The 131580-nt window shown below is 42.7% G+C and overlaps 6 protein-coding genes and 1 long non-coding RNA gene across 20 annotated transcripts; 5 read left to right on the top strand and 2 right to left on the bottom strand.

The window, feature by feature from the left end:
• The first annotated feature begins 21621 nt into the window (after positions 1-21621).
• On the top strand, positions 21622-24194 carry fgf8b (fibroblast growth factor 8b). Its single transcript, XM_023960052.2, has 5 exons — positions 21622-22179; positions 22268-22304; positions 22617-22797; positions 23187-23293; positions 23484-24194. The coding sequence occupies exons 1-5, from the start codon at positions 22106-22108 to the stop codon at positions 23778-23780; spliced, it is 696 nt and encodes a 231-aa protein (XP_023815820.1). The 5' UTR covers positions 21622-22105; the 3' UTR covers positions 23781-24194.
• On the bottom strand, positions 24130-29123 carry dpcd (deleted in primary ciliary dyskinesia homolog (mouse)). Its single transcript, XM_078931934.1, has 7 exons — positions 28971-29123; positions 26681-26761; positions 26467-26595; positions 26297-26393; positions 26032-26061; positions 25801-25903; positions 24130-25612 (listed from the first exon to the last, which is right to left on the bottom strand). The coding sequence occupies exons 1-7, from the start codon at positions 29035-29037 to the stop codon at positions 25514-25516; spliced, it is 606 nt and encodes a 201-aa protein (XP_078788060.1). The 5' UTR covers positions 29038-29123; the 3' UTR covers positions 24130-25513.
• poll (polymerase (DNA directed), lambda) lies at positions 28776-34099 on the top strand. 9 transcript variants are annotated; one of them, XM_078931628.1, is made up of 9 exons: positions 28776-28897; positions 30268-30472; positions 30566-30742; positions 30929-31046; positions 31129-31470; positions 31560-31733; positions 31991-32119; positions 33221-33389; positions 33464-34099. In XM_078931628.1, exons 1-9 carry the CDS (start codon positions 28861-28863, stop codon positions 33817-33819), a joined length of 1707 nt encoding a protein of 568 aa, XP_078787754.1. In that variant the 5' UTR covers positions 28776-28860; the 3' UTR covers positions 33820-34099. The 9 variants fall into 9 exon arrangements, with proteins under 9 accessions (XP_078787754.1, XP_078787582.1, XP_078787547.1 ...); XM_078931680.1 differs by lacking the exon at positions 28776-28897 and adding an exon at positions 29143-29281 and having other exon boundaries at positions 31132-31470; XM_078931653.1 differs by lacking the exon at positions 28776-28897 and adding an exon at positions 29143-29281.
• A 638-nt stretch (positions 34100-34737) lies between these two features.
• On the top strand, positions 34738-49724 carry wbp1lb (WW domain binding protein 1-like b). Of its 3 annotated transcripts, XM_078931761.1 has the most exons (5): positions 34951-35323; positions 37412-37480; positions 42313-42415; positions 45698-45859; positions 46944-49724. In XM_078931761.1, exons 1-5 carry the CDS (start codon positions 35261-35263, stop codon positions 47750-47752), a joined length of 1206 nt encoding a protein of 401 aa, XP_078787887.1. In that variant the 5' UTR covers positions 34951-35260; the 3' UTR covers positions 47753-49724. The 3 variants fall into 3 exon arrangements, with proteins under 3 accessions (XP_078787924.1, XP_078787887.1, XP_078787954.1); XM_078931798.1 differs by lacking the exon at positions 37412-37480 and having other exon boundaries at positions 34738-35323; XM_078931828.1 differs by lacking the exons at positions 34951-35323; positions 37412-37480 and adding an exon at positions 38727-39011.
• Positions 49725-51374: 1650 nt separating this feature from the next.
• Positions 51375-66302, top strand: as3mt (arsenite methyltransferase). Of its 3 annotated transcripts, none has more exons than XM_078949955.1 (11): positions 51375-51472; positions 51603-51651; positions 56216-56343; positions 56418-56568; positions 59019-59155; positions 59233-59302; positions 59391-59472; positions 60319-60450; positions 64844-64983; positions 65056-65178; positions 65870-66302. In XM_078949955.1, exons 1-11 carry the CDS (start codon positions 51456-51458, stop codon positions 65978-65980), a joined length of 1140 nt encoding a protein of 379 aa, XP_078806081.1. In that variant the 5' UTR covers positions 51375-51455; the 3' UTR covers positions 65981-66302. The 3 variants fall into 3 exon arrangements, with proteins under 3 accessions (XP_078806081.1, XP_020561162.3, XP_078806082.1); XM_020705503.3 differs by having other exon boundaries at positions 51418-51472; positions 51603-51668; XM_078949956.1 differs by lacking the exons at positions 51375-51472; positions 51603-51651 and adding exons at positions 55309-55781; positions 55932-55986.
• A 634-nt stretch (positions 66303-66936) lies between these two features.
• On the top strand, positions 66937-128018 carry cnnm2b (cyclin and CBS domain divalent metal cation transport mediator 2b). Of its 2 annotated transcripts, XM_004066239.5 has the most exons (8): positions 66937-68575; positions 108440-108583; positions 111260-111397; positions 112959-113128; positions 114108-114201; positions 116511-116573; positions 122036-122214; positions 126252-128018. In XM_004066239.5, the coding sequence occupies exons 1-8, from the start codon at positions 67090-67092 to the stop codon at positions 126510-126512; spliced, it is 2535 nt and encodes an 844-aa protein (XP_004066287.4). In that variant the 5' UTR covers positions 66937-67089; the 3' UTR covers positions 126513-128018. The 2 variants fall into 2 exon arrangements, with proteins under 2 accessions (XP_004066287.4, XP_011477780.4); XM_011479478.4 differs by lacking the exon at positions 116511-116573.
• LOC144993943 (uncharacterized) lies at positions 99509-102773 on the bottom strand. Its single transcript, XR_013657254.1, has 3 exons — positions 102714-102773; positions 99720-99832; positions 99509-99642 (listed from the first exon to the last, which is right to left on the bottom strand). It is a non-coding gene; the product is annotated as an uncharacterized LOC144993943 (long non-coding RNA).
• Positions 128019-131580: the final 3562 nt, after the last annotated feature.

The following is a 131580-nucleotide window of genomic DNA, read 5'->3' as shown; positions in this document are numbered from 1 at the left end:
ATAGTATTTTCCAACATCATTATAATAGATATAATTCATTGAGAGGATGTTATAATGGTATAGGTTGATTCGATTAACAACATGGCTCAGACGGATCGATCTGGTTTGGTATGTAGGAAATAAAAAACGATTCATCGATTAAGTCGATTAATAATTACACCACTAGCTTATGTGCATCAGTGTCTTGGCTTTAGTTTTCTAAATATGTAAGTTTGGGATTCTACATTCCTCTGGTACAGGCCCTTTGGTTATCCCTAAAGTAAGAGCTGAAACATACGGCAAGGCCTCATTCAGTTTTTATGGAGCTCGCCTGTGGAACAGCCTCCCAGAGAGCCTCAGGGCCGCAGAGACTGTTCATGATTTTAAAGGAAGGCTCAAGACCTACCTTTTAATCTGCCTTTCAGATGCAATTTAGGAATTTATTTGATATTTTAAGTATTTTATGTTCTCTTTTTACTAATTTGATATGTATGTAAATGTGTAAAATTATATATAAATATAAATAAATATATATGTATATATGTATTTATCTATTTTAATTTTTATTATATTACTTTTACATTTTATTTGTAACTCCAGTGTTGAGTGTCCAGTCATGAAGTCAAAGATCAGTCTCCTCAGAAGGATCCTCCACATCAGTGACTGACCCTTCTCGGTGAACGGGGTCGCTGCAGTGGGATCTTCCAGGTCTGGCTCTTTGTTTAGATCTGGGGGGGTCCTGTAGTAGTGTATTCTGTGAACTTGAGTGGGGGTCACTGATATGAACATGCCCCAAAAATATTATTTCCCCACTTCAGTGCAAAGTCACGTTTCTACATTGCATCATTTCATCATTTTTCTCACCATGGTGTGTGTGTGGGGGGGGGTTGTTGGCCTTGTATGGGTTTTAAATTAAATATTTGTTTCATTATTTGTCTTTGGGCCTTCTCACAGACAAGTCAGACTTTTCTAATGTAAACTTTCTTCTAAACCTCACAAGGTTCACAAAATGGTGCAGATAAAGTCGATACAGAAACATATTTCCCTGGAGTGACAGAGCAGAAAGTCCAGAAACACCAGAATGGCAGAAAGTCTTTCTTCATCTAAAAAAAAAGTTTGCAGCTGCAGAACTCTTCCAGTTCCTGCAGAGACATGTGGCAGGTGGAGATGCCCTGAAAACGCCAGACAGAGCCAACACCTCAGGAAGGGGTAAACCACTAATGCTAATTGCCACCATGGCAACCATTTTAGTCAAGATTGTGTGCGAACCAGAAATTTCCTTTTTTTTTTTTCTTTCTTTCTGTGGTTTTATAAAGTTGAGTGAAATCCTGAAGTTACATCATTTTGATGTTGCTGTCAGAGAACATGGGGAGGAACGCAGCAAGGTTTACCTGCTTATCCTTCCAGGAAAAAACACAACCTGCACATTTTCTCAAACTGAGAATAACCTTCTATCAAATAAGGAAACAAAAAGTATAGCTTGTAGTTTGTTTTTGCCATGTGCAGTTGTCTTCAGTCACATGCACCTTTACAGGAGCTGCAAAGTTTTGGGTTGTATTGGGGCATGGAGGGTTGTACAGAGGATCAGCCACATTTCAAGGTGAACGTAGGTGTGTCCTATATATAGTTCCCTTAAGGCTCTTATGGTCACATCAAGGGACTTGATGAAAATGGAATGTACCAATGTTGTGCGTCTGTTTAGCATATCTTGAAGTATTTGTAAGGATAAGGTAAGTACACGCACATGTGGACGATGCTGTCGTACACTGCCTGACTACATAATGCTGATAGGATGCCCACAAAACTCTGATTGTCTAACGTCCTCATTTCTAACAGTCAGGCTGCCTGCAAGGAGCTCACCAGGAGTCCATACTTATCATGTGAACAGCGCTGATGGGCTTCTTGCTCAGGATTTGGAGAAGTTGAAAAACTGTAAAATCTGTACAGAATGCCTGCGTCTCATCTACTTCACCTCAGAGATACTTTAAAACTTTAGTAGTTCTCATACTGCTCGCCATTTTTATTGCACCGGTAAGGTTATGTTGGGGATGGGAAGGGCAGTAAGCTAGCAGGGAGAGCGTGTAAACAGAAGGAAGACAGAAAGTAGGGACGGGCTTACTCTGCACAAACAGTCCCACCCACAACTCAGAGGCTAATTTCTAATTAACTACTGCCGTTCTGCAGAACACATCATAGAAAACTACACAGGAATTTTGATTTAAAAAAAAAAAGCGACATAACAATAATTAAAATATCAGTGGGAACGCTTTTAAAATAGACCACAAGATGACTGAAGTGGGACTTTAAAAAATGGTTTGAGCAGAGCTGCCCATGCCTGATCTTTAAAACCTACCACCCAACCTGTTTTTTCTGCTCTTCGTCACTGTATATGCAAGCCGATCATTTGGATCAGGTGTCCATCCCAATGAGGAGACACCAGGGTTAGCCAACAGCAGAGAGGACTGTGAAACAAGCACAGTGGTAGTTCTCCAGGACCTGGGTTGGGCAGCTTCCTACATGAACAGTTATTCTTACAACTCCTTTAAAATATGGTCCGTCTACCATATGACAGAATCACGGGCATTTTTCTGCAAACCCAGGGGTTTCAGTATGACTGCTTTTCAAGGATCTTGTAATGACATTTGTTGAATCTTCAACACCAGGATGCTCTGGAGTCCAGCAGCTGATCGGCGGCCCCTCATCATCGTCTATGGAGCAATAAAGGCTGATGTGTTGGTTTTTTCCATCATGAATTCTGTCATTGGGTTTAGTCGGACATGGTGAATGTGTTCTTCATTCCAGGTCGTGTTTACAGAACTTTGCAAAGATCAAACCCTTTCTGAACGTCCTGACATGAAAAGGCAAAGAATTGAAAGAGGGTGTACCTTCTTTCACACAGCTGTGGATTATCTGATAATTTACATTCCTTGTGACAATGAACACGTCAGCTGCAGCGCTCCAACCGCTGCACAAAGCCCCAAAACTGTGACGCCATTAGGAGCTGGAATCTGGAACTGTTTAGCAGATCAAGGAGTGACTTTCTGAGCCCTAAGAGTATTTATTTCTTTTTATACCTCTACAAGCTTTACTCTGTATTATTGGTAGTTATGGAGCAGAAAATGGAATTCCCAGAAAAATAAGCCTGGGTGCTGTCGGACTGCAGGTAACCTTACAAGTCATTTAATCTCGTTTCGACTCCAAAAAGGTTATTTTTCTGACAAAGCCAGAAGAAAAATGTTGGACACTTGGGAAAAGCTATCTAATATATTTATATAGAGCAAAATACAAACACTTTTTTTATTTGGTGTTGTTAAAATGATGGGATCATTTCACCACCCGGACCTGTTGAGACTCTTCTAGTTTCTCTTTCTGACTTTTACTGAATCCAAAAAAGTCAAAGCATTCCGTTTCTATAGATTGTATTTCCTTGTAAAGATCTGAACTCCTTTTATGACATCTTGACACCTTTACCATCTTGAAAAGTTCATTTCTTTTATGGGGCGGGTCCAGTTTGTCAGCTCTGCGACATCTGTCCAGCCAGTCTGGACCAGAGCGAAAACACACATAAATTCCTGCGCAGAGTGGCATTCCCATTTGACGTAAAGCGATCTGCTGTTTGCTCGCCAAAACTGAGCGAACAAGATCACTGGCACTATTTCTGCTGCACTTTTTTTTGTTGAAGGAGTCTGTAAGGCAAAATGCACTTAATCCCGGTGCTTTTGTTCCTGCCACTGCAGCTGTAAAAACTGAGAGAGGAGCGCTGAGGCCTGTGAAGATCCCAGCTTCCATCTAGACTTTGTGCTTCTGTCACCTTTATCCTGTGAAACCTATATTTTTCCTCACAATCATCCTTCAGCTGAGCCACAGCTGTCATGATTTAACTCTTGTCCTATAGATGGACTGAGGCATGCCTCACAGATGTCCGAGACATGTTCATAGATCTGTTATGAATGCATCAAAAGTCCAGTAAACTGAGGCTTTTACCACCATTCACTAATGAAATAAATGGAACAAAGTCAAATCTGGTTTCTCTGCCATGTGGGCGATTATTGAAGCTCTTATTGGACTGGTTTGTAAAGAAGACTTAGGACCATAGCCAGTTAGCTTGAAGACAAAAACAGGGATGGACGGCTGCTCTTGAGGGGTTAGACGGAAAAGGTTTGCACACCAGCGCCCCCTGTAAAGGCAGAATGATCTTTGTTGGCTAAAGTGATGGAGTTTTTCATCTAATGGTGTTTATTATTGGTTTCACATAATGACCTATTATACTTTAAAAAGAAAATGGATCATTACATTAATTTTATTTCAATAGCACTTGTTTTATTGTCATGCTACAATTCAATATACAAAATTACAACAATGTTTGAGATTAACGCCACATTTAATGGGTTTTTAGTGGAAGCAAAGGGTGACAGTGGAGAAGAAAACTCTAAAGCAGACTCAGGTAAGGTGGGCTGGGGGGTCTGCTGTGAGTTGTTGGAGGAAAGAGAAGAACACAAACACACTGGAATCACACAGTTTGTTATGGTTTTTGAAAGCCCCACTGGAATGATCCATATTATGTAAGCTAATAATAATGCAGGCTAGCCAGCACACATGGGTCCAGACTGCAGGACTAACGATGTGATCTACTTTCAATCCCACACGTGTAAAGCTCTGCTGATATCTGTGACTTTTGTTCACAAATGTTTCAAAATGTGGGTCTCTGAAGCTACGTTTTTGTTTTTTTTGTGGCATCCCTGTGAAATGGGATATCATCCACTCAGTAATGCTCTGAAAAAGGTGTTCAGTGAGGCCGTGGTAGAGGCGTAAGATAAGATGTCCTGTCAGTCAAAAGGTTACACTGAGCAAGAAAAGGTTTGGAACCAGCCTGTGATTATGTTTGCATTCATTGTAAAGTCAGACTGAATGGGGACTGAGCTGGTTGTGTAACAAGCCTCTGCATGACAATCACTGTGTGAACTGACCTGCTTCCAAACACTTTACTACCAGCTTTAATCCACAGGCCAAAGTGTTTCCCTCCTGGTTCTAAAACACGCCGTCAGATCGCAGAGAGTGACGCTCTGCATTTTTCTAAATGCCACAAATGTTTTTCCTCCATAAGAACAGACAACTGTCCTTACCATGCTGTGCCACACAAATCAGAACCAGATTAAGAATACATTGCTTGTTCCATCAGGACTGAGTATGTATTATAAATAAGAAAGAAAAAACCCAAATCTGCTTTTGAAAAGGAGGAGTTTCATTTTATAACTGTCACATTCCTGCCCCTTTCTTTCCTTCAGTTGGAGTGATCTTCCATCTGCAGAAAACAAACTTGATCATGAGTTTATTATTTAAACCTTTTACTTTAAAAGCTCTAACCAGCTGGAGACTAAAGAAGTGAGCTAATAAACACATATCTTTTACTACAGTCCCTAATTTAACTTGTCTTCCATCAAGCCAGAACACAACTGTTAATTTTTTCATTTGCTGTCATGTCTACTTCTCAAAAACCCTTAAACAGGATTCTTCTGAGGGTTTTGGAGGGTCTGGAGTTCAGGAGATGCAAATGTCAGAGCAGGAACGCAAGTCAGTTAATCAGCGACAACTTAGAGATATAAAATAAAAAGAAAGAAGACGTTCACTTGTTTTCCTTTGACATCCTGGTTCAGTGGAATCTCTCAGACATTTCTTAGAGCTGTGGGGTTAAGCCCTCAGTGGCGAGAGCCGCCGTGAATCATGCAGTCTCTGCAGGCTCAGCATGGTAAAACAATTAAGCTTTCCTTTGAAGAAGGCTAAACAAACAGGACAGCACTCAACACCAGCCTTGTCCTCTCCCTTCACTCTGTTACTCCTGTTCTTGAAGTGGCCTTTTCTGTAACGGCACCCTGTCCGCCCCTCGCTCCGTGCTCCCAGGGAGAAGCTCCATCTCCCGCGGCGCTCAACAGGAAGAAGCCGATGCAGAAAATTGATAGATTGATTGTTGGATGGATGTGTGGATGAAAAGGTCTTTCCCTTTAGTGCTTTCTGACTCTTATACCTGCAACTCCAGCTCCCCCCATGTCAACCAGTCATCCTCCATTCCCTTCATCCTTCTGTGATTAAGCATTCTTAGTCAGCGCTGACTCTTCTTGGAATGAGGAGCAGAGAGGATGGAGGAGAAAGGAGGCCCAAGTGTTTGACAGGCAGGCGGGTTTTTCACTTTTGAATTAAAATTTTGGAATGTTTGAGTGAAAGGCTCTAAGTGATGTAAAACTTTATTTTTTTTAAATGTAAATATTGTTATGGCATTACAGGATCTATGTCTGGACTTTGATGTAGAAATGTTCTGCATGGTTCATATTCTTGCAGACTCATTCACCCCAAATAGTTTAAGTCACGAAAGGAATCAAACTTTGAGCAGTTTCTTTTCATGGTGACAACAGCTGTGGAAGCTGGAAACCTGGAACTAAATCTGACTGTGGATATTAAACTGACAACCTCAAATTGGGGTTTTTTAGTTTGCTTCCAAACATCTCTCTGGGACAGTCCTGTCAAAATTAGAAAAATGCTGTGTACTCTGCCAAACAATGTTCCAGAAATTGACAAATTTCCAGAGAAATCAGAAAAAGTAAAGTTTGAATCACTATTAGGCCCACCCATCTGCCAGACAAAACAGCCCACTCCCATATACGCCTGAATTTGATCAAATAAAAAGGTCTGATTTGAAAGAATGCCGGCCCATAGTTATTAAAACATAGCATAACATACTGTAAAATCAAACCATCCCAGAAACCAGACTTTACTTACATGTATTTAATTGTAAAATGTGCTTTTTTAGCACGAGTCAAGGAAAAATGGTTCCCTTTGCAACCTGCCTCCAGTGGTATTTGGTGGAACTGCAACATTTGCGTCTTCCTGTTAAATGGATCAAACTTGAGAACGGAAGGTGAGGGCGTGGCTTTTACACTCTGCACTCTAAAGAGAGAGAGCCAGAGACTGAAGCAGAACAAACCCCACGAAAAATTCAGCTGCTGCCCTTTTGGGGGCGCTGTAATCTAAAATGACTCCAACTCCTGGCATGAAGAAGAAAACTGTCTTCTGTTTCTCTCTCTGAAGAAGCTCCTAACTACACCACCTTTATCCAGCAGACTTTTCCAAAATGCTTTATGATTCCTGACTCTTCAGATTCACACTGTGGCTGTTTAATTTCTCCTCCAAACACACAGATCTTACAGGATTTCCTCTCTTAAGATCCCCTCCTCTGTTTGGCCCATGGAATTCATTGACTGTATAGGAGAACCTGGACTGAGCAACTGTGATGTTATCCATGGAAAATGCCTTACTTCTGGCTCCAGCAAAGTGAAGCCAATTTAGTTGCCATTTTTCCGCAATGCGGACATCGTCACGTTGGAGCCAGACAACAGTATTTGGTCCAAGTCGGTCTGAGTCAATGTTTCTATGGCAACTGTTGTTGCCAATCATGAATGAGCTTGTTGGAAGTCCACATTCCTTCCACTGAAAGCGGGCTCAGGAGAATCTGTCAATCAAACTTTGGGGGTCAGGGCCAGCGGGCACCACATGCTTTTACTACGGTATCTGATTGGTCTGTTCATAACTTGAATAACTTGCGTTAAAAAATATACATAATGAAAAAACAAACAGAGATTAGCAGGAAGATGTTAAGAAAAAGATGTCAGAACAAGACTTGGTATTCCAACAAATAGAATGACAGAGTAATACAGTTTATGTTTATTTGCCAATAGAAGTCTATGTGATTTTGGCTTCTTGGAGCCAGCAAGTACTTCCTGCTTGGATGGGGGGGGGGGGGGCTAATATGCCAAGAGACAGTGGCTGTTTTTAAGGAATTAAAGATCTAAAGGCATTACCAAACAAGACATGCTAACTTTGACTAATTGGGATTGAATGGTGTCTGGAAGCATCTGGAAATTGTTTTAACAGCACAACAGGGTTTTTTTACAAGAACCCCACAAATGAAATGAAAACGCCTCAAAAGCAAGCTACAAGGCAGAAACACCGATTACAAAGTACTGCAAACCTTTTACCATTGGGGAAGTACATTTATATGACACATACAGTCAATGGTCTGGACTAGAGCTCTCTCGTTTGGTCCAAACCAGAGCTCAGGTGAGCTGTCACACCTGCAGAACCATGAGGACCAGCAGAGGAAACCAGATCTGGACCCGACCTGGACCAGACCTGCCAAAATCAAAGGGCCCTTGAATAGTGTCAAAGGGGCAGGTTGATGGAGGTGAGATATCATAACCATAGTAAAAGATTAAAATGTAGTGCTGGCAGGTAGATGACACAGAAGAGTACAAGCTGCTGAAACGTTCCCAAACAACGGGACATTAGACTCTCACACAATAAAAAGGCTGTGGGTGATGCCTGTGTTATCATATTGGAACCTTTCTTTGAGAGGATATTTCCTGTTCCTCAGTAAAGGGACTGAGTTGTGACCAACAGGAGGTAACCTTTAAAAAAACAAGCTTGATTGGGATGTTGTGTTCTGGCTTTCATTTTTATCAGTCACCACAGCTGTTTCTGCTTTGCTAGTTTTCGTGCATGGTTTCTGCTGCTCATTGTCAGATCCCTGCATGTCACTTCTGCTTTGAGTCGCACCGAGGTTCCAGTCTGTTAGAGTGTCGTCATGCTTTACTTTTTTCATGTTTAGGTTCAGTTTTTGGGTGGGGGCTTTGCTCATTTGTTTCTGTTTTCAGCATCTGCAGAGTACTCCACCTCCTTTGGGTCTCACAACCATCATTTCTGACAGGGAATCAAAGTGGTTTTCTTTAATCCTTTACAACCTTCAGTCCTTGTTACTGGTCTGGAATGTGGGCCCTTCTTGAAATGAACTCAAATGAACATAAGAATATTCAAAAAACTACTGTACACCTTTTACAAAATAAACTGAAATGGATGTAACAAAACAAAGGTATCACATCTAAGATTGCTGCGGTAATGTGTTCATAGAATGAGTAGAAACCTGTTATGTAATGGGAACCATCAGATTGTAGCATCACGACCGTAGCCCAAAGGTTGGCCTGTGAGGCTGCACACAGGTTTTTCTCTTTCCAAATGGTTGCTTTGGCATGTCCGTGCCATTTGAGCTTTCTCAGTAGCAAAGCCACAAATCTTGTTTTATTTGATGCGTTTGTCACTATAGGCATTCGCTCCATTTGTTCCCCTGTTGCCCCCTGCCCCGTCCCCCAATTACACGGCTCCTGTGTGGCTCCTCTGTGCATGATAAGCAGCTGTACAGCAGGTGATGCAGACTGGGGCATCTTGGAAATTCACTGGTCAATTTGGATTACCAACATCTCTGTGGATTTCTCACAGGCAGCAGTTTTCTCCGTTTTCTCCAAAACGGAGAAAACTGGCCTGAAGCAGCAACGAGCGATGTTTTTCCAGAAATAGATCAAAGTTCATGAATCAAGTGGAATTTAGTTCAAAAGGCTGATAAATGATGAAGGGTCACCAAAGAACATAAAGAGTATCTTTTTTCAGCTGTTGACTTAGTGAGGTTTCAGCATAGAGGGCGTCATGTCAATCAAAGAGTTTAATCGCGCCCCTGTCAAAATAAAGATTCCTTCCCTATCCATCTGCATGAGGCTTTTGATTTGTAAACAAGTCTCTGTGATCAGGAGTCATTTGAGCACACTTTAGTTTGAGAACAGAAATTAGAGAGACTAAAGGAAATAGGGGGAAATTGGTGGAGTTACTTTTGATGAAAACAGGTTATGGGGTGCTTTAAATAAACAAACTTATAAGAACAGTTGAAGCTTTTCATTAAATAATTTTTTACTGATTGTCGGAGCCAGTTTAGCTCGTGCTGGTTTGCAGCGCCTTCCGTCCGTGAAACCAGGGTTCGACTCCGGGCTGCTCCCTGTTCCCTTCTCTACTTCTGTGCCGGTCCCAAGCCCGGTTGCTTTGAGAGGGTTGCGTCAGGAAGGGCATCCGGTGTAAAACATTGCCAAGTTTACCATGCAACTCGTTCGCTGTGGCGACCCCTGATGGGAAAAGCCGAAAGAGAGACAATTTTTTACTGATTGTCAGGAATGATTCCAAGAAAATGTCAAGTATTTACCATTTTTGTTATTTTGCTAAACTTCTCACATCGGTTTTATCATTTTTCTTTTCAAAATATAGTCCTACTCCAGGGAGTGTCACAAAAACATCAGGCTTAATGGGCTGGAAAACCAAAAACGGAGCACAAGGAGTTAAGAAGGGAGGAGGAGGAGGAGGAGCAAGGAGGGAATGAGAAAAAGAGCATAGGGAGGTACGATTCCCAGAGGACTGCTGAAGTTTCCCTCTTTCTTCTCTGCCTTTTGCATGGTCCTCTCACTCCCAGGTCTGCACAGCTGTGTCAGAGCCGGGGGCTGGTTTCTCCAGAGCCCAGATGAAAGAGCCGCCCTGAGCAGCCCTGCAGGTAGGTCTGCTAAAGCCATTGCTCTGGCTGTCCAGCACATGGAACAAAACGGGAGAAGGCGTTCAGGAAAAAAAAGAGCGAGGGGGGGAAAAGATGATGGAATGAAAACAGCAAAGAAGAAAGAAAAATAACAGAAGACATGGAGAGTGACAAGGTGTAAAGATCTGGGGGCAGAGTGGTGGTGGTGGTGGTGGTGGGGGGTGGGGGGGGGAAAGCAGCCATGGCCGTCCTCCGCCACCCGACGGAACAATGTCTGCTTTTATTGACTTTGTTTAACAGTTTTCAGTGGAAGCTCCGATGTGTTTACAAGACTGTAAATCACACTCTTGTCAGGGCGGGGGGGTCACGGAGTGAAGGACAACCGAGGCATCTAAGATGCTTGGAGCACAGGAGGACTGAGTGAGCCATCCGCATCTTTGCAGCTTCCTGCAAAGATGCAAGGGGGGGGGGGGGGGGGTGTCACTAAAAAGAGCAAAAGAAGCTGTTTCAGACCCACAGCTGTGAAGGAAGAAGAAAATAAATCAGCTTGACTCAGAAACAGTTAAAGTGTCAGCAGAGAACTCCTTTCCATATCTGTGAGAACATCATCACACACAAACACTTTTAGCAAAACTGCCCCCCACCCCGTCACTTCTGCACACGGGGGCCGCTCCTGGACCGTCGCTTCGCCCACTCAAAGACTCGCTCAGCTCCGTTGACATGACTCGCTGCTTCACATGTCACTGGTTTCCACAAAGTGACACAAACACACACTTACCCACAAAGACACACTCACACAAATATACACACGTGAAAAACAAACAAACAACCACACACACAAACACATGTAACTACGCACAAACGCATACACAAACACACGTACATACTAATACACACATGTGCACAACACACATACGTAGAAACGCACACACAAAAAATATGCACAAACAAAAACACACAATCCTCTACACCACCTCACAAAAATATAGACGCACACGTGTTCAGGCAATCATCTGCTGTAAAGCTGAAATTGCCCCCACACACACTTTAGCCACCCACCTCTTCTGTGTCGGTTTAATGTCCCATTACAGAACAATACCTGGACTCACAGGCTGTCTGTCCCACACACAAAATGTTCATGATGACGTCAGAGGCTGGGGATGTCCCGATTTCTTTGAGTATCTACCGATACCGAGTCCGATCCCATATTTTTGTAACACATTGGGAAAAAAGAATACGGTAAATGTAAAAAAGGCAGATCCAGGTTTTCCATTATTTTTATTTTATTTACATTCTTTGTTCAGGGCAATTCTGTGAAGTAGTTTGAGCAAGCAAGTAAAAAATTGTGCAACTTCTAACTATTAGAAATAGGTCATAATTAGTCATGTGAGAAAGTTTGGTGCAGAGTTTTGGTATTTCCAGAACTATTGAACATTTTTGATCAGATGTGATTCATATCTCCATTAGAAATTGACAACAATCAAAAACAATGACTTTCTTCCAAAATAATGTATAAATATGATGACATGATGATGACATTGCTCCTTTTTCATATGAAGATTTCTACTATAGTATTTATCTGTAATAATAAGCTTGAAAAATACAGTGTTGATCAAAATAAAAATAAATATTTGATCCCTGATTGGAAAACAACATCCGATACAGATCGAGTCTGAAACTATGTGATCAGGCCCGATATGATCGGGCCCCTGATCACATGATCAGATATCGGAACATCCCTAATAAAGACATTCTGGGAAATGGCCAGGATGGAAGAAAGGAGGACGAGTTCCTCTCATTAGCTGCGTTTACATGGGCAAAAGTAATCGGAATGAACGCCTGATCGGAAGAAAAATGCGTCATGTAAACACGCTGTTCGGAATACTCTGCCCGATCAGACTTGTTCGGATCAAAATATCTTTCCGATCGAGATGGGTGGGTTATGCCGATTGTTGATCCGATCGTTGTGCATGTAAACGGTTCATTCCGATCGTGTGTCACTACTGCTCATGTCATGTCATGCATAGACGGTGTTTCGCTGAGGGAAAGCTTTGCAGCTCATACGGGACTGACCAGCTGCTCTGTGGACGCCCCGTGCAAAGCGCCGCTCCGCTCTCGCCCCGCCGGCTCTCCCCTCTCTTTCAGCCCTCACGAGGGGGATGTGGGGGAGGAGCGCTTCGTGTCCACTGACGTCTGGACCCGGCACCCGAGCTCTGTGTTCGGGTGCCAGTGGACCGAGTCAACCTCTCTGAGCAGAGCAGCCAGATTTATTAATGTGTTTGAGGGGAGGATGCTTTGTTACGTGTGCGTTTTGTTGTTTTGTTATGTGTGAGAATTCGGACTGCGAGCCGTCCCGCTATTCTGGGTTAGCGGCTGCCGGACTCAGGAGAACCGTGTGTGTCCGAGCAGAGCTCCGACCGCCAGCACACACAGCGGCTTTGGGGCGGTGTGTGAACTTTTCAAAGAAGAAATGTCGCTCAGTCCTTAGTTCAAACAATCACGTGGATTTGTGTTTCCAGTTTTGCCCCGACAAAATGAAGGCTGATGTTATTACCACATATTTACATGCAGCCAAGATGCAGATTATAGCGTTTCCCGCATGGATTAAATGTTATGTTCATAGATAGGCTAAAAGTTGTTAGTGCGTGTTAGCCTCTCCTAACACTAGCTTCTTCCAGCTCCGTTCTTCCACAAAAAAGCACTGACCACACGGATTAAAAATAAAATGATGAGCGAACAGGTGCTTCATAATATTCATTACATTAATAAAAGCATGTTTGGAAGATCGTCTCTTATATTTCCGAGCTGCTGCATAAATGTATGTGGCAGCTGTTTGTTTACAACGGGACTCATTTCCGCTTACGGTATTTTCAACACTACTGCGCATGGCCATATTAACTTATTCCGACCGAAAGTGTGACCCATGTAAACGTTTGTTCTAATCGGAAAAAGGTTTTCTGTGCCCATGTGCACGGTTGAATTTTAACCCGACCATTGATCCGATCAAGATATTTTGCCCATGTAACCGCGGCTACTGTCTGACTGCCATCTCTGAGGAAGCTCCTGAGTTTTTCACCCTATAGCTTTCAGACATTTCACTACTTCTCCTCCAAGAACAGAGCTTACAGCATGTCCTCCCTTCTTTGTTCCGTGGAAGGTCTGTCTGCTTTCACAGTGAAGTAAACCGCACCAGAGTTCATTTGCAAGAGAACAACGACCCTGACTCTGTACAGCAGTGGTGTCCAACCATTTTCAGACCACACACCGGTTTGATGTCAGACAATATTTTCACAGACCGCTAACGAAGATTCAATGAAACAAACTTGTTGGTTTGTAGAAGTTGTTTCTGATTTGTGAATAATTCAATAAAAGCAACTTTACTGGGTGTTTTTTTTTTTTACATAGAACACCATTATAACACTGAGAACTCAACCAAGTCTCAGATCATCTTTCAGGCCAGAAAGATTTATCATATTTTTTTTACAAAAATCCTGATTCATTGTGTATTTTTTAACACAAAAGAACATTTTCTGTGCTCAAGTTTCTTGACAGATGCCTACCTACAGTAATTTTTTTCTTGCTGTAGGAAAATACATGAATGTCCCTTTTACAACTTTATGCAACTTTATTTAATTGAATTTTCATTCTCTGTAAAATGTTTGTGGCTGTTTAAACTCTTAAACTTTATGACGAAGATTTTCCCTTTACCATCAAAGTGGATGCTAAAAACTGGACACCAACTTCAGCTGTGTCCGACTTTTATAGTGTGATGGATAAATAAAGCAAAATAAAATGACACAACTGCCGTTAAACTGGTATTTTCTAAAAATAATAATAAACGTGAATCCACCGTGTCTGCAACGTTATGACCAGCATGTGTGAAACATTCAAAAGCCAGTTTCAGGCAGTGCGAGCAGATTCAGGTCCGTGAGAACAACTGTCTCCATAAATCAGTATTTGGAGGAAAACTCCTGGTTTTGTCTGTTAATACCAGCTTAGTTTTTTAAGTCGAAGGCTCTTCTTCGGTTTCTTCACTGACTCTTTTCTCCCCAAAGAAACTTTCCAAATACCTTTTATTATTTGTTTTTTTATTAGCTTTTTAGTATAGCTCTCTGTTGGCAAATGTTGTGGCCCAAGCGGGCTGCTTAAAGTCACGTGACTTTAAGTGTCAGAAAATAAACAAAAGGGAAATAACCAAAGTTAGTATATGCAGTATTTTCTATCTGTGCCCCGGTGACCAGTACCAGTCTGCGGGGCCGGGGTTTGGCGACCACTGCTCTGCAGGACCAGAGTTCTCTTGTTTGATCAGGGGAGCTTTATGCAGAACCAAGAGGTTGATCAGAGGCAACCAGATCTGGACCAAACCAGGACCATTCTTTTGTTCTTTTTTCTTTCTTTACTGATCCTATCCATCAGAGGAGCACATGAGTAAGAGCTGATGGGCTGTCACGTTGGACAGATTTTACTGTAACAATAGGGGTCTATGAATCTTTGGACCCACGAGGTATATATTTATGTAACCCCTTTTGTATTTGACTCTATTTTTCTTGTTGGACCGGACGGAAAAGAGAAAAATGAGAGACAGTGGGATATTAGAGATGGTAAACATACAAAAGTGGCGAGAAATAGAAAGGGGGGTTGAAGAAGTTAGAGGATGATTAAAAACTAGGAGGGGAAGAATAACAAAAAGAGGCAACAAGTTGCTCCAGATTTATCACTGTCAAATGCATATTTTATCAAAACGGTTGGGCCTGACCACACTTACCCTCATCCACACACATTTACCTGTTGGCTCCAAAAACCATCACACGCATAAACATTAACAAACACCATAGAGCAGCTAACAATCATACTTATGCATACAAGCAAACACATGTGGGGGTGGGTGGGGGGGGCATAGAATGTTCTATTTGGATTATTCTGATGTGGCAAAACAACAGCGGGCTGAACTTAATGAAGCTCAAATGTGAATCGATTGCCATTAATTATTTTTTGCATGTTTGTTTGTACACATATTTAATTTACTCTTTATTATCTTTTAAAAAAAAATACAAGGAATCTAGTAAACGTCACCTGCACTGTTCAGTACCAGGTATTTATCTCTGAGTCACACTTGATGAGGTTTTGGATAAAGATGTTCTGGATCCAGTTTAGGTCAGAGAATCGGATCGGCCACCACAACTCATGAGATGAATCGAATTGTTATTAAAATGAATCGTTAAACCCCTACAAGGTACAGAGCCACACACACACAAATAAATAAATATATACAGGTATGCACACATATATGCACATTCACATGCAAATATGCGTGCACACACAAACACTTATTACTCAAATCTTCCATGAAAGTTTCCATGAATCATGTTTTAAGAAGGTTGCAGTATCTGGAGGAAAGATTTATCACAAAAAAAACTCAAACCAGGAACTTCTTTCTGACGTGGTGCTGACCTCTGCACTGCTGTGCAGCTCAGTTTTAAGCCAGGTAAAAACCGTCACTTTCATTTCATAAGCCCTTGGTTAGAAAAAGATGGCAAAGCTCATTGTCACATTAGATGAAACAGAAATAATGTGTAAAAGTGTATTTTTACTTCAACCACCTGGCAAGTGAGGTCCTGGTCTGGTTCTGTTCTGATCCAAAGCTTGTTTCTTCTGACGGTCCTCTTGATTCTGGAGGTGTGAAAGCTCATCTGATTCCAAGTCCAAGAGGTTTGTTTTTCCAGGAAATGATTTTAATTGCACAGCTTAAAGGGAGGCTACACCAAGTGATTAATACTTTACCCAGATTTAGCACCACTTCATAGCTTACAAATGTTATAATATGAAGCACTTCACTTGAATCATTTCAGAGGACTAGCCAACTAAAGTCTCTGGACTTGGGCCCTTCTTGAATTAAACAGGGGTGCTGCCATATTGGATAACTAGTGCTGCCATCTATGGGATGAAGCAAAACCCATGCAAGAGAGGCCCAAGTGCAGGAATTTTGCACTTAATGCATTTTAAATGTAAAGCATAGTCAATACATTACAATATACTTGGGATTAGCTGACCCTGTTTTGTTGCATTTTGATAACCAGCTAAACCAATCCATATCATAAAACTGCCACCACAGGCTTAACCCATTGACTGTATTACATAAAACTGGACGGATCGTGTGTGACGTCACCCATAGAAAACCAGTTCCAACCAGTTGAAGTCAATTCAGTTGCCATTCTTTCACGATGTGTCCATCGCCACGTCCATCGCCACGTTGGAACCAGACATCCTCAGTAAGCCGTGATTGGTCCATCTACATTTCTATGCCAACGACTCTCTCCAATCAGGAGTGAGCATGTTAGAAGGCACACCCCTTCCGAAATGCAGGCTCTGGAAAACCTGTCAATCAAGCGCTTCAAACATTCGACGCCAGGCCACCTAGCTAAATGTCGGCATCTGATTGGTCAGTTTATAACTTAAATAACTTATGTAACAGCAAAAATACGACAAAAAATGGGATTAGCAAGAGCATTTTGATAAAAGGTATCAGAGTCAGAATGGTTATTCTGACAAACAGATGTTTGTTTCTCTATAGAAGTCAATGGGATTTTGGCTTTTTGGAAACAGTGGGTAATTCCTATTTGGAACTTGTGTGTGTGTGGGGGGGGGGGGGGGGGGGGGGTTATTCCAGTTCACATTAACTGTCAATGGCTGAAGAAAAACTGACACCTCCTTTGGTGTCTGAGGCACCTCCTTGCTCATCTTCTCTCACTGTTGTTATGTGCTGGGACTGTAGAGGGCTGAGAAGTTATTTTTGAAACAAACTCTTTTTCGTTTTCTAGCAAGTCTTGTTACTTTCGCAAACCAAGCAGACTTTTGCAGGTGACTCTCCAGAGACCCAACCTGTGGCATCCAAGGCCAAAAGTGAGCCTGAAGTCAAAGCCGAGACTCCAGGATGAAAGCCTTGCATCAATCATCTCTCTGATTGTCTGCATGTTTAGCTGTCAGATCATTTGCCATAAAGCTGAGCGTGTTTCCAGAAATGCTGCGTTTTCCTTCAGTGAGACGCTTCTTCAGGGTTCACCAAGAATCTGTCAGTGAGAACCAGAGACTTTAGTGCCTGTTCTGAGTTCAGATGTTTAAATGGAATGTTAGGCAGCATAAAGTCTTCCTTCAGCTGCTTCTTCAGCTATGATGAGAAGGAAGAGCCTCAGTGCCTGTTTTGGGTTAACATTGTTGCAACACAGCAGCAGTGCATAATTACAACAGGTGGTTGAAAAGTTTTCCCTCCCGAAAGCCGCAGAGGTTTGGACTCTACACACTAACACCCTCTCTGCTCTGCTTTTCCTGACGGGGATGTGCACCTTTCCAGCTCCCGACCAGGACCAGGACCTCTGCATAAATGCTCATCTGTTCAGATATTCAGTCACGTCTTTTCTAAAAATAACCATTGTGCATCCTTGCCAAAAGGTCTCCTTTGTGCTCCGCTCTCCTCTCCAGCGTGTCCAGAGAAGGTTTGCTGCTCGCGCTCTGATACCAGAGCTCTCTATCAGCAAACTGGGATTCAGATGAGAAAAACAGCGTTGGAGGCTAATAGAAGAGGAAGGAGTGGAGGTAAAACTTGGAACCGCGTCAAGTCTTCTCAAAAATCGTTAAAAGGCCGGAAAAGCGGCTCACTGGAGAATTCAGGAGGTGAGGCAGCCGACAGTTTGGTATGTAACAAAGTGCAGTTAAAAAAAGGAGCTTTTGATCCCATTTCAGAGGCAGACCTTTCATGTTCACTCTGGAGAGTTTGAGCCAAACCTCCCTGACGGGTCATTTTGAGCAAATGTCGTTTGTGTTTGCAGAGACATCCTTGCTTCTAAGTGGTGAGTGGCTGCATCAAATGCTCCCCTCAGCTCCTGAAGCCGTGGATTAGGGTCTGATGAGTCTGAACACTGCAGGAGGTCAAACACGGCGAGAGCTGAACCGGCCTGCGACACCCAGCTATGAAATACAGTTCAGGTGGGGGGATTGAGATCACATGAATTCAAATCATGGATTCACTGGAAAACCAACCCAGTCTCATCCTAAAATGTGTAGTAGCTACATTTGTCCACATGGAAATACGTGAGAGTTTTACAAAAACGGCCCCTAAGTCCTTAAAAAATCTTGTTTTGTGTGATTTTCTACCGAAAAATGAACGAGCATCCGCCATGTTTTTTTCACGGCAGGCAAAAGCTCAGAAGTCACGTGATCCTGAGAAGGCTAATAGAAAATGAATAGGAAAATGAAACGTAAGTGTCTCACAAGTTAGGGGCCGTTTTTGTAAAACTCTCACGTATTTCCAAGTGGACAAATGTAAATACTACACATTTTAGGATGAGACTGGGTTGTGGAAAACTCAACCATCAAAGCCCAGATGAGGCGAGCACGCCTATGTTGATACAAACCAAACAACAATGTGTTGTGAGTAAACCCGATGAGAGAACAGCCCAACACACACACACATTCACACATTTAGGGGGGAGGAGGGGGGGTCAAAATCAACTCTGGAAACTTCCAGAACCCAAATGCTTTAGCTTCTGCATCAGTGTCTTTACTGAAGCTGTCACTGATTCCTGACACATTTGTTCACTGAGCAGCACGCAGGGTAGGCAGGCTGAATGAGTCTGTGGTGGCATGGTTTTTTTAAAGGTACCAAAACCACAGAAGCTACTGAAGATATGAACTTTGCATCTTACATAGAAATTCTCAAACAGTTTTTGCCTGCAGTCGTGAGTTTGTAAAATTTTCAGCAAAGAAATGAAACCAAACAAGTCTACTTTGATCTCCTGAAAGTTTGGCTACAAAACCATCTCAGCTTTTTGTCACATTCTGAGATTGTTCACAAAAAGCTTTGTCAAAATTTCATGTTTTAAATCACCACTAAAAGAAAAGTTTTTTTTTTATTTTTTTTTAAAAACCTACAGGAATCTGGACACTGTCTGGTTATGGGAACACAAATTCTCCTGACTCGAATTGTATTTTAAACAAACGTGTCATTTTTCGTTCCACTGACTAAATGTAACCGTTATTCTCTTTACAGATTGTTTTGTTTATGTTGAGGGAGGCTGTTTTGCAGAGTGACATTTAAGCAGAAGTCACCATTTCTTTTTACTTTTATAAACTGTACGATTGTAATTGCTTCATAAAAATGTTTTTTGAAAGGTTCTGCCTTATTTAAACCTTTTATGTTCAAACATGGAATATCAGCCCTGCCCCATGTTTAGACAATATTTAAATTCTTAGAGCATTCCCATTTTGGTTTGTTAATATTCTAAAACTGAGTCCAAACCTGTTGAAGTTTGAGCTGATAACCCCACAGATGTTCCTCCAGGTCCAGAAGACTCTAAAAAGCTCTTCACGAAATTACTCAACATTTGAATTTAAACTATTTATTGTTTTTTTTTTATTCTGGAAAAAAATATCTGAAATCCCAAAAACATTAGATAGATAAATTTTTATATATTAAAAATACGAATTTATACTAATTTTGTCGGAATAAATGCAAGAAACATTTTTAGAAAACCTAAAGGTATAGGAAACAGAGTTTTTTCTGTCAAAACTGTTGTCATATTGTGACTAAAAGGTCACCAAAGTTCGTAGCTAAAATGAGGGACACGGCGGCGCCCACAGCAGAAACAGGAGCTGGCCAGCCGTCGTGCTTAAGGAGGACAAACTGCGTTGCCATGACGATGAGGTCCGTTCGGGATGCGGGACGACAGGAGAGTCTCTGGGAAATGGATCTAAAACTGAACTTTTATCCTAAAAAAAAGGTTTTTGTATTTAGAACGAATGATTTCACGTTCGATGGAAGCTGAATTATATTCCCGTTTTTGGTAGTCATATTCCCACAGGAGCTGTGAAAAGAACAATTTACCTTAGCTCTGAAGAACCATCTTCTGCTAAGCCTTCGATAAAAGTCTCCTGATCAGTGATTGTGTGGTCTAATTTGATTATCACACATGTGGATTTCATATTTGTTCAACTGTTGCTTCATATGAGTCAAAAAGTGACAGAATTGGGGGCTGAACTGTTCCAGGTGGCAAAATCCCCCGTTCCCGTGTCCCCCTGGAACTAATAAGGCAGTCCATTTTCACCCTTTGAGTCCCTGCATCGGCTGGAATGACTGATTTACGGCTGAGACGCAGCCCAAACTCAAACAATTATACATGTGCTGTATTTCACCCTCATATAGCTGCTCTGTGTGAACACTTTCCCATCGTGTTCGCACTGGCCCGCGTTCATGAGCCTCTCAGAGTGAGTCCAGAAATCTGTTCTGCCTCATTAGGACAATAATCTGATTTGAGGTTGGGAGAGTGTAAACCTACACTGCTTAGAGTTCTGATCTCATTTGAAGCCTCGGCACAGCCAAAGAAATGCTGCCGAGGTCCTGCACGGGGACTAGCATTCGGGTCGGGTTTTTTTGGGGGGTGGGGGTGTACAGTCTGGTTGAGGCAAAAGGGACATTTGTGAGGTTGACATCTATAGTTAGATGATCACCTCAGATGGACTCACGTGATGCACGTGCGTTTCTGATTTGAACAGGACAAATGCGCGTATTAACATTTCTTCCTCAGTGAGATAAAAAGTCATCTTTGGTAAATTTAAGCGACATGAAAAAGACAAATTAAATGTTGTTTTTGTGTGTTCAATGTAAAACAGCGTCACGGTGCAGAGATCACACATTGAAGGCGCAGAACTGCTGCTCCAAACCAGAGAGGCGCGCGACGGCGGCGCAGCGCAGGCCCAGAAATCTCTTCCCAGGCTGAGAAAAGGGCTGTAGTCCGTGGCGCAGCCCTCACATGTTATGAGAAAACCATAGTGCGTTCACGTGGAATCCACACTACTCACAGAGGCAGGGTAAGAAAGCACATCCAGGTTTCTGCTGCGCTCCGCGGGGACACCAAACAACCTCCGAGCTGAAGTCGAGGAAGAACCACGAAACTGATTGAAGAGTTTCCTAAATACGCGCTTCACGTTTTCCAATGCACACATTTCTGCTTAAATTGTGGGAGAGTGTCCTGTCATATCTTTGAGCTCTCTCAAGAAACAGCAAATAATTAGGAGCTTTACATAAATTAGACATCATTAATGAAGTTCTCGTGCTGATTAGCAGGAAAAAGCTCCGCGTCTTCATGACAGCAGCAGCAGTCCGCGCAGCATGAAGCTTTGAGGTGAATGTTTATGGATTTACAGGCAGACAGTTTCAGGTTGAGCACTTCAATCAGTGTTGCGTTTCATCTTGGCTGCAGCCTGCACGCTCCGCCTGCTCCCAGCAAAGAAAATCGACTTTCCCGTAAGTTGGAGTCTTTAAATGTGGACGCGCAGATGCTGTTTGCTCTCAGGACGCACCACAAGGATCAGTCGGAGTGTGCTGGAGCTCCACCGCGAAAGACAGCCGCTGGGGCGAAGTAACCGGACGCGCTTCAGCCTGGAAGTCTCGCGCTCTGTCAAAGCTGCCAAAGAGGAAGGTTCCTGTCAGAAAGCATCACGGAGTGGCACAAAGAGGATGTGATGGTTCGGTGACGGCGACGCGCTCCCCGGAGTTTGAACGCATCCAAGACTTTGTGAACTTGTTCAGTCTGCGCGCGGAGCGGCTGCGGACCGCGCGCCTGAACCCGAGACGCGTTTGGATATCTTAATTGCCGCGGGTCTCCCTGTTCGTAGGTGCGCAGGGGCGGTGAAGGTCAGCTTAAATCGCATCAGGAGAAGCTTTCTTTCCAGTTTCAGCACTGGATGAGCGGAATATTCATGAAGCAGTATCTGAACTTCTGCAGGATGAGGCTGAGAGCATCGAGGTTAGGTTATCTGTAAGTAAAGGCGCCAAAGTTGGTGAGTTTTTATTAAAACAAAACTATTTATTTTGAAGCCATTTTTGTGTTTTCTGCTGTACCACAGGTTCCTTCAGTTGGCGGCGCTTTGCTTTTACGCACAGGTAACTCCTGCTCTTACCTCCATTAACTCGGAAGAATTCAAATGTCTTCATTCATATGAGAAAAACTGCGACAACGTCTCATTAAGAGCAACTGGCATCAATTCAAACATCTTGAAAAATGCAGAGCTGCGCTCTGAAAGGTGATCGTTAAAACACATGTGGACGGGGGCGGGGGAGTCACGGCGGGGTGAAAGATCAGCGGCGCTCAAATCAAGAGTGACATGAAAGCGTCTCCGTGCGGCCCGCCGGGGGCTCGGCCCGCCTGACTGACACCGTCAGTCACGCAGCTGCGTCTCCTCTGCTGTCCCGCAGAACTCCGTGCAGTCTCCTCCGAACTTCAAGCAGCATGTGACGGAGCAGAGCCGGCTGTCGGACCGCATGAGCCGCAGGCTGACCCGAACCTACCAGCTGTACAGCAGAACCAGCGGGAAGCACGTCCAGGTTCTGGCCAACAGGAGGGTCAACGCCAACGGGGACGACGGCGCGGCTCACGGTAAAGATGAAAACGTCTGAGCAGCTGTATCAATTTTATGCTGGGGGGGGGGGTGAAGCAGCTTTTGGTGTTTTCTTCTCATCTGTCTGTGGACTTCAGCACAAACTCATCTCTGTACACCAACCAACCTTCTGTCCTCCACTCCTGGGTTTCCAGGGGTTAGTCTGTCTGACTGTCCCCTTCACCCCCCCCCCCCCCCCCCCCTTTATACTTGAGACAGTGAAACCCTAAAGCTGCTCAGACCCGAGCGTTCTGGAAGGCCTCAGCAACAATCAGGGGGTCCTTCATGTCAGTGTCAGGACTCGGTGGTTCTCCCACATCCATGAATGTCCCGTTTCCTGATGAGGAGGTGCGTCTCTGAATCATCTGCCTCCCCGTTGTCGTTACAGCAAAGCTGGAGGTGGAGACGGACTCCTTTGGAAGTCGTGTTCGCATTAAAGGAATGAAGACGGGATACTACATATGCATGAACAGGAAAGGGAAGCTGATTGGAAAGGTAATCGGAATTTTGACGTTTGTTGACATTCCAGATCCGCTGAGCTTGTCAGACACCAACATTAGATTTGGGGAATTTTCGCAGCACCTCTGAAGGCTTCCCTGAACATTTGATTGTCTGAATAAAAGAGTGGTGTTTTTCGGAAACATCTGAGCCCCCCTCCCTCCCCCTGCTTTTGTCCTCTCTGCAGAGGAAAGGACGAGGCAAAGACTGCATCTTCACCGAGATTGTTCTGGAGAACAACTACACGGCACTCCAGAACGCCAAGTACGAGGGCTGGTACATGGCTTTCACGCGCAAGGGCCGCCCAAGGAAGGCCTCCAAGACCAAGCAGCACCAGAGGGAGGCCCACTTCATGAAGCGCCTCCCGAGGGGGCACCTGCTGAGTGAAAGGAGGCCGTTTGATACGCTTCCTCTGCCCGTCCCCGTTCAGCCTTTCAGCAAGCGGACTAAGCACTCCCATCAGCTGCGCTCGGAGGGTCGCTGAGGGACAAGCGGCACAGCAGAGGCGCCGCCGACAGCTCCAGACTGGAGGGAAACCTGCATGTACGCCTAAGTGCCCGAAGGCCTCGTTTGTGGATTTACTGAGTAATTCTTGGTACTGAATTGTAGATAAACTATCTAATCTGCTAGTTATTTCCAATTCAGATGATCATGGGGGGGGGGGGGGTCTCCTCAACAAAACTGTCCTGGATGAGAGTTTGGGGGCAGAAAACTGCATCAGAGAATGTTTGAAAGGAGGGAAGTAGACGTGGCAGCTATCTGGGCTTCCAGCATCTGAGTCCCGCCTCACCTGTGGGACACGTAACCTGTTCTTTTCTACATATATGAATATATTTTTACTGTAAAAATGTAAATCAAATATTTATTGTAGAGTGTATATTAAAACCACTAAAGAAAAGGTCCAGGCCGAGCTCTGGTGTTTTGGAAAGTCACCCCCTCCTAAAAAATACCTTCTTTTTTTTTCTCCTGGTCTTCTTCGCACTGAAGACCCAGATAACTGAGGGGCAATATCTGTGACAGGCTGCTGAATTCAATGTGCTCAGCAAGTGAGACCCGGGCCTGAATGGCCCGAGCTATGCATTAAAAGCGATGAGGTCAGCCCACCATTTCGGCTCAGACAAAAGTTACCACCATGTAGTTGCATTTCTCACGATCGCACACCGTAACCCTCAGATCAAATGAGCCCTTTGTGGAACCTCATATAAAAGGGCATGTTATACAATAGTGGGTTCGAATAATAACACGAGGAGGGGTCAGTTATCAAAAAGAAGCCAGTCACACAGGGAGGGGCGACGGGGGGGGGTTACAGCTTGCAGAGAAAGCACCGGGGTCTGTGTGGCAAAATGTGGCATCGACTGAAAGAGGGGGAATGGCTGGGAAGAGGCATTCGGGAATGAAAGGGAGGCAGAAAAGAAGCCCTCTTCCCAGAAGCAGCTGAGCATGACCGTCGGAGGCCAAACGACAGGGGAGGAGGACGATCCGGAGCGCAGCCGCTCCCTGCCTGCCCGTCTGCTGCAGTCAAAAAACGACAGATTTCATCTTCCTGGTAGAAGAAAACATCACATCCCTCCAAATAATCTGGACATACGGGAGCACAGAGTGCCTCAAATGTGTTTGTCTTGCATCTGCAGAAAGACAAAGCACAATGACCTGTGGTTTGGTCTCCGCGAGCGGCACTTGCTTTCTGGGTTTGGACAAGCAGAAAAAAATGCTAGGAATCATAAGCTGTACTTAAATCCAAGAGTCTCACTCGAAGGCCCTCTTCAGGCTGCCTTCAGGTTTTTCTTTGAACTGAATCAGACAGTAAACAAAAGTGCAGCCTGTTTCTTCATGCTGCAAACATGCCAGGATGCAAACTGCTGGGCAAAGGTGCCTCAGACGTCTGCTGTCAGCTGTCAGCTCCGCGTTTCTGGGAATCAGAATCAACCAAATGCAAATTTCAAACCATCAGGTACAAGAGAACAAAACGTGTGAACATCCTTGGAGGGATCAAAATGCTTTGTTTGGAAAATGTAAAGATGTGGGATTTCACTTTCGGACAAGTTCTGAAACTCGTACATTTAGGAACATGGAGGTATTTTGCTGTTAATGTCCAGATTGCAATCAAAACAGAAGCGGGGGGAAAACTTGAGGTGGTTTCTGCAGGCGTGTGAACAAAAGCTCTGGAGGAAATGAGGCTGTGAGGCTGTGAATGCAGCCCCCGCTCTCAGCCAGAGCTCACTGGGCTTTGCAGTCCCCCTCAGTCGTCCCCCTCAGCTCCTTCAGCTCCTTCAGCAGTTCCTGCTCCCCCGTTAGGATCTCTTTTGGCTTCTTGTACTGGAAAAGAAGAAGACATTTCTCATTATCATACATCTCTGGCGGCTTCAAAACAATCCGTGAAACACAGAGAAAATGTGACACATTCAACATCAGGCAAAAGCTCTGGTTGGAAGGACATCAGTCTAAAAAAAAGGAGACTGGATGGTTTTTTTTCCAGATTAAAAAGCAAAGTGTGAGAAACTCACACTGACGATCAGCGTGTTGTTGGCGTGTGTGAAGCTGAGGGCGGCGCTCTCCAGAGGCAGACAACATCGATCAAGATCAGGAATACAGAACTTTTTAAAATACCTGCAAAGACACATGCAGGATTACAAACGCACGGTGCGCCGGCAGCAACGCGGATGGTTTGTCTACAGCGCCATCTATAGGGAGAGTCTGAACATTGCATGCAACAAGTGTGCAGCGCAGGAAGGTACTTTTTGTTTGAGGTCTTTATGACGACACATGGGAGCCGGTTTAGCTCGTGCTGGTTTGCGGCGCCTTCCGTCCGTGAAACCAGGGTTCGACTCCGGGCTGCTCCCTGTTCCCTTCTCTACCCCTGTGCCGGTTCCAAGCCCGGTTTGAGAAGGTTGCGTCAGGAAGGGCATCCGGCGTAAAACATTGCCAAGTTTACCATGCGACTTGTTCGCTGTGGCGACCCCTGATGGGAGAAGCCGAAAGAGGAAGAAGATGACGACACATCTTTCAGACGGCTCCACAAAAACACTGAAGACATCTTTCTGGTAGGCGAGGTTCCGGATTCTCCACTGAAAACAGGCTGTGGAAACCAGAGAAAACGCTGCTGAGCTCTGCAAACCCAATCATTACTAAGCTGAGGTCAGGTCAACATAAAAGCAGAAAAAAAAAAAAACCCACATTGGAGCAGCTCTCTCTGATTATGTCCGAGTCCTGAGATCCCGGGGTGTTGACCAGCGGCTCCCCAACCTCCACCTGCCAGGGGCTTTGAGCTCCCAGTGGGCTTTTATGGCGCCATTTCCGCACTGAAACACATTCAGAAGACTCATCCTGACTCTACCGCCGGCGCCAGTACCTTCATGCTGCAGAAAAGCTACATTTGATCCTCACTAATAAGTTCGTCTGTCTTCAAGTCGTATTCTTCTGCCATCTCTTTCCCATCAGAGAAGAGATAGTGGATCTTCCGCTTACCTGCAGGTAGAATCAAAAGTGTTCACGAGAAATACTAAATAAAAATCTCAAGCTGTGAGGTTATGTTATGTTTATTTATCTCTTTCAACAAAAATAATCAGAAAGTGTCGAGCAGGGACGGAGATGTCCGGGTAGAAACCCACTACAACTGCGGCCCCCCCCCCCCCGCTGTTTAACTGACCACCACGAAAAACTGATTTACATTTGATTTTTGTTTGTTTTTGAACACCGATGAAAACCATTGGGGCCTAAATATTTACATGCAGTCACAACAAAATTTTATTCATCACTTGAAGCTGAAACTTGTTTAAGCATTTGCTCTAAACCAGTGTTTTTGTGGGAGATGGTCAAGTGTGCCGTGAGAAATTGCCCTCATTAACTGATCTAAAAACATTTAACATCTCCAGGAAATCAGCTCTTTGTTCATCCAAACAGGCCCTGGTAAAACACATAGAAGTTAAAAATATGAAATATCATAAAATTATTTTTTCTTTGTGTTTATATGATTCTTTTAAAGACATTTTGATAAGAATAACGGGATACCGTTAGCTGCAGCTATAACTGTGTAAGGAAAAGTCCCGCCCCTTTAACTGTCTCCACCAATCATTCTTGAAGGCTTAATCACATGTCATCAGTATGACCAATCAGAAGTGGTTAAAGTCTTCGCTTCCTTGTTTCGATTTAGCGCAAAAAAGTCTCTCTGTTCTAAGAAAAATACCAGCTAAAGCTCGTCTTTAGCGGTGTAGCTTTCCACAGAATCTGGTATCAGACTGTGGAACAAGTGAACAAAACAATGAAGCTCAAAGACGCTGGTCTTTCTGCGGTCGGCGCATTATCGGCACTACATCTCCCATGATGCAGTATAGTGACTGTCTTAGCGCACAATGAGTCTCTCCTCTTAACGTCTTAAAACAACGAACACACATCAAACAGTTTTTGAATCTTTTGACTAAATTTTTAATACATCTTTTAGAAAAAAACAGCTGCAGCTTCCAGCTTTTTATGCAACAATTATCACAAAAATGCATGTGAGATTGCAGAGCGGCTGTAGATCAATACAGACTATGAGCTTATTTTTTTATTTTTTTTTTTTATCTATTTTTTTGGATGCTGGTGTGCCGCGGGATCTTTTTCAAGGTTAAAGTGTGCCGTGTCTCAAAAAAGGTTGAAAAACACTGCTCTAAACAATAAGTGGGGAGAGGCATTTGCCAATAAAAAAAAAAGAAACTCTTCTACTTTTAGGTTGAATTAGCAGATAAATGCAAGGTAAGAATCTTCATCATTACCACCCTAAAATAAAAATATTAGAAGGCAAAACACACACAGTGTATATAATTAAAATACATAGTTTATCTGTATAAGTGCAGTAAAAAAGGACACATGAATTTCTGATTCATGCCAGCTGTATGTAACATAAAGGAATTTTGAAGAAACGTGTTTAGTATTTGCCCTAGACCTTTGCAACAATAAAAGCCTGTGAAAACAGTGGAATGGTCTATGGCACAGACGGATATCTGATCAGAACTTGTGTGGGTTCAGAATTAAAATGCACTTTCATTGTTTGGTACAAATACTTTAGATTTGGGTCCCCATCCAATCAGCGCATCTGTTGTCCAAATACTGCCCTTTCAAACTCCTCCCATTTAATTACTAATCGTAGATTTGCTTTCGGTCTGTTAATAAAAAATGCAGTTTGGGTTTATAATCAAACTAAACAATACTAACTTGGGTCGAAAGATGTTTTTTGATGTCTCATTTAAATCGCCGTCTGAAAGAGCTTTAATGTTCTTGTGAACAAAAAGCATTATTAGCAAACAGGAGCATCTTCATGGTCAGGTTGAGTGGTATGAGGCTCAGGATTCACTGACACTTGAGCTGCTGTGACTTGTTTTTCTCATGATATTATTTTCTAGCTTGTTGTTGCTATTTTCATAGATTCGGAGTTTCTTAAGTAACGTGGAGCGTCACATAGAATATCTAAAGTACTGTTACTGTTAGTATTTTGTAAATACGAACGCATCTGCTCGAGTCTGTCTTTTCGAGATTCTGGTATTAACGTAGATGGAACTGTAGGGACAGCTAGCTTGTTGCCTAGCAACATGATTAGCTATGAAGTGAAGTCCAACTTTAGGAAAGGTAATTACGTCAGGTTAATACATTTTAAAATGTTTTTATTTATTTAAAGAGTATTGTATCTTTTTTAACTTACCACCCTGTATGAGCGCCGTTTTTCTCGATGACTTCAAAACTTCGGTCCAGCTTTGCAGCTCTGCCATTTTACACTTCCGTCTCTCAGGCGGTTACCACGGAAACAAGTGGCGCGAAAATGTTATTGTGTAGTTAATTTTGAACGATAAAACTATTTCTTAGTATTGTCTTATATGAAATATAAGATAATAATTAACATTATTAGTGAAATACAAATAAATTAAAACGCATTATTTTTGTGACCTCAACCCGGAAATGAAGCATTCATAGAAGGAACAACTTCCGCTTCAGGTCACCTGTGTTTGTAACAGGGTAAGAGCTAATATTTTATAGTACAGTTGTTTTAAGCAACAAATGTTCGGTTTTATTTCAAAATGTAGAAATATTTCAATTTGCATCAAACTGCAGATAAAACAGAAAGGGATCAAATTAAAACTGTTTTCTGTTTTCATCGTCATTCGGTGTGAATGAGCAGCTAGCCATTTACAACAAGCGGAGGAATATTGTTGGCCTTATATAGTCCTTCACCATTGTGACTGGATATTTACAAAAATATTAATTACGGTTTTAAAGGAAACACTATAATACAATTCAGAAAATTAACCTGTTTAAAGAATAGTATGTTGTGCCAGGCCCTGAATCTTGTCTAAAAGAGAGAAAAATGCTATCCTCCCTTACTTTTCAATCAATTTTAACTTCAATGATCGTCTTTTTATGTTTTATTTGTCTGCATGCAAGATATTAACTTCTTTTATACTGTAATTTAGCAAGTTTATCCTTTTCTTTTGTACTTTAATTTGATTTTTCCTCTTTAGAAATACTATTTTTTCAAACCGAGTTTTAATTCTATTATTGTGCTTCTTGAAATGACAAACCTCGTCTTTGTTGTTCCAGTATGTTGAGTCCTAAAATAAAGTTCTACTTTTACGTTTTCACCAACTAAAAAACTCGCAAAACATTTTTTTTTCTGGCTTTGCTCTCAAATGAACATAAACAGGATGTGAAGTGAATTTCTCTAAAAACTCAAAAATCTCTGGATTATTTGGAAGGACAATGCTTTACGCAGACCTTCCAGCTCATTTGCTATTACGCTGATATATTTATTCTAACTCCATATTACAGCCCTTTACCTCCGCCCAGTTACTTGCCACAGACACAGTCTGTGCCAGAAAAACATGTTCCCGTCCATCTAAATTCTCCCTTTTCTGTATTTGGAATTTAGTGTTCAAAGGTTGCTTGATGAGAAACCAACCCGTTTATTTATCTTTGGCTCATGTAGTCTTCTGGTCTGTGTGCAGGCCAGCCGTTCCTCTTCTCAGATGGAGAGATGGAGCCCCGTCATGGGATCATGAAGGCTTTCCCCAAAGTTAAAAGAGCCAAAGTGCTACAGGGACAGGATGCCCCTCCGATGAAGAAGAAACCTGACGAAATAGAGGTTAAGGGGGGAAACCCTTTTAGCAGACTGACAGTGTACCTTCTGCCTGCTGGGATTGGAAATGCGAGGTGCCAGATATTCCAGAGACAAATTCAGCAGATGGGAGGACAGTTGGAGAGTTCATTGTGTGCTGCTGTCACTCATGTTGTGGTGGATGACAGCATGGATGGAGACAGGGTTCTGCGATTGCTGAAAGTGGATGGCCTGCCCTCTGGTGTTCATCTGGTGAAATGCAGCTGGCTGAGCATGTGCATTAGTGAGCGGAAACTCCTGGATATGGATGGATACAGCCTTCAACTCCTGGATATGGATGGATACAGCCTTCTTTTACCCAAGAGGTTCATGGTCATCTTTACATTTTCTTTTGGAGTTTTTGTCTCAGATCAGGTTTTTTCTGTATTCTTTTAAACCTCTAGTGTTCATAGTTCAAGATGTTTCTTTCATGCATATCAAAACACATGATTTCATACATAAATGACATATTGGTATATGCTTTACATCTTTTAAATATATTGTCCACCCAGGAGCTCAGAATCAAAGCTGGAAAGTGTGAGTGAAAAACAAGCGGATTTCAAATCGATTGCAGAAAACTTCCCAGATCCAGAGACTCTTCAAACCAAGCAGGAGGAAGCTGCACTCACGGTCTGTTTCCAGGTCACAGCATTCTCAGATGAACCTGTCAAAGATAAGCTTTTCATCACGATTTATCTTAACACCTTTCTAGCAGACAATCCCAGACACTAAAGAGGAGGTGGGTGGGGAGGAAGACTGCGTCTCCCAGAGCGACCTTGTAGCTCTAATCACTGGTCAGCACCCCGAAGAAGAGAGCCCAGGCGCAAGTGGAAACCCTGATCCAGAGGCTGTCGTGGAGAAAACGGTCCCAGGGAAGTGGGTCTGTGCTCAGTCTTCCAAGTCTAAGACTAATAACTTTAATAAGCACATCACAGACAAGCTGGAGTTACTGGCTAAGGCCTACACACATCAGGGGGACAAGTGGAGGGCTTTGGGGTACTCCAAGGCTGTCAATGCACTGAAAAGCTACCACAAGCCAGTGACTTCATATCAGGTAGAGCTTGCTTTAAGAGCTGCTGGTTCCACTGGTTTTTAGCATGTAATCAACTCTCTCGTTTTCTCATTTCAAATCACTTTCTCTAGGAAGCATGCCAGATCCCGGGAATTGGAAAGCGCATGGCCGACAAGATCGATGAAATAATGGAGAGCGGCCACTTGCGTAAGCTGGATCACATCGGGGAGGCCGTGCCAGTGTTGGAGCTTTTCACCAACATTTGGGGGGCAGGAGCCAAGACTGCACAGCTGTGGTACCAACAGGTGAAAACACAGCCTACGGCCTCTGCCATGTCATTCCTCTGTAATACTAACGGAGGTGGTTTCATCCCAAACTTTGGGATTTATGGAGCTGCTCCAGTTCCAGCTGGGAAACAGGATATTTAGCTGTTGTTTTTGTTTGTTTTAAAGACTCGTGAAATGTTTTTTTTTAACTCAGAGAAACTGAGTTTTTTGTCATTAAGTTTTCTTGTTGAATACCAGCAGTCTCCAGAGGAATTTAGTGTCTTTTTTGCTGTCAGGGATTTCGCACCCTGGAGGACATCCGCACCAAAGCTCGCCTGAGCGCTACTCAGAAAATTGGCCTGAAGCACTACAATGACTTTCTAGAGCGAATGCCCAGAGAGGAGGCAGCAGCTATCGAAAAAGTGGTAATAAATCTTCATTTGACCCATCAAATGCTTGCTTTGTTCTGTGATGATGACTGAAACATTGACTCCTACAAATGTTAGGCTGCATTCCTATGCAGGTGATGGGATCCTCCTTTGAACCATCAGCCATTTGTGAATTGAAGCCCTGAGGTTGGAAAATGTTTGCTGTAGCTTTGCTGCACGATGATGTAAAAAACAGAGAGCAGCGTCCCAAAGGGGAAAAGGAAACTCCAAACCTGGACTGCTCTTAAGTTGGCCAGATAACTGCTGGTTTCTCTGTCAAAGAGCTGCTGACCGGGATTTTCACTTTCCATCAAAGCTGCCAGTGAGAGATTAGACGCGAAGAAGATGACAAAAGCATGTGTGTGTCCTTGGTCTGCGAAATAATGTGCTTTGCAAGGATGCCTCCATATTTAAGGGGGAAAAGTTAAGCATTTGCTGGTGGGGGGCACCAGAGGAAGACTGCAAAAGGAAAGGGTCTCTTTTTTCACGTAAAGAAACTTTCACTTTTCAGCCCTGAAGAAACCAGAGGGCTGGAGTCTACTCACAAACATCTCTGGAAGATTCCTGGAGTTTTCAGGAATGTCAGTGACCCAATCATCATGCCCATCAGGGATGAAGACTTTGCTCCTGATGCACAGATTTCTCTGGAAATGTTTATGATATTCTGCTCTGGAGAAAGTCCTTGTACTTTTAGGTTGAGGAACATTTTTGGAAAAAAAATTCTCAATCTTTGTATGTTTATCAAAGGGCTTCTTTTTTCCTTTGTCTCTATAAGAAAACCCAGTAAAGATGATCATGTAGCAGACCTGACATCAATCAACGTCATTACTTGAGAAGTTCTCCAAGCCCAATTCTTTCATTTCCTGCTTCTTTGGTCATTTCTTGCCCCGATTTCACTATGAAACCTGCAGCAGCCTTACATTTGAAATGAGCTCATTTAATTCATCAAAGTCAGATTCCTCCGTTTAAACATTTACCTTGTCCATGTTAGGTTGGGAATAGAACATTGGTTTAGAAAGCATCGGAAAATCTTTTTAATTGTGGTCAAGTTTTTAAAAGGCCCAGAACTTTAGTCATGCAACGGCTTCTTCTGTGCAGGTGAGGGAAGCTGTGAGAACCTTGGATCCGGGACTCGTGGCCGTCGCCTGTGGTTCCTACCGTCGGGGAAAGGCGACTTGTGGAGACGTGGACGTACTCATCACTCACCCTGATGGCAAGTCCCACAGAGGCGTCTTCAGCAAAGTGTTACAAATCCTCCATGATGATGGTAATCTTATTCATTTGTAAGCAATGTTATTGGATTTTCATGTAGGAGAGGGTGACAAAGTTTTGCCATTTTAGGGTTTTTGACAGACGATTTGGTGAGCCACGAGGAGAATGGAGAGCAGAAAAAATACATGGGTGTGTGCCGGTTGCCGGGCCACCGTCATCGCAGGTTGGACATCATCATAGTGCCTTACGACGAGTTTGCCTGCGCACTTCTGTATTTCACCGGATCCGCACACTTTAACCGCTCGATGAGAGCCCTGGCAAAAACAAAAGGCATGAGCTTGTCGGAGCATTCCCTGAACAAAGACGTGGTCCGCCAGGGCACCTCTAAAGTCTGCGCTGGAAGTCCAGTTCCCACACAGACAGAGAAGGATGTTTTTAGTCTTCTGGGGATACCATACAGAGAGCCGCATGAAAGGGATTGGTGATTATTCCAAGGGAAAATACACCCCAAACTGTGATCCTTCGCAAATACTTTATATCATGGCTTTCAATTCTTTAATAATTTTACAGAATATTAGGAGGAGCTCATTTAAACCTCAAAGTACACTTTCCAAATTGGAAGTAAAACAAGGAAGTATCAGATGTTGCAGTTCCTCAAAATACCACTTGATGTTGGTCACGGACAGGAGTAATTTCCCATCGACTTCCATGTTAAAAGGTCAGATTTCACACCAAAAATAAAAGCATTCAGCAGTGTATCGAAAACCTTTTTGATGTTTATGACTTTTTTTTTCCAATATTATGAAAAGTCTTTGGGGTGGTGGGGGAAGCAAAAGTGGTTAGGTTGGTACACCTAACAGTTTTAAACTTTATTTTGTCCCGGCCCAATTGCAGTCTTCTGATGGTCGTGGAGATGGAAGGAGCAAACAACTGTCAGTGCGCCCCTCCTGCTTAAACTCAATTCTGGAATTAATTTACTTATTTCTGGACAAAAGTTGGCTGCAAACGTGGCAGGAGGATTTTAAAGGATCAACGGGGATGCTGCCAGGAAGTTGAAGTGTTTCCGTAGAGTGTTTGATCTACAAAGTATTATTTTAATTAAATAATGTGGGTCATGGTGGAGAGGTAGAGTGGTCAACCTCTGATTGGAAGGTTGTGGGTTCGGTTCCCGCTCTGCACGCCCATGTGTCAAAGAGTTCTTAGGCAGGACACTGAACCCCACATCACTCCATCGATTGTGTGGGTGAATGGCACTGAGACGGTGAAGTGCGTTGGACCTTCTAAGAAGGCAGTAAAACGCTAAATAACCATTTATTATGAGATAGACGGAAAGTCAAGTAGATCTGTAGGTGGACTGGCTGTGCAGTCAAACGTCTTCTACATGAACATTTTGGAGTCCGGCTGACCAGAGGTTCAACATCCTGTCCTGAACCCGCACAGACATTTTAAAACAAAAATGATTTCCATTATTATCCAAGCTATGTTTTTGTTCACCTGACTGCCTTAAGACGAAGAAGAAAAAAACACGCTCATAAATGGACATGAAAAATAGGCCTGGTGCTCACGCGCACTGCTCGATGATTGGTCAATATCTCTGCAGCTGGTTCGAGCTGACCAACCACGTTCCAGTCCGCAAAACAACTTCTGCTCCGCGGTGCGGTCCGCCTGTCACGTTGCGCACATGGATCCGGGCTCGGTGACCACACCACACCCAGCTGACCGGAGCGGAGAGTCCTCTCCGGGGAACGCCTCGTGCAACAGCTGCATCCGGAGCACCGGCTGAGCACAGAGGAGGCGGCGGCCTCTCGACACGACGCGAGCCAGCCCGGAGCCCGATGTTTTCCCTGTAAAAAACTGTTCGAGAGTCGGCCTGCTCATGACTCCGCGCTTCCGCTTTCTCCTGGATTGAATGTTTTTCTCCTAAATATGGGATTATTTTTACAAGCTGCTGTCGCCTCCGTCTCTCCCACGGAGTCAGCGGCGGAGGAGGTAAGTTGAGCCCCACATACATATGACGAGCTATCAGCTGACCCCCGGCTGAGTTACTAAAGAGTCCGAGCGAGCTCGGAGAATGTTGTTTTCTGACGGCTTGTGTCGCCTAAAGCCGAGAGAAGCAAAGAGGTTCTCCGGGTGAGCAGCCTGTTAGCTTCCGTGGCTAACCCAGTTAGCATGGCTAAGGTGTTTTTATTTTCCGGAGTCTGCGTGTCTGCTGCGGACTCCTCGCCTTCTCTCAGGTTACCAAAGTTCTTTAAGAAGATTTTTTTTCACATTCGAGCGACCGTCCTGACAAACATCACACGCGTTCACGTTACTAACAGGCCCCGCAACGCTGCAAGCTAGAAAAACACTTAGCAGGCTAACATTTCTGTTAAAGTTTGTGTCAGGTTATAGTAGATATCAGGGTTTGACTTGTTATCACTAAAGGTAGAGACAAACTCTTTTTTGGAAAGCGTTTGGTCTTGCTTTTGGTTATTACGAACATTGAAAATGTTGTTCATGTATCACTTTGTGTTACATATTTCTGAAGGGCTTTATAAATAAAGTTTGATTTGATTCTTTAAAGTCTCGCGATTCTTCATGAGTGATCCCAGGAACAGAACAGAAGGTGTTTTTAAAGACAGCTCTGGCCTTCACCCACTTTCATGCTTTAGAAATCCTGTGACATAATCCTTGGCATTCTGTGTCCACTTTAATGTCAGCATTAATGCTGTGAGGTTCACCTGCAGCTCCGCCTCTCGCTGCTCCAGGTGTAGACAGATCCACATTCTGGTTGTGACTACTGATTTCATAATGAGAGGTCAGCTGTAACAAAGGCATATCACTGCAGGGCGACGGTTGCTCTCAGAACACCAGCATTTTTAGTTTATTTTTTAAGGCAATAAACATACCAACAATATAAATGTTCTTACTTGTGGTTGTTCACCTTTTGCCATATCCCTTCAGGGGTCGCCACAGCACAGAACCGGCTTTCACTAATTGGCTCAGCTGGTTTGGCAGAGATTTTTACAGCTGGAGTCCTTCCTGACACAACCCTGTATTTTCTCCGTGCTGGGGACCGGCACAGGGGGCCCCAGTCTTGGGGTCTTTTGTGGTTACATAGCTGGACAGTAGCATAAGGGGTCCTGACCAAGGACCCACACTGGATGAGGATCATCGCGGCCCCTGGGGCAACCAAAAATAGGTTCCCATGAAGTTACTAACACGCGGCCAATTGAGACACCCAGCCACCAGCAAACGTACTCTAGTAACTTTTTTAAAAATTTTGTTTTAAAAGCATTTTTTTTTTGTTAAAGTATTTTTCTTTAGAAGATTAAACAAAAAATCGGCTGTAAATGTGTTTCCAAGGACTTCTTACCTGTTTTATAATTCATTGTTTGGTTACTTAAGTAATGCTGTTGTAGAAGTAATTCTACTTCTGCTTGACTGCAGCCTGTGACTCATAAGGCCCCTCCAGTCAATGTCAGTGCAGATGCACATCCACAGCCACACACATGCAGTCTGGTTGAATCAAAAAGTGAAAGAAACCTCAGGAGAATGGCAACAGTCCAACTTTAAGCGTGAAAGCTAACGGGTATCAGTGTTGCAGTTCTCTTTTGAAAGTGGCAGCACTTTTCTGGCTGGTTAACACCTTGTGTGCAGAATGTGTTGCGACAGTTTTCTTTGCTAAATGGAGCAGAGGGAGGCTTTTTTTAATAGATGGTCCATCAATGAGCTGAGAAGTGGTCAGATATCGGGTCTAGAGCTCAGCCCTTTCTAATGAGGATGGCGTGTTTGTTCACAGAGGACAGTTGGTCTTTGAAGGTTTTCTAGAAAAATGGCAGACCAGAGTAGTCAGTGGAAGTGGTTTGGGTAATTTGGGATGAGGTAAAGGATGTGTGTGTGTGTTTATAATAAATATGACAACAAAGATCTAAGTTGGAACCTTTTCAAACGAAGATGCTCATCATTTGTATCAATCTGTACGGCTGTTAGTGAAGAAGTTGCTTGAATGCATTTGTTTTCCATCAGTTGTCATAAATGAATCACTTTCTAAAATAATTGAGCCGTTTTTCCTTCTTTTGTTTTTGTTTGTTTTAGGGGGACCAAAACCCAACCAAGCAAATGTGGGAGCATAGATTTATGTGGGACAGTGCGGGTCACAGAGAGGTACTGTAGTCCTAACTTAGGCATGTTGTTGATTTGTCTGACATGGAAATTAGTATGGGGGCTCCCTGCTAAAGCACATGATTCACATTTGATGATATTGTTTTGCTGTTTTTTGCTAAATGCGTGCGTTTAAAAGACTTGAGAGCCGTTTCATGCTTGTGCAGAGCGTGGGAATCTGCACGACCCTCTGAGATCCTGTAGGACCCCACAGAATGCCGTGTCCATTAACGGGGCAACAGATTCAGCTGCTGGGCAGTCAAGAGGGACACGTGGTCACTCGTACATTTGGATTTTCAGTCCTTTTCCACAGCCGAGATTTAACTTTGACACGAACCGAAGTTTGAGTCCAATAAATGCACCTTTTTCAGACACAAAAAGTAACCAGTCAAAGACTTGTTTCACTGAGCGCTGCCTTTAAAGTAGTTCTTAAGAGGGTTTAGTAAGAAGGTCTCATGTGCACACAGACTACCTTCACTTGTCCCTCCTGCACATGATGCACAACTTTGGTCCCCCAAGTCCAGTTCTTACCGTTCAGGCGTCCCAGCAGTGGTTGATGGGTTTTTTGACAGGAAACGCCATTGTTTCTTGAGCGATCCCTCCAGCTCCTCAGATGTTGGGTTTCAAGGGTTCATCAGTGTCAGCGCTGTGCCTCATTTTGATCAGAGATACTTTTTGTGGCTGAGCCAAAGAATATTGAAGAGGGGGTGTGGGCAGGACTGTGAGGTGGATCAGGTCTATGCCCAAGGACCTAACGAAGTTCACGTCCTGTCGCCGTTTCTGAGGAGATTTTCAACTCTTTTCAGCAGCTTCTTATTAAGGCATATTATGTTGCAGCGCTGCAGTCGCTTCAGTAACCAGATCAGTCTTTAATCAGCGTTTCAGCATGAGAGAGGTGGATTGTTTGGTTGTTGCATACTCAAAAGGGAGATGGGAATCTGGTCTTTGCGGATTCGTTGCTCAGTCGGTTGTTTGCCAAGACAAGCTGAGATTGTTTTGTTTAGAGCAGACGTTTTTGTTTCCCTTGGTTATTGCATGTGTTTGTTCTGTGAATCCTGCGCCGTCCCGCACTGAGCGTCCTGTCTGGCAGGCAGATGTGAGGAAAACAAGTCTCACCGAGATGAGAAACAGGAGATGCCGTGAAATCGTCCTGTGCCCAGCTGGCTTTTCAGGAATGTCGTGTTGATAAACAGGCCTGCACTTCTTCTCCCTGTCAGCGTTTTCTGATGTTCGGGTCTGGTGTGTCACTGATCTGTGTTTCTGCCTCTCGCTTTCTCACTGCCTGATCATCCTGCAGAGGAGTAGCTTGGAGCTCTGCTGGAGCTTGGAAATTTCCGTAAAGCAATCCGTGTCCAGTGTTTGGGCTGCGTTGGAGTGGGCTGAGGGTTGGTGTGTGGGTAGGGTCGAGAAGCAAAGAAACAGACGGGCTCAGCATTTGCTTCCAGTTTCTGGATCAGGACTCTTCATGTCCCTGGATGCAGGAGCTCCGCCGGTAATGGAAACCCCACTTTCTCATCTTCTTCTGCACTCTGAGGTGACTGAACAGATCCGACTGGACTTTTTGAACAACTTTTTCTGCCCTTCCTATTGACCATCCACCCTGTGTTCTTCCACCTGTTGGCTTTTCACAGTGTGGATGGCTGGTTTTGGTTGTCCATGCTGCTCATTTGCTGTATTGACAGTTGACACAAGACAACATGTTGTTGGAGTTCAGACAGTCGACTTCTGTTGGGGTTTGTTCAGTTTTCTGATCCGATCTGCTTTTATTCTGAATTAATTCATGCATTAAAACCTGAAGGATTTTGTGGGTTGACACACGTCTGAAAGCGTCTCGCTCTCATGACTGAGGTTCTTCAGGCTTGCAGATATTTCTAGAAACGAATGAACCCTAGTTTTCCATTGGTGGAGTGAGGCAAGTTGTATCTCTAATGAATCTGCTAAATATGAAGGAATATTTTCAGCATCTTTGTTTCCCTTAAAACTTCTGGGATGCTTTAATTTTTTTTTCTTTTTTACCTGAGGGCACAAAATGACAACTGAGTCTGCAGACAATAGTAAAATAAATCAATAAAAACTGTCGTTGGCCTTTCAAAGGGCTCGTCGGGGGATACTTTTTAGACTGTATCATTGCTAAATTGATGGATTGAAAGCATAACTCTGAATAAGTGGCACTGGCATCAGCAGCTCCTTCCTGAAACTGCACCATGTTTTGTTTTTGTTTCCAGAAGAACACAAAGTTAAACAAGATAAAATCAGGAATGATTTACAACAAATTATTATTGAACCTAGATAAAACCAAAGTGATGTTTTTTGGTAACAGCTACGCCAATACTGAGCTCTCAATTAAAATGAATAATGTCTCAATTAAAAGTGTTACAGAAATCAAATTCTTAGGGGTTTTTAATCGATGACAAACCAAGTTGGAAGCAACACATCAGACACATACAATCTAAAGTCTCCAAAAGTGTTTCAATCATAAATAAATCTAAACCTATAATAGAATACAACAGTAGATATTTATTGTACTGCTCCTTAATATTACCATATTTGACCTACTGTATAGAAATTTGGGGGAATAACATCTTGTCTTTTTACTTTAAAGCTATCTTGATCATACAAAGAATTTATTTTATCAATCCAGACTTTTAAAACTTTATGACCTTGTGGATTTTTACACTGCGCTACTTCTATACATAGCTAGCGGGAAATCGTTACCATTCAACATCCAAAAACAGTTCTTAGAAAATGAAGGAGGCTTCAAACTGGGGATGTAGGAACTTCAAGATCAAACTGATAAGAACCACAAAGAAAAGTTTCTGTGTGTCGGTGTGTGGCATTAAACTCTGGAACGGGTTACGTAATGAGCTCAAACAATGTTCAAATATCCAAATATTCAAGAAAATGTATAAAGAAACTCTGATTTCATGATATGAAGATAAGATGAGTTAAGGATCAACAGGTGTTTGAATAATTCCAAATACATGTGTGAACTTTATTTTGGTGAAATAATCAAAGCTCAGTTAGTGTTACATTGTAATGTGCAATGATGATCACTGAAATGTTTTAAATGACAATCTATAAACCATTGATTTTCTTTACTTGATCTGCAATGTGTAGCAATAATCACTGGTTTAATGTGATAATAAATGTGTTCTAATAATAATCAATGGTTATTACATGATGGTTATCTAAAGTGTGAATCATTAACGTTCACTGATAGGATGTAAGAATTCTTTCTCAGGATAATCAATAAGCACTTGGATTGTGTTACTTGATAACTTGATCTGAAATGTGTACAGCAATGATATCTGGATTCATATGAAGTTGTTTGTGATTGTAATCAATTAGTATTACATATTTGTGACATGATGTGTGATTTATGAATGAAATCATGAAGGGATGTTTTCAGATGATAATCAATATGCACTGGATTTTGTAATTTGAAAATAATCTACCTGATCAGAACCGGATTACGAAAACTATGCAAAACTATCTAATCAACTCAGTAGGGGTGGGATTATATAAACTCGCTTCATCCCACTAAGCTCAGCATGTCTTTAGTTAATGATCACTATATTTAATTAAGCAAATGTAACTTGGTGTATCTTTCTTTTTGTCTGTTTTTTTAATCTATGCATTTCATGAATTTCTTAAAATGCTAATTTAGTCGCTTATTTCATGCATTTCTGTAACGAGTTTGATAAATCTTTTTTTTTTGCATTGATTAATATTTGAAATTTAAAAAAATCAAATAAAATCCAAAACAGTCCAAAAATAAACCAAACACGGCGCAGTAAAGTAATAGTCACGTCTACAAAAGCAAGCTGATTCATAAAAACAGTTGTTTTTGGGGAGAAATGTTTGCTTTTCTGTTGGTTTCCAAGGAAAGAATTCAGCTTTATTCAGTAAAGTTCAGGGTTTTTTAAGTTGAAACAGTCACGTAGAATCTGGTTTTCATGAGTAAATTGATATCAGATTGGATATTTGACAAACTAATGTAGAATTATTATTATAATAATAATAATCTTAAACTTATGAATTGAAATGGATTCAGTATTTTAGAAGTTAAACTAGCTCCCAGTAACTCGGCACACAGCTGAAGCTTTGAGGTCTGGAAGTGATATGACCTTCATTTAATAACTTTCTCTATTTCTGTAAAGGGCTGATTTCAAACAGTAAAACTGTTTTAACACATTTTTTATCAAGTTCTTCTCTTTAGTCTTGTTAATAAATGCAGTACGCTGTTTTATTTGATGCAGTAATACCCTCAGAGATTTGTCCTCGTCCCTCTGCTTTACTGAGTTTCATTTTTATGTAGATTCTGTCTCTGCAGCCTGACCGGTTTCTCTTAGTAAACTGGATCAGAACTTTTGGAAGTGTGTTTGAAGTCAGTGTGATAAGTGCGTTCTTCTCATTTTTGGAGGACGCTATGGGAATGGTCGGATGGGATTTAATTAGACCTGGTCAGTATCGGGACACTCATGAAGCCGCCGTGGATCATCTGTCAGCACCTGCTGGCCTTCATCCTAAGACTTCACCGAAATACGAGAGGGTGAAATGACCAAGTGATGACATTTTTGTCTGAGGAGTCACCTTCGCTGTGTTGTCAATCTAGACTACAAAACAAGTGGCGGGCAGAACTCTGACACCACAGAGGTGAAGGATGTGTACTGTAAACAACAATCAGGCAGGAACTCTGCTTATTGCCGTGCACATACAGCTGCAAGCACAAAAGGCCAAAGTACAGTGCTGCTTTAAACATAGTTTTCATTTTAGGTCTTGATTTATCGTCTACTTTACTTGAAGTGACCGTGTTTCTCCTCCTCCTTTTGCAGAACCTGCTTCGCTGTGAGGGCGTGAACAACCAGACCTACTTCTGTGAGGCTGGACACTGCTGTGGAGAATCCCAGTGCTGTAGTTACTATTATGAGCTGTGGTGTAAGTCTTTGTCCATGTTTCTAGTTTCCTGCCTAACCCCCTCTGTTTTTACATCCTTTTTTTTTGCTAAATAAGATTTTCACTGACGTGAACCTCCTCAGTGAGTCTGAGCTGCATGGCAGGTTGTTTTTTTTTTTTTAAGGTCACAGTTTTTCTTCTCAAAACCAAAATAAACCTTTGAAACCTTTTGTTCAAAAGCAACCGTCTCTTGGATGGTCCTCCTGGTTCTGCAGGTGTGAAAGCTCACCTGAACTCTGGGTTAGACCGAGCGAAAGACCTCTGGTCGTCTCTAGAACGAGGGTGTCTGTACTCTTGCACATGAACTCTGGTGCAGTTTACTTCAGTGTGAATGCAGACGGACTGCCTTGCGATGCAAAAACAGTAAATGAGTTAGGCGCCGCCCACTTGGAGTTGAAAACAACTAAATGTTGGTCATAGGACAGATGAGACCATAAACAGTTGAAAAAAGTCAAAAGTCGAAAGTTGTTCCTCTTCAAGGTTCAAAGGTCTGTAATGTTCTGCATAGGTACACTTCACAAATTAATCTAGGAAATCATGTTTGATTCTTATAGAATTTATTTGTATGATGGTGCAAAAAAATCCGTATTTGGTCAATAACAAATATTCACCTCAATGCTTTGTGATTTAACCCTGGTTTCAGTGACAGAGGTCAAAGGTTTCCTGTCCACCAGGCTTGGACACATTGTAGCTAGCAGCTGTTCTGGTCTATTTTTCCATGAACGTCTTCTCAAAATCTGTGATGTTTTGGGGGCTGTCGCTGGGCTTTCTCATTCTCTATTGGATTGGAACCCAAAGGCTAGCTAGATCCCTCCACAACCATGAAGAACGTTTGACGTAGCCCCTCCTTTCGGTTCAGTTCAGAATTTCATAGGGCTCGGTTCGCCACATTTCGGTTCTGTTTAACAAATCTGCCTGATATGAGCTGCTATTTTATGAACTATTATTTTGTTGTTATTTATTGCATCTGTTTTGCTTCTGAACACCTGAATTTCTCCCTTGGGAGATTAATAACGTTTTTAACTCTCGATGTATCTATTTTCTGTATTTTTCGGTACAAAAAACTAAGGCAGAAAGAAATTACTCACAAAATGCAGTTATTGGTTTTACATAACAATAAATAAAATTGACCTATGTAGGTGATCTGCTTACTAAAATAAGAAAAACTATTCGCTGCCAGGAACCAAAAGCTTTGGATAATTAACACTGGCCTGGAAAAAACCTTCTAACTTGCACATTTTTTTTCTTGTAGACCCGATTGTTACAGTCGGGTGATGCCGTTTTAAGTTCGTTAACAGATTAGATGTATTACTGTGGCATTCGCTAACTTTGTGTAACAATGTCAACACACAGCATTTGACTTATTTAATTGTGTTTTCCCTTCATGGATTCCGACCACGTGTGGAGTAGGATGAGGCAAGCTAGTGAATTAGCAGCTCGGCTCTCGTTTCCTCGCTACCAGTGACAAAGCAGCTGGGTCGTTACAATCCATATGCGGCTAAAAAAGATAAAACGAACTGAAACGGTACAGAAGGGAACCGAGCCGAAACTGCCGTACTGAAAAGGTTCGGTTCAACCACGTGAATCGTTACACCCCTAGTTTTTGAGATCATTGTCATAAAGAATGATCCAGATGCGTTTCATCCTCAATGTGCAGACTGATGGACGGAGCTTTTTGTCCAAATCTCACCATACGTGGATCCTTTCACGCTTTACTTCATATGGATCAGTCGTCATTAGGGATGGGTACCGAGCCCCAGTATTGAACGAGCCCCCAGTATCCATGAGATCTGACCTCTACGGTTCTGCTATCGGTACTGGAGAAGTCGCCCTTTTTTTGTGTCCCACAATATCTCAACGTTATCTGCCATATTTAACTCACCAAGTCAGTCAATTTTCCATTAATTAATGATATTAATTTTGCTATTCTCGCTGAAGAGGAGAGGTCTGTCTGGCTATTTGTGTGCATGGGGGGGGGGCTGTTGTTCAGACAGTACGCGGCGCGCGCACACACACTAGACAAGGCAGCGGACACACGAAGAATGAAGAACTGTTGGCTTTCTGCAATCTACCTCCACCATGTTCCCCTATGCAACTGGATTTTATTTTAGAGTGAACAGTTTAGTTAATTTGTTTTATATTTCCATCATGGCAGCATTTTTTCAAGACATTGCAGTTTATTTTTCTTTAAATGACTTCTTTTTTCATGTGTTTTACTTTTCAAGATGGAAAATGTATACAGTAAAATGTTTTGTTGCATAATGAGGAAATAAAACATTTTATGTTCTTAATTTGTTATTTATTTTTCGTCCTCAAAACGTATCAATAAAGTATCGTTAAAATACTGGATCGATGAGCAGTATCAATAAGAGTAGTAGTACCGTTAAAACCTTAACGATACCCATCCCTAGTCGTCATGTTCCCTTTGAAGAGAAGCAGGCCCAAAGCGTGACGTCTCCACTCCCATGCTTCACAGTGGGTATGGTGTTCTTGGATGCTTCCCGGAATTCTTCTTCCTTCAAACTCAGCAAGTGGCGTTTATTCCAGAGTTTCATTTTGGTCTCATCTGACCAAATGACATTCTACCCATCCTCCTCTAGATCCTCCAGATGATGTCCAGAGAACTTTAGCTGTGGACAAGGGCTGACGTGAGCAGGGGGACCTTTGAAGCACGTCAGGATTTGATTTTGTTGTGTGTTTCAATAGAAGAGCTTCTTAAAGAAATAACAGGTCTGAGACCTGGGAATTAATAAGCAATATTAAACAAAAAAAATCTTTGAAAATGAAACTTTTTTTCTTTATATATTACAACACAGGTGTCACATGACTGTTGACCTTCTGATTTGAAATCACTGATATTGTTGGTGAAACCAGAACTGTAAGTTTTCTTCACAGAGAGTAGCAGCAGGAGTCTGATAAGCTGCTATCTCTAACAACCCCCCCCCCCCCCCCCCCCCCCCCCCGCTGACTAAGCCACAACGGTTTCCAGTTTAAAAAGAAAAACGGCTGGACATCAGTTGGCTTGCAGCTCCGCTTGTTTTTAGAATATTATGGATTTTTTGCATTTAAATGATCCTCACAAAGTGAACCAAAACTTTCTGTCCTGCTGATGTTTTCTCCAAATTTTCTATTTTAAAGCTAGAGATCACCTGTTGATCCGAGCTTTGTGTTGGAGGTGTGGTTGCTTCTCCTGTTGTGTGCACGTTGATGCACAGAAAGAGCTATTTGAAAAGGGAAAAACAAACCTGTGCTGCTCTTCCTCAGGGTTTTGGCTGGTGTGGGCCATCATCTTCATTTTAAGCTGCTGCTGCGTGTGTCACCATCGCCGCACCAAACACCGGCTGCAGCAGCAACAACGGCAGCACGAGATCAACCTCATCGCCTACCGGGAGGCTCACAACTACCCGTCCGTGCCCTTCTACTTCAGTAAGAGTCGCCTCCGTCACGCAGCATGCGTCACAGATCTCTGTGATCCAGATCCCAAAAAGATGGCAGTAACGTCAAAGCTCTGGGTCATGTATGGAAAGCAGCAGAGTTGTTGTCTCTCTGAACCTTGCTGGTGGTTTCCATTAAACCAGGGGTGTCAAACTCCAGGCGATCAGGGCCGGTGTAGGTACCAAAACTGTTGGGCCTGCAATAAGTGTTCTGGGGCATGACACTAATGATGACGTCACACTACGGTAACCCCACTTGGACAAACTGCTCGGGCTCTACATATTTTCATTTCAGGTTTCCTTTTGTAACTTAACGTTCATTTCCTTCATAACTTGTGTCTGACATTATTCTTTGTAATGTTTATATTTTACCAACACCCACTTTGTAAAAAGGTCTGTGGCTGTTCGAACGAACCTGCTGCTCCGCATGAGCAAACCGTGTCTCTGAGCAGAGCAGCTGGAGTCTCGTAGCTTCCTGTTTGCAGGCGGCTGTGTTTGTGTGTGCTTTGTTACGGTGTGCGGTCCGGAGAAGGGTTCAGACCGCTGTCCGTTGGACTGCTCTGCGTGAGGGGGCTGCCGGTCAGTTCTGCCAATAATAAAGCACTGGCCACACGGATTTAAAAAGCTTTAAGCAAACATGCACTTCATAATAATCATAGCAATAAGAAAAGCCCGTTTAGAAGATCATCTCGCTCTATGTCAGAGCTTTGTTTGTTTACAACGGAACTCATAACTTCCACGATTGCACCAGAATTTGTCCGGACCAGTCACTTTCTTACACGTCATCAGACCAACATACAGCCAATCAAATCGTGTGACGTCATCATTAGTCGAACACTTATTGCAAGACGAAGCGTTTTGGTACCTACACCAGCCTCCTGGTTTACAGAATTCCTGCCTTATCTGCTGCTAATCACCTGGATCAGGTGTGTTTAGCCAATAAGGAGCAGGTTGACCCTGGGCCTCGAGGCCCGGGTTCTGACACCCCTGCATTACGCAGCGTGACCCACATTTGGCTCTCTGCGGTTTCACAGTGACTTCAGCTGAGTCCTGATTGTCTTTCTTTACCTCCTCAGGGTTTCTGCCCAACTACCTCCTTCCCGACTATGAGGAGGTGGTTAACCGGCCGCCGACTCCGCCCCCGCCTTACACCGCCTTACTGACAGGACCGTCCTCGGTGGCTTCCAGCCCCCTAAATCCTGAGCAGCAGGACGGCCACTGTTCCACCGTCCAGCCCCCCCCAGGCCCTCCCACCTCGGACAGCCTGTGCTGCCGACCCACGGAGGAGCCGCCCCCCGTCTCTTTGGACTTCACGCCGAAGGCTGAAGGGAAACGCGTGCAGACCGCAGAAAATGCAGACACGATACTACGAGGGGGGGGGCTCGGCATGGAGCGGCTGTCCAGCCAGGGGGTGAAGGGGGACAGCGAGGAAGATTGCAGGGACCCGCTGATGAAGGACTTCAGTCTCTCAGAGGACAAGGAGCGCCTCCCCAACGGCAGGAGGAGGCGCTTCACAGGGGACTCCGGGATTGAGGTGTGCGTGTGCGGCACGCGCGGAAGCGGCGTCTGCGGGGGGGCCGGAGGGACTGGCCAGGAATGCAAGGAGTTGAGGGAGCTGGAGAGCCTGCTGGGACAGGACGAAGGAGACGACGACGATGAGGAGGGGGGGGAGGGGTCCGGGGACTTCTGCGACAGCTGTGGTCATGGAGCCTCGCTCCGGGGGGAGGACGACCCGCCGCCTGGGGCTCCAGACAGGGGTCCGACGGGCTCTCCTTTGCCCCCTGACCACCCAGGCGGGAGTCCGCTCCAGGAACCCGTGTGCCTCCTCCTGCACACCATCAATGAGCAGGAGGGAGGGGCCCCCAGCAGCAGCTTGGAGGGCTGAAGGGGCCCCTCTGTCTGAGGGACTTATTGATTCTTTTTATGAGCATGCCCCCCCAACGCACCGCAGCAGTGGCCTTAATCTGTGCAGTTCTGCTTCATTTGGGGGGAGCCGTGGAGCTTACCCCCACCGCACACTCGCAGATCTGCATCAGTTCCGTCATTTACCACAAGCAGCAGTTGAGACTTCAGTCCTGGGGGGGGCAGGAGCCCTCAAAGGCTGTTCCTCGCTGCCACTGAACTGTTGAAGATCATGCACAGCAGGATCATTTTGGGAGGGGGGGATGCAGCATGGAGCTCCTCTGCGGTCATGCGACTGATACTGTACTAGATGTGCAAGGACATCATGCCGGGGGGGGGGGGGGGGGGGGGGGTACATGCTTGTAAATAGCTTTTCAGTGATTAAAAACCGCTCTGCCTGGAGGTTCACATCCTTTGACGAGTCGGAGCGCGAGCACTTCCTGTTTGCACAGTTTTTGTAGAAGTTGTAGCAGAAAACCCCCCCCAACTTTGTTTCCTGAGTCATCGGGACCGTCGGAGCATCAGCCAGTGAGGCTCCCAGATGCTGAGATTTTTACCCTGATATGATGATTGTAGCTCATGCCTGAAAAACCCGACTGTGCTGGAACAATCAGTGAAACTGAAAAAGCAGCTGCCAAAAACAGGAATGTTAATCTTCTTAGAGATTAAACGGAAAAGGGCGAGCGACTTCAGACCTCGTACTTGCGTGTCAGTCTCTTTCAGCAAGTTTCCACGCTCACCAGCTTTTACTTGACTTGAGACCATCTGTACTCGCAGTTTTCCCATGAACCTCCTTGACTGCTGCCTTACAATGGACCAGTGAGCGACGCTGAAATGCAGCTCAGCTGGTTTTAAGGAAAGTTCTGGTTTTCTTCAGCTCTTCATGTTCAGTTAAAACAGCGCAACGTTCTGTAGAAGACAAAAAGAAACCCCGTTAATCCTCACTTACTCCAGCACGACGACAAGCATCCAAGAGGGCAATCTGCTAAAGATGCAAAGGTTTGGAGGCTCCCATCTGACCGACTTCTTTTGTTTGCACAGCAGAAGATTAGAATTCTTCAAAAAGTGGAAAAATGTGCTAATGTTTGGTGCAAAATGAGATTAAAACGATGTGATAATTAATCTGCAATTATTCTGCATTGAAACTCAGGAGAGACGCTTCAGGCATGAGGCTTTCTTTACTCACTTTGACTCCACATCCAAAGTTTCTGAGCTGGTCTTGAATGCATCACAGATGCGTTCTGCTGTCAGTCATTTAGATTTCCAATTGGAACTGTGTTGAAAGCAAACAGCCCCCCCAGCCGTGTGCACACGCAGCCTCTGCTGGAGTTTTCCTCCCGAGTCAAACGGGTTAAATGGATTTCTGCTTCCATTCCCTGGGGAACATCTCTTAACTCCTCTTCAGTCTAAATGTCAGCTTCCTCCTGGAAAAGTGAGCTGCGTGGTTACTATAGTTTTCATCCATTATGGCCTAAATACACTCTGAAGTGCTTTAGATAGAAATGCTTTTGTAAACTCAAAAAAGTGTACTTGGAAACTTTTAGTTAAGGAGCTCTTTTTCATATCATTCATTTTAAAATTGAAAGGGTTTATATAAAGAATGAAGAAACCACTTTATATTTGGAAGTGCTGTACGATATTCTGTAGCTTTATTCTGAACCAAAATGTGTTTTTCATCTCTTTTTAAAGGAAATCATTAGCGATATTAGTACGAACCGTTTTGGGTATTAAGTTCTACTTTTGAGGAAAGAGTTAAACTTTTGTTAAGATTTTAATCTGAGGTTGTTTGAAGGGTTAATCCTACTAACTGTATACGTTTGTAAAGATATTGGCTGATTTTGCCAAAGACACTTTGTTATGGTTTGTGCTTTTGCACAAACTTGTTTGAATGTTTCGATCATAAGCCATTCATTGTAAGATGGATGTATGTTCAATAAACATCGGATTTACACAAACCCATGTCTCCCACGTCGCATGTGTTTGTGGTGGGCATTTACTCTGGGGCTATTTTTTTAGTTGGCAGTTTTATACACTTGCAGAATGAATGAGCACATCCTGAAATTCAACCGAACCGTTTCCACACAGAAGGTCAAAGTTAAACACCTTCGGTTCAGCATTTACTAAATAGGTTTATTTTCTAAAAGACCAAAGAGGGAAATCCTGTTATGGATTGAGTGAAAGGAAACACTGCTGTTGAATTGAAAGAAACATACAGATACGTTTATTTAGACCAAAAATGAAAGCTTTCATTCTAAATGTCAATGTAAAAGTGGAATTTGTTCAAGCTTTATTTTATGTCATCTTATTGTTGATGGAAATGTTTACAACCTTTAAGAGATTTGTCCTTTTAGTATGTTGGAAGTTTTCGATCTGTTATTTTCCAGCTGCTGGTTCATGAATGCCCCACCCGCTGAAAAAAATTAAATGTTAAATTTAAAAGAAGTATAAATATTAGGTTCATTCAACAATTGGGAGACATTTGGGCTTCAAAATTCTTGAAAAATAAACTTTCACTTTCTGACGTTCTGCTACATATTTATCAACAATAAGTAATAAACTATTAAAAGCTTGAGCAGCTCAGTCAACAAATCAATAAAGTCATTTTTATTACATGATTTATTTGGTGTTTACAACACTCAGTGCAACGTCGGAACCAGCAACCAGAAAAAAGTTGTTGATTTCTGAAATGAAATTCCTTTTCCATTAAGTTCATCAAATAACATTCTGTCTGAATAACCATTTAATGTCACGTATGACTTGATTTAAATTCATTTTATCAACTCTCAAAATCTTTCTCCACCTGCTTTTCAAAACTGGCCCGTTTAAGTATTTATTGTACAATATTTATTCAAACACATTTTGCAAATATGATTGCATAAACTCTTTAAAGAAACACGGGTCCAACCCTTATAAGCAGAGAAATTAATATAGCATCTTTTTCAATTAAAATGATGTGGTGACAGGGTTGCATAAAGTATAATGGATTTAATATTTTTGATTATGGATCATCATTCAAAAGTGACAAATAAATGACCAAGACAACAAAATGAACAGCTTTTAATGAGGTCTGCTGCTCGTTTTTTCAAATAACGCTCAAGAAGTTGAAGAAATAACATCATTTTAATTTCATTTCTCTCTTTCTTTGAGTAAGTACTCTTGTCTCCTCTGTACTCTCTAAATCACATTTGGCTCGGTAGCGTCTCTGCTTTTCAGCAGCACTCTGGTGGGCCACACTAAAAAATCTGACTTAAATGAATGTCCCCTTTTATGAACTGTAACTCGTTGTTTGCATACAGTTTCATTTATTTTAAGTTAATCATCCTTTCAAGGTAGTTGCTGCAGCTAGAACCCATCTGGACTACTTTAACAAATTAAAGAATACCATTCAGTGTTTAAAATTCATAAATGTGTTTAAAAACGTACATAGATAATTTCAACTAAGGGTGGTATGTAAAATGCCCTCCAACTGTAGAATGACCCATTATCGTTGCAATTTCTGAAGTTAACTAAAACCTAATAAAAACGTGCCGGCATCTGTTCTTCATTTCATTTTTTCAGTGTTTTATTTTATTCTGAAATTTTCGGAAATGATTGTTGAGCTTCAACAGGAAGTGACGCATCACCTGAACTTTGAATGCACCAAACATTTCACTTGAACTTTGAACGCACCAAACATTTCAGAGTCGATGGCTGAAGACAGCAGGTATGGCTAGCTTTGGTTTCTTCTTTTTTGTTTCACAGATTGCAGTATATCTGGGCCCGCGCGTTGTTTGCGTGACGGAAGCGTGACACATACGTGATACTAAATGCTAGACTCTTGCTTCTTCTTCAAGCGCGCGCGGAACCGGATTCTCTGACAGCTCCACCCACGTGGATGTGAAGGTAAATAAGACGTGAAGGTAAATAGCTTTTTTTCTTAAACTTTATTGAACATAAACACAATTACCAAAAACGATTATACGTGCAATGGAAACACAGCAATAACAATAATAACATTTTAATATAAAAGAATTCAGCTAGGGACATGTGAATAAGAAATTATAAGTCAACAAATGTTAATAGAAAAAAAATTTAGTAAAAATGAAACGAAAAAAAAAATACTGTATGGTGTCTGTGAGGGTATATTGATATTTTTGAGGGGGTTGTAATGTAAAGTCGATGAAATTCAATTATTATAATAAAGCCAAAAAATTTGGAGTAATCGTTCTCACTTTGCATTTCTGTAAATAAGCATTTATAATATATAATATATAATAATAAATAAATACACACACACACACACACATCTTAAAAAATAATAAAAATATATTAACAGTATCTGTTGAAAACTTATCAGACGATTAATTTTTAATTCATTATTTTTGAATCGCTGCAATGGCTTCTGGAGCTCATAAGAAAGTGCGCTATTCTATAAAAGGTGAACCAAGATTCAGGGGAATTATTGCCAAAATGATCATTATCTGAAAAATTAGCATTGCACATATTTTCTAGATAATATCACGTAAGAGTTTTTTATGTATTTGTTTGACTTTATTATGAATGCTATTTTTTTCAGGTACTCATCACTCTTTAATTCATTTAATATTTCTAAGACTACAGTCACATATGACAGAATGCCACCATAAACGTGATCTGATGGCTTTCAAAATACTATTGACTATTTTGTTACTGGAAAAGATTACAATTACAAAAACCTTTCATCATTAAATAGGTTACCATTTATATAGTTGATATCAGAAAAATAAATGAAACCTTTCTATCCAATTTGGCTTAAATATAGATTTGCTCTTCGTGGTTTTATCTTTGTTGTTCCAAATTACAGATTTATGTGGGAAAAAGTAACGCAACAACTTCCAAGCCAGTGAGGCTTGTTGGTAAAAGTTGGAGAGTTTTACAGGAAGCTTTTTGATATTGTAGTGAAGGTAAAGTGCTGCAAGTTGTGGATTTACCGTGGTAATGTGTGAACATGTGACACAGTAAACACTGTTTGTGTTGACTTTTCCCCCCCAGAACATTTATAACATCATTGTCTGTGTAAACTATAGTCAGCCTGCTGGGGGGTATTCCAGGAAGCATGTTTAAACTAGCCTGACTTTGAGCCTGAACTCTGGCTGAAATCCGCCTGAACTTGCTTACTCTGGGTATGTCGGTTCCAAAAGACCGGATATGAGTTGGCGTAATTACGCTCGACTTGGTAACCCTGGGTTAACGCACGGTACATAAAGACATTCTCAATAGATCGCTGATTTCTGGAGTCACCATGGAAACGCGTGGAGAGAAAAAAGAAAGCGCGACACTTGAGACGGAAGTGATACGGAGTCTGAGATTTTAATGACGGCGGTTAAAAATTATAAGTCCATCAAAAAAGTAACACGGCTGAAAAATAATTTAAATAATTTAGTTAAATTTATTCAAACTCAATAATTGTTAATACAACTCAAATTTACGTATTTATCTAACTAAATGTCACATTACTCCATTAATCTTTTTTCCATCTTAATTACTTATATTTCTTGAACTTTCATATGTCTAAGTTTGAGCCGGCAGATATGCTCATTTTTACAACAATAAAAAGAACGGAAAAAAAATGCACCGAGTGCAAAAACTCACTAAAGAATTTTCTGTCACTGTCATAACAATACTAAGCGGTAGGGGTGCTATATAAACTCATCATCCTATCCTTTACTCTCACTCATGGTGCAGAGACGTAAGCATAGTAGGACAAAATAGCTCTGCCAAACACGGTGAAACACAGTAAAACAGCTATACAACTAAACACATTTTGTAAAAAACCCACACTTAAACCCAAATCCGTTCAGACAGGCAAAGGGAATGATATCCCAGAATCCCTTGCGGTGCCGATCTAACAGCAGCATCAAAGTTACACCTACTTAATTGAATTAATTTGAACGAAAGGAAAATAACTGTCTGAAAACTACGTGTAATTTTTAACAAAAAAATTTCTAACAAAAAATATGATTTATCTTAACTGAAGCAAATAATTGAGTTAGATCAGAGTAAAAAAGTTTATCTTTCCAACATCCATATGTGGTCTTATCACCCTCTCATGGTGGAAAAAGTATTATTTGAGCTTCTTCATCCACTAAATCCTCTTCAAATGGACACACCATGCTGCTTCACCTCTCTGTAAACAAACTAAGCTTCAACCAAACCTGCTCCGGACCAGGTTATGTTCAGAGCATGAGTTGCCATGGTAACTTGACCTACCCTGAAACATACCTCCATTTCTGGAACCGAAAGCTGAGGTTATCAACTTTCTTAGCCTCAAACTTATCGTGGGAGCTAGCATAACCTGCTTTCTGGAATACCCCCCTGTTTTTCTGTTTTTCTATCACTCAGTTCGTTCTTAGCTGTCTGCTGCTTTCTCTCAGGAACTAACTAAGGGTAGCAGCAAAATAAACAAGTGAATGCGCCAGAAATAAACGGATGAATCATAAACCAATCAATTAGTCAAAACAACAACAACTATAGTTTCATTAGAAGCCTAGCCAACTCTTGAAATTACATTTAAACTCCTCAGTTAACTTTAAAGAAAGGCATCAGGCTCTGCTGTCACACGTCTGTCAGTCTCTGCACCACATCTTAACAACACTATGGTCCCTTTATTACACATGTGTCAAACTCAACGCCCGCGGGCCAAATGTGGCCCGCCATGTCATTTTATGTGGCTCGCGAGAGCATAAAAGTTAGAAAAAAGATGTTGGTGTGTATTTATTCATATCTAGGGGGAATTGGACTTGAAATATATCGGGCAACTATACATAAGGATTTAAACACTGTCCATATAACCTAACCTGTCAGACTCCTATGTATAAGGATTTATGCTAGAGTAACAAGCAAACATTTGTTTTCTATGCAACTGTAATTGTCACTTTAAAAACTTATAATAAATGAGTTATTTAACTTTAAGGAAAAGTTATGTTTATTTTTTATAACATTTAGTTACATGTATAAGTTTTATCTGGCCCTTTGAGGACAGCCACTGTGCTGATGTGGCCCTCTGTGAAAATGAGTTTTCACCCCTGCTTTATTATTTATAGAAATGCAATGTAGACCAAAAACTTTATTCAACCACTTGTTATTAAAAAATGATTTTAGTCTCTGCAGTTCCATACTGGAGACTGAACCTGTCATATACAGGGAAATAAGATTTGCTGATTACATGAGAAAGTCACGTTGGTTATTTTTGTTTTCAATTCTAAATTTCTGCCAAGTGGGACTAAATACTACCAAGGTCGTCCATAAGACTTTATCGCAGACATGAAACCAGAAACTGGATTTGGGTTTGTGTTTTTAATCTACACCTTTGGTTTTAGACTTTAACCCTTGTGCTATCTTAGATGACCCCACCCTTACATTGACGTGTTCTCCCTACCATGACAAAGGTGGATAAAGGTGGAAAGATTTCATGTAATCCATGGACACCAGTGAAGATCACAAATCATTGAAGAAAAAAGGTTCAGCGCACTGCCTAGTGGGTCTAAATGACCCAACTCCCAATGTTAAAGTGCCTAGGATAGCACAAGGGTTAAAGTCCTACTCCGATCGTCTATTGATCTGATGGAAAAGTGTTCCCAGTACATTCACAACGTTTTAAGTTTGAATGAAAAAATCTGTGTCGTTCTCTTTGACATAGTTTCTGTTGAGCAGCAGAAGTACATCAGAAATTCGCATCTAAGTTGTGGGCGGGACTATTGGTGCAAAAGTAAGCCTCAGTTTAGCAAGTGCCTGACTTGGAAAGGAGCAGAGCATTGAGACTTTGGCCCACCCATCAGAGTTTTTACGTCACAAACAAGCTTTTTCCAACAGTATTTTTTCATCTGCTCCTGATTCACAGCTATTTAAAGAAAGAAATACTCACAAACACAGTTTTAATCCTATGTTATTTTATATTTGTCCTCCATCATGAGAAAAAGGCTACAAGAACATTTTAAAAACAACAGCAGAACATCAATGAGTGGCTGAGGCTGAGCCCACACAACCAGTCACAGGTGGGATCTGTTGCCGCTGAATGCTCAGGTTAACTGTTAGAACCGACGACGAATGTGTTCAAAAAGTTGATCTTAAACATCGTAAAAGTGTGTTCATTTGTTTTATGGCTGAAGCCTCGTGGTGAAAGGACACCTCTGCTTTATCTTCAGGTCGCAGCTGTTTAGGTTGGCTTCAGTTGTCATCAAAATGGACCAAAGGGAAACAGTTTGGTGTCTGTTACATATTTGTGGAACTTCTTCAGTTTCTGGTTTTACTTTGCTGATTGTGCAGAAATTTCTCTGAACCTAACAGCTTTAGATCCTGCTAGTTTCTCATCTTAAAGTCAGTGTTTTACAGTGTACCACCAGCAGAGTGGCCTGTTGTAGTCATGAGTCTCTCCGGGAACACGTCTTGTTAGTGGCAGCTCCTTGATGAAGGGCGTTTCTTTGAACAGGAGTATTATGGCAGGAAGCTGAAAACAACCTCAGATCTGCAGAGCAATGCCTGCATGACTCCACCTCAGCCCAGCCCCGCCTTCATCCGCGAGGCTTTGAAGAAAGTTCACCCTGAAGTCGTCGCACGGTCAGTGCAGCACTTCCTGCCTTCTCACCTGCTCCTCGCACGGCTCGGACATTCAAGTTTCTGTGACCTCACAGGTACTACGGCTGCGGTCTGCTGGTGCCGGAGAGCTTGGAGGGCTGCTCCATCCTGGACCTGGGCAGCGGCAGTGGGAGGGACTGCTACATGCTGAGTCAGCTGGTGGGCCAGAAGGGTCATGTCACTGGCATTGACATGACTGAGGCCCAGGTACCTGCACCACAGAATATCTGTGACCTGTTGGCTGCATGAACAGCCAGCATTTTTGAAGATGCAAAGAGATGCTCCTTCGCAGTCATGAAGTGAAGAGACCTCCAGGTTCAGGTTTTTCCATCCATCCATCCATCCATCCATCCATCATCTGCTGCTTAAGCCTTAATTACAAAATCCCTTATTCCTGGAAACAGGTTGTCTGCAAGCGAAAAAGGGGCAGATCTTTAAGAAATAGCAACGTCGTAGAGGCTGCAGAAAATGTTCATGCATATTCTTTTCTGCTGACAGCAACAGGTAGTTACCAACACTTAGACAACATGCAATGCATATGCAAAAAGATTTTTTGAAAAGCACAAAAAACAGTTTTTGAAAGCAGATATTTAATATTTTAATTTGCTACTTAGAAAGTTGCTTATAACGTTTAGTTTGCAATGTGTCGGCACATATGTATCACTACATACAGCTCTGCTGAAGTAGCAAAAGCAGGCCACGTCCTCAAGGCTGGGTAGAGAGCAGTCTGTGATGTTTTGGGCTGATAGATAAACTGCTGAATCAGTGTCTTTAAAGCACTACAGCATAGAACAAATTGTAGTTCCTGTTATAATCACTAAATGACACAAATGCCAAAGTGTCTCATGGGCAGAAACTGCACATAGATTTGAAGATGTCTTTAAGCATCCCTGCATGATAAAAATGCAATCTCTCTGTTTCTTAGCCAACTGCTTGTAAGCCAAATGTTGGTCCCAGGTATGGGTTATGTGGCCATTACATTTGTGTAAACCACGGACTATTAGGGCGCCACAGGAAGTTTCTACCGCGCCACACACTGATTTTGGCATTCATTAAAAAAATTGACTTAAACAATGGGGCATAATGCTTATGAAAAGCTATTGATCCAGTATTGAATTCAAACACTTGAGTAAACCGAGTTCTAAAGGCCTGCAGGCAGAAATCGCTTATATTCCCAGGGTTGTTCCACAGACTGTGTCATCTACTCTTGAATTGTTACATTTTCTAATGCTTCCACTAGAGTCAAAACTTTTTACCCCTCGTCTGTCAGCAGAATAAGCTACATCAGGTGCAGCAGCCTGTGAGCTGGAATGGGAGAAAGTGGGAGCTGAGGTGTAGTCTGAAGAGGGGATTAAAGAATTATTCCTAGGCACAGGGTTAGAGGTTGCAACTACCATTCCTGGTGTTGGTGGGAAGAAGGGATCTTGAAGATTCATTGCAAGAGATGTTAGAGAGTTTGGAGGTGTTTGTTAGGCATTGGGCACTTTGAGATAATATTATTCCCATGCATGTTGTTGTATTTGCATCTGCCTGTTTCTTCTACTTTTTGCAGGCACTCTCATTAATTCATTAATTCAATTCAATTTTATTTGTATAGCCCAAATTCATAACAACAGTCGTCTCAATTGGCTTTGTACTGGTAATTGTAAGGTAAAAATACAATCAAAAAGGATCATAAATGCATAGAATTCAATAGGATAATACTAAAACTTTAACTAAACAGACTAAACTAACCTGGCATCCCTGTCCTTAGACCCTCCTTCGTTGTAAGGAAAAAATAAAAGGTGCCTAAAAGCATCTGAGCTCTAATGTACTCAAATCCATAGTGTTGCTCTAAGTTTTCGTTGTATTATCTCTCGTACCTCATGCGGTACTTTTTGTTCCTTTTCAGGAACATCTTTACACCTTTTTTCCCCCCATACGAACAAAGATTGTAATTACAATCAGCCACGCCCACAAAGCGCATCCACTGTGTCAGGCTAGAAACGGCAGAGACGGGGTCCTAAAACTCTCAAACTTAAACCTCTTCAGCATTTGGCTGCACTGAGAACTTTTGCCCATGAAAGTTGTGAAATGGAGAAGTCTCACCTGAAAGTGACTGACTGCTGACCATGAAAACTAAGTTTGTAAAGGGACTGCATGACATTTTTACTCTCTTATAATAGTTTGAAATCATTTCAAATTTCTATTTGGAAAAAACCTGATTCATGATTTCTTCTTGTGGTGAAATCGTTCTGCACTTTCCTGACTGTTTCTGCAGTTGCTCGGGGTTAGTCACAGCAGATGCTGCTGGTCATCAGTGACCACATTTACATGCACATGTTCCGGATAAAGAGCCAAAGATTTTAGAAGAAACACTTGACAGTACGTGCAAAGCACGTTGGTGAGGGCTTGTTTTACAGGACCAGAGTCACTAAGTGAAAACTTTTTAACATATCATTCTTGAGTCAGATGTCTAGTCACAGCTTGACTGAAACCACAGAGAAAGGTTCAGAAGAAACTAGCTGTGAAGGGGAACTTGGATGAAATTTGTCTCCTAAAACCTGGATGAAGTTAAAGTGAACCAAGGATCAGACCACAGTTTCTCCACAATAAGACTCAAGAAACTGTCATTTCTAACTGATTTCTGCTGAAAATGTATCACCGTTTCTTCCCAGCTAGATGTGGCCAGAAAATACTTGGATTATCACATGACCGAGTTTGGCTTCCAGAAGCCAAATGTCAGTTTTGTGCAGGGATACATCGAGGCTTTGACTGAGGCGGGCCTCCAGAAGAACTCCTTTGATGTCATCATGTAAGATCTCCTACCATCCCCTGCTGTCTCTACCCAACAGGTCAGGTCTTTTGAACCCTTCACTTTGTTTTTTGTAGCTCCAACTGCGTGATCAATCTCTCTCCAGACAAGAGGCGCGTACTGTCTGAAGCTTACGCCGTGCTCAAGGTTCAGGCTGTCGGAAAACCAGCACTCATGAAGAGCTCTGTGCAGAATACCCGTCTTTATCACAAACGCTGTTCTTTCTGCTCATCAGGATGGGGGAGAGCTTTACTTCAGTGACATCTACTCCAGTGGAAGACTGCCAGAGCAAATCAGAAACCATAAAGTGTTGTGGGGTAAGTTGGAACAAAATCCTCCTGACACAAAATCAGAGGTGGCAAGAAAGACAGAATGATGTGTCAGTGTCAGTAGATGATGCTCATCTACATGGTGATCCAAGATGTTGGCTCAAGGGAATTTCAGTCTCTGCCATTAAATATGTATAAAGGGCTGGTCTGAGTGACCCCTTCCTCCTGGCTGTCTAAAATGGAAGTGCTCATTGGCTCCAAAAACCCAAATTCCCAAAAACTTCTAGATAAATATACAGCTATTTCTCAGTCATTCTATTTGTCAGAATAACCATTGTTGCTCTGATTTTTTTTCCAGCATGTTTTTTATTTTTTAAAATCTTTTTTTATGATATTTTTCTGTAGTTTAGGGTGTTCTAGTTATAAACCGACCAATCAGATGCCTCAATAAAAGTATGCGGTGGCTCCTTGCATGTGGACAATTTAAAATGTTCGAGCCATTCTGCCAAGCCCACTTTCAGCCCAATTTCTGTTGCTTATGAACTGCTTTTGATAGTTCATGTAGGTCATGGTTTTTAAGTTATTTCTGTGTAATTCTGAAATCTTTACAAAAACTTTCCAAGCTGTTCATTGGACTCTACCACCTGAAACTGGGAGAAAATAGAGGTGTTGTAAAACATCTATTCAGTAGTGTATTAATACCTGCCAAGCAACATGAAAATGTATATTCCTTTTTGCTCACATTTATGTCTGCATGTGTCCGGAAGTTTCTGAAATATTTCCTCTGGTTGGTGTTCTTCATGTTGGACGTGGTTTAGGAGCCTGCAGACTGCGTATGCACCCAGCTGTTTCTCTGTCAGAAGTGTGACACGTTGGTCTTGCTTGGTCTGTCAGGTGAGTGCCTTGGTGGGGCGCTCTGGTGGAAGGATCTCCTGCAGATGGCTGAAGCGACAGGCTTTAGTTTCCCGCGGCTGGTGACAGCCACCCCCGTCACGGTGGGCAACAAGGAGCTGCTGGACATCCTGGGTTTGAAATCCCTTTCTTCACTATTTATGCTGAAAACTGCTGATTTGTATTCATCAAATGTCAGTTTTCCATTGAGGATCTTCATGAATCCCATACCACTACAACTCCTTTGGCATCCAAGCAGCGTTGCCAGATTTGATGGAATACCCCCTAATTGGGCTTTTTTATAGAACTTTGACACAGTTGATTACATTTAACCAATTAAAAAAAGAACATTTTATGATTTTGAAAATATGTGCTTTTGGTGAAAAAAAATCGTAATGGGTGGAAATTCAGCAGAAATTTAAAAAATCGGAAAAGTTTCACAGTCTACTGCTTTTTATGCGACGTGCGCATTTGGCATGTGATGTGCCTTCAATAACGCTGTCACAATGTAGTGTGACCAGAGAAGCCTAGAAGGTCCAGGAACAGAGTTCTTTATTTTATTTGACAGGAAACCCAAAATGTCTGCACAGTTGCTTTTAATCTCCTTAGCCTCCCCTTCACACTGAGCTCCTTTGTCTTTAAGGGGCTCCAGTTAATTGGCTAGCCTTTCCCATGAAGGAAGCCACTTTAACCAAACAATACAAAAAAGACAGCAAAAGATACAAGGCTCTCGAAACTATACATTTAAAGTCTAGTAAGTTTAAAGTCTAGTACGTGTTCTGTATTCTCAGGTTGACATTCTGTCTATCCTGCTCTCTGATTGGCTGATTCTCCTGGAGCATCTTTATTTATCTTTATCTTTATTTTTGAATGCATTCCCTTGTGTTGTCCTAAAAAAAACGCTGCGGACCGGTATAACGTCATACAAATTTTTCAAGGACCAGTCTTTAAGATGTGGCGGATAACTCGTCGTAGAAGGAGGACCAGAGACATAACAACACAAACTCTAAGCTTTTATTATGACACGCATCAAATCAAATCAAACTTTATTTATAAAGCACTTTTCATATAAAAATATAAAACAAAGTGCTTTACATTAAAACACAACAAAGTATAAAAACAAGCATTGACGATCTAAAAATAAATAAATAAAAATAAATAAATAAATAGGGCCCCCCTCCCCGTACCTAGCCCCCCACTCCTTTCACACATCCCACCCCCTAACTGATGGCAAACGACAATGAGACGTAGGCTGAGCACAAAAACAGGATGCTGGAAACGCTAATAATTGGAACTTCCCCCTCCGTGAACAGTCGCATAGACAGCCAAATGCAGCATCACAGGCGGGGACCGCTCCACCACAGCTAAGCGGTGATGCAGATCCCCATCTAGAGCCGCAGTGGCTGAACAGCAGCCGACCCAGAGGGAGAGGTTCCAGCTGAGGAAGCACTGGAAATACAAATAAATAAAAATGAGAATAAAAAAGTAAACATATTGATAAAAACAATAAAACATTAAAATAAGGTTAATTAAAATAACGCGTTAAAAATCAGGTTCAAGTTCATAAAACAAGATAAAATGGCTGAATAAATAAATAAAATAAAAATAAAAAGTACATATAAATAAATAACTGAATAAATAAATAAAAGCAGTAAAGCATTAGCTAAAAGCCAGGTAAAAAAGATAGGTCTTGAGCCTTTTCTTAAAAGCATTAACGCTCTCTGCGGCTCTCAGGTCCTCTGGCAGACTGTTCCATAAACGGGGACCATAGTGCTGAAATGCAGCCTCTCCATAGGTTTTAGTTTTTACAGCTGGAATGGTCAACAGACCAGTGCCAGAGGATCTCAGGGTCCGTGAGGGTTCATACTTTACTAAAAGATCTGATAGATAAGAAGGCGCAAGACCGTTAAGACATTTAAAAACGAGTAAGAGTATTTTAAAATCAATCCTAAAGCATATGGGGAGCCAATGCAGGGATTTTAAAATTGGGGTGATGTGAGCTCGCCTCCTGGTCTTTGTAAGAACTCGTGCAGCAGAGTTCTGGAGAAGCTGAAGGTTCTTAATGTTGGTTTTTGGAAGACCGGCAAGCAGGGTGTTACAATAATCAACTTTACTCATGATAAAAGCATGCATTAGCATCTCCATATTCGCAAGAGAGAGTAGTGGGCGGACCCTAGCCAGATTTTTGAGATGATAAAAACCAGTCTTAACCACCTGTTTTATATGTGGGATAAAAGTTAGCTTAGAGTCAAAAATAACACACAGGTTTCTGATTGTTTCTGAATGACCTATAGAAAGTTCCTGTAGCTTCAGAAACTGTTTCTCTCTCTTGGCTTCAGGACCAATAACTAAAATTTCCGTTTTGTCCTGGTTGAGCTGCAGAAAATTATTTGCCATCCATAATTTCACATCTAAAATACAGTTAAAAAAAGTGCTTCTATTGGTCTTGTGTCATCAGGAGACATAGCTATGTACAGCTGGGTATCATCAGCATAGCTATGAAAACTGATGTTGTGGCTTCTGATGACATTCCCCAGAGGAAGCATGTAAATGTTAAAAAGCAAGGGGCCAAGGATGGAACCTTGAGGCACTCCACAATTAATTCCATGGACCCCAGAAAAGTGTGTGTCCATGCTTACCATAAAGTATCTCTCCATGAGATACGATTCGAACCACTTGAGAACAGTCTCTGAAAGGCCAAGACTTTTAAGTCTGTTTACAAGGATCAGGTGATCAACAGTATCAAAAGCTGCGCTTAGATCTAGTAGAACTAGTACTGAGATCTGACCTGAATCCAAGGCACATCTGACATCATTAACGATTTTTAACAAGGCTGTCTCTGTGCTGTGGTTCGTTCTAAAACCAGACTGGTTTATCTCAAAAATGTTGTTTTGAGAGAGAAACTCATTCAGCTGAATAAAAACAAGTTTTTCTAAAACCTTACTTAAAAATGGCAAGTTGGACACAGGTCTGTAGTTATTAAAAACTGAAGGGTCTAAAGTAGTTTTCGTGAGTAACGGTTTCACCACTGCCGTTTTAAAGGCAGCAGGAAAAATACCCGTCTGTAGAGAACCCTCAAACAGGAAGGGAAGTCCTTCGGCATCATTTTGTACTCTGGGCACCAGGAACAAGAGGGAGGGAATGAAATAAAAAAAGCAATAAACAAATATATACCTGTGGTGTATCTTGTTCTTGTATTATGTTATGTCTAAAAGTGATGAATTTTGACACAGTTGACAAGTAGACAACACTACTGTGTCACAAACGCGTTGAACACCGGTCTTTTAACACTCTCTTAGAATATGGTGTTCACACTGGACTGTCGCATCCCGATACTAACCCATGTACTCAGTTAGAATAGGCTTAAGGCCCGTTCACACCGGGACGAATTTCGCCGGCGATTTTCGCCGACGTTTAACGCCGCGTGACTAAACAAAGGGCACCAATGAGAGTGTGCACACCGACGCGAAAAAACGCCACGCGTCAAAGCGTCAAAAAAAAAAAAAACGCCTCGGGTTCGTTTTTTTTTTTCTACGCGTCGCGTTGAAATCTATTCGACCAATGAGAATGGCACTTTTGCACACGTGTCTGGAGCTTCTGAAGTTACAGTAAAACACAACTTGGGGGCGCTCAAACACGAAACTGCCTTGCTGAGCACACATACCAGCGAAGAAGATAGACGCCAAGTAGCGTCTACACACAGCCGCGAAGCAATAATGACGGACATTCTAAAATATCCCCGAACCAAGCACCAGTTGGAGCTACTGGTGCTTGAAATATTCATGTTTTCTTTGTTTGATTCTGACAAGCGCGTAAATACTTGCTCTCTTCTTCTGAGTAAAAAGCGACTTTAAGAAGCGTAAAGTTGCGCAGCGCCACCTTGTGTACAGGAGTATTTCTGTTTACATTAAGCGCCATCTAATGTCAGGGAATGAAATTGCATGTTCGCTCGGCTCATCGTCAGCGAAAATCGCCTGGGTGTGAACACAAAAAACGTAGCGAAAAACGCTGGCGAATAACGCCTGGCGAATATTCGTCCCGGTGTGTACGGGCCTTTAGTGTGACATGTTGAAGCGGTGCAAATCTCATGAATCTTGCTCCAAGCTTTTTCTTTCACAGCTTTATTCCAATATGTGAAATATTTGGTGTCATATTATTTCAGCCGTTTGTTTGGTTCATCTTCCTCCAAACTGACTTTTGTTTTAGGATCCTGGAGAGGCTGGGGGTCAATGGTGAGGAACTAGTTTCCAGGACCGCCTCCTTTGATTCCAGAAGAGGCACACTGTACACACTCCTCATTCAAAGCTGTGATGATTGTTAGTCTGCAGAAAACCATCAGAAATCAAAGCCCCACCCTCCTGTGCTGGGAACCCCGAACAGGAAGGAATGTTCTCACGCAGCTGCTTTAGTTTCATCATTTGTTCTCATCGATTCACTTAAGTGTTTTGATCATCCAGGACGTTTCCTCAGACATCAATGCTGCTCACCAGCATCAGGTCTGATTCTCCTATCTGCTTCTGTCACACAGGTGATTTCAGATTTGTCTCTGCCACATACCGCCTGTTCAAGCTCCCCAGGGGTCAGTCCAAGGCCTGCCGGGTGATGTACAACGGAGGGATTCCAGGGTCAGAGACTGTCCTCCACTTTGACTGTTGCTACACCTTTAAGGTCTGTGTGTCAGTCCTGCAGAAACCAGGTTTTGTGTACGCAAATGTTTTAACATGGTGGTAATATCTGCAGGCCAATGAGCCAGTGGAGGTGGACCAGGAGCTGGCCAGCATCCTGAAACATTCCAGGTTTGCAGACGACTTCACTTTCCAGCCACCAGGGGGCTCCTGTGAGCCCCGCAGCGTCCCAGCTGAGGTCAGTGTTTCCCAGACAGTCTGAGGAATGAAGTATTCTGCTGTGCGCCTTTGTCACAGTGGAGATGAGTGTGTTTCCGATACCAGCTGGAAGAGCGTGACACACCCACGGCCGCACACGCGCTGCACGCTCTGTGCCTCACACACAGCAACACACACACTCGGAGGGTTGAGCAGCTGCTTGCAGACATAATCGGACTGGAGTCATGCTGGGAACCTTGAGCAGCAAGGAATGTTCTCTTCTCTTGCAGTGACATCTTATCAGCTCCTGGTGTCAGAAGTGCACAGGCACATGTACACATTTGTCAATATTGCTGGACTGTTTTACAAAGCTCTCGTACTCATAGATAACCACTTCTTTTAGCTTCTGCTGAAGCATTTATGCGTGGAAAGTACTTTAGAAGTGATTCATTACAGTCAGTTTACTATTTACCTTTGACACCCATCCGCCAACCACCATGCCCACCTCCTGAAGGAATCAAGGAGGAGAAAGTCTGCCTAACCCACACGGGTCTTAGCTGATAGGACCACCTTTATTCGTTCCTGTAAAACTGCAGCTACAAGTACTGAAAACAATCCTGCGCTGTCAAGCATGGTGGGCGGTGCTTTGATTTCTGATGGCACTCAACTTTGCTGCACAAAGCCAGATAACATCTCTGCTCTCAGCTCCTAACGCTGAATTATTGATGCAGGCGAACGCCGCGGATCCCTTCGAGCTGGCCCTCAAGTCCGGCGAGCAGGGCCTCGTCTCGGCCACAGGAGGGGGGTGCTGCAGCACTCGACCTGCTGACTGCTGCAAGTGATGCTGGGAAGACCACGGGAAGGCCAATGCTGCACCGCTCCGTCAGCATACAGGACCTTTTCAGAAGCGGTGTCCTGCCTGTGACTTTCTGTTTCCTTTTTTTTGTGCTCCAGTCTATAAATCTGTAAGGAGAAAGGAAGAAACTGGTTTATTTTTAGTTCTAATCTTTCAAAATGAGAAATAATTTTAAATGGAAACCCAAAGAATGAGTTAAAACATTAATAAGCAGTATAGAAAGGTTAATGATCACATGTTCATTCAGAAATGTCCTTAAAGACAATAATGTATGCCAGTTCATTAAAGCTCTTATTGTCACATCAAAACTTGTCTTTTTGACCTTTTTTCATTTAAGTTTTGCACACAAATCATCTTTATAGAGTTCTAATGTTCTGCGTCGTGAGTCTGTAGCTATAAAAATATTCAAACATTGAATGTTTTGGTTTTATTCCATCTATCAACCAGCGGAGGGTAAAAAGTTTTTTGTCAGAGGTTGGAAAAGTTTGCATCTAATCAGGACTTTCACCCCCCACCCCTACCCCCTGTCCAGCAGCCAAACAAATGTTTGACTCTATGATCAACGGACACAAATGTAGATTTAAAGAATGCAGACTTGAGAGTAAATATTTAGGGAATCCCTGAAGTTTAAAGGATGATGTTCCTGAAAAGAAACTGCCTCGCATCTTTTTGCCCGGTCAAATCTGCTCATTTGCTGTGAGGAAACAGTTGTGGCTTTTTGGAGGACCGTTTGCGCGCAGCTCTGTCACTCCACGCGGTCACGGAGCGTGAAAGTGTCTGTCATCCCCTCACTCAGCCAGGCTTCTTCACATGAGGTGCACTTGTTTGGGAATTTCATTCGCCGAGGAAGCTGCGCAGGCCCCGCCTCCTGGCCGTCTGCGCCCCCTGATTGGTCGCCGCCGTCGCCTGTCTCGGGGACATCAGGCGAGGCGTGAGTGGCCCCAAAGTCTGAGCTCAGTGTCGGACACGTCGTGGGAACGAGCGTGTCCCGATGCACCAGTCCCGGCCGCCGTGCGCGGAGATGAAGGCGGACTCGGACGGACTCTGATCCACAGCGCCTCTCATTCAGGAGGTCGACTTCTACTGCTGATCGATATGGCAGATCCGTCATCCCAGGCAGAAACCGCCGCAAACATGGCGTCACTGAACCGGGTTCGAGCTCTGGCGATGATTCTCTTGACTGTCACGGGCTGCTGCGGCACCCCGACGAGCGGCGCGGAGGGCTCCGAGGAGACCGTCATAATCGGGCTGCGGCTGGAAGACACGGACGACATTTCCTTCATGGACAAGGGCTTCCTCCGGGTGAGCGAGCGCTCCCGCGTCCGCCTGCGGGTGTACGGGCAGAACATCAACAACGAGACCTGGTCCAAGATCGCCTTCACGGAGCACGAGCGCAGCCGCGCGGCGCGCGCCTACGACAGCTCCTCCTGGGATGAGCAGGACTCGGATGACTGGTCCGGCGCGCATCCCTGCGGGATCAGGACTTCGGATATCATCATCCTCCCCAACATCATCCTGAACCGAAAGACCTCCGGAATTTTGGAGATCGACGTGAAACCTCTGCGGAAGACCGAGAGGAGTAAAGCCTACTACCTTTGCATCGCCACCTCCGCGAGTGCCGCGGCGGGGACGCACGACCCGTGGACCGAGAACACCTGGATCTACCACGATGGGGAGGACACCAAAGTAATCGTGGTGGAGGAGAAGAAGTTCCTGTTGCCCTTCTGGCTCCAGGTCATCTTCATCTCCATGCTGCTGTGTCTGTCCGGCATGTTCAGCGGCTTGAACCTGGGCCTCATGGCTCTGGACCCCATGGAGCTCCAGATCGTCCAGAACTGCGGCACAGAGAGGGAGAAGAACTACGCCAAAAAGATCGAGCCGGTCCGGAGCCAGGGCAACTACCTTCTGTGCTCGCTCCTGCTGGGGAACGTGCTGGTGAACACCACGCTGACCATCCTGCTGGACGACATCGCCGGCTCCGGCCTCATCGCGGTGGTCATGTCCACCATCGGCATCGTCATTTTCGGGGAGATCGTGCCCCAGGCCATCTGCTCCAGACACGGCCTGGCTGTGGGTGCCAACACCATCTTCCTCACCAAGTTCTTCATGCTGCTCACCTTTCCCGCCTCCTACCCGGTGAGCAAGCTGCTGGACTACCTTCTCGGACAGGAGATCGGAACCGTGTACAACCGGGAGAAACTCCTGGAGATGCTGCGCGTCACGGACCCCTACAACGACTTGGTGAAGGAGGAGCTGAACATCATCCAGGGCGCGCTGGAGCTCAGGACTAAGACGGTGGAGGACGTGATGACCCCGCTGAGAGATTGCTTCATGATCCCCGGGGACACCACCCTGGACTTTAACACCATGTCCGAGATCATGAAGAGCGGCTACACGCGCATCCCCGTTTTCGAGGGCGAGAAGTCCAACATCGTGGACCTGCTCCTCGTCAAGGACCTGGCCTTTGTGGACCCGGACGATTGCACGCCGCTCAAAACCATCACCAAGTTTTACAGCCATCCTCTGCATTTTGTCTTTAACGACACCAAGCTGGACACCATGCTGGAGGAGTTCAAGAAAGGTGAGGCGAGTTTACTCCTCCGCTGTCAGCCTGCAGCTGGCGGAGGCACCTGTCACAGGTGACTCATACAGCAACCTGCGCACCATCCAGCGCACAGCTGGATATGCAGACGCAGCTGCTGCGTCTGCATATCCAGCTGTGCGCTCACCTGCAGACAAAACCTGCTTTGGAGGAATGTCTCTCAGTCGTTCCTGTACAGAGGGAGTGTAAAGGCTTATTTATTTATCCATCCTTCCCATCGCTGCGTCCTGTGTTAATGTTCTGCCTCTCTCCTTCTGTTTTCCACCCCCCACCCCACCTCACCCCACACACTTGTGGGAACGGTGCAGCAGTCCCGCTCACCTTATCAGGTGGGGGAATCTGGCTTGAGAAGCTGCTTTGGTCCACCTCTGCTGGAATGCAGTGGTGTGGACAATGAATACCAAACTGGAAGCGGACTCCCATCTGCACATTTCTCTAGGCCGCTAGAGAAACCACTATTTTGGACAATCTTTGGCCTTCTCTGAAGTAGGCACACCTGAACGCACACCTGTATGTGTGCAAACGCGGATGTGAGCGCCTGCTGCCTTTTGTGCTCATTAGTAGTGGATAAACATGCAGCAAATCTATCAGCTCTGTTACCAGAGATTAACTCTCAGGGCCAAATTAGCATTACATAAGGGACTGTTTGGGGACAGGGGGGCCAGTTATAGTCATTTCTGGTTTACAGGTGTATACCGAGGTCCACAAATGAAAACAAGTTTTACATAAACAATTGCAGAATAATGGTTTGGTAAAAATCTATTTATGTCCGTCAGACGTTTATAACAGCACAAACACAAACACACACATTTACAGTCACAAACTTTTGACACCAATATTCTTCTTAACTCATCGACCATTCTGAACCGTTCCCCTGCCAAGCAGCCAATCCGAGTGCAGTCTCTCACTAGTCAACCAGATTGCAAACTATTGATGATAATTGCAAAAACAAAGGACACTTCTTACTGTCACCTACCATCATAAGAAACACCAGAAAAAGAATCTTCATTTCCACTTGTGAATTCGGGAGTGTAGAATATTTTTCAACACACTTATTTGTTTTACAGTTTTTCTTCAGTTGCCTTGGTGCATTTCTCACAACTTAAACTTTGCTCAACAGTTATTGCAACCTCCACAACATTTAGTGGTAGTTTCCTGTTCAGTTTGTCCCATAGCATCTGTTTTTGGAAACATAGCAGTTGATTGAGAACAAATCTCTGCAAAACGATCACTTTAGACTTGCTTTTGATCATTATTAATTTGTTTTTATCCTGTCTCTCAATATTAACCATACTAGCACAGGCTGAATAATCATTGTTTCTACAAAAGAAAATCATCTTCATTTCATTGCTTGTGTGATTACACACAAACCTGTTGAACATGTCAGACATTTTGTAAATTAATTTTAAACCCTTTTTATTGAGTTTCCATGAAAATGTCCATAAATAACCTTTCAAAGGTGAACCTCACACTGATGAAAAGGAGCTGTGAGCTATTAATAATAATGGATTGGATTTATCTGCGCTTTTCCAGACATTTGAAGCACCTACAATATATGTCTATTATTCACTGACTCCTCATTCATGCTTGGTGATGGTCGCCACAGCTGCTGTCATACACATTCACACACACCAGTGGAGCAACACTGCAGGCAGGGAGGTGGACACAACAATGGTTGGCTGGGGGGAGCGGGGATCGAACTGCCGACCCTTCGATCATTGGACGACCTGCTCAACCACCCGAGCCACTGCTGCCCATCTCAGTCACTCACATGAAATTAGACTTTACAAGTATGTGTATCGTAACCAAGTGACAGGATTGTTATGAAGTGCATAACGTATCTAACTGCAAAACATGGACGGTCAGCTTCACGTAAGAGGGGTAAGGATGTGTGGAAGAAGGGGTCAACCACATAGACAGGGGAACACTTGTGGACCGTGTGGTAGATGATGACCTCACAATGGCTGTGGCGTGATGGCTGGTCAAAGACTGCAGTGAAATGTTGGGAGAACCATCAGTTCAATTATTAAGACATTTCATTGAGAGACTAGGTGATCAAACTGTAAGATATGTCAGCACAAACTGATTTGCTCTGCTCTATCATGGGCATAAAAGAGATTCTGTCCCCTTTTGCACATAGACTTCCAGTTTACTACAACTATAGATCAGATTTTGTGGCATAGTGTGCTGCAGTGTAATAGTAAAGAAAATAATATTATATTACAGCACTGTAAAAATGTAGCACGTTTACATTTGTTTGTACTTACAATACAATCTAGAAGAGGCGGAACAGACTCTGCAGCTAAAGTGGATATTCAGTGTCTTTATTTTTATTGATTTCTAATTTTTAAAATGTCGTACGTGGCTGTCTTCACTTTACGTGACATTTGGAAGCACTTCCAGAGAAATCTGTTCCAATGAGCACACGTTCAAACCATTTGACTTGATTGGAGTCATAACTTGCCATTTTGACGACACTGACACTTTTTACTGACATAAAAACTTGCTTTTAAAGATGAAATTATCTATTTTGATAAAAGGACTCGCTATTAAAGAATGAAGTACTCATTTTAAGCGATTGACTTGTTTTTGGTTGATTGACCTTCCATTTTGAGAAAGAGACTGACTACCTTGGTTTGCAGTTTGCACTAATTGTTTTAAGAAACGCCTGAGCAGTGGCGCAAACTTTAATACTTTTGTGAGAAATGCAGCAAAGCGACTGAGAAAAACTGTTAATGTGCTGTGTAAAGAGTGCAAAACAAGAAGCAGAGAATTATTCTGCACAGGCGATGGTTTTTTACAGATCCATAGATGTTGTTTTCAAATGCAATGCTAATTGACATGGATGGACATCATTTAACAAATGCAAAGTCCTGCTGAAATGAATATATTCGTCCACACCAGACTCACTACTGGCAAGCATGCAGATCCTTAAAAACCTGTGAGGCTTCTCCTGTGACCACCAGCATGTAAATATATTGTTAAGTCATTACTTGGACTATAATCTGTTTTCTTATTTTGTAAATTTAGTGGAATTTAGAAAACAAAACCCCATTTATGTTGTCATAAATAATTAGCTAATTTTTATATCCAGGTTTAGTTTAAAGAAATGATGACTGAGCTCGTATAAACATTTGAAACACAAATGTCATTTATAAATCATCTTTTGGAATTAAATGAAGTTGATTTTGCTGTGGCAGAAATTAAATGATTTGGAAAAATACAATCATAAGAAATACTACTTAGACTGAAGTTCTTATGAAGAATCAATTTTTAATCGGAGGTGTGAGTTCACACTTCAGCTGTTTACCTTCAAGGATTCTCTACAGCAAAAGCAAATGCACAACAGAGACAAAAGTGAAATAACACCCACAGTATGATACAAACCCTTAAGACCCCAGCAGATTACCTATATGTACAAACGTATTAAACTACCACCTTCATAAAAAAATGTCCAAAGTTTTCTTTATAGTTACTCTCTGGTGAAACAAAGTGTCATTTAGTGTTGTCAGAAATTCCTTTGGGATCATTCATGAACTTAGACTCCCAGTTTTTAGGATCAGGGTTTAGTGTTTAAGCAAATTGGTTCCTCCCATACAGCAGGAGGCAGTGTGCTCTCTTTTTATTGGTTTACCATCCACCACTAAATGATTGAGAAATGACTTTTGTGCGTGTAGAAAAGGCCTTACAGTATGGAAAAATTGCCTTCTCTCATTTCCCATCATCCCTTTGTTTACACTTTCTCCCGCTATCTTACAGCCCCTCACAAACCCAACCTGACATTACTGGTGAAAGGAAAATGGTGAGCAATATTTAAGTTATCCATACAGTTTTGAGCCAGATACCAGTTCAGATGAGCAAAACAAAGACATACACGGATCTACTTGTTTACAAGTGGATGTATCAGAATGGAGCGGAGCAGGAAGCTTATAGCCTGGCTTCTGTAGCACCTACATCACAGCTACAAGCCTTTTCCAACAGGTTTTTGTTTTTGCCTTGTCCTGATTCTCAACAATTTGATTAAAGAAATAACCAGAGATGCAAATTTAATTTTAATTTTTGTTAAAGATGTCTTCTATCATGAGAAAAATGCTACAGGAACATGCCAAAAACACCCAAAACACAGTTTTCATTGGAGTGAATCCTACCTAATATACCCAGCAGAAATGAGTTTAGTTCCAACATTTATGGCATGATAACCCTGACGCTGATGAAACAGTCGGTTCCGTACCCTTTACCAGTGCCTGCTTGTTTGTTTGTTGGCTTACGATGTCGGTTAGGTCTGAGGCAGCAAAGGCTGAGAGATCAATGCTTTTGCTTCTGCTCTAGAGTGATTAGTTTGTGGCTGACTCTGCTTTCACGTTTTCTTGAACAGACTAAATGAAACTGAGGTATGGTTGAGTGTTGATAGAATTATGAACACATGAGCCTGTGGACTGAGCATGTCTCCAGTTCTGTGAGACACTTAGTTCCTTGAAGATAAAAGTTTGCGGGATGTTGAAGCCTCTTAAATGTTCTAAGGAAACATGTCCGAAACTGGATGAGCAGCTATGATGCACATTTTCTTGGCAGATTCCTTCTTACAGATAACTCCTGCTTCTTTACAAGGTCCCCTGTCGAAGAGGTTAATCACTGTTGTAATTTTGGTTTGCATCCACCCAAATGAGTCTGCAGCGTGTTCCTGTCATACTTTGCCGTGCTGGAGTCATCATGCACTCTTGGCTCAGCTCGGGTGTTTAGCGGCTGAGCGTTCCCGCTCCTGGCCGCGCACCAGAGGGAATTTGCCTACAGCCCCTCCATGGAAGTCATAAGCCATTGTTGTAAAATGGGCACTGGAGTTAAAGTTTCCAGTCTATCTGGCTCTGTGGTCTCTGTGAACTTGCAGTTCAAAGTGCTTTGTATTGTAAGTCATTGTTAATTAATTTGATGCCACTTGCAGAGCTGCATAGTTGTCTGGAGGAAACGGAGGTCAAGGAAAATCACAGGAGTACTGTACGGCTTCCAAAGCAAAGTCGTTTGTTCACACACGGCGGAGATGTTTCAGATATTTTCACAGCTAAAATCCATTTCCTGTAACAAACAAGTGAAACCGTATAGAAGTGAAAATGATCTCATTAGGCTTCATTTTGTGTGACTGATGTACTGGAAGCCGGTTTAGTGCAGGTCTTACAGGTCAGGGGTTACAGTCAGATTCATGCTGAAGTCTTTAATGCACACAGACATGCTTCTGGAAACTTCTGGCCCCAGCTTTAATTGCTCTCTGCCCCGAAACCCCAATCATTACTGTCATGCAGGAGCTGTTTTTCAAGCTGCAGGTTTACCGGTTAATGACTGGGTCACTCTGTGCCATTTGGGACCTAACCAAGCAGCTGAAGCAAAAACAAGAATTTGGCTGCTTTCCTAACGTGAAGTTATGTGTGATATTCCTGAAAGTCAGAGTTACTCAATCACTCACCGGCTTTGTGAGGGGGGGTTGTACTCTTGCAGGAGCACTCCTACGGGGTTACAAGAGCGTTTCTGTCGCTCCATCTCAGCAATTCAAGTGTGTGCATATATTTAATTGGCTAATCATTTAAAGATATTGGTGTTCCTTTACAAAAATCCCCTGAGCGGATACTTGTTTAAGAGCAGCGTCTCCTGTGTGACAGAGCCTTTTTGAGGTCTGGTACCTCTTGAACTAGTTTTCTTGCTGCTGCAATATAGGCCAATCTATGCTTAATTCAGATTCAGCAGCCGCTGTGCACTGCACTTTGTGTCAAAGTGAACTCCCTTTTCTGCAAATTGTTGAATAGCTGACAGGATTTCAGCGTTTTTCCCCTTTGAGTGGTTTCATTCTTTTTTACTGGTTTGTGCGAAGCGTACCATCTAAAAGCAGATATAGCTTTTTCCCAGTAACCTTTGGTGCTACAAGCGCTTGCATTAAATGGTGCAGTGTTGGTAAGAGCACTTAATGTTTTCTGATGAGGGACACCCCTTTGGACTCAGCAGGACTTCACCATCCAGCAGCTCACTTTATCAGAACTAATTACCTTGATTCAATGGCTGTGTGCAATAATATGCTTGCTGTTTAAGTGGAGTGCACGAGGAGATTTTCTCCTGTTTAGAATCAAATTTCTTTGGGAAGTAGCACTTCAATCTTTACACCAAAAATATATTTAAAGAAAAGATGGAAGCATGCAGCTTTCTTGTTTTTACAGCAATTAAAACATTACTTTTACACTTTCTTAACCTTTCTAAACAATTCTTTCTGCAAAAATCATGGACACATGACCTTTTCCTAACTATTCTATACGTAAGGGTTAATGGCCGACGAAGTGTGTATTATCAGAAATTAACGCACGACGTGGAAGCCTGAACCGTCCGCAGAGGACGGTTGCTTCTGCAAAGCGTGTTATGGTGATAATGCACAATTTGAAGGCCATTAACCCGCTTATACCATGGTCACTTACAAATGAAATAAATATTCTACCATTTTTAGTACTTTATTCCTGTTATTTTTTTGGTTTGATCTAGGGCTGCACGATATGAGGAAAACTTGCGATATGCGATATAAGTGATCAATATGGCGATAACGATATAATTTGCGGTATATAAACAAATAGAAAAATAACCAAAAACATAATTCCCATTTCATTGCAACAGTTTAAAAATTATACTCCAAATGACCCTCATCGACATAGGTGACAATCGTCTAACATAATAGGCCTTCATCTGATTGGTAAACAATGGGTAGGCAACCATCTGATTGGTCAAAGCATAAAGGGATTTATTTGATGCGTTAAATGCTTCAAGCTGCTATAAGATTGTTTTAACACATTTTGGGTTTACGATTTATTGCGATATTCACCGTCTTTCGCGATATGCATATTGCAGAGCTGGGTAATTTGCGGTATATTGTGCAGGCCTAGTTTGATCAATTTTTTTCACAAGAAACGGACTATTTGTGGCGTGGTGCAACAGACGTTTTAGTGACAGCGTGCTCCGCCGCTTTGACCCCTGATCTCTACTCCAGTTGCAAAGGAAAGCAATATCTATGCTTATTGTCACGACGGGTTGAATAAAGCATCAGTTCAGAGAGAAAGTTCACCTCTTACTGCTTGTTTTTGTCCAGATTATAAAGCTAAAGTTTGTTTTAAAGAAGCCAGCGCAGTGATACAGAACATTTAAGCTATGTGACCAGAACATTTCTGTTTGGTGTGCGGTTATCACTCTGCATTATCACTTTTTAAAGCACACCCAGCAGCCAATCAGAAACGAGTACTTACCTGGACCATGTTATAAAGGACAGTATGGTGCAGCCAAATTCACAACAACAACAGTCATCTTGATGGGCTTCATATAGGTAATTGAAAGAGTAAAACATAAAATCAAAAGGTTCATGATTACACAGATATCAATAGGGAAATACTAAATTGAACTAACAAACTGACTAAACTAAACTGGACATCCCAGTCAACGTACCTGACCCCCTTTAGACTCTATTTTTGCTATTCACAATCCAAAGGATGCTGTAAGAGTTTATTGACCAAGTGTTTAAGTGAGTAGCTAGAAATGGGCAGAAAATCCATTTGTCAACATATGACACAAATGCAAAAAATTACAAAAATATCATTAAGAGGCATGTAAATCCATCCCGGACAAGCCCCCTACAAATGCTATGCCATGATACGAACTACAAAAAAATATTGAATGAGACATGAGAGCATGTGGGCATAAAAGCTGGCACCACGTAGCTCTGCTCAAACATACATCAACTCGCAACCAAAACCTGCATGAAAAAAAGCAGAAAACGCAAAGAATAGGCTCAACCATGGCAAGAATTTGGAAAAAAAAAAGTTGGTTCAAGAAGCAGCAACAAGAAAACCCCAAGATAATTGTTTTTGTGTTTGGTTTCTAAGGAAAGATAAAAGCTGGTGCTGATTGACAACACTCTTGTAATCCCTATTTGACAGGACTCATAAGGTGTTCTGTGTCGTGTGTAAAACTAACAAAACCTTCAGGCAAAATTCGTGCCTTATTAATTTTTCCAGTTCATTTTTCAGTGTTAATTTATTTGCCTTCAGAAACAACCCTGACAGATATTTTCAGGTAATAGTGTGACTGCACATTCTCCTTTTTTCGTAATTATTTGGATTTTTGTGCCACATAACCCTCCTTCACTCAGCGGCCCACCTCTGACTGTCCTTTCGAACAAAGACGCCATCTTGTGGAAAAACACTGGGAGACAGAGAAGAGACAAAGACAAGTGAAACAAACACCTTTACATTTCAGACAGAACTAAAATAGCAACGATCAGACATTTTCAGGTCGCAGTGCTTTGTTCTGTTTGGCTTCCTACAATATGCTCTTGTGTGGGATGCAGGCAGCAGCTGTGCTGGTGTCATGAACCACCTCAGGTTTAGGTGGAGATCTCCACATGATGTTTGTTTCCAGAGAATTACCAAATGTTTGAAGCTTGACTCTGTCTTTTTGAGGGCAGGTTGTCTTCCAGTTTGTGTTGAACCAGGGCTCAGCATTACTGTTGATGTCACTAGGAAGCCAAAACCTGAAGATGTCATCACTGTCCTGTCACATGACCTTTTTTACAATCAAATTATGCAGTTTCAGTTGTCTGAATGAAGATATGGTTACACTTGACTGTAAAGCTTTCATACAGAAGGCTAAACGCAACATCTTATGTAATATGCTTGTAAGACGAGCCCCTACTTTCACCACTGTGCATAAAATGAGGTGTTTTACTTTTATGTTCATGTGACTTTTGCTAAATGCGATGTTACAAAACAGCTCAAAGTGGGCTTCACATTTACAACCTCAGTTTCTCATATCTGCACCTGGTACATTGATGTAATGACAGCACAACTAACAGGGTGGTGGGATGAATCTGTGTGGTGGATCCATCCATCCATCCCTCCATCCATCTGTCCAGAGATGAAGAATTAATTTTTTCATACCCAATGACCATCAGATAAGATAGTATTTTCTTTTCATAAAAACAGCTCAAACATAAAGACATTGAGTTTGAAGGTCATCCTAAATCCTCAGCATGTAGCAGAAATAACACTTAATAAAACTATATAACTTAATAAAACTAGAAGACTGATGAAGATGCTTCTTCTTTGATGAAGCAAATATAATAAGAGATATTCAGAGTTTATTCCTGATCAATTTGGGTGAAAAGAAAGGCAGCGAGGGGATGATCAGACTTAATTTATGTGAAAAAGGATTGCAGCTCTTTTTGAGGACAGTCTTCTCCTCTTATGCTTATGCTTACATTAAAACCCAAACTGCAGAATAGATGCTGAGAAGCTGTCATGCTTGACAGCTCTGTCATCAGCTGTTTCCCTCAAACCTCAGCAGTGCAGCGTTGCCTCTTCCTAAAGTTACTCCATTGGATTTCTCTCAATAGTGACGACACGTGCAGTCGTGCAGCATCTGGCATTATTTCACTTTTAAATGTCTGAAACATCTGCTATTCTACTTCCGATCTTCAGTAAATGAGTCCAGTTCTTCTCTGTCTCCAAAGTCAGGCAGGCATCGTAGAGCACTCCATTTATTAGCATGTTTTACTGTTAAAGACAAGCAATAATTCTGAGTAAAAATTCTTCTTATGGGTGTTTTAGAGAAGTTTCCAGCTAAATTGAACCAAAGGTTGCAGTCTTGTGTCTCCTGGGATCAGTGTCGTACATTTGAATTGGAATACTGAGCTCTTAGTGAAGAAGAGTCCCTTCTGAGGAGCTGCTGTCTCAGGTTTTGATGAATGCTTCTTGGACCTTTGATATTTTCCCTGTTGACTGGAGTGAACCGTTGGGATTGTTCTGTGGCAGGACCGACTTTGGCCTACATTCTTCAGATTCTGGTGCAACATTGAGTAGGATTTAAGACCCGATTAGCACAGCAGTTGAGGAGTGTGAATCAAAAGGAGGTGCAAACCCAGAGCCAGTCTGATCTGGCATTATGACTTTCTTTGTTTTTATTTTTCGGATGGGAAAACCGTATGTATTCCCCTGAAACCCATCTGTCCTCGGGGAGCCGGGAAGGCCGGGGGTTGGTTGTCCGTGCTTCGCTCTGCTTTTCCATCACACTGTGCCCACAACTCCTGTCCACCAGGCAAACAGCTTTTTCACTATCAGCTGGCTAGAAGAAGCCCACAACAAAGCTGCTGTTGATTTGAAGGTTTTGAAGTGAAGAAGCCTTTTTTCCCTAAACTTCTCTGGAATCAATGTGCAGAGTGACGGCAGTCATCTGCGAACAAATGCCACATTGTGCTGGGGGAGCAGTCTATTTCTCCTGAAACAGTAATGTTTTATTATTTCAAATGTGCTGGGATTTCTTCAATCAGCTTTACATCTTGTCCCCTCAAAGACAACCTCTGACTTGCCAGAACCCACCTGATTTGATGGCCGTTCCTGTGGAGCGTCTGTACTTCTGTGTTGTTCAGGAGTCGGCTTCCAGCACGCATTGCCAAGGATCTGTCGCCATGCGCTCCTGAGGAAAATTTGTTATTATGCAATGCAGAATGCAGCCACCCCCACATTGCTTTGAATAAGCTGTTTCCCAAAACAGAGATCACACCAGGCCAGTGCCTTTTTCCTCTGACAGATTATTTCGGCTTCATACTCTTGACGCGCTCGCTGAGGTGGTACCGACCTGTGAGAACCTGACTGGAAAAGTACCACAAGAATTTAAAACTCTCCTGGACTCCGGTAAAAAAACAAAGTTCAGCTTTGTCATGTTCTTCAACATGTTCTAAAATCTTTGCCCAAGTATTTTCTGAGCACGCAAAGGATGAAAGACTGTTCAGGTGAGATGTTGAATTAAAATACAATATAACCAATAGCTTTATTCCTTAGATTTAAAGGTGCTCCTTTTTTTAAAAATGGTAATAATTCAGGGTGAGATCGTGATTTTCTCATAGTTTGAGGAGACAGAAAGTAGATGGCTTGGTTTTGTGTTGAGAGGAAATGCTTGTTTTGTCTGCAGTTCTGTCTTCCAGATGTTATCGGGGTCATCTGGGTGTTGTACTCATATCAAATGAACGGAAATTGCAGCTATTAGTGTCACTGTGTGTTGATTAAAAGAGGGAGAAGAATGATTCAGATTATTGGGTTTTAACAGTGGAACAGAGAAAGTTTGCCGCTGGTTTGAAATGAGAATCCACCACATTTCTGGCAGAGCGAGAAATTCTTCTGGTCCTCCAGGCAAATCATTTATAAAGAATTGTGATAACAATCAACCAGAGTCTGATGAATGCACCAATACTATGTTTATCAAAAACAAGGACATTTTCATGATGTGTTTTTGTTAAAAAGTAAAACTCAATAATAGATGATTAAATGTTAATCTTTATTATTGTTTGGATTGGTGGTTCAATTTTTAATTTTAAACAACAAATTTAAACATCAGTATTGACTAACAAAACATTAGCTAGCTGGCTAAGCAGTTATTTCCTGTAGACCAAGCGTCCCCAAACTACGGCCCGGGGGCCGCCCCCGCCCCCCTGAACATTACCAGAGAGAGACACTTTTTTTTTTTTGCATTATAATTATTTTTTTAGGCTGGCCACGTGATCAACACTCATGGAAGCATGGAAAACGGAATCCCTGGTATTGTTTCCTCACATCAATAAAGCTTATTTGGTTATAGTAGTAGGTTTAAAGATTGTCATCTGGACTTGGTTTTTAAAGTTGAAGACGTTTCACCTCTTATCCAAAAGGTTTTGTCAATTCTGAAATAACTGTTTAAGAGCTGGTTTATATGTGCTCATGGGGGAGGAGTCAGACCTGAAACTGGATAGTATTGGTTCCGTAGATTGCATTGGTTTCGGGTCGTTGGGAGTCAGCTGGAGTTGGGGAGACAGTGGCTACCCTCCCCAACCTGCTCGTCTCTTTGACCCAGGTGAAACTGGTTCGGTTTGTTTGGGTTTCAGAACATTGCTGTAGATGCAGTTTCAGGTCTGACTTCTTTCCCATGAGCAAATATAAACCAGCTCTTTTAGCAGCCATTTCAGAATCGACACAGCCTTTTGGATAATAGGTGAAACGTCGTCAACTTTAAAAACGAAGCCCAGATGACAAATTTTAAACATACTACTAGAGCTGCGATGGTGTGGGATTTTTGATCACCGCTGTGATGAACCAGCAGGGGGCACTGTGTTGCGGTTAATCACACCCCCCCCTCAAAAAAACACAAAATCCCCCACGTCGCAAATGAATACAATTACAACGCAGTATTCTTTATTAACAAATAACAGTAACAACTAAGTACTACCTATCTAACTAATAAACTAACTATATAGGTGTTTTAGCATGACTATGTGTGTCAGCGCGCTGCATGTCAGGAAGAAGCGCGCACAAGTGTGTTGGGGGTGCGTGTTGATTCTTCTGCAGTGGACTGCTCTCGAGCTGCAAGCGAGGCTTCACCTGTGCTCTCTGGTACAGACATCTTCTCAGAATATTATGTATTGCCCAGTAATAAACGAGACTGCTGACACCCATGAAGAACGCGAGACATGAGGCTCCGCCTTTGTTTATACAGACACGTAACTTGGCGCTGCACAAAATAGTTCCTAAACAAAACATCTAGTGATATTCATCGAAATCTAACAGTGCGCGTTCATGTTTGGTGTTACAGAGTGAAGGAGAACAGTAATAAAGGGTTTCCACCAGAATAACACTGACTGATTCTTTATTAAACCGCTGTGGAGTAGAGCTGTGATGGTGTGGGATTTTTCATCACCACTGTGATGAAGCAGCATGAGTCGCGGTGTCGGGACTCTTGTGACCCCCCCCACCCCGCAACACAAAATCCTCCAGCGGGCAGCCGCGTCTCGCACTCAAGAATGCACGCAGCTTGTAATGGAAATGAATACGATGGAAATTATTAATTTGAACGCAGTAAATTTGTCGTATTTCCTCGAGAGACGGAAACTTCTGTTGTAGACTGAGGATGTGTATGTGCAGCGGAAACCGCGCGAGTGTGTAAGTGAGTGAGAGCGCTCGCAGGGAGTGAAGGAGAACAGTAAAAAAAAGGTTTAACCCAGAAGCCCTTTAAGTCTGAACACAGGACTAGCAGAATAAGTAAATTATAAGCAAAGATGAATGTGTTTAATGTTTTTATTATAGTTCCAATCACGCACCATATGCAGAACTTTAAAAAAAAAACAACGGTCCGGTGATGACCTCATGCGGTTATCATCACACCCCTACCTACTACAATGATGGAATCAACCTGGATGAATGAGAGTCTTCATAAACAAAGCTTATTTGAATTAAAATGTGAGCCAAGCTAAAAATGCTGCTACTGCAACCTCACTTTGGCCCTGTCATAGAACTTGAACGTGACCCCGCCCCCCCATCAGAACGGAAAAATGACAAAAAGGATAGGTAAGAGAAACATTAATTGCAGGGTATTTAACCTACACTCTAAAAAGAGTATTTGGGCTGTATTTGGAAAGATTAACCTTTTTTACATTGATCTAACTTAATTATTTAGTTTGGTGAAAATAAATCCTTTTTTTGAGTTCATTCAACTTAAAAATAACAAGTGGTTGTCTGACATAGTTATTTTACTTTCAATCAACTTAATTAATTTTGTGTAACTTCGGTGTGAAACTGTCAATGCGTCATGACGTCATAACGTAAGGCAGCACAAGGAATTTGTGGGATACCATTTTCTTTGCCTGTCTGGGCAGATTGGGGTTTAACCCTTGTGCTATCCTAGGCACTTTAACATTGGGAGTTGGGTCATCTAGACCCCACAAGACAGTGCGCTGTACTTTTTTCTTCAATAATTTGTGATCTTCACTGGTTTTCATGGATTACATGAAATCTTTCCACCTTTATCCACCTTTGTCATGGTAGGGAGAACACGTCAATTGTCATCTTGACCCCATAGGATAGCACAAGGGTTAAGTGGGAGTTTTTTTCCATGTGTTTTGTTGTCTAGCTGTTTTACTCTGTTTTAACTAGTAATTTAAACTGTTATGTTCATGTCTTTCTGCACGCAATGAGTTTGGGTCTGGGAGCGGACGATGACCTACCCCCTTGTGCGGAAAGATTATCAAAGACAGAGCTCACGACATTTGAGCTCCTGCCCTGTAGAGCAAATCATAGCTGGGTCATTCAGGTCTTGGAAATTACGAGGCCTGTTGGCCTAAATATTAACATATGTAGAATCATAGTGAAAAAATTAAATAAATAAAAACTAATGCCAGAAATACATTGTATTGAGTAGGAAAAAATGTATGAGATTAAGTTAAATAAATTTGTTAATTTGAGTTGAATAAACAAAATAATTTAAGATAGATCAACATAAAATTAAATTGAGTTGGATAGACGTAAAAATTTAAGTTGAGTAAACTTAATTCAATCAGGCGTTATCAATTGAAGTGATTCATTTAAGTTGAATCAACTTTTTTCTTTTTATAGTGTAGGAAGTTGATCAGAGAGAGCAAACAGTGGTGTCTACTAGGTTAGCCTCCTTGAAACCTCCAAACCTGGAATATAAGGAAATAACACAAAGACCTCAAGAGACTACTCATATGAGTCATTCAAGAGATTCTGCTTTACAACTGAAGTTGAACATTTACCAAGCTTGTGCATGGACAACAGAAGATTTATTCCTGTGAACAACCCACAAAGATTTATTTGGTTATTAATTTTCTAAAATCTAAAATACTGTTACTATATATTTCCTGACTTTTTATGGAAAGAACTCAGAGAGGTTTATTTGTTTTTTACTGATCTCATAAAGAGTGTTATTATATAGTTGCTGATTATCATAATTCTTTTTTTTTGGTGAAGAACCTAGAGAGGATTATTGGTATATGGTTATTAAAATTTGGTTATGGGTGGCTTTCGGTTTACATTTAGGCACCCCTGCAATCGTCACACTTTTTCTGTTTCAAACTGACCCTCGCCCCCGATCAGAGAATGGAAACGTCATGTGGCCCACGCTGGAAAAAGTTTGGGGACCCCTGCTGTAGATCACCACTGTCTAGCTCACTACACTATAGGTGGATTTAAAGTTAATTAATTGACAAATTAAATATTTGCCATTGTAGTCATTAAAGCACAATTAACCACAGAAAAGTGATGTGCCAAATGAAGCCAGATAAAAGCTATAAGCAAAAGTGACATCAGACCTGGGATCATTCAAAGTCTCTGGAATAAATGGCCTGTAAGCAGATTGGTTGCCCTTGCAGCAAGATGAACTGTATTGAAAGTCTTCAGAAGTTAGTAAATGAAAGGACATTCTGCTGGAAAAAGAAAGCGGAGCAAATACCTGCATGCCTCTTACAATATTAAGCCTGGAGAAAGAACCAGTGGAGTTGAATTGTTATTTATCCCCCCCCCCACACACACACAGTTTTAATGGGAGATACACAGCTCCCTTAAAGGGAACTGTGTGTCTGAGAACCTTTTGTTCACAACTCAACTCCAACTTTCTGTCTACATTTTTATTTAGCTCCACTAAAGCATTGTTAAAATATCAGCTTCAGCTGCAGATCTTCTCAAGAGCTGGGATGTTTTGGGGCTGTTGGTGGACAATAGAGACTTTTTTAACTCCCTCCACAGATTGTCTGTTGAATTGAGGTCCAGAGACTGGTTAAACCACTCCAGAATCAAGAAATGCCTTTTACAAAGCCACTTCTTTTTTGCCCAGGTGATGTGGGCATCATGAAGATCCAGCCACGTTACATGCGAAATGTTATCACTGATAGGAGGAGGCTTTCGTCCAAAATCTCACCATACATTCAGTGTAGATCCAATCATCCTTTACATTTTTCCTTAAAACTGATCTGTCGGTCATCCCCTTTGAAGAAAAAGTAACCATAAAGCATGATGTTATCACCCTCATGCTTCATAGTGGGTATAATGTTCTTGGGATGTTGCTCAGCATTATTCTCCCTCCAAACACAAAATAAAGTTTATACCAAAGAGTTCCATTTTGGTCTCCTCTGACCACATGACATTCTACTTCTGTGAGGTCTGTGAGTTGCAAGTGGTGGAGGATGAATGGACACTTTGTATTCTGCTGGACTCTGATTGGGTGGATTATTGTATATTGTTATTTTAGTTCTGTGATGGCCATTTTCTGTATTCTGTCTTCCAGTGTCATGCGGGATGGGCACATGAGTGCATGACACTTAAATAAAATCAAGTCAATCTATCAATCTACCTGTCCTTTTCTGGATCATCAGATGGACTCCAGAGAACCTTGGACATGCGCTGGCTTAGGTAGGGGAACCTTTGGAGCACTGCAGGATTTGAATCCATGACAAAGTTTTGTGTTACTATAGTAACAGACCACCAACATTACAGACCTTTTTCCTATTTTTAAGTGGGTCAACTCGCAGAATCAGTGACTTCAGATACTTTTCTTTTGCTTCACTGCAAGTCTAACTACAGCCTACGTTGTTAGAAAGTCATGCTTTTTATTTTAAGATGTGATCTGAAATGTAAGCAATCTTTCAGTCTTGTCAAGAGCTTCATCTTTATGGTTTGTTCCTATTGGAAGTTGAATCCTTAGCGACTTGTCAGATTGTGAGCCGGTTGGGTTTTCCTGCATGATATTACGCATAAAGGTTGGACTTGAAAGAAGAGTGTTTGATGTGAGGTGTGGCTTTAAATCTGCTTTTTTTTTATTAGATTATTTCCTATTTATTTATTTATTTTTATTTTTACAAAATTTAGTTAGCAGGTGGACAAATGGGTAGATATAACAAAACACTTTCACTTCCCTTTGTCCCGCCCAAATGCTCATTTTTCAAATGTTGTTAAAGTGAGTGGAGCTCCCCTGTCGGGTTACTGGGATCTGGACCTCAAAAAACTTAGATATGTAAATTTGGTTACTTTTAAATCTTTTTTGTTTCATACAGCATCACAAAGTCCCACATGTTTACAGCAAATCAAGCCTCAGCATTTTTTCTTTCCACCACCATGTTTTACTGTTGAAATTATTTTAGTGCTAGTTTGTGTCATCAGGATGATAGTTTTTATGATTGGAAGTTCTCAGTACAGAGGAGGTTTACAAGAAGAAACCAGATCTTTAAATATTTTATAATTGCTTACTAAATGATGTCCCAGTGATCTCTGGGTAATAATTTGAACAGACATAAATATCTGTCAAAGGTATGCAATTGTTTCATGAATTTGGTTTGTGAAAGACCAGGAGACAGACGAGGCAGATGCTTCTAAATTTGAAGACTAGAATCTAAACTTGACAAAATCAAAATGAGGCAAGATCCCGAAATGTCAGAAAAACAAGATGTGACAAAAAGTCTGTCTTTAAACCACGGACATGAGGATTCTGAGGTGATGAGCTAACTCCTTAGAGAAGGACGAAGCAACAGAATCAGAACTTAACAAAACTTTACACACAAAACTGAAGTGAACTGAAGCACAGTCAAATACCCGATCCTCACTGGAATGTCACCATGAGCACTTTCATCACGGTTACCTCACATGAGATATCAAGAAAACCCACAAAGCTTTTGTAGATCGAAAGCGGGATTTCCTCCTGATCCCACTCTCTGCAGACTCTTGTTTCCTGTCTCCAAGCCTGTTTACTCTAGGAATTAAAATGCATCCCACGTGGCGTGATCAGGACTGGACTGCTGGACGTGCGTCATGCTACACCTGGCATTAAGATTCATCTGCACACACATGCTGCAGTGATCAGATCTCAACAAGCCACTCTAAATGCAAATGGAGGCAGAAACTCACATACAGTCAGCTGAAGGAAACAAACAGGAGAGCGGGCGCTAACCGTCCTGTGGCTAAAGCCCACTTCTGAAAGCTCACGTATTCAGACCGAAACATGTTTAACATGCAGGGGGGACGAGGCACACCAGAACCATTCATTTCTTCCATTGAGGGTCGCTTAACAACCGACCTCAGGCTCCTGACGGGGACCTTGCTGCTCCTTCTGTTCGCCACAGAGGAGGAACTTGATGCTCCTCTGAGCAGAAACCTGCATAGAGCAGACCTCTTCCAGCATGACATGCACTCATAACCCATAACACACTGGTCAGTTTTCTGTCTGTTTACCCAGACTTTACTCAGAAATGAGCTGGATGGAGGCCCTGGTTTGATTACCGGCTGGGACTTTTCTGTGTGGAGTTTGCATGTTCTCCTGTGGATGCGTGCATTATCTCTGAGCACTCCCGCTTCCTCCCACAGTCCAAAGACCGACATGCTTCATAGGTTGATTGGTGACTCTCAGTTGCCCCTCTAGAGTCACCAATTGAGTGAATCCTCTATAGTGAATCCCACCTTCGTCTACCAGTAGCCAGGACAGGCTCTGTGACCACAAAAGAGATACGGCGGTTTAGGGTTAGGGTTAAGTAAATGGATGAATTTAATGCCACGATGTGGCTGCAGTCCCAAAACAAGACTAAAAAAAGTACGAGAACTTTGCCTTCGGGACCATTCTACAAATTCATTTAATACAACAGTATTGTCCTTCCATCTTCTTCCGCTTATCCGGGATCGCAGGGGCAGCAGTCTAAGCAAAGATGCCCTGATTTCCCTCACCCCGGCGATTTCCTCCAGCTCCTCTGGGGGGACCCAGAGATGTTCCCAGGCCATCCAAGACGCGTAGTCTCTCCAGCATGTCCTGGGTCTTCCCCAGGGCCTCCGCCCAGTGGGACATGCCCGGAACACCTCCCAAGGGAGGTGTCCAGGAGGCATCCGGACCAGATGCCCGAGCCACCTCAACTGGCCCCTCTCGATGTGGAGGAGAAGTGGTTCTACGCCGAGCTCCCCGCGGGTGACCAGGCTTCTCACCCTGTCTCTAAGCGAGAGCCCAGCCACCCTACGGAGGAAGCTCATTTCACCCGCTTGGATTTGGGACCTCGTTCTAGTTATGACCCAGACGTCGTGACCATAGGTGAGTATTGGAACGAAGATGACCGGTAAATTGAGAGCTTTGCTTTCTGGCTCAGCTCTGTCTTCACCACAACGGACCGGTGCAGTGACCGCATAACTACAGAAGCTGCTTCGATCCGCCTGTCTATCTCACCCTCTGGTCTTCCCTCACTCGTTAAAAGGACCCCAAGATATTTAAACTCCTCCATCTGGGGCAGGGACACTCCACCCACCTAGCTGGGTAGTTTTAAAGTATTATATGTTATCCATCTATTGGTCTGTTATCTGGTGTTTGAGTCGGGAGCAAGGACTCTTCCAGGGAAACACAGATGGCTTCCCAGCATGTCCTGGTCTGCTCTGGACCTCCTTCTTGTTGGTCATGCTTTTAGGAAGGTGAATTTAAGTTTAATTTACAGCCGGAATTCCAAACCACTGTCACAAAGCCTTCATCCCTGCAGACAACTAACCTCCATCTTTCCTCACATATGAACAGTGAATCCAGATACTTAAGCCTGTCCACTTGTGACTCATTAATTAGCTAGCAGAGAGCTTAGCCCTCAGACTCGGAGATGCTGATGTTCACCAAAGCTGTTTTACCACTCTGGAGATTGCTATGACACAACCCCTGGAGATGCAGAATCCCATTTTACTGACCCAAAAGAACTGGTGCTCTGCGTCTTAAGACGGCATTGTTGTTTTGAAATATGCATTTTCCAACAACACATCGATATGGCTCCAACAAACCTCTAACTTGGGAACTTTTTATTTTAACTGTTTGGTTTATTGTAAAACTTAGTATCTTTGTGTTCATTGACTCTTTATTTGGCTATAAATCTAACAGAGGTGAAAAAATCCTGCTCCGTGGATCAGAGATAAAGTAGAAGTACCTGAAAACTGCTGGAATCACAGAAACCTCCACTCCACTCCCCCTGTGAGGCTTCATGAGAGCGGAGGGTCTGTCCAAAAGAAAATCAGGCGCATTCAGGCTGTGCCTCAGAGAGGGACAAAAAGCCCTGCCGCTCGGTCAGGCCAGTCTCCAGGCGGAGCGCAGATCCCTCAGGGAAGCCAAGTGCAGCGAGTCCCAACCCCCTCCCACATTCCCTCTCTCTCTTCTCTCTCCATATTGTCCTCTTCCCCGTTTCCCTCGGTGTTATAAATTACAGCGACACAAACCTCCAGGCCTAATGCCCTGCTGTGGATGCCTTCCAAGCTGCAGTTTCAGGAAAGCCAAGAGGCCGGCTTCATTGATAACACCAGGCGCACCGTCCATCTCTTTGTTTTGAGGCAAGGGGAAAGGCCCGAGACACCAGCGCCTTTTATAAACTGTTGACCGAGACTGCTTTTCTGGGGAAGCGCAAGAAAAAGACTCGTGATTTCACCAAACTATGGATTTGAAGCTACTGCTAGGAAGTAGTCAGTTATTTTTGAGAACATTTGGAAAATTTTCTCTCTGCCGCTGGAGTTTCTTAGAAATTGGCACCAGCCACCTGCAGGCATGTATTAGCGAGAGCCAATGAGCCATGAAGTGTCAGTGTCGAAGGGGCATGTGACTGCTTTATGGTCTCGCTCTGCCAAAGTGATACTAAAGGGAAAATCCACCTTAAAATAAAGCACTGGGTTTCAGTGGCCATGGCTGGATGCACGAGTTCCAACATACAGCAAAAATATGTTTAAATGGGATCAACTCTTTGAGACCACCTGAAAAAACAAGACGATCTGAACCTTACACAGATGAAACTTAAAGTGCGAACGAGCAAAAACCCATTCTGATCATGCAGGGGGGAAAAGCAGGAGGACACAAGGCTTAAATGCATAAAGGAATTTTTCTCTGAGAAGAGAAGAAGCAGTTCTAGGTCACTCAGTTCTCTTCATATGCCTGCCCTCGCTGGAGTGTCCCAACCAACAGCTAGGGGGGTGGGGGGCTGCTAGTAGAGCCCCACTATGGGTTGCAGGCCTCAGCCACTGCTCCAGCTGGCCCTTCAGTCCCAGATCCAGGCTGAAAACTTTAACCCCACAACAGCTGAACCTGCAGCTTCACACAGTTGATTTTCTTCTTCAGGAAATTCTTGTGTTGACCCCGCTTCATCGGGCATGGACGCGGAGCAGACATTCAGCCAGTTTTCGTCAATCAGCTAAAGGGAAACTCATCACTGAGGTCAGATATACAAAAATCCGACGACGGAGAGTAATCACATGTATGCAAATTGACTTAAGAAAATCCTGCTCCACTGGGTAGTTACTGATCTGTTTTATTTTGGAGAACTACGCACGAATTGATTTAACTTTGAAATTTCCTGTTACTGTTCGCAGGTCTTTTCCTAGTAGAAGCATCAGTGCTGTAGGATCCAGTTTGTAGTTTTTAATCAGGGTTTTATGTGACTTTTCTTCTCATGTTTTAAATGCGTGTTTGTTTCATCTAGGGATGGTTAAATGGATAAATGAATGGATGGAGGGATTGGGGAGTGTGGTTATTGATGGATGATCGGATGGTTTCAAATCAGTAACGTAGCTTATTGCTCTTGTGATCTTCTGATTTTGCTCGTTTGCTGTGGAACAGTTGGCTGGTAATTCTGGAGGCTCATAGTTCTGATCTTCCTGAAATCAGGATTCTCGCATCTCCCTGAACATCTTTTTTATTCATAGGCAAACATGTTGTAAGAAAGAGGAGACTTTTTATTCAGACGTTTGCTCAGCAGAACACGGCACTCTATACTAACATATCAGCGTTTTCCCGGAAAGGTCCTAGTTTCCTGTGATCTGCTCACCATTCAGCAGTTGCAACACTTACATAGCAGAGCAGCACCTGACCGCAGGCCCATTCATTTATCCCCACTGCTTCCCCATTGATGCCTTGTCTTATGACTTAGGCCCAAAGGAATCTCCACCCAGGGGACCTTTCAACAACAAACCCAGCCAGCTACGACAGCAAGCTGCTTCTCTGAATGAACAACAATGTAATTCCAGCAAGTGTGTGCGCACCTCTGCTGCATGTGTGCAACCGTGTGGTCAAACGTTGCCGGCTAGTAGCAGCGGAGTGACCAGAATAATGACAGTGGGAACTCCTCTGCTTTAAGGCGGACCTCATTGTTGTGTCAGACACGTGAGCTCCTCAGCAACCTTCAGCAGAATGTGGCAGGGAATGGTGGACTGAAGCTCCGCAAGGCGTTTGGGAAATTTCAAGTTTTCCACTCACATTTAAAACAACAGAAACTCAGTTTCAGCAGTTTGAGGGCTCGTGCCTTCTTTATTATGATATTTTCTCTTTAATCATGAAAGTTCCTGGTCTTAAACATATAGGTGAATGTGTGAATTTGATCTAAATCATTGTGCTGTGGTGGTCAGCATGTGTCTGCTCACCTTAAGGTATCGTAGCTTCACTCAGACAGGTGAGACATGGCCTCCTCCAGAAAATCATAGCAGGAAATTTGGGACCTCTAGCTCTGAAAAAGTGAAAAAGCAGAATGCACCCCACTCTGTGCCGAGATTATCAGTGGAAATGTGGGTTCTTGTGGAGGCTCAAAGAAGCACTTTACATAACATCAACCTCTTGGACGTGGTCCAAGATTTAAAAAAAAAACACACTCGGTCTTTGGCACAAAAGTCCACATTTAAACTCTCCTAGAAGGCACCAACAAACGGCTGATGAGCGTTTGGGGCACATTCTTCACTGCAGCCACATTGGAAGGTTTTTAGTTGAAATTGAACGTTGTTTGTTTGGTTTTTGCAGGTTGATCTCGCCTTAGCAGAGTTCCATCAAGCTTTATTGTTCTCTAACTGAAAACAGTAGAAGGCACCAAGTGTTTTCTTGCATTTGCTTCCTAGTTCTTTTAAATGATTGATCCCTGAAGTATTATTTTAATGCTCCTCATCTGATTTTTAAGACAAAATCAACAGCAAGTCACCATTCTCCTGGATCCTGTCAGAAATGTTTTCAATGTAAATTTAATAACCAGGCTCTCCTAAAATGATTGCAGATTGTTTAAAAATGTGTCTTCACTACACAAAAAGTGCTAAAGAATGACTGTCAGAGGAAGAGTTAAACAGAAAAGTTTATTTAAGAAATAATACAGCTCCATATACAGCACTATTTAATTTTATTCAAGCTTATTAATTAAAAAAAAATAAATAAGGCAAAAAGAAGTACATTTATTTCAGTCTTTAATATAACTAACTAACTAACTAACTAACTAACAGAAAAGTAAAAAAAAAAAAGAAAATATATATATATATATATATATATATATATATATATATATATATATATATATATATATATATATATATGTTTAATGCCAATTACGGAGCCTGTTTAGCTCGTGCTGGTTTGCGGCACCTTCCGTCCGTGAAACCAGGGTTCGACTCCGGGCTGCTCCCTGTTCCCTTCTCTGCTTCTGTGCTGGTCCCAAGCCTGGTTGCTTTGAGAGGGTTGCATCAGGAAGGGCATCCAGCGTAAAACATTGCCAAGTTTACCATGCGACTCATTTGCTGTGGTGACCCCTGATGGGAAAAGCTGAAAGGGAAACAATAACATGTTAAATGCCAATTAGAGGAAACAACAAGGCACTGCTAAATGAAATATTTCTCCCCATCTTTTCTTTTTTTTTAAATTGCATTTACAAACAATCACAAAAAAATGTCCAAACCTGTCTGGCAATGTCATAAAGAAAAGTATCATTAAAGATCCAACTTTATGATTCCATAGTCAAAAAAGAATTTCTGGATAAAAATTGATTCATGGGTGAGTTCAAGGAAAAAGACAGCGAGATAAATAGAGACAGAAACTCAATGTTCCAACTCCTAAAAAGCCCACAGACGCCAGGTTGTAGAGGGTTGAACTGACTCTCATGGTAAACAGTTTTAGAGGCTTATTGCTTTATTTGCTTCTTCCAGAAGAATGTACATTTCTGTTTGAAATGAGTCCTTTGAATTCTGTTAAGAGCCCAAATTTGCACGTTAGTGGTGTGATTGACAGGTGGGAAGACCTATTACTGTTTTCTGAACGTTGTTGAGGTTTGATGATTAATTTACACATTTTCCGGCAATGGATAGATTAAAATTGTTTATGTAAAAAAAAAAACAACAGAAAACCCCAAGCTTTTTTTGTGTGTTTGTCTTAATTGTCTTCTTGATGTCCTGTAAGGACCCAACTTTGTGTTGATAAAATTAAAATTTTTGCTTGTTGTTGTGTTTGCGTGTTGTGATCTAAAGTTAAAACAACAAAAACAAGAAATCAGTTTTTGAAATTGGCATTAAAATGGAATTTGGAGCATCCGGACTTTCTGTAGACAGAAAAGACACTATGGTCAGTCTTCAGTCCATCCCTAAACAGGAAGCAATCAGGAACATAAAATCTTAACCCAGGAAAGTTGTCATGTCAAAAATATGTGAGAAAGGTTATTTATTTTTATTTTTTTTAAACAGTGTATTTGTTGTGTTTTTACATTGGAGCCAGTGGGGACTAATGAGGTTGTGTAGTGACCCCCTGGAAGGTTTTTGGTGACTTCACAAGAAATCAGTTACTCTTTATCTTTTTTTAAAATGTGCTTCAACATTGAAGTCGAAGGTTCACTTTGGGTGAGACAGGAAGGTGTGTGTGTGTGTGTGTGTGTATTGCATGAGGGGGGAAGGGGTCGCCTAACTAAATTCTAACCTTCATAAATATTCTTCAGCAGAGCATATCACAACCAGCTAAAGTTCACTTTTCCTCACTACACCAGTAGATGAGTTCCTGATCATCCTGATAATGAAAATCCTCTTTCCCTGAAACGTGAGGTGAAGAGAAATAAATCCTACTCAGAAGACTGTTCCTCTGATCATAATTCTTCCATAACTGCAATGTAAAACCTTTGCAATTTAAACTCCGGTGATGTGGGAGGAGTTGAAAAACAGAACTGAATGTGACAGTCTGAAGGTAATTCCCATTCAACAGAGTCAGTCTCCCAGTTTTCTGTAAAACAGACCAATTTTACTGTAGGAATAAAGATCCAGTTATTTGGTTAACCAGCACGTGAAGGACGTCCACACTGGGAGGTTTGGTCTGGGTCTACAAAGCAGAACTGTCACACGCTGTATTTGAGATTACTTTTGACAGAAGAAACACAGAATTTGATTCTATGACAGACAGATTTTTGTTTTGCCCATAGAATCCCACGACCACATGACCAACTCTCACTCTGTTTTTTTAACTCTCTGACTCTGGTTTCTGCGTGAATGCACATGGACTTGGACCAAAGAGAGGAGGCGATCCAAAGTGAGGAGATGCTGGAAGCTCTATGAAGAAGAAAAAAAAATGCCACAGTGTGAATCTGAAAGACGCAGGAATTATGAAAGAGTCTGGAAATATCTGCTGGGTAAATGTGGTGTAGTGAAGAGCTGCAGGAGCTTCGTCACACATGACAGTCAAAGGAGTAGAGGGGCCCACTGTTTTCTGTCTCGTCAGATCTCGCTTCAGACTTACACCCCCCCCCCCCCCCATGAACTGCAAGATTTTTTAATTCAATTAAATTCAATTGTATTTACATAGCCCAATTTTTCTTAACAGGCTTCACTAGCTGTAAAAAACATAAAGTCAGTTATATCAGTTATAAAATCAGTCATTTTTAAGGCTGTTCAGCCAGAGACAAATCATATAAAATCTTGAAAATATCAGCATTTAGTATTTAAACTTTAGAGAACAAGAAAACCTTCTTATGTGTCTGTCCCCGCTTCACCCTTTGTCCAGGAACTTGAATTTTTGTCCTGTGGGTGGAGCATCAAACTACTGGATGAAGTCTTTCCAGACACATGGTTGAAAGGAGTTCACTTTCATTTGGTTTGAAATATGCCCACATCCTAAAGAAAGAAAGAAAGTTTACAAAGAATTTAGTCATTCTGTTGCTCTATAGGCCTTTTTTGATAGACAACATTTCTGAACTGACCAGCTATAACGCAGCTCTATACCATGACCCACCCTGGAATTGGTAAAACTCAGGATTAGCGAACAGAATTTTAGTTGATCCCACAACAGGGAAATTGTAATTGAGGCATTGCATAGCGGATGGGAGGAAGGATCTCCAAAAGCGCTCCTCCCTGCAGCAAGGGTGTTTTGGTCTCTGACGTAAGTTGCTGCTCAGTGTTCTCATGATGTCACGCAGAAGATGCTGAGAATTGTCCATGATGGATCTCAGTTTCTGCTGCATCCTCATCTCGCCCACCAAAGTCACAGACTCTAGGGTACATTCTAGAACGGAGCTGGATCTCCACATCAGTTTATCGATCCTGTTCCTGTCAGTTCATCCACTGCCCAGCATCACACTTCGTAGAAGAGGACAGCAACATCGCCATCATAAAAGGTTTCTAACAGGGTCCTGCAAACTAAGAAGAACTCCACTCTGGCTTTTTTTTGTGCAGGACGTATGTGTTAGTCAGTCTTAGTCATTCAGTCCAGTCTGTCATTGAGGTGTACATCCAGGTATTTATAAGGGTCCACTGTCTCAATGTCTTTTCCCTGCATTTCATCTGTAAAAAAAGAGGTCACTTCCTTCTGAACCTGACCATCATTTGCTTTGTTTTGCTGATGTTATTGTGGAGAGTTTTGGATTCACACCAGCAGACAAAATTCTCAATGACCCCCCTGTGCTCCTCCTCATCTGTCGCACATCCAGAGATGACAGTGTCATTTGCAAACTTCTGCAGGTGGCAACAGTCCAAGTTGAAGATGAAGTCAGATGAGTACAGGCGCAACAGAAAGGGTGAAAGCCCTGTGGAGCTCCTGTGCTGCAGACGATCTCATTAGACACACAGTAGTGGAGCCTCAGATACTGTGGTCTGTCAGCGAGGTAGTCGATGATCCACGCCGTCAGTCGATAGTATACTCCGGCTGCCTCCAGTTTCCATCTCAGCAGTGCAGGCTGAATGGTGTTGAACACACTGGAGAAATCAAAAGCCACGTTCCTCACAGAGATCCCCACCTGCGGTAAGAGAGGGATCGGTCCAGCAGACAGATGGCGGCGTCATCCACTCAAATTCTGGGTTTGTTAACAAACTGCAAGGGTTCAAATGCTGAATTCATCACTGGAAAAAAGTTGTGTAAAATGAGTCTTTCCCAGGCTTTCATCAGATGAGATGTCAGGAGATCAACATCCACAGGCCTCATTCACAAAGTCAATGTTTGAATTCATGACGACGAGATCAGAAAAAGACAGAAGGACCACTTTGGTGGAATAGTTTGTCGGGAAACTTTTTTTTTTTTTGCTTTTGCAAGATATTCAACATGTAATAGACGTAGTGGTTGGGTGTGCAATCTTAGCCTCTGGAACCACAGCCGAAGTCCTCCACAGTACAGAAACCTTCTCCAGCTTCAGGATCATCACATAGAAGTGCAGAAACACCTGACACATCTGGTCTTAACATACCCCTGGACCAGTCTGGAACAGATTTCATCTGGGCCTGTTTCCTTACTGGTCTTTGTGATTTTGAGCTGACGGCTCCCCTGATCAGCAATGAGGCAGAGGCAGACTCAAGGTGGGCAGGGGAAGAAGCTGGTGAAAGCACTGGCAGCGACGGTACAGTATTAGAGGAGAAGAGCTGCTGATGGAGAGCCAATGTTTCATGGGGCATGAGTGGGCTAACTGCCAACGCAGTCAAATCTGTTAAAAAAACAGATTCAAGTCATTAGCCCATGTCAAGTCAGTAGAGACCATTAGGCAAAGTTTATTTGTGAGGGAGTCACATAGATTTTTTTATGAACAAGTAACTGGCAAACATGTCATTTATCTGTACAATCTGTCTCCCTTCTGAGCAAAATAACACAAACAAACATAACAGACATAAACAGATTCTGTTTGTGTCTCCAGATAATGAAGGTCAGACTGGAATTATGTCACTGTCTTGGCCAAAATCATGAGCTGCATCAGACTCCAGTCTTTATTCTTGTTAGTGGAAAATGAGCTCAGAATAGCTGCAAAGTGCAACGTTTTACTGGAGGTAGAGTTAAGTGATCATCCACGGGTTCCCATTATCCCAGCCTCACTCTATATTTGTCAGGGCTTAAATATTTGGAAAAATAGAGGGAGAGCTAAACAGGGAGAGGGGTCAATGATGAGTGTTCACAACAGATACAACCCCTCATACTCACAACCCAACTCTGTTAACCTTTTGTGCCTATTTATAGAGAAAATTCCGCTACGGAAAAATATGACTAAACTGCATTCCATAAATAAGCTGGGAATGGTGGAGACAAAAAAGCACATGGCTCAGTCTCTGATGGTTCCGGTGGAGATTCTCAGGCTGTCTATCAATGGATGGATGGATGGATGGATGGATGGATGGATGATGGATAGTCAGAAATTTAATGGATGGTTGGTTGGATAAAAGATTGTTGGATAATAAATGGATTAGTGATGAATGGATGATAGATGGACGGATGGATGGAAAGATAATTGGATGGATACATGGATAGGCAGTCTTACAGAGAGATGGGACTGTAGTTTTGTTTGTGATGTTTTTAAAGGAGGGTTTTCCAGGGTTCAAACAGGTTTATGGTTCCAGAGTGGACACAGCTGAAAAAGCTTTACGGCATTGTGAAGTTGACAGTTTGAAAAAATTGGATGAAGCTGAATATGGGCCATGTAACAGAAAACTTTAGGGACTTCAGAGGGCTAGCCACTGCTCCCCAGGGCCACAATCTACATAATCTTCAGACAAGCTGCTTCTGAGAAGTAGCTGTGGGGAAACCTCAGTTACTCTTTTAATGACAAAAGGTGTTTTTTTTTTTTTTTTACTGGAACATTTGCTCTTGTTTGTGGATGAAGTAAACTGCAGAGGTAAAGATTTGACATGTATTAAAAATGTGGGATTGGTCGAGTGTGATCGAATTGCTGAGCTTAGATCAGTGATGAACAATGGATCACTTGGTGTGAAACCTTGGTTCGGGTTTTGGTTAGTTTCAGTTGTTTAGGTTTGGTTCAGTTTTATTTTGTCCACCAGTGCATTTCGGATGCTCATCGTGGTAAGAGCTTGTTTTCCACAGCTTTGAATAGATCTTATTTTATTGTTTTTAATTTTATTACACTGTATTTATCCCACGAAGGGAAATTCTTTCTCCGCATTTGACCCATCCCCTTGGGGAGCGGTGAGCTGCAGCCGAACCGTGCTCGGGAGGCGGTAGCTTTAAGGGTCTTGCCTAAGGACCCTCACTGGGTGATGTTAATTGCTCTCTATTGATATGTTTATTGCCCCCAGTACCATTGCTCATTCCCCTCCGGGAATCGAACCCTGGTTTCCTACATGATAGCTCCCCACCTTACCAACCGAGCTACCCAGCCGCAACCAAGCTACCCAGCCGATGTTTATCTTCTCGTTCTGGATGCTTGTCCAAGCTTTAGCTTTTATAGTTTGCATTGTAGCCAGAAACTCTGTAGGTTTTTTAAGTACCTTTTTTTGTATCAAAATAATTGATAATGGATCGATCCGCAATGAGGATTATCCGCAGAGTCAGAGAAAGCTGCCATTATTGAAATAAACAAACAATCACACTTGGACGTAAGTAGATCCAAATGAAACTCAGACACTGATGAAGAGTCTGGATGAAGATGTTCAACTTTAAAAAATCGGCTTTTTCATTTTGTGACCAAAGGACAATTAAATATCCAGAAAACTAAATGAATAGTAAGGGTTTAGGAAAAAAAACTATTCTATTTAATGGCCCACTCCAATGAAAATCATTTTTTGGCTTTTTTAACAGGTTTCTCTGATGCCGGTAGACATTTATAAAGAAAATGTGGCTAAAAATTGCACTTCTGAGTATTTATTTAAATGGTGGCAAATCAGGAGCAACAACTCAGAAAAGAATTACTAATGAACTCCTGCCACTCTGCAGAAACTCTGTCGTAAAATGACAGTTTTTATTTAAATTTTGCTTAAAAAAAGGATAATCGTAATTAAAAGACCACTGGGAAAAATTTGTCAACAGATCAAAAGATGATCGGAGTGGGACTTCAAGCAAACATTTTGTTCAGCATCTTATGTTCCACTTACCCTGACAGCTGTTTGGCAGTGCACCACACTGAGCCTCATTCATCAGCTCCAAACAAAACAACAAAAATCTTACGTGAGGCATTTCGGAGTAGATGTTCATTCATTAGTCTCACTGTGGTTGTAAAACAGAGTTTTTACGGTTGTTTTTCATGACAATGAAATAAGCTGAATGTAACATCCAATCATGTTTTTCTGCTCATTGTTACTTTAAGTTAGAAAAAAATGTCTGTTTTCTGTCCATCACACCTCTGATTTGATTTGCCTTCCGTGAAAAAAAAGGATTTATTGTTTATTATTACCGTATTTTCCGGACTATAAGTCGCTGCGGAGTATAAGTCGCACCAGCCCAAAAATGCATTATAAAGTAGAAAAAAACACAGATAAGTCGCACTGGACTATAAGTCGCACTTTTACAGGAAATTTATTTGACAAAATCTGAGACCAAGAACTAATAACTTTCACAACCTCATATGAAACAATCATAGCAGACTGTTTATCTCATAATTTCACAGTAATTGTTTCTCAAACTTATTTATTTATTCCTTTCATGAAGCATCATTGGCCAACTAATACTCTGTTTTCATCCTGTATTTGTAGAAACATTTGTCATTTTTATTGCATTTCTGAATCTATGAAATCATTGGAAAATAGAATATTGTGTTGTTAGCCTTCAAGATCTTACTGTAAAAAAAAGTTTGCTGATCCTCTGAGTCACTTAACATACTCTTAACACTTAACATACCTCATACATCAAATTGACCCAGGAACATCATCTCTGTTCCTCACAAATTGTCATGGCGTCGTAGACGTAGCAGACCCAGATGCTGAAACCCGGAAGAAAACTCACAGCAAGGATGACTTTAAATGGATTTATTTTACCAGAGGTAAATAAGTTTCTGAGGGGATGTGGACGTATTTCCTCCGTGGATTGAACTTGGTGTTTCCTTTGAGCTGATGCAGACGAAGGGGAGGGGGCGACACGAGGACGCGTCAAACTGTGGATCCAGAGGGAGCGAGGCTTGGGCGCTGAGGACAGCGGGACCGGCTTGAGGTAAGGCGTGGACGCCGAGGACGGCGGAAACCAGCTTGGAACGAGGCGTGGATGCCGAGGACGGCAGGACCAGCGTGGAGGGGAGGAACCAGCGTGACCAAGGTAGGAACCTGAAGGTGAGCACAAGATGTGGTAAGTATGGAGACAAGATAAACTTAGCTGAGACTAAGAGGCCAGGCATAAGCACCGGAGTGAGTATAACAAACTGGCGTAGAATTCTGGTGAGAGCTCCCTTATGAAGACCGGCAGGATGATGAGAAGATGAGGATCAGCTGGTTCCAATCAGCAAGGTGGTGAGAGCTGTAGGAGGGGGGGGAGGTGAACTGACAGGCACCGTGACAGTACCCCCCCCTCAACGACCGCCTCCAGGCGGTCCAGGACGGCGGTCAGGGTGGGCCCCGAAAAAGTCGTCCAGGAGGGAACGGTCCAGGATCATGGAGCGGGAGATCCAGGAGCGCTCCTCCGGACCGTAACCCTCCCAGTCCACCAAGTACTGGTGACCACGGCCCCGGCGGCGAATGTCCAGAATACGAGAGACCGTAAAGGCAGGCGCGCCGTCAATGAGCCGGGCGGGTGGTGGGGAAGCGGACGGCGGGCACAAGGAGCTTTCCTGAAAGGGCTTGATCTGGGAAACATGGAACGAGGGATGAATCTTTAAAGCAGCCGGGAGCCGTAGTTTAACACAGGAAGGATTGATGATTTCGTCAATGATGTAAGGACCAATGTAACGGGGTGCTAGCTTGCGTGAGGTGACCTGAAGGGGTATGTTCCTGGAGGAAAGCCAAACCTTTTGCCCAGGTTGGTAATTTGGGGCCGCTCTCCTACGACGGTTAGCCAGACGGCAGTTGCTCTCCCGAGTGCGCAGAAGGGCAGCTTTAGCTTGGCGCCAGATACGCTGGATACGTTGCAGATGATGCTGCACAGAGGGAACGGCCAAATCTAACTCCTGTGAGGGGAACAGCGGAGGTGAATAACAAAGGGATATTTCGAATGGTGATAAACCGGTGGCAGAGGAGGGATGGTTATTGTGAGCGTATTCAATCCATACTAGGAACTTGGACCAGGTGGAGGGATTCTGGGCAGCCAGGCAACGGAGGGCAGCTTCCAGCTCCTGATTAGCACGCTCCGCTTGGCCGTTAGACTGGGGGTGATAACCTGAGGAGAGGCTAACGGTAGCACCCAGGGCGGAGCAAAAGGTTCTCCAGACCTGAGACACAAATTGAGGTCCCCGGTCTGAAACTATGTCCTTGGGGATCCCGTGGTTTCTGAAAACCTGATGGACCAGGATGTCCGCCATTTCAGCGGCGGTGGGGAGTTTAGGTAATGGAATGAACTGAGCCGCTTTAGAGAAGCGATCAACGACTGTAAGGATGACAGTGTTGCCTTGTGACGGAGGCAACCCTGTGACGAAATCTAGGGCAATATGGGACCAAGGGCGAGTAGCGATGGGCAAAGGGTGAAGTAAACCAGCCGGAGGCAAATTGGAAGATTTGGATCTGGCGCAAATATCACAAGCGGCGATAAACTCCCTGACATCCCGTTCTAGGGTGGGCCAGAAAAACCTGCGCTTAATGAGACTGAGCGTTCTTTGGACACCCCCATGACAAGAAACACGAGAAGTGTGACCCCAAACCAGAACGTCCGAACGCAGAGAGGAAGGCACGTATAGAGTGTTAGCGGGGGGAGGAGGATGATCGGGTTCCTCATCCTGAGCCTGCAGGACCCGCGTTTCGATATCCCACGTGAGATTACCGACCACGCAGGTGGGTGGAATAATGGGAGTGGCCTCCTCAAGGTCATGATTACTGTGGATGCGAGATAATGCATCGGGTTTGACGTTCCTACTTCCGGGTCGATAAGTAATGATGAATGAAAACCGATCAAAAAAGAGGCACCAGCGGGCCTGACGGGAGTTTAGGCGTTTGGCAGAACGGAGGTAAGCGAGATTTTTATGATCCGTCCAAACTATGAAAGGGTGCTCCGCCCCCTCGAGCCAATGACGCCATTCCTCCAGAGCTAACTTTATGGCAAGGAGTTCGCGGTTCCCAACGTCATAGTTCCGTTCCGCAGGTGACAGTTTACGTGAAAAGAAAGCGCAGGGTTTGAGTTTCCCTGAGGAAACCTCACGTTGGGAAAGGACGGCTCCCACTCCGGTATCGGAGGCGTCAACCTCTACGATAAACTGACGTTGGGGGTCAGGTTGGATCAGGATGGGAGCTGAGATAAACATCCCCTTGAGTTTATCGAAGGCGGCCTGGGCCTCTGGGCTCCAAACAAAAGGTGTATTAACAGACGTAAGTTGAGTGAGTGGGGCGGCGAGACTGCTGTAGTTGCGTATGAATCTACGGTAAAAACTGGCAAATCCGAGAAAACGTTGTAACTGTTTACGTGAATCGGGAGGTTCCCAGTTGGCGACAGCGGAAACCTTGGCTGGATCGGGGCGGATGTTGCCAGCCTCAATAATGAACCCAAGAAAAGACACGGTAGATACGTGAAAGTCGCACTATTCAGCCTTTACAAAGAGTCGATTTTCAAGAAGACGCTCAAGGACCTGACGAACATGGTGGATGTGGAGATCGTGATTGGGTGAATAAATGAGAATATCGTCAAGATAGACGAAGACAAACCTATTAAGGAAGTCTCGGAGGACGTCATTAACTAGGTGTTGGAAGACTGCAGGGGCATTGGTGAGCCCAAAGGGCATCACCAGGTATTCAAAATGACCAAGGGGGGTGTTGAAAGCAGTCTTCCATTCGTCCCCCTCCTTCATACGGACTAGATGGTACGCATTACAGAGATCCAATTTAGTGAATACACGCGCTTCCTGAACGGTGTCCAAGGCGGAGCTGATGAGAGGCAAAGAATATTTATTCTTAACTGTGATCTGGTTTAATTCTCGGTAGTCGATGCATGGCCGAATGGTCTTATCTTTCTTTTGGACAAAGAAAAAACCTGCACCAACGGGGGACGAAGAAGGACGAATGTGACCCGAGGAAAGAGATTCATGGATGTACTTTTCCATGGAAAGTTTTTCAGGACCTGACAGATTGAATAATCGTCCCTTGGGGAGAGTGGCCCCGTTTAATAGCTCGATGGAGCAATCATAAGGTCGGTGCGGAGGTAGAGCTCCTGCCTTGCTTTTACTGAAAACAGTCCTGAGATCATGATAACATGAGGGTACCTTGGAGAGGTCAATATCATCAGGTGCTGGCTCCAGATTGGGAGAAACTGATGGTACTGCGGTGCTGAGGCAGTTGGCAAGGCAATGGGTGCTCCAGTTAGTTATGTGAAGATTCACCCAATCGAACTGGGGATTGTGACTGCGGAGCCATGGGAAGCCTAAGATAACAGGAGATTGAAGCGTTTGAGTAATATAGAATTGCATGACTTCATGATGGTTACCAGAGGTGACAAGTTGCACGGGTCTGGTGCGGTGAGTGATTCGAGTGAGCAGCTGACCACCTAGTCCAGCTGCCTTGACAGGATGATCCAGCGGTTCTGTGGGGAGACTGAGTTTGGACACTAAGTGACTGTCAATAAAACTTTGTTCAGCTCCGGAGTCTATGAGGGCTTGGCATACATGAACATGAGACTGGTGACAAAGCTTGACAGGTAAATAAAGAAAGTTATTTTCCTGAATAACAGTGGAGGAACCCTCCCGCGGCCTGTCTTCTAGCGGGGGGCTTTGGAGTTTAAACGTAAGGAGCACTGCTGCACATGGTGCCCAGAATGTCCACAATAGAAACAGGTACTTTCTACCTGGCGTCTGCGGCGTTCCTCCGGTGTGAGTTTAGAATGTCCGATCTGCATGGGTTCCTCAGAGGAGCAGGTGACGTGTTCACGAGAGATGGAAGGAGATTCTGGCATGGGGGTTTTAGACACAGGGTTATTTACAGTTTTCCTCTCAGTATGTGCTCTTTCTACCTGACGCTCGCGGAGTCGTACGTCAGAGCGAAGAGCTGCAGTAACGAGCTCCTCGAACGTTCTGGCTTCAGACTGAGAACAGAGATGGTCTTTGATCTGGTTGTTAAGTGATCGATAGAAAACCCCTTTTAGGGCAACGTCCGGCCATCCAGCTTCCACAGCTAGTATTCGAAAGTCAATTAAATGTTCACTTACAGATCGGCTGTGTTGCCTTAATCCTAGAAGGTGGCGCGTCGCCTCCTCTGTCTTGCGGGGTTGATCAAAGACCAGCTGAAATTCACCTAAGAAACGCTCGAAAGAAATCTGAGAAATGGGGTTAGCAGTTAGAAAGGCCTGAGCCCATTTGAGCGCTTTGCCTCTGAGGGAGTTAACTATGAGGGTGATCTTGCTGTGGTCAGCTTGGTAATATCGCGGAGCCTGCTGAAAAATAAGTCTGCATTGAAGAAGGAAACCCCCACATGATTCAACGTCCCCCTGAAAAAACTCCGGTTGAAGCCGGAAATTTTCAGGAATCCCAGAGGCAGCGGATATGTCCAAGCTCCCGGCTGTAGGGGCTGCAATGTTGGTATTAGCATTAGCTGGATATTGTCCGATTGAATTCATCTGGGCTTGAGAAATTATTCTCAGGCGACGAGAAAGGTCCTCCTGAATAGCGGTGACCCGGGTGATGGTACTGTAGAGGAGGTCCAGAAACAGTCCGTGCTGGATGACGGTCTGACGTAGATCTTCCGGGTCAGCTGGGTCTGGGTATTGGCCAGTTTGTTCTGTCATGGCGTCGTAGACGTAGCAGACCCAGATGCTGAAACCCGGAAGAAAACTCACAGCAAGGATGACTTTAAATGGATTTATTTTACCAGAGGTAAATAAGTTTCTGAGGGGATGTGGACGTATTTCCTCCGTGGATTGAACTTGGTGTTTCCTTTGAGCTGATGCAGATGAAGGGGAGGGGGCGACACGAGGACGCGTCAAACTGTGGATCCAGAGGGAGCGAGGCTTGGGCGCTGAGGACAGCGGGACCGGCTTGAGGTAAGGCGTGGATGCCGAGGACGGCGGAAACCAGCTTGGAACGAGGCGTGGATGCCGAGGACGGCAGGACCAGCGTGGAGGGGAGGAACCAGCGTGACCAAGGTAGGAACCTGAAGGTGAGCACAAGATGTGGTAAGTATGGAGACAAGATAAACTTAGCTGAGACTAAGAGGCCAGGCATAAGCACCGGAGTGAGTATAACAAACTGGCGTAGAATTCTGGTGAGAGCTCCCTTATGAAGACCGGCAGGATGATGAGAAGATGAGGATCAGCTGGTTCCAATCAGCAAGGTGGTGAGAGCTGTAGGAGGGGGGGGGGGTGAACTGACAGGCCCCGTGACACAAATGAACATAACAGGAGGGTTAACAATGTATTTATTTCAATTTATTTCCAAAATAAGTCGCTGCGGAGTATAAGTCGCACCCCTTGCCAAACTATGAAAAAAAGAGCGACTTATGGTCCGGAAAATACGGTAATTGCAGAATTTACAATGATGAAAAGTTCCTTTGCCTTTAATATGGGTTCAGTTTCACAAAACAGGCTTAATTATCACAATATTAACAATAAAAATAATAAAACTGTAAATGTTGAAACAAATGTTTAAAAGCAAAGTAGGAAAAACAGTGGGTGGAGTTTCAGATAGTAAAGTCATTGACTGTATATGAGATCTGGATTGAGTGAGTTTGATGTCACCATAGAAAATAGCTTACTTCTGTTTCCAACGAAAGGAAATGTCTTTAGTCTACTTTTTTTTTTGACATATAGACATTGACAGGTTGGAACCCCAAATCTTCAATAAGCAGTGATTGGTCCAAGTTGGTCTGAATCAACATTTCTAAGGCAGCCACTCTCGCCAATCGAGAGTGAGCTTGTTGGAAGTCCACACTCAGGAAAATCTGTCAATCAAACGTTCTTAACATTCAATGTGAAACTATATACTTTTATTGAGACATCTGATTGGCCAGTTCATAACTTGAAAACTTGCAATAAAGAAACAAAATATCATGAAAAAGAAGTTGTAATTAGCAAGAACATATTCAAAAGTGTATCAGAGCAACAAAGGTTATTCTAACAAATATAATGACTGAATAATAGCTGTCTATGTCTCAGTAGAAGTCTATGGGATTTTAGCTTCTTGGAACTGCTGGGTACTGCTGGGTAAAGATGATCGGAGTGGGACTTCAAGCAAACATTTTGTTCAGCATCTTATGTTCCACTTACCCTGACAGCTGTTTGACAGTGCACCACACTGAGCCTCATTCATCAGCTCCAAACAAAACAACAAAAATCTTACGTGAGGCATTTCGGAGTAGATGTTCATTCATTAGTCTCACTGTGGTTGTAAAACAGAGTTTTTACGGTTGTTTTTCATGACAATGAAATAAGCTGAATGTAACATCCAATCATGGGGGGCGGAGCCAGCAGGGATGCTTTGCTTTAGAGATGGGGAGGATGCTGCGGTTTGTGACAAGAACGGACAACAATCAGCAGGGATAAAGCCATGAAGGACTGACTGCAGTGGTTTGGAGATGTTCAGAGGAGGGGCATTAGGAGATTCTTAGGTTAGAGCTGCCAGGAACAGGTCTGAAGAACGGGCACAGCGAAGATAGATCGAATTGATAGAATTTCATTGCTGCCCAAGGAAGAGGATGCAGAGGATTGGGGGAAAGAAAGCTGATGATTTTACGTGGCTTCACTTGAAGAGAGCAGCTCAAAGGAACAAAAGATTCAGGATTTTAGCCTTGATGAGCTCCACACATCCTCCGTGGCATGGACACTTCTGTAGCTCTCTATCTGGATGTGTAGAACGCAGCACCACAGAATTCTTCCCCTCTTCTTCAGCTGATGTTTGGCTTCCTCCTGAGCTAATGCAGAGGCTGCCCTTGTGGCCCATTGATCACCCTAGCCTGACAGTTTCGCGTGCACTGCTGCCAAAGGTCACATGCCAAGTGCTGTGTCTTTAGCCTGAATTCTCCAAGATTTTTCTCCCTGGACTCCCTGAGTCTCCGCACAATGTTGCCCCATTGAAATGTTCAAAATGTTGAGTGAGATGGGAGTCTCATGAGGCCTGGAACACTCGCAGCTGGTTGGAAAGATTCAAATGGGGGATTGTTAGGGAATGACCCCCCTTTGATTTGTCCTCTAATGACATTGAATTGGTATTTAATGAATGTCAAATCGACTGCTGGTAAAGATTAAACCAATATTTCTCTGGAGATACATAAGCAGTGTGTCATTCCTGACAATCAGGGTCTCATTTTTTCTAAAACCTGTCATAGTTCATAATCACGGTCACGTGTTGACCGATAAGGATATTGAAATCTTTATTTTTTATTTTTATGTGGACACATCTCGCACAAAGTTTTGAAGGTTGATTCGGCTGATTCATTTACAGTCATCCCGATTATACATTCGAAACAAGATTTTATCAAAGACAGTTATCAACAGAAATCCTCCCCTGTTTTGTTATTGATTGTCTCTCCTTCTTATGTTTAAGAAGTGTGACTCTTTATTTCCATTGCAGCTATTTGTTGTTATTCAGAGAAACACAATTTTCCAACTCTGCTTTTGCATCAAAAACAGGCATCTGACAGTTTATCTCCACATTTTTCATTCATATGTGTTATATTTAAAAATGGAAAATTAGTGGCAGTCCCAAACTGCAGATGGTGCATTTGTTAGGTGGATGTCAGCACAGAGGAGGAGGAGCTCACTAATCAGTTTCACTGACCATTTTCCTTTAACCCTTGTGCTATATTAGATGACCCCACCCTTACATAGACGTGTTATCCCTACCATGACAAAGGTGGATAAAGGTGGAAAGATTTCATGTAATCCATGGACACCAGTGAAGATCCCAAATCATTGAATAAAAAAGGTTCAGAGCAATGTCTAGTGGGTCTAGATGACCCAACTCCCAGTGTTAAAGTGCCTAGGATAGCACAAGGGCTAATTCTCTGACAGATTGATTATAGGAAGTTCTCAGGTACTTCTGTTGAACAATAACTTGAACTTGTGGGAAAACACTTGTGTTTGTCTTTGCTGAATGAACCAGATTTTGCTGAATAAGTAGGAATGTTAGACTCCACTTGTTTAGGAGAAGTTTTCACAGTTATCTTCTAGTGGAACATGGACTTTAACAAGTGGCTGGAGAACATTTACAGCTTGGGACCTTCGGGTTCATGACTTGATTACATGTGTCGTATTTAAAGAAGCAGCAGCTTTCCCCATTCATGGATTAAAGCATTCTCATCAGGTTTACTATCACACCTATACATCTCTCACACTCGTATACGCAGACAATGCCCTCCCAGTTGGGTTTGCAACGCTGACAACCCGCTCATGGACAGTCTGATCGCCCAGGAGAGGTTTGCCCAGCAGGCTGCTGGTTTACTCGGTGAGAATATCACCCGGGCGGAATGGAAACTTCATTTTGCTGGGGCTAATATTAGCCTGGGCCTCTGGAAAATTCCTTTTAAATGATCACAAGCTGAGAAAAGGCAAAGAATTTGTTTAGTGTTTTGCCTGACAGTCTCCACTGCACACACAGAAGCAAGTTTCTTCTTTTCTCAGATGCTACAGGAGGGTCCTGGGAATACCAGGCAGGGCAGAAGAGGCTGATTCCATGGAACAGGACTGCTTGACAGTCTGCCTCTGAGGCCAGAGGGTTTTTCCTGGCAGCGTTCACAGTGTCACTCTGAATAGTCCATCAGTGATGGTCATTTATCTTCTCAGGAGAAGCAGCTTCTGCTTCAGATGTTTGTGTATCACCTGTCTTCTGTGTGATGCAGGTTTCTTTTTTCACTGAGATAGATGAAACAGACATTTGCACAATTGCTTTGCTGTAAACACTCTTCCTCACCCTATAGTGTATCAGTCAACTAATTCTCACTGCCTGAATTTAACTGCTCTTTGACCCTAACATTGCAACCTGTGCTTGTGTGTGTGCTTTGCTAGGAAAATCCCACATGGCCATAGTTCAAAGGGTGAACAATGAGGGTGAGGGAGACCCTTTCTACGAGGTTCTGGGAATTGTCACCCTAGAGGACATAATCGAAGAAATCATCAAGTCGGAGATCCTGGACGAGACTGACCTGTACAGTAGGTTTCCTTCTCAAAGCTTGTTTTGATGCTAGCTCTTGGCTTGAGACCATGAACTCATGAACAATGTCAATATGACCGGACGGCTGTCAGATCTAACCAATCAAGACTCTTTTCCATGTTCTTGTGTGTTTGTGACATCTAACAAGCACTAATGTCTGTAATGCAGATTGTGACAACTTAACCACATATTTACTGTTGGAGATATTATGCAGAAAGGAAGTAATAATGCTCAAGAGAGACAAAAGTGTTGAGATGGCTCGCCATTTACCGACAGATTCTTCTGCCGCTGTGTTTGGGTCATAACTGTAAAGATTGGTGGCATGTCTCCCTGCCTAAGGCTTCAGGGGTGAATTTTATGTTAAACCACTAAATGGTCCCCAAACACAAGTGTTACTGCTTTTATAGCATTTTTGACACCAGTAGGATTGTGTCGTAAGCGTTTTTATTTATTTTTTCTATGCTTTTAGACAACGCTTAAATATGTACCTTCACCTTTTTGGTCTGTGGTTTAGTCCGTGTGGATTTAAGTATCTGTGTGTTCTGAACACCAATAAAGGAAGGGTGGAGCTTGAGAGCGAGTGGCGGCATCTGTCCACTGTAATGCAGACTAATTACCTGATCACTCTATTCTCCTACACACAACATTCAAGGAAGCTAAAGGCAGAGTCACAGAGATTTTTGGGGTTTGCCTCATCTAATGGTCCTCTTGGTTCTGCAGGAGTGAAAGCTCACTTGAGCTCTGGTTTGGACCAACTGGTCTTCTTGAGAAGAATGGTCTTTGCTCTCCTGCAGATGAACTCTGGTGCGGTTTACTTCAGTGTAAACGCAGAAGGAAGTAGATGTTATAAGCTCCTTATATTTGGAGGGAAGAAACAGCCACAGCGTGAATTTGAAGAAGCAGGAATCATGAGGAAGTTTGTAAATGTCTGCTCGGCGAATGTGGTGTTGTGAGGAATTGCAAGTGGCTCTTCAGAGATGATAGAGGATGAGAGACAATTACTTCTGTCTTTTTATGACAGACTAGAGCTTTTGTTCATGTTGCTAAAAGGTTTGGAGTTCAAGCAAAGCAGTTCATAATGTTTAAATGAGGCTTTGCTAGGTCAGAGGTCTTCAACTTGAGGCTCCACAGCCACATGTAGCTCTTTTACTCCTCCATAGTGGCTCTCTGTCTGATTACAATTAAGTAATAGTAATTTATAAGAGTAAGGGCTACTTATTTAACATTGGTTTAGTTTAAAACCATAAAGTTTATACATTTATGGCTGAGGTGCACCTAGACGTAACCGGGTTTTACATCCCTGTTGACACCAAGATGCCTTCTTTGCTCTACACTTCCTCCAGAATGCACAGATTTCAAATACCAAGCAAAACTTTTGGAAAAAGTCAAATTTTTCCCCCCCTAATAGCTCAGTTAATTATTATTTTTATTATATAGTCGTATATTTTGCTGCACAACAATGGTTAATAGCTATCCAGTAGCTAAATATATAGGCCTATATTTGTATATTCTTTATGTACTTTTACTGGACCTAAACTAATTCATTTATGTTTATGTTTAGGTTAACAGCAGGAGAACAGATGACTGCTCACCAAAGTAGACCTAAGAAATTATGAGAGAAAACACAATTTTTTTTCTTGCGTTGTTTAAAACTTTTTGTTAGGAGTACATTAGCTGCACTGGGACAATCCTGTGGGGCATAGGAAGTCTTTTATTTTTAAAGTGAGCCATACGAGCTTTAGCCAAAACCAGAAACAATTTTTCATTTTGAGAAAATGCTAGTTTCTGCTTTTATTTATGCAAAAAAATAAATATAATTCACATTAATTATAAACATAAAAATGTAACAAGACTTTGCGGCTCCTACGAGATTTTGATCTGCAAAAACAGGCTCACATGGCTCTATTACTGTTGAAAGGTTGCAGACCCCCAGTTCAAAATAGTATAGATTATAGATAATATAAAACATCCCAGACCCTCCTGGTGTGTTTGTGGACAGCAGGGTAAACTGTGTTCTCAGTCTGTGATTTCTGAGGAAAGAGCAGTGTCTGTGTCTAACACCTCCAAACCTAAAAATCTTTAGTGTCCAGTGAAAGTTTCTGAGAAATGTTCTTCATATTGGCTCATTTTTAGTCATGGTGTTGTTGCATGTATTTTAGACAATAAAAAACTATTTTAAAACACTAGGTAAAGTTTGCTGGCAGGTCTATGATGCTTCTTGGACTGCAACTCTAGTCCTGTTCTGGAGCTGTTTCTCTGTAGGGTTATCTATGTTCCTTCTTCCGTTTGTTTTGGACCTGTTACCTTTTAGGATTGTTCCATGTCCTAATGTTGTTGGTAACATTTGTTTTCCCTTAACACCCTTAAACTTGTTTAATTTTCAACATTTTCCATCATAACTCAAATATTTTTAATCAATCAGCATTTAAGGAGCCATCTTTTTGCCATTTGAGGAGAGGTTTTGTGCATGGGATCTGTCTGGTTTGTGATGCCTCTAGTGGAAAGACAGTTTGCTCAGTTATGTTAAGAATGTGGTAGAAATGCTGCAACAATGTTGTGCGCTTTAGTTTTTCTCTGAAAGCACTATTGCTGAGACCACAGACAGGTTCAAGTTCATGTTGAGATCTTTGTCTGATATTTGACAAAGGTCCTAACTTTTCATCTTCCTCCCTCAGCTGACAACAAGTCCAAGAAGAAAATCACCCATCGGGAGAGGAAGCAGGATTTCTCAGCCTTCAAGCCCTCTGACAATGAAATGAAGGTTAAAATATCACCTCAGCTTCTGCTGGCTGCTCTTCGTTTCCTAGCAACAGGCAAGTGGGCGGTGTTGCTGCTTGACTTTCCCCAGTGTGCCCTCAGCCCCTCACTGTGGGGAAAGTTTATGTGTGAGGGGTTTGCATGGGCTTTGAGTTTCGGGTGAGCCCACTAAGGATGTGTGTAGAATGAGTATGTGCTGCGTGTAAATGGGGGGGTCCAAAGAGGGTCTGCTGCTCCCTGGTGTGCATGCAGTGTTTGGTAGGTCACACGCTTGAGCCTCCAAGCCGTTGGCTCGCTCGTCTGTGACATCACTTCCAGTATGTCTGGCCACAGTTCCCACTTGAATCCACATACTTGTGTCCTTGCTGGCGCAAAATATTTCATCAGCCTCCCCGGGGGGACAGGCAGCGCCAGCGACTGCCTCTCTGCATCCGCATTTGCTACAGAACTTTGACCGAGCAGCTAAGCATCAATTAAGTTCCTCTAAAGGCTATTAGGGAGTTTAGTTCCTCATGGTGGAGCCTGAAGCAGCTGACACACATCAGCACCGCTGACTTGAAGGAGCTGATTGGCACAACAGGCGGCTGAAGCTGACCGCTCACTGTTTGAAAAGAATGTGTGAATCTTCTCAGATGTTGGGACAGATAATGTTCTCTTCTATTCACGTACCAAACTTGGTAATATAATAAAATACCCAAATAAAAAAAAATCAATATGTAAATAAATCAGTAATTATTTTCTGTTTATTCAGTCTTCTATATCTGCTGTTTTCTGATTTAAACGTCCTTATTAACACAGTTCAGTTAACACTGTTAAACTATTAGTAGTAAACACAAAAGAAGACTCAGATTTTACAGTTCTGTAACCTCCATCAATGGGTTCTTCTGATTCTCTTGCCTTCTTCTTACTGCTGGACTCTTTGCATCACTTCCTCCCAAACAGCTGAGACCCTCAGTACAGCTTGAAGATGATTGTCAGTAAATCTGGACTGTACTTGGACTTATTGAAATTTAAGGTGGAGAAGTCAGAGAGTATGTGCTCCCAATTTTGAGTCTGTGTTGAATGTTTTTTTTTTTTTTTAATGTTTACTCTTTAAAACACAAATAAGTAAAGGAGAAACAAAATTCAGAAACCATTATTGGATTTTCTTTCTTACGACTTTTTGCACATTTAAACCCTGGTCACAAGTTATTGTAGAGCAGCTGGTCAGCCACTCCTATATTTTCATAGTTGAATTCAATAAGTGGTTCATAAAAGAACGGGCGCTGTTCACTGGAGATCAGAACAATCATTACAGATACCTGAGATCAAAAAAAGGCTCAAAGGGGGGGGGGGGGGTAGATTAAAACTAAATTGAATGTTGAGGACAACTCCAACTACCTGTTCTTCTTCAGTCTGGCTGCAGCTTCGCCTTCATCTCACTTCATCGCCTGTTTAATGTAAATTTAATGTCTTAAATCAACAAAAATAAAAAGAATATTGAATTGAAATTCTTACTGATGTCTGATAAAGTTTGGAGTTTCAACAATGTGACAGAAAAGAAAAAGAGATTTACTATAGCATCATTTTGTGGGTAAGAAACCAGAAAAAACTCCAACTTCCTGTGTGTCTCCTTAGAGGTTGAGCCATTCTACCAGGAGCAGATGTCCCAGAAGATACTACTCCGCCTGCTGAAGCATCCCAACGTTATCCAGGACCTGAAGTATGATGACAACAACAAGCGAGCTCCAGAGCACTACCTCTTCCACAGGAACAAGCCTGTGGATTACTTCATCCTTATCCTTCAGGTGCAGCTCACACCCAGACCCCAGAGCTGTGGGTTTTCTTCACAAGCAGAGTCTGGAGCCAGATGAAAAATCTGCAAAGTCTTTATGCAAATGATCATTTGGTGTCACACATTCATGCTGAACACGCAGATTCTCCTCATCATTGCAGCTGAGCACACAGCAGCTTTCCTGTTTTCTTTACCTCAGAGACCCTGCAGAGGGGCAACCCCAAAAATGCAACACCCATCAAAGGCATGCATGCTTTGAATGACCTGCACACAAGTCTGAAGGACTAATTTATCTTTTGGGACAGCATTCTGATTTGATATTTTTCCCTAAATAAAATTGTGGTTATTTATAAATAATTGTTTGCTTCAAATTGAAAATATGCCTGAATTTCAGTAGCTTTTGGAGCCATTCTATGATTTTTTTTTTAAATGAAGAGGATGAAGTGGATTAAAGTTTTATTGCTTAAAAACAGGAAATGATTTTCTTCTTTTTTATTTACAAACGGAAACTTTGCAGAATTTTGTTGCCAGATAAAGCGAAGTCATTATCAGCATTAATATCTGTTAAACTTTATTTTACATCAACCTTTTTTGGATTTGGTTTTGATTCTTGCAGAAATCAGACTTTTTTTTACTGTCTAAAGATTCTGTCACAATGTTTCTGCAAGCTGTCCTGCAGCTCAGCTCTGAAAGCTCACATCTGCTGCTTCATCAGCAGAGTTCTTTCTAAACACCAGAAGTTAGAAATTCTTATAGGTTTGGGAGGTTATCGTTGTGTCTCCTGGAAAAGTCCCTGCCTGACAAAAACTCTGGATGTGTCTTGATCATCTTTAGAATTGATCCCAGCAGTAGCATCATTTCCTAAAAGCTGCAGCTGGAAATGCATTAAGTCTCTGTCGGCTCCCTTTGTCACATGTGGGATGGAAAATGTCTACCTAAGAATGTCTGCAAACACAAAAAGATGAAATAACAACAGTCTGGTGTGATTGCAGGGGAAGGTGGAGGTGGAAGCAGGAAAAGAGGGCATGAAGTTTGAAGCTGGACCGTTCTCCTTCTACGGGATGATGTCTTTGACGGCTTCACCTGGTAAGACCTGTTCTAAGATGAAAACTGAATTAAAACCTACTTTCAAAAGCTCAGGAATCAGTTTACATGTTAACAAACATAGGTTTTATTTCAGTTCAGTTTCCTTTAAAAAAATTGTTTATTCAGAATTGAGGTTATTTAACAATAAGAATACAAAAAATCTACCAACTTAAGGGATTTCATCTGTTTGAATACTTAATACGTCATCACTGTTGTTATATTCAGTCCGGTGTGAGCAACAGATGACACGGCAGCAGTGTAGTGTTTCTGAGCATGCAGCAACACACCTTCACTTCCTCCCTCTGACAGCTGAGGACTGTGTTGGCAGTTTACAGTCTGTTGAGCTGGCTCCTTAAATGTCAGGAAAAGTAGAGAGGGAGACCAGAGAAACCTGGTTTCTGCAGAAAAAGCAGCTTCCTCCTCCAGATCGACAAAAGGTCTGCAGACATCGTCTGTCAGAGGAAAGAAGCAGCTGGATGGGGGGGATGAATGAGAAAGTGGAAGTTGGGAACAGTTGTTTGCGTAAAGCTGCTAACTGATTTCTCTGGAACCAGGTTTCCCTCAAAGGGCATGTAAACACTCCTTGTCTCAATCTCTTTTGGGGTTCTTTTCTCCCAGCAGTTTATGGTTTTAAGTAGATGTTGGCAAAAACATCCCATAATTTATGATTCAAGCTAAGTTTTAGTGTTTTATTTTATACACAAAGGCTTTCCTCTTCATGTCTTTGGTCATCATCCAGGAGCCATCTTTTCCCCTCTCTTACCATTGTCTCCGTTTTTAAACTTTCCTTCACCAACAGGAGCTTCTCTGCTGCAACAAGAGAACTCCTCTGATCAAGACTGTTACATCTCCATTCACAGCAGCAGGTTTTACAATGGAGAATTTGCTCTGATCTATGTTTAAGATGTTACATTCAGAAGTAAGCAACAGATGGGGCACAGCTATTAAAATCACCAATACAATGTTAAAAAAAAAGCCTTTCCAGTACAAACAGTATTTGAATTTTTTAAATCTAAAAATGTGTCTACCGGTAATCTAAGATGTTTGATTGAACAGCTTCACTTCTCCTTGGGAAGACTTTGGGACTTCAAGGGAATCTTACAAAACAACCCCAAAACCCTAATTCAAATGAAGTCTTAATGTCATGAAATGCAAACTTTTAAATTTACACGAGCCAAGAGACTTTTATGCACTAAATGAGCTCATTTTGGATGCGTGAGATCTTTAAATACTTAAAAAGCAGCAAATGGCCAAAAAAGCTGTAAAATCTAAATAGATTCAGCTGCCAGAACTTCCTAAGACGTGTTAATGTGAAACCAGGTGGTTTCTGGTCTGTAACCTGATCAACAAAGGGACGAATCACTTCAATCTGGGAAAGTGAAGGAATTATGGAACCTCCTGAAAAGAAAACTTTCCTCGAGAACAAAGTGCAAAGTACAGAGCAGAAAAACTGGAGAAGATCCTTTTTGGCACCTGTTTCAGGGACAGACTTCAGAGTTTCTGCAAGATGATGCAGAACCACGGACCGCAGCCTCATCCTGGAGGAGTCAGAACTGAGCTGCTGCAGTCAGAAAGGAAACTGACATTAAAAACAACCACAAACCTAAGTCAGGCAGGAACACCAGACCAATACCAAACCTACAGAAACTCAGAACCTCCATGTACAGAGAGGACAGAGGAGGGGGTGCTGCACCTTTGTAGCCATGGTAACCATGGTGACCATTCTCCTGTCCAACTGCTCTGGGACCTGCAGCAGCTTCACAATTGAAATGAGCTGAATGTTGATAATGGTAATGACAATTCCTCAGTTAAAGCATTTCTGTTCTCTGCTCTAGTGAGTATAACATTTTGACTTGCGTGATTCAAATTTATTTTTAGTTTTTATTTTATTTAGATAAAAATCCTCACGATTTTTCCAGTATTCGTCTGTATTTTCAGACTGTGATGATGTCATGTGTTTACTGAAGTGTGAGCAGGTAATCAGTCAGTCCCACGGGCAGAACGTCACAAAGATGACGACAGCAGAGCTCCTCCAGCTCTCCATTCATAAACTGCTGTCCTCCAAGTTCTTCTTCTGCTCTGCTTCACTCAGGTGGTGGGATCTGAGAGACCCCTGCTGGTGGTTTAGCAGAGCCTCCTTTCCTTTGGTGAAAGCAAAGCTGGCTCTGGACCTCTCAGCTCCTGACTTTAACTTCTCTTCCAGACTGGCTTCAGCTTGATGATTTGTGTGATTGCTCTGATTATGTCTGCACTTTAACAGACTCTGCTCTTCTCTCTGTTCCTCTTGTGTCATTTCTCTCCTCCCCAAGTGCCTTTGTCCTTGTCCCGCACGTTTGCAGTCAGTAGAGCAGAGTCATTAGCGGGATCTCCAGGTACAGTGGGGGTTTCTTTTTGTCTTCACTCACACCTGTCTCACTGCTGACACACAAACTTACCGTTGTTCTGCAACGTTTAACCCACTGAATAATTTCAGATGTTCCTCAGAAGTGTTTTTAACCTCTATGGTGTGGGACTTTAGCAGTTAAACTTCCTGCATGTGAATGTGTTCCTGAATGCAACACGTAGTTGAAGTTCGCATGGGTGAAAGAGAAAGAGGGAAACAGATCCAAATGGAGACCCACCAGCCTCGTCTCCTGAGACATTAGTCAAGTGACTGAATGGTGTTGCAGACTGGAGGCCCCAGAGTGGAACCAGGCTCCGCCCCCTTCGCCCCTAACCTTTAACCCTCCAACCACAAAAACAAGACCTGCAGCTACAGCCCCCTGCTGGACAGCGCTGAGCGCACATGCAAAGACACAGACGGATGCATATGTTCACATGCACATGTCTTGAGAGTGCCCCCTCCTGCATTAAACATAAACACACTTGTGGAAATGCTGTGGAACAAACGACCTCTCTTTCCTCCTTCATCCATGACCCACATTTACCTCGCCTTGCTTTTTCTCGGCTGCGTGGCCTGCGCACGCAGCCGAGCTTCATGTTTAGAAACATGTTTACCTCTCATTCCCCACACAGCTATGTTTTTGACTTGACCTTCCCCCCCCCCCCCCCCCCCCCCCCCCCCCAAGAAGGTGGAGTATTAATCCACAAAAGTTCACATGCCGGGTCTTTGGCCCTCTGTCTTCCTGCACACACACACGTATTCCAACATGGGATTACATACATTCCAGCCTACGTAGCAGCTTTAGCGTTGGCCAAGCTGTTTCCACTTTGTTGTGGGCGATTTTCACCACCTTTAAGAAGTGGAAAACATAATCTGACTTTAATTAAAAAATACACAAAAAAGAACAAGTTTTGCTCGTGGTGGCACCAACATCAGACGAAGTTCTCCACTCCTTCCATACCTGCCATATGTGACCCCCCCCCCCTTATCAAAAACAAGAAAGGAGATTTCACAGCAAACCTCTGACTCTTATTGAGAAGGAACTTCACCCAAACTGAACATCCTCCCTGAGGGGTTCACTTAGCTTTACTCCATTTCAAACATAGTTTAAATCTGGAAAACAGTTTAGACAATTAATGATAACAATCTGGTTTGATGGAAATGAACAGAATTTAGTCTCCAACGTGCTGCTTCTCCTCACTATACACACAGACAGAGCACTGCATGGACATACAGTGGGGCAGAAAAGTATTTAGTCAGCTACCAATTGTGCAAGTTCTTCCACTAAAAAGATGACAGAGGCCTGTAATTTTCGTCATAGTTAAACCTAAACTATGAGAGACAAAATGAGTAGAAAAAAATGCAGCAAATCACATTGTCTTATTTTTAAATAATTTATTTGCAAATTATGGTGGAAAATAAGTATTTGGTCACCTACAAACATGCAATATTTCTGGCTCTTCGAGACCTCTAACTTCTTCTGCTTCAGGATCCTCTGTCCTGCACTAGTTACCTGTATTAATGGCATCTGTTTGAACTGGTTATCTATATAAAAGACACCTGTCCACAAACTCAAACAGTCACACTCTAATCTCCACTATGGCCAAGACCAAAGAGCTGTCTAAGGACACCAGAAACCAAAATGTTGACCTGCACCAGGCTGGGAAGACTGAATCCTTATTAAGTAAGCAGCTTGGTGAGAAGAAACCAACTGTGGGAACAATTATTAAGAAATGGAAGACAAACAAGACCACTGATAATCTCCCTCAAACTGGGGCAAACTGCATCCAAAGAACACCAAAAATAATGTACAGCATGGGGGTGGAAACATCATGCTTTGGGGCTGTTTTTCAGCAAAGGGACGAGTGATCCGTGTAAAAGAAAGAATGAATGGGGCCATGTATGCTCAGATTTTGAATGGAAACCTCCTTCCATCAGCAGGGGCATTGAAGATGAAACGTAGCTGGGTCTTTCAGCATGCCAAGGATCCCAAACACACTGCCCGGGTAATAAAGTACCCCAGTACCTTGAAATGCATCTTACAAAACGTAAGATGCATTTCAAGGTACTGGAGTGACCTAGCCAGTTTTCCGATCTCAACCCCATAGAAAATCTTTGGAGGGATTTGAAAGTTAGTGTTGCCCAGCAACAGCCCCAAACCATCACTGCTCTAGAGGAGATCTGCTTGGAGGAATGGGCCAAAATACCAGCAACAGTTTGTTAAAACCTTGTGAAGACTTACAGAAACGTTTGACTGCTGCCCTTGCCAACAAACAGGATAGAACAAAGTACTGAGTTGAACTTTTGTTATTGACCAAACAATATTTTTTTTAATTCATCTTCTAAGCCGTTTTGTCCCTTACGGGGTCACGGGGCTGCCAGAGCCTATCCCGGTCACTTGTGGGCGAAGGCAGAGGAAATTCTGGAAAGATTACCTGTCTAACTCAGAAAAATAATTACCGTATTTTCCAGACTACAAGTTGCTAGTTTTTTCAAACGCTTACAGCCCTGCAGCTTATTTATAGTTGTGGCTAATTTATGGATTTATTTAGCGGCTGCCTTGTGCGCTTGATCAATACTAGAGCAGAGGCTGAATGCATGATTCAACTTCAAGCTTCTAGCCATTACGTTTTTGACACACCTGTAAGCAGCCAAACAGCATGGACCTCACTTCAGGTCTTAGACACTTCAGTCATGGTTCAACAAAAACGAAACACGCATGCCCAGCCGCATCCCACAATCCTTTGGTGCCATTAGACCCAACATGCACGTGACCGCCACAAAGCTGCTGTGTGAGATGGAGACATATTCTCCTGAATTCGGCTGTTCGTTCACATAGAGCTGCGGGACAGATGGCAGTCTGAAGGCTCCCACACGTAACAAAGCATCCTTGCCTCAAACACAAAACTTATTAAGGTCCGATTGCTCTGCACGGACACAGTTCGCTCCGGCAGCAGCGCCCCGCGTGCAGGGAATGGACGTCAGCGGGCACGAAGCGCTCCTCCCTGGAGCCCCCCTCGAGTGTCGGAAAACATAGGAAGGGAGAGACAAGGAGCCCGCGGGGAAAGGGCGGAGCGCAGAGGCGTCCGCGGAGCAACAGTGTGTCACTGTTGTGGAAGGAAACTTCTGGCGAACCCGCTGCGCAGAGGCGCGTGATTTTAAGTCGCCGCTGCTCTCTTTTAATGGTCTGTTTTTTTAACCAGCCCTGTTACTACCATACTGCTGCCGCGACACAGGCGGAAGGAGAGGAGAGCTGCTCTCTCGTTCTCCACTCCTTCCACTGCTGATCCTTCTTAAACACGCACAACAGTGTGGCGACCTGGGGGTTAGCCCCGCCTTAAGCCCCTAAGAGTCATGGGAAGTGGGGAATCGCGGGTGTAAATTTCCTCATCATAACTGAGGGATGTAATGTTGATTATATGGTTACTGTTATGTACTACTGTTATTTTATGTATGATACCTCAATTGTCAATAAGTAAAACAACAAAAAAAACATAACTGAGGAACCTGTGCACAGAAGTGACTTGCATGCTGTTTGGCAGATGTAGGTATATTCAAATACAAGAGCCGACGCAATGCCGACTCCTCCCACAGTGAGACAGTCAGTGTCAAGTTGATTGTATTGATATCAGCATGCAGCTTGTACACTGGTGCGGCTTATGTAGGCAAGAAATTAGAAATTTGGTGGTTGCGGCTTGTACACAGGTGCGCTTTATAGCCCGGAAAATACGGTACTTTTCACCATAATTTACAGATAAAGTCTTTAAAAATCAGACATTGTGATTTTCTGGATCTTTTTTTCTCATTTTATCTCTCATAGTTGAGGTATACTTATGATGAAAATTACAGGCCTCTCATGTTTTTAAATGTGAGAACTTGCAGAATTGGTGGCTGACTAAATACTCTTTTGACCCACTTTACATTCTGTGTGAAAGATGATGCCCTCTTGTGATTTCTGTGGGTCGGAAAGTGACCTGATCATAACAGGTCCAAGTGTCAGTGAATGCAGCATCTGATGTTTGAGGGGTGGAATTAACACGACCCTGTTCAAAGCGATTCGAGTCTTCAAAAGTGAGAAATGAAGGTGAATTTATATATTGTGTAAAAAAGTTATCACAATATTAAAAAAATCTCCTGACCACTGGAGGGTGGTTCCAAAAAAAAACGAGTAATTTTCACTGTATATAATATCAGATTTTTCTCCCAAAAAAATGTATTTACAGTCTGGTCTCAAAAACCTGTTCAATTATATTTTTATTTTCTATTCATGACATGAATGATGTTTTCATGGATTTTTTTTTCATTAAGGGTTGTTTTTTTGCTCTCTGAATGTTGTTAAGGTAGGATGAGTCAACTCTAGTCATTTAACCCCCCCCCCCGCCCTTATTGCTGTGATCAGGAACCAGTGAGCTTCCATTCCATGTGTGCTCTTGTGCGCAGCTATCCTGCTAGTTTGAGTAATTTCTTTCACTCCTGAGGTTCCATTGCAGCTGAAACGTCCTTCAATTCTATCTTTGTGGTGCCTTTGTTTAAAACAATGAAAGAGATGAAGTTTTTCTGCATGTTGTTCATGCATCATGCTGAACATTTGCGGGGCTTTTAGTGATTTGACACCATTTCTGGTTTTTATTGACAACTTTTGTCCTTTGATTTAAAAAAAACGGATTCAAATTAGACAGATGTAATTTGTTTTAGGGCAGTTTGGGTGGTTTTAGACCCCCAGCCAACTGTTGTGCTCCCACCAGACACCTCCCACTGTGTTTCAGGAGTTTCCTCAGGCAGAAGCATCCATCTTTTGCTGAAGAGAGATGCCCAGAGTTTTTTGCAGAGTCCACGCTACTAAAACACTTCAGATTCTTATTGGATCAGAAAGACAGGAAGTCTTCTGTTTGAATGAAGGGAATCTGCTTATTTTCAGTCTGTGTGTAATGGGCCAAATGGACTAAGCAGAACAACAGCCAGAGGAGAAACAATTGTGCTCAAACGTGGGGTTACCTGTTCACACTCAGTCACAATCAAGCTGTGACACAATAAATGCAAGAAAATATGCCAAAACAAGCAAGAATGAAATAGCTTGTGATTGTATTGATCTAATTATGTAAACATGAATTCAATGAACCCAATTGTTTTCATTGTGTTGACATAATGGCTCATGTAAGTGGTCAACCAATGAGAAAACGTCCTCAGCAACAAGCGACTGACTGAGGAGTGTAAACTATACCCCCCTTTTATTTGGCGTATTTTCTGTTGGATAAACATTTGTGAGACAAACATGTCTTGTTGACTTGCTATTATAAGATGATGTTTAGCACATAAAGGAGGATTCTATGTTAACATTTGCATGACTGGAGATGTCTCTCTCTGATCGTATCAGCCAAAACCCTGCAGACGCTGTAGACCCATCTTGGTTGAACTCGTTGATGTTCACTGTGATCCAACTCTCTTTTTTAGAGAACAAGTCTCCTCCTCGACCGTTTGGACTGAACCACTCGGACTCTCTGAACAGGAGCGATCGTATCGACGCCATCACACCAACTCTGGGCAGTAGCAACAACCAGCTCAACTCCTTCCTTCACATCTACATCCCTGATTATTCTGTCCGAGCAAGCTCAGACTTGCAGTACATAAAGGTAAGCACAGACCCGAGCACAGGTTCTGGAGTCACTCAGTCTCTCACTTTTCATCCTTTCAGTTAGTGTGGACTTCATGTATGTCTGTACTGTGAGTAAGTACGGGTTAATATGGGTCTCCACTGAAAAAACCAAGCTGCAGAGGTGCTCAGCTGAGACATGCTTACTCGTGTTTAACCATGCTTAGTCATTCTTAGTCATGCCGTGCAATGATGCAAACTTATCTATATCTAAAACAGAAAAAAGAAAGACCAAACTTTTTCTGTTTAAGCTCAACACAAGCATTTGAACTTGGCAGACAAGGTGAAGGATCAAGGTTTTTTCCAGTGGTCTCACATGAAGGAGAACCATCACTTTGTTGATGAAGGCTACTGTTTTATAATTGCTTCCATGTGACTGTGGTTGGTTTTGGTGGTTGTGTAACCCAGTTTTTCCAATCCTGGTCCTTGGAGAACCCTGTTCTGCATTTTTCAAACCTACCCTGCTCAAATACACCTGCCTTTATTATGTTTTACCAGAGCTTGATGATGAATCAGATGTGCTAAAGCATTACAACATGGAAAACATGCAGGACAGTGTTCCCCAAGTAGCAAGGTTGGGAAATACTAGTGTAACATATTCAGTGAGTTCTCTCTCCTTTCTAACATCAAAGCCACACTAATGTGCAGTGTTCCCACGCTTATTTGCGTATCACTATTCGCTGTTTCACGTATTCGTCAGTCGCGTGACTCCTCCAGGTTATCACAAAAACCCAACTCAAGACGCTTGTATGAGACTTTTGCGTCCCAAGGAGGTGCTGTGGGGGAGGAGGGGGGCGGAGATGAAGAACACACCTGACTGTCGGCTTCAACTTTTAAGGAATATTTCACAACTATTTCCGCCGGTTCCTGAATCACTATAACCGAAATGTGTGCCCCTATGTGCCCCTGCATGGAGAAATGGCATCAGCTGACTCAGAAGCAGCCAGAAATTATCTTAATACGCTGAGGAATATAATTGCGGAGAATAATTATCCTCCAGAGCAGGTGTTTACTATGAATAAAACCGACCTATTCTGGAAGAAGATGCCCTGTCGGACTAAACTGATAAAGGAGGAAGCACGGGCGCCTGGTTTTAAGGCACAGAGTGACAGTGACACTGCTAATGTGTGTTATAAAGTATGCAACATTTCAGTCTATTACTTTGACAAAAAAAAAACAACTCTTTATGTTGCGAAATGAGGGGGGGAATGAACTTCACCAAAGACTCTATTTCTACTGTTTTCAATTTGGTTATATTTTTTTCCTGAAATTTGCTTTTTTTCCCTGAAGCATCAGACCTCATTGCAAAGACCTGCAGTTCTACCCGGACAAGCCCAAGTCACAACATCTTTTACTACAATCTATTTTTTTCTTTTTTATTTCTGTCCTATTTAAACTCACAATGTGCTTCTAGCTTATTCCTATTAGACATTACAAAGTGACACCCTCCTCCAGTCAGCTACAGCTTTGTCATCTAGGAACCACCATCACTCACTCCTCTCATAATTCTTTTTCTCTTGGACTATGGACTTTTTAATCTGCAGTCAAGAAGTTCAATGTCATACCTGCTTTTGTTTCACAATCCAGTGTGTGGCTCTTAGCTCTTACCAAACACACCTGATGATAGCAGCTCCAGCTGTTCTTTCAATTGGGTTTTGTTTTCACCATACCCCCCCGGACAGGAGTTTGTGAAGGCGGGGTTAGGTTTCTTGTCACATCTTCATGGAAATTTGCATACATGTAACCGCACTCGAGTTACTGACACCCTGAACTGCTGATCCCATTTGACCTAAAACTAGACCCTACTTTACCAACACAAAAAGCTGGCAACAACTTGGACTTCCTTTCGTCCTGCAACAGCAGCACAGACAACATTTCCGTCACTCCTCCTCACTTGTCAGATCATTTCTTTGTTCATGTTTCCATCAGTGTCTCTTCTTTTCCTTATGTTTTCCCACCGGTTACTTTTTGTAGCAACCTCAAACCTCAAACTGCTACTCCACCTTCACTGTAAGACTTTTGCACCCTTGATACAATCCTGTGTCTCTGCCTGTCCCTCTGACCTCTCCACCTGGTTGAAAGAAAAACATTTTGACCAGAGCATCTCAAAGTCCAGAACATCTTCTGGTCTGTCCTGTCAGTCTCTCAGTTCAGCACAATTTCACCATCACTTCAAGATCTTCAATAATCGCCTCCGTAAAAGATAACAGAGAATTTGGGAGTCACCGTATGAGCTTGAAAGAAAACATTTCTGAAATTTCTTGTGGAAGTAGATTTTCTCTGTTCATTGAGAAGATCCGAACTGATCACACAGTTTATGCCACTCAGCTTCTTGTGCAGACACTTGTCCTCTCTCAGCTTAATAACTGTAATGCATTTCTTATAGGGCTACAGGTGGAGCCTCTCCAGATGATGTAAAATGCAGCTGTAGGACTTGTTTGGTTGCTTAATATGCCTCCTATTAACCATCCAAGAGGATATCATGTCACTCCTCTCTTCAGTTCGTTGCATTGGTTTCTACTGTAATAGCTGCTCACATCTGATCCAAATCTTTGACAGTTGTGTATAGTAAACTCCCGCCTGCCTCCTCTGGTCCAGGACCATGACCCTGAACACACACTATGCTCTGCAAATGAGTGACATCTAGTGGTTCCCTCACAACATGGCAAAAGATCCGAAGCTGAACTTCTAAGCTCTCTGATCCCACAGTGGTAGAGTGACCATTTCATCTCAGCACACACAGCAGTCTCTTTTACAATCTTCAAAAAAGGTAGAAAGTCAAATTAATTGCAACTTCTAAGCTAACATAAGAAAAGAATCTCTATCTTTTTTGGGCTAGATATTTTTATTTTTTATACTGTGATTGTGTCCAAATTCCTTCACTATTCACTACTAAATCTAGGGCACTAGATAGTCCCATACTATAGTTTTTTAGAAGTTAGGGAGAAGTGAGGGAATTTGGAGATAGTCTAAGAGATTTCAACATGTTATTTGCTTGTTTTCCTTCTCATTTGTTTGTCGCATTAGATAGAAGCATTAACTAAATAACTAATTCTAGATCAGGCATGGCTTTTTTAAGAACACCAGCTACGACAGATGCCTCCTTTAAACAGCAGGAGGAAGTATGCTCTCTTTTAAGTGGTTTTTTCATTGCCTATAAAAACAATAGACAAGTCAACCCCTCCCTTCTTGGGTTCCAAAATAGAAAGTACCATTGCTGCCTCAGACGATCGCCGCCATGTTGAAAGCAGTCGACAGTAATTGGTCGGAGTCGCTCTGAGTCATCGTATCAATGGCAACTACTGTGGCCATTGCCATAGATATGATGACTTCCAGCGACCAATCACTGTCAACAGGTTTCAACATGGCAGCAAATCAATGGTGAGGCATTTTGCCTCATTTCGCGAGATCTAAGGCATTTTCTATGGATTACGTCACACGTCAATTTGCACATTGTTTTTACAGTAAATGGGTTGTCATGCACTAATAAATGGGAAAAGGTCTTGTGGGAGTTTTTAATATTTAGTCATGTCGTTGAGTCTCAGTGTTATTTGTAGTTTGGTTAATGTTGAGATACTTTTAACTTGGGGTGTAACTTATGTCATAGCTTTTTTAAAATTAATTTTACTTTTATTTATCCCACAATGGGGAAATTGTTCTCCGCATTTTACCCATCCCCTGGGGGGAGCGGTGAGCTGCAGACTGGCCGCGCTCGGGGGGCAATAGCTGGCTGGGGAGAGAGGGGATCGATCCGCCAACCCTTCGGTTGTTAGATGACCTGCTCTATCGCCCCAGCTAAACTGCCACCCATTTTGAGAATTTTGAGAATGGTGCCCCATGACCCTGCAATTGCTGGACAACCTTTGCAAGCCGGCCTAAGCAAGGTTCACTTAAACCTGTTGGGGGATGGAACTTCTAAGAAACCAACAGAACTATACAGATTGCCTGGTTAAGTGGAACCCAACAGTCATTGTGCGGCATCAACATCTAACCATCATTCTCTTTCCTGTATCTTAGGTAACACGTCAACAGTACCAGAACGCTGTAATGGCCTCACGGATGGACAAGACTCCACAGTCAACAGACAGCGAGTTCACAAAGATTGAGCTGACTCTAACTGAACTCCACGATGGTGTGGAGACTCCAGTTATGGTAAATACTATGTCCAGCACCACCCCCGCCATTTCTGTGGCCAACGAAACTTCCCACCTGCTCAACCAGAACTGCGTGGGCCTGAGCAGAAGCAATCACAGTGCCCACAATGACGGACCCATCTAGTCCCACAGCTGAGCCCGGGGGAGCGCCAAGGCCTCCACCTCGACTCATGAACACGCAGGCAGCGGTTGCGAGGACGGAGATGAGGAAGCACGGGGTGGAGTCAGGGTCGCACTCCAGCCGGTGCAACCCCAAGAAGGGTGGGTGCTGTGTCACCCCAAAGACCCCCATCTGAACCCAGTCAGGACCCCTGCTGTGCTGCAGGCCTTCTGCAGGGAGGGACTATCTGGCTCTTTGATGGCGGTGAAATGGACCAGAGGACGCCCGAGTGTGCAGGCTGTGCACCCCAACACTCGCAGTGCTTTTTCCTCTGGCCAAAAGGAACTCGTCCCCTCCCAAACACCTCACGTGACCGCTTGGAAACAGACAATCCCACTGATCTGTTTGTTAAGGAGACTCTGAACCAAACCAACCTGTAAACCCGAAAAACACAGTCGACCACGAAACGAGAATGTTTTTCTGTATTTATTTATTTTATAAAATTGTATGTATATATGTTTGCATAAAGGCATAAACTAGAGCATGCAAGAAGTGGAGATGAAGATCAAGCTGTTCTTCTGAGGAGGTGAGGCTCCTTTACAGATTCAGTATGTATATTACAGAATTTATTATTTTTACTATTATCCAAAATCAGGCTCATTTTCTCCTTTAAAGAATCACGATATTGCCTTCAAGAGAAATCCAATTATTAATTATTTTTAACAAAGTGCAATGATTCACAACTTATTTAAGAGATGATTATAAATAAAATAATGACTGTATTATAAATTGACAGATATATTTGTATGCCTGTACTGTAAATACTTGTTTTGGAAACGGCGCCCACATGCAGGCAGAGTGGTGTCTCAGCCTCTTTCTTTGCATCCTTTGACCTCAAACGGGAATCCATGCTGTAGTGTCACTCGGGCAGATGGGGGGTGGGAATGTGGGCAGAGCTCAAAGTGCCTCAACAAGGTGTCTTTTCATGTTTTTTTTGTTGTCAGTTTTAGGCATAATCAGATGTTATAATTGCACAGTATTAATGACCTCATGTAACCCTTGTGCTATCCTAGGCACTTTAACATTGGGAGTTGGGTCATCTAGACCCCACAAGACAAAGCGCTGAACCTGTTTTCTTCAATGAGTTGTGGTCTTCACTGGTGTCCATGGATTGTATGAAATCCTCTTCACCTTTAACCACCTTTGTCATGGTAGGGAGAACACGTCAATGTAAGGGTGGGGTCATAGGATAGCACAAGGGCTAGCATGTTGAGCAGCGTTCAAAAGTGACCTCATTAGTGTCCTTGAGCAAAGCTTCTCTGCCACCTCTGCTAGAAAGGCTTCTCCAGTGATGTCTCCTCCCTTTTCTATAATTTTCCGCAGCAGTAAATATGAAAGATATTGTTCCTTCCCTGCGTTTGTAGTGTCTAACCGAAGCTTATCAATTCTAAAGTTGATTCAGATGAGAATCTAAAATGTTCTTCACACATGCTGGCTGCTATTAAAAAGATATTTATATTGTTCTGCTTTTATCTAAGATGCTTTAGTGTTTATTTCCCATTTAAATGCTGACAATTGAAGAAGCATTGATGGCATGACTGGTTTTTATCAATACAAAATGGCTGCTTTGTGTGACGCATTTACATTTGAGCTTTGAAAGCAACTAAATCTGTGGAGCAACATTAAATCAACAGGGAAAAAACTGAAAATCTTTTACAGCCTGTTGCAGCTGCTGTTTGTGGGTTATCAGAAGATTCTGGGCCTGCAGAAGCTTCACTCACTGCTGCCTCTGCATGGAGAGCTTAAAGCTCTGCAACACGGAGATGAACAAAACATTCCTGACCTGCCAGAGTTGTGGAGGAACTCCTGCAGGAAACATCAGTTTGAAAGAAGAGCTGACTCAGGTGAAACATCAGCTAACATCTCAGCAGTCTTTGGTTGAAAAAGAAGTCAACACTTCTGCGTGCTCAACTCAAGGAAAAAGACAAAGATTCAGATGCTGCCAGTAAACTTGGAGAAGTTACTGTCAGTGCATAGAAAAGCAGGACAGCTGAAGCTCACAGACTCTCAGTCTAACAGGCGAAGAAGCTAATCTGCTCCCAAAGAAATGTCCAGTAAGCAGGGGAAAGACGGCTCCCATCTCTTGGCTGAGTCCACAGAGGCAACAGTCACATTGAGAACAGCACCGATGGAGAACCAGAAGAAGATTAAAGAATAATGGCAGCAGTGGCAGCGAGAAAAGTCGAGAAAAGGGAAAATCTTCTAACTCACAGAGGCCCTCAAGGACAAAAACATCTATGCTTTTAGTCCATTATGGACAAATCCAATCATATAAAAGAAGAGATGGAAACCAGCAGAAATCAAAACCCAAAAAGAAATCTTCATGCAGAGATTCCTTGACTTTTTTTAAACACCTTTAAGACTCTGACCACAGGTAAGATCTCTGAAGGCATCGTCTCTGCAGACTCTTCTCCTTTATCTTTAAAACACTTTTCATCTAGTTACAATTTTGTCTTTTTCACTCTGAAAATCTCACAAATCAGTTTCACACTCCTCAGCCTCCCTGGAAAAGTCAATGCCAGGGTACTGGAGAGGAGAATCTGTCCGATCGTCGAACCTGAGATCCAGGAACAACAAGGCGGTTCCGTGAACTAGCTGGTGGTGTCCTGTGGAGGGTGCTCTGGGATCCGGGAACCTAACTGAGGACTATACGGTCTCTATAACTGGAGCATGAGCTTGGTTTACAAAGCCAGCAGAAAGTCTGACCTGTTCCCGGTAGATGTTGGATTTCGGTAGGGCTGCCCTTTATCACCAGTTCCTAGTTTTTATGGACATAATTTCTAGGCGCAGCCAGAAATTTGCAGATGATGTTGTCCTGTTGGCTTCATCAAGCCAGGACCTCCAGCGTGCATTGGGGCAGTTTGCGCCAGAGAGGATCAGCGTAGCTCAATCTGAGGCCATGGTTCTTGACCAGAGAGAGGTAGTTTGCTCTCTCTTGGTGGGTAGAGGGCTCCTGCCACAAGTGGAGGAGTTTGAATATCTTAGGACCTTGTTCCCGTGTAAGGAAAGATTAGAGCGTGAGATCGACAGCCGGATTGGTCCAATGCAGTCCTTATGGTCACGAGCTATGGGTCATGACTGAAAGAACGAGGCCCTGACTACAAGCGGCTGAAGTGAGCTTAACTCATGAGAGGCTGGGCACCCACTTAAACATTGGATGAGAAGCGCCCCTGCAAGAGGAGAGGTCTGTCGGAGCCAGAGGTGCGTGGTCCTTGACGATTGGGCATGGTCTGCAAGGTGGAGGCAGGAGGCAGGAGGAGAACTTGGAGCAAGAGGTGCACAATCTATGACGCTTGGAGACAGCAAAGCACCAGACACAGTCATCGCAAGTCCTCAATGCAGCTCGGACCAGTAAAACACTCACTTGGAGGAGAGGGGAAGCGGCATACCCCCAGGAAGATTACCTCGTACACAGCCATTTGAGACACAGACAGGGGAGCGGGCTTCACCTCTCCCCAAGTTTGGTGTACCAGCTATACTCCAAGATTTTTATTAGTAGCGTGTAGCTCAGTCGCCAGTGGATTTGATTTAGGTTTTATAAAGATTGACTTTTATCCTTCTTGCATGACTGTGTTTGAACTTCTAAATCTATTTGGGGATTGTCTCTTTGTTTTTATTGCATACGTACTGGTGGCTTGGAGTGCAGAACTGCTCATGTGAGAGACTTTTTTTGCCTAGACAAACGGCAAATTGGACTTTGATTATAAGCTCCACATGGACAACCATCATCCATTCACTTTTCTCATTTATATTCCTGATGTGTTGGCTTTAAATGTTTTGTTTTATGTCATCATTGTAGTCAATCAGTTTCTAGCTTTAGCTTATGTGCTGAAAGGCAAGTGAAAGGAGTGAGTCTCAAAAACCTTAAAGCAGGGGTGTCAAACATACGGCCCATCACAGAAGCCATTGGCTTCTGTGAATGAATGTGAAATAAGTGATTAGACTACCATGTTGGTTGAGGCATTTTATCCAACTGACAAAAACAAAACACAAAAACAAAGCTACACATAAGCTGACCATTGGTTATTTTGCTTTAATGTTACTGGTCCGGCCCACTTGATATCAGATGAGTTGAATGTGGCCCCCAAACCATGAGGAGTTTGAGACCCTTGCCTTAAAGTAATAGATAGTAGTACTCTCAATAACAACAAGCAAAATTATGATGTAATTAAATGTGGATTACTAAACATTAGATCAATTTCCTCAAAGTACCTCTTAGTCAATGGGTCAATTAATGAGCAAAACAAACTTAGTCTACTAGCCGTAACAGAAACTTGGCTACAACAGGATGACTTCGTTACTCTAAATGAACCCCCCCCCCCCCCCCCCCCGTTATAATAACTATCAGAAATCCAGGATTTCAGTGAAAGGAGGTGGTTTAGCAATAATACTACAGTCTAGCTTACCTATTAACATTAAGTCAAACGCGTTTATAACTCCCTTTAAAACATCATATTGTCTGTAAGTCATCCTAACAGGAAGACTCAAAAGCAGTTTTATTCATAAGTATTCATCGCCGTCCCAGGCCGTATTCAGAATTTTTAACTGAGTTTTCTGACTTTCTATCGACTTTTTTTTTTCATATTCTGATACAACTATAATAGTATGGGGTTTATATATATATATATATATATATATATATATATATATATATATATATATGTATATGCTGATTACTTTAGTGAATGTCTAGGAAATGCATTTGCAGCTTTACTGGATAATGTTGGTTTCACACGAAACGTAAATGAACCCACTCACTGTCACAAGCACACTCTGGAGCTTGTTTTAAACTCACGGTATAGAGATTAGCTATCCTTAGTTTCCTTCCTCATAACCCCATCATTTCAGAGCACTTTCCAATTACCATTAGAACATGCTACTGCCCTAGTGAATAAAAAAACAGTTTAGTAGAACATAATCTGACCATTCTGTGTCTGAGTTTACTTAGTCACACGCTGAGCCAAAACTCAGAGACCAGCTTCTATAGCATTAGTCCTAGTATAAATGACCAATTCGTTAATGATGCCTTACA

This window comes from Oryzias latipes, chromosome 1 (assembly GCF_053564925.1).
Source record: "Oryzias latipes strain Hd-rR chromosome 1, Olatipes_Hd-rR_3.1".
Lineage (NCBI taxonomy): Eukaryota > Metazoa > Chordata > Actinopteri > Beloniformes > Adrianichthyidae > Oryzias > Oryzias latipes.
The sequence above is the reverse complement of the archived record's forward strand: the minus strand, read 5'-3'. Positions and strand labels throughout refer to the sequence as shown.

Excerpts from the sequence above, each read along its gene's own strand:
- fgf8b (XM_023960052.2), top strand. The coding sequence starts at position 22,106 with ATGAGCGGAATATTCATGAAGCAGTATCTGAACTTCTGCAGGATGAGG. Across the intron at positions 22,305-22,616 it reads CGCTTTGCTTTTACGCACAG|AACTCCGTGCAGTCTCCTCC; the intron begins GTAACTCCTGCT and ends GCTGTCCCGCAG. Across the intron at positions 22,798-23,186 it reads GGACGACGGCGCGGCTCACG|CAAAGCTGGAGGTGGAGACG; the intron begins GTAAAGATGAAA and ends TTGTCGTTACAG.
- poll (XM_078931421.1), top strand. The coding sequence starts at position 28,861 with ATGATTAGCTATGAAGTGAAGTCCAACTTTAGGAAAG. Across the intron at positions 30,743-30,928 it reads AGCCTTCTTTTACCCAAGAG|GAGCTCAGAATCAAAGCTGG; the intron begins GTTCATGGTCAT and ends TTGTCCACCCAG. Across the intron at positions 31,047-31,128 it reads AGGAGGAAGCTGCACTCACG|CAGACAATCCCAGACACTAA; the intron begins GTCTGTTTCCAG and ends ACACCTTTCTAG.
- dpcd (XM_078931934.1), bottom strand. The coding sequence starts at position 29,037 with ATGGCAGAGCTGCAAAGCTGGACCGAAGTTTTGAAGTCATCGAGAAAA. Across the intron at positions 26,596-26,680 it reads GAAGACAGACGAACTTATTA|TGCGGAAATGGCGCCATAAA; the intron begins GTGAGGATCAAA and ends AATGTGTTTCAG. Across the intron at positions 25,904-26,031 it reads ATAAAGACCTCAAACAAAAA|GTATTTTAAAAAGTTCTGTA; the intron begins GTACCTTCCTGC and ends GTGTCTTTGCAG.
- wbp1lb (XM_078931761.1), top strand. The coding sequence starts at position 35,261 with ATGGGATTATTTTTACAAGCTGCTGTCGCCTCCGTCTCTCCCACGGAG. Across the intron at positions 37,481-42,312 it reads ACAGTGCGGGTCACAGAGAG|AACCTGCTTCGCTGTGAGGG; the intron begins GTACTGTAGTCC and ends CTCCTTTTGCAG. Across the intron at positions 42,416-45,697 it reads TTACTATTATGAGCTGTGGT|GGTTTTGGCTGGTGTGGGCC; the intron begins GTAAGTCTTTGT and ends GCTCTTCCTCAG.
- as3mt (XM_078949955.1), top strand. Across the intron at positions 56,344-56,417 it reads CACCCTGAAGTCGTCGCACG|GTACTACGGCTGCGGTCTGC; the intron begins GTCAGTGCAGCA and ends GTGACCTCACAG. Across the intron at positions 64,984-65,055 it reads ACTGTTGCTACACCTTTAAG|GCCAATGAGCCAGTGGAGGT; the intron begins GTCTGTGTGTCA and ends TAATATCTGCAG.
- cnnm2b (XM_004066239.5), top strand. The coding sequence starts at position 67,090 with ATGGCAGATCCGTCATCCCAGGCAGAAACCGCCGCAAACATGGCGTCA. Across the intron at positions 108,584-111,259 it reads GGACGAGACTGACCTGTACA|CTGACAACAAGTCCAAGAAG; the intron begins GTAGGTTTCCTT and ends TTCCTCCCTCAG. Across the intron at positions 113,129-114,107 it reads ACTTCATCCTTATCCTTCAG|GGGAAGGTGGAGGTGGAAGC; the intron begins GTGCAGCTCACA and ends GTGTGATTGCAG.